At 46.3% G+C, this 136,155-nt stretch overlaps 12 protein-coding genes and 1 pseudogene across 20 annotated transcripts in view; 9 read left to right on the top strand and 4 right to left on the bottom strand.

Annotated features, from left to right (window-relative positions):
• Positions 1-15,197, top strand: part of LOC114140511 (kinesin-like protein KIF1C) — a 28,729-nt gene extending 13,532 nt beyond the window's left edge. Inside the window, exons 3-28 of the mRNA XM_028010468.1 lie at positions 1,127-1,203; positions 1,307-1,385; positions 1,475-1,575; positions 1,677-1,742; positions 1,818-1,996; positions 2,996-3,107; positions 3,536-3,613; positions 3,688-3,753; positions 3,833-3,911; positions 4,217-4,295; positions 4,365-4,513; positions 5,136-5,246; positions 5,319-5,461; positions 5,537-5,616; positions 6,099-6,174; positions 8,769-8,848; positions 8,923-9,017; positions 9,854-9,937; positions 10,460-10,640; positions 10,727-10,799; positions 10,879-10,977; positions 11,357-11,518; positions 11,600-11,875; positions 11,953-12,042; positions 12,365-12,590; positions 13,065-15,197. Coding sequence (XP_027866269.1) covers positions 1,127-1,203; positions 1,307-1,385; positions 1,475-1,575; positions 1,677-1,742; positions 1,818-1,996; positions 2,996-3,107; positions 3,536-3,613; positions 3,688-3,753; positions 3,833-3,911; positions 4,217-4,295; positions 4,365-4,513; positions 5,136-5,246; positions 5,319-5,461; positions 5,537-5,616; positions 6,099-6,174; positions 8,769-8,848; positions 8,923-9,017; positions 9,854-9,937; positions 10,460-10,640; positions 10,727-10,799; positions 10,879-10,977; positions 11,357-11,518; positions 11,600-11,875; positions 11,953-12,042; positions 12,365-12,590; positions 13,065-13,840 — 3,617 coding nt within the window. The 3' untranslated portion in view covers positions 13,841-15,197. The remainder of the gene's footprint in view (positions 1-1,126; positions 1,204-1,306; positions 1,386-1,474; positions 1,576-1,676; positions 1,743-1,817; positions 1,997-2,995; positions 3,108-3,535; positions 3,614-3,687; positions 3,754-3,832; positions 3,912-4,216; positions 4,296-4,364; positions 4,514-5,135; positions 5,247-5,318; positions 5,462-5,536; positions 5,617-6,098; positions 6,175-8,768; positions 8,849-8,922; positions 9,018-9,853; positions 9,938-10,459; positions 10,641-10,726; positions 10,800-10,878; positions 10,978-11,356; positions 11,519-11,599; positions 11,876-11,952; positions 12,043-12,364; positions 12,591-13,064) is intronic.
• Positions 15,198-15,814: 617 nt separating this feature from the next.
• LOC114140639 (uncharacterized) lies at positions 15,815-20,258 on the bottom strand. 2 transcript variants are annotated; one of them, XM_028010759.1, is made up of 3 exons: positions 20,140-20,258; positions 17,015-17,364; positions 15,815-16,938 (listed from the first exon to the last, which is right to left on the bottom strand). In XM_028010759.1, exons 1-3 carry the CDS (start codon positions 20,190-20,192, stop codon positions 16,757-16,759), a joined length of 585 nt encoding a protein of 194 aa, XP_027866560.1. In that variant the 5' UTR covers positions 20,193-20,258; the 3' UTR covers positions 15,815-16,756. The 2 variants fall into 2 exon arrangements, with proteins under 2 accessions (XP_027866560.1, XP_027866559.1); XM_028010758.1 differs by having other exon boundaries at positions 17,015-17,386; positions 20,141-20,247.
• A 2,742-nt stretch (positions 20,259-23,000) lies between these two features.
• Positions 23,001-26,109, top strand: LOC114140609 (high affinity immunoglobulin gamma Fc receptor I-like). Its single transcript, XM_028010705.1, has 7 exons — positions 23,001-23,114; positions 23,501-23,572; positions 23,718-23,984; positions 24,064-24,309; positions 25,591-25,716; positions 25,805-25,876; positions 25,956-26,109. The coding sequence occupies exons 1-7, from the start codon at positions 23,084-23,086 to the stop codon at positions 26,036-26,038; spliced, it is 897 nt and encodes a 298-aa protein (XP_027866506.1). The 5' UTR covers positions 23,001-23,083; the 3' UTR covers positions 26,039-26,109.
• Positions 26,110-29,152: 3,043 nt separating this feature from the next.
• Positions 29,153-40,585, bottom strand: LOC114140548 (uncharacterized). Of its 3 annotated transcripts, none has more exons than XM_028010591.1 (9): positions 40,458-40,570; positions 38,398-38,670; positions 37,910-38,245; positions 37,431-37,541; positions 36,939-37,265; positions 35,292-35,618; positions 33,732-34,058; positions 32,136-32,465; positions 29,153-29,466 (listed from the first exon to the last, which is right to left on the bottom strand). In XM_028010591.1, the coding sequence occupies exons 1-9, from the start codon at positions 40,495-40,497 to the stop codon at positions 29,375-29,377; spliced, it is 2,163 nt and encodes a 720-aa protein (XP_027866392.1). In that variant the 5' UTR covers positions 40,498-40,570; the 3' UTR covers positions 29,153-29,374. The 3 variants fall into 3 exon arrangements, with proteins under 3 accessions (XP_027866392.1, XP_027866391.1, XP_027866393.1); XM_028010590.1 differs by having other exon boundaries at positions 38,326-38,670; XM_028010592.1 differs by lacking the exon at positions 35,292-35,618 and having other exon boundaries at positions 38,326-38,670; positions 40,458-40,585.
• Positions 40,586-42,622: 2,037 nt separating this feature from the next.
• LOC114140555 (uncharacterized) lies at positions 42,623-53,192 on the bottom strand. Of its 5 annotated transcripts, XM_028010609.1 has the most exons (9): positions 49,233-49,402; positions 48,406-48,665; positions 48,053-48,323; positions 47,796-47,964; positions 47,529-47,706; positions 46,620-46,891; positions 43,798-43,970; positions 43,486-43,734; positions 42,623-43,401 (listed from the first exon to the last, which is right to left on the bottom strand). In XM_028010609.1, exons 4-9 carry the CDS (start codon positions 47,929-47,931, stop codon positions 42,865-42,867), a joined length of 1,545 nt encoding a protein of 514 aa, XP_027866410.1. In that variant the 5' UTR covers positions 47,932-47,964; positions 48,053-48,323; positions 48,406-48,665; positions 49,233-49,402; the 3' UTR covers positions 42,623-42,864. The 5 variants fall into 5 exon arrangements, with proteins under 5 accessions (XP_027866410.1, XP_027866407.1, XP_027866406.1 ...); XM_028010606.1 differs by lacking the exons at positions 48,053-48,323; positions 48,406-48,665 and adding an exon at positions 52,794-53,192 and having other exon boundaries at positions 49,233-49,509; XM_028010605.1 differs by lacking the exons at positions 48,053-48,323; positions 48,406-48,665 and adding an exon at positions 52,921-53,191 and having other exon boundaries at positions 49,233-49,509.
• Positions 53,193-53,831: 639 nt separating this feature from the next.
• On the bottom strand, positions 53,832-58,951 carry gp1ba (glycoprotein Ib platelet subunit alpha). The gene is made up of 6 exons (XM_028010593.1): positions 58,123-58,951; positions 57,913-58,008; positions 57,593-57,784; positions 57,390-57,485; positions 56,501-56,680; positions 53,832-55,557 (listed from the first exon to the last, which is right to left on the bottom strand). The coding sequence occupies exons 1-6, from the start codon at positions 58,282-58,284 to the stop codon at positions 54,166-54,168; spliced, it is 2,118 nt and encodes a 705-aa protein (XP_027866394.1). The 5' UTR covers positions 58,285-58,951; the 3' UTR covers positions 53,832-54,165.
• A 1,510-nt stretch (positions 58,952-60,461) lies between these two features.
• Positions 60,462-64,648, top strand: LOC114141212 (uncharacterized; annotated as a pseudogene).
• Positions 64,649-65,147: 499 nt separating this feature from the next.
• Positions 65,148-76,454, top strand: cnga1b (cyclic nucleotide gated channel subunit alpha 1b). The gene is made up of 15 exons (XM_028010795.1): positions 65,148-66,036; positions 70,459-70,589; positions 70,722-70,793; positions 70,873-70,926; positions 71,012-71,134; positions 71,215-71,319; positions 72,760-72,866; positions 72,946-73,120; positions 73,522-73,658; positions 73,740-73,912; positions 74,202-74,327; positions 74,543-74,695; positions 74,767-74,998; positions 75,071-75,246; positions 75,327-76,454. The coding sequence occupies exons 2-15, from the start codon at positions 70,474-70,476 to the stop codon at positions 75,567-75,569; spliced, it is 1,992 nt and encodes a 663-aa protein (XP_027866596.1). The 5' UTR covers positions 65,148-66,036; positions 70,459-70,473; the 3' UTR covers positions 75,570-76,454.
• A 159-nt stretch (positions 76,455-76,613) lies between these two features.
• Positions 76,614-87,212, top strand: nfxl1 (nuclear transcription factor, X-box binding-like 1). Of its 2 annotated transcripts, XM_028010515.1 has the most exons (25): positions 76,614-76,791; positions 77,169-77,331; positions 77,402-77,587; positions 77,658-77,767; positions 77,892-78,022; positions 78,146-78,190; positions 78,273-78,406; positions 78,516-78,601; positions 78,742-78,817; positions 80,362-80,459; positions 80,665-80,779; positions 80,855-80,979; positions 81,083-81,205; positions 81,291-81,381; positions 82,532-82,652; positions 82,719-82,875; positions 82,959-83,050; positions 83,881-83,902; positions 84,171-84,293; positions 84,363-84,517; positions 84,589-84,658; positions 85,507-85,611; positions 86,271-86,351; positions 86,500-86,553; positions 86,695-87,212. In XM_028010515.1, the coding sequence occupies exons 1-25, from the start codon at positions 76,732-76,734 to the stop codon at positions 86,887-86,889; spliced, it is 2,718 nt and encodes a 905-aa protein (XP_027866316.1). In that variant the 5' UTR covers positions 76,614-76,731; the 3' UTR covers positions 86,890-87,212. The 2 variants fall into 2 exon arrangements, with proteins under 2 accessions (XP_027866316.1, XP_027866315.1); XM_028010514.1 differs by having other exon boundaries at positions 84,171-84,517.
• A 2,508-nt stretch (positions 87,213-89,720) lies between these two features.
• Positions 89,721-112,195, top strand: corin (corin, serine peptidase). The gene is made up of 24 exons (XM_028010491.1): positions 89,721-89,919; positions 91,723-91,864; positions 95,600-95,857; positions 97,052-97,163; positions 97,656-97,760; positions 100,205-100,428; positions 100,521-100,634; positions 100,970-101,077; positions 101,278-101,388; positions 101,479-101,601; positions 102,261-102,362; positions 102,590-102,821; positions 102,893-103,035; positions 103,115-103,222; positions 103,295-103,408; positions 104,138-104,248; positions 104,428-104,551; positions 104,664-104,792; positions 105,949-105,998; positions 106,066-106,252; positions 106,326-106,488; positions 106,559-106,667; positions 110,103-110,236; positions 110,305-112,195. The coding sequence occupies exons 1-24, from the start codon at positions 89,863-89,865 to the stop codon at positions 110,488-110,490; spliced, it is 3,246 nt and encodes a 1,081-aa protein (XP_027866292.1). The 5' UTR covers positions 89,721-89,862; the 3' UTR covers positions 110,491-112,195.
• Positions 112,182-113,391, top strand: LOC114140611 (uncharacterized protein PF11_0213-like). The gene is made up of 2 exons (XM_028010706.1): positions 112,182-113,006; positions 113,088-113,391. Exons 1-2 carry the CDS (start codon positions 112,224-112,226, stop codon positions 113,199-113,201), a joined length of 897 nt encoding a protein of 298 aa, XP_027866507.1. The 5' UTR covers positions 112,182-112,223; the 3' UTR covers positions 113,202-113,391.
• Positions 113,392-114,873: 1,482 nt separating this feature from the next.
• LOC114140568 (sodium/hydrogen exchanger 9B2) lies at positions 114,874-123,960 on the top strand. The gene is made up of 15 exons (XM_028010641.1): positions 114,874-114,955; positions 115,764-115,835; positions 116,816-116,887; positions 117,578-117,671; positions 118,836-119,006; positions 119,089-119,231; positions 119,311-119,438; positions 119,531-119,612; positions 120,158-120,251; positions 120,317-120,423; positions 120,501-120,650; positions 121,140-121,248; positions 121,323-121,459; positions 122,029-122,203; positions 123,060-123,960. The coding sequence occupies exons 2-15, from the start codon at positions 115,764-115,766 to the stop codon at positions 123,143-123,145; spliced, it is 1,620 nt and encodes a 539-aa protein (XP_027866442.1). The 5' UTR covers positions 114,874-114,955; the 3' UTR covers positions 123,146-123,960.
• A 1,159-nt stretch (positions 123,961-125,119) lies between these two features.
• The window catches only part of LOC114140584 (neural cell adhesion molecule 1-like), a 14,340-nt gene continuing 3,304 nt past the window's right edge, over positions 125,120-136,155 (top strand). Inside the window, exons 1-6 of the mRNA XM_028010669.1 lie at positions 125,120-125,629; positions 125,735-125,779; positions 133,650-133,779; positions 133,907-134,052; positions 134,660-134,893; positions 134,965-135,240. Of these exons, the coding sequence (XP_027866470.1) occupies positions 125,599-125,629; positions 125,735-125,779; positions 133,650-133,779; positions 133,907-134,052; positions 134,660-134,893; positions 134,965-135,240 (862 nt within the window). The 5' untranslated portion in view covers positions 125,120-125,598. The remainder of the gene's footprint in view (positions 125,630-125,734; positions 125,780-133,649; positions 133,780-133,906; positions 134,053-134,659; positions 134,894-134,964; positions 135,241-136,155) is intronic.

Raw genomic sequence — 136,155 nt, forward strand, 5'->3', positions numbered from 1 at the left:
CAGATTATATTCAGCTTCTTTGTTTCATGTTGTTTTAAATATAAGTTTGAATATTATATTCTAATAAAGCCACTGCTACAAATTATTCTGCATAAAATGCAAACTTTTAACAGATTTTTACTCTGAAAAAACATTTTTATGTTTCATTTTATTCATTTGTTACATTGTATTCATGTTAAAAGACAAAACTTTGAATTGTAAAGAAATACTAATACAAAATTTATATTTAATCAGAAATCTCACTAACTCCTCTGCTGTACCTCATGAGCCCTGGCAGGATTTAATATACCTGTTACATCTCTAATAAAGCTGAAAACTATTGATTATTAGGTTATTTTACCTGAATCATGATGAAGAGTGAAGACTGACTCAGTTAGCTGCATGCTAACGTCTTCCATTGACTCCAATGAGGAATGCTAGCAGGTTAAAACAGACCCTAGCAGACTCAGGTCGTCATGTGACCTCCTGACCTGCTGCTGCTAATAAACTGACGCTCTCACAGGATATTAATAGACGACGCTGCAGCAGGTTGTTTTTAGCTCCCAACACACCCACACACACACACACACACACCCACGGAGCTGCTCATCTGTTCTGGGAATGCTGGGCCAGTCACTGCCCGCTCCACCTGCAGGTCAGCAGCTGTAGGGTGTGACGCTCTGGCTAACTCTAACTAACTCTGGCTAACTCTAGCTAACCCTGACTAACTCTAGCTAACTCTAGCTAACTCTGGCTAACCCTGACTAACTCTAGCTAACTCTAGCTAACCCTGACTAACTCTGGCTAACTCTAGCTAACCCTGGCTAACCCTGACTAACTCTGGCTAACTCTAGCTAACTCTGGCTAACCCTGACTAACTCTAGCTAACTCTAGCTAACCCTGACTAACTCTGGCTAACTCTAGCTAACTCTGGCTAACCCTGACTAACTCTGGCTAACTCTGGCTAACTCTAGCTAACTCTGGCTAACCCTGACTAACTCTAGCTAACTCTAGCTAACCCTGGCTAACTCTGGCTAACTCTAGCTAACTCTAGCTAACCCTGGCTAACTCTAGACCAGACGGATGTCCTCATCCTGAAACACCTGGACAGTCTCTGACCCCTTCTTCATGTGTTTTCTGCTTCCAGGCATCTCTAACCCCAAACAGCCCAAAGATGGAGCCAAGACCTTCACATTCGACTACTCCTACTGGTCACACACTACGGTAACAGCACACACACACACACACACACACACACACACACACACACACGCCCTGAGCCCTGGCAGCGCAGCAGCAACAGCAAGTTGTGTTTGTGTTCCTGCAGCCTGAAGATGAAAACTTTGCGTCTCAGAAGCAGGTTTACAAGGACATTGGTGAGGAGATGCTGCTGCACGCCTTCGAAGGTGAGAGCCTCTGATGTCAGCTGATGCTCCTCCAGCGGGTTCTTTCGGGTCGGGTCGAGAGGTTCTGATCCGGTTCTGGTGTTTTCCAGGATACAATGTGTGCATATTTGCTTACGGTCAGACTGGAGCAGGAAAAAGCTACACCATGATGGGACGGCAGGAGCCGGGGCAGGAGGGGATCATCCCCCAGGTTGGTGTCCTCTTCACGTGTCCTAGAACCCGGATGGGTCCACTCTGTCTGAGCCCGGATGGGTCCACTCTGTCTGAGCCCGGATGTGTCTCTGTCCTCAGCTGTGTGAGGACCTGTTCCAGCGGACGGGTCAGAACACAGACCCAGACCTGACCTATTCAGCGGAGGTAAGCGCCGTCTCCGTCTCCTTCCCACTCACCCTGAACGGACTCTGACCGGTCCGCGCCTTGCTCCTCCTGCAGGTGTCCTACATGGAGATCTACTGTGAGCGGGTCCGGGATCTGCTCAACCCGACGTCACAGGGATCCCTTCGAGTCCGGGAGCATCCCATCCTGGGCCCGTACGTGGAGGACCTGTCCAAACTGGCCGTGACCGGATTCACCGACATCCGGGAGCTGATGGACGAAGGCAACAAAGCCCGGTCAGTCTGAGCGGGACCCTGTGCAGTCCAGGACCTTCTGGACCCGGCTGGAACCGGGCTGGAGTTCAGTCAGACCGCGTCTGGCTCTGGGACGTCCAACAGGACGATAGAAAACCAAACTAAACCAGTGGGAGCTAGCTGAAGCTTTAGCTGCCCTGAACGCAGACATTAGCTATTCTAACGCTCTGCTACACCAACATGCTGTTTAGCAGAAGCTAGTTCTAAAGCGCTATAACAGCATAGTATTTAATGAATGCTAATGCTAATGCTAATTCAATCTGGACTTTGACTAGACCATTGACGCACCTGGATTTTGCTCCTTCCAGTCCTTGTAGAGTAGAAAAGTATTGATCAGTTTGGATCACATCGCTGTGCCTCACAGCCGCTATGAAGAGCTGCTGTGCATTCTGGGTATTTTTAGATTAGATTAGATAGCATTTATTGTCATTGAACAGAATTCAACAAAATTTCCATTGCAGCTCCTGTGCAAAAGGTCAAATATATACAGTAAAAATAAACAAACACACAATAATAATAATAACAATATATACAACTAAAATTAACTAAAGGCCCTCAACCATCCAAAGAAGTAGCAGCAGGTCCAATTATGGCAAAGTACAGATAATGTGACAGTGCAAAGTGCAGAACAATTTTACTCATTAGAACTATCCTGCTATGACCTTTGACCTGCTAACTAAAACCTGTAGAGTCTAAAACCGGAGTCTGTTTGGTTTCTGGTCATTTCTCTGAGCTTCAGGCTCTGATCTGGGATGTCTACTGGGAACACTGGGAACACTGGTCACCAGCTGGGATCTTTTCTACTGAATTTATCCTTTAAGTATTAAATTAGTTTTTCCATGACTGTCTGGAGCCTGAAATGCAGAGACAGAAATCAGCAGATGATGATTTTCCCTCTCTGATCGTCTCTAAACCACCTGATTGATTATTGGTAATGTATTGATTTCTGATTATTGGTAACGTATTGATTTCTGATGGCAGGACGGTTGCTGCCACCAACATGAACGAGACGTCGTCCAGGTCGCACGCCGTCTTCACCATCGTCTTCACCCAGAGGCGCAGAGACCAGATGACCAGCCTGGACACGGAGAAGGTCGGTGCGCTCGGTCCGGTCCGTTCTGTCCGGTCCCATGGTCCGGTGCGGTCGGTCCGGTCCGTTCTGTCCGGTCCCATGGTCCGGTCCCATGGTCCGGTCCGGTCGGTCCGGTCCGTTGTGTCCGGTCCCATGGTCCGGTGCAGTCGGTCCGGTCCGTTCTGTCCGGTCCCATGGTCCGGTCCCATGGTCCGGTCCGGTCGGTCCGGTCCGTTGTGTCCGGTCCCATGGTCCGGTCCGTTCTGTCCGGTCCCATGGTCCGGTCCCATGGTCCGGTCCGGTCCCATGGTCCGGTCCGGTCCGGTCCGGTCCGGTCGGTCCGGTCCGTTGTGTCCGGTCCCATGGTCCGGTCCCATGGTCCGGTCCGGTCCGGTCCGGTCCGGTGCGGTCGCTCAGCCTCTCCACTTCACCGCCTTCTGTCTCTGCAGGTGAGCAAGATCAGCCTGGTGGACCTGGCTGGCAGCGAGCGCGCAGACTCCTCAGGGGCAAAGGGCACCCGGCTAAAGGTCAGAGGTCACTGAAGGGCCACGGCTGGTCTGTTTTTATCCCATCGCTCATGTTTGCTGTGGTTTTCACACAGGAAGGAGCAAACATCAACAAATCTCTGACCACGTTGGGAAAAGTGATATCAGCGCTGGCAGAAATGGTAGCTTAATGTTTAAACCAGTTAAATAAACCAGTTTAAGGTTTTAATGGGAAACTGACGGCTTCCTGTTTGTCTGCAGCAAAGCAACAAGAAGAGGAAAAGTGACTTTATCCCCTACAGAGACTCTGTTCTCACCTGGCTGCTGAAGGAGAATCTGGGTGAGGGTCAAAGGTCATCACGGATGATAACCCTAATTAATCATTTATAGTCAAATAATTTGTTTTACATCAGAAACAGTAGCAGAGACATTCAGACAGAATCACATTAATCCTGTTTATATTCATGAAACTAATGAATAACTGATAATAAACATCAATAACAGATTTATTAACATCAGTAAACTGGAGGCTTTTACTGTGAAAGAGCTTTTGGGTTTCCTGCAGAGTTCTGTCCAGTCGATCCGTTCGGTGTGACGAAGTCCAGCGACGGTTTCATGATTATTAAAGTTTCTCCTGTTTCTCAGGAGGAAACTCCCGGACGGCCATGATCGCTGCTTTAAGTCCTGCTGACATCAACTATGAGGAAACGCTGAGCACCCTGAGGTCAGAACCCGCTCTATTACCCCGACCCGGTCCGGTCCGTCCCGCTCAGACCCGTCCGTGTGCTTCCAGGTACGCCGACCGGGCCAAGCAGATCCGCTGCAACGCCATCATCAACGAGGATCCCAACGCCAAGCTGATCCGGGAGCTGAAGGCCGAAGTGGACCGGCTGAGGAACCTGCTGTTCTCCCAGGGCCTGCAGGAGCTGCTGCAGAACACCGGTACCGAACCGGACCGGACCGGAGAGGACTGGACCGGACCTGACCAGACCCGACTGGACTGGACTGGACTGGAGCAGACCGGACCGAGCTGGACCCGACCGGACTGGACTGGACCAGACCCGACTGGACTGGACTGGACTGGAGCAGACCGGCACCACATGACAACATGAAAACATCATAAACATCATCAGCCTCCACATCAGCAGACATTTTGTTAAACCAGGAAAGTTTCAGCCTTTATTTAAAGCAGCTCAGTGTTTCAGGTGTTTCTCAGTTTTCTGGAAGTTGGTTATCATCCATCCATCATCTGGTTTGATCTGGTAATTTAATGGCATCCGGCCATAACTGATCATCTATAGTATCAATAACAAATCGATCAATCAATAGGGTTCAGACTGTTCCTTTAAATCGGGCTCAGTCAGTAACACCTGGATCTGCTGGATGGATTTATGGAATATTCTAGATGTTGTGCAGCTGATTGTGTTTGTAAGTGAGAGCAGCAGTTATTTTCAGACAGCAGCTGTTTGTGTGTGTGTGTGTGTGTGTGTGTGTGTGTGTGTGTGTTGTTAGCTGACATTCCCGCCCGTTAGCGGTGAAACCTGACCCCTGTTCTCTCCTGCAGTCAACAACAACATCAGCCTGGCGGGGGCAGCAGGTGCGGCCGCCGCCCCCCCGCCGCCGCTGACCCCGACAGCCAATGGGATCGCAGCTGCAGCAGACTCCGCCCCCGCAGGTCCCTCCTCTCACTGCTTCATCTTCATCATAGGAAGTTTCTGAATTAATCTTGACTTCATGTTGGATCCAGATTTTCCTTCGGCTGAAGCTGAAGCTCCACCTGCAGGAGACACACCTGCTGACTCCGCCCACCCCACCCAGAGCGGGCAGGACGCAGAGGAGGCGGTCGCTACGGAAACCATCAGCAAGGAGGAAGCGGCCGAGAGGCTGATGGTGGGACGGAACCAGATTATTGAATCTGGAGCCGAGGGATCAGCGGATCGCTGACGGGTTCTGGGTTCTGTTCAGGAAACGGAGAAAATCATCGCAGAGCTGAACGAGACGTGGGAGGAGAAGCTGAGGAAGACCGAGTCCATCCGCCTGGAGAGGTACCGGCCGCCACGGTTCACCCTGTCACCACGGTTCACCCTGTCACCCCGGTTCACCCTGTCACCACGGTTCACCCTGTCATCCCGGTTCACCCTGTCACCACGGTTCACCCTGTCATCCCGGTTCACCCTGTCACCACGGTTCACCCTGTCACCACGGTTCACCCTGTCATCCCGGTTCACCCTGTCACCACGGTTCACCCTGTCACCACGGTTCACCCTGTCACCACGGTTCATCACGGTTCACCCTGTCACCACGGTTCATCACGGTTCACCCTGTCATCCCGGTTCACCCTGTCACCACGGTTCACCCTGTCATCCCGGTTCACCCTGTCACCACGGTTCACCCTGTCACCACGGTTCATCACGGTTCACCCTGTCACCACGGTTCATCACGGTTCACCCTGTCATCCCGGTTCACCCTGTCACCACGGTTCACCCTGTCATCCCGGTTCACCCTCTCATGTCTGTGTTTCTGTCAGGGAGTCGCTGCTGGCGGAGATGGGCGTGTCCATAAAGGAGGATGGAGGAACTCTGGGAGTTTTCTCCCCTAAAGGAGTGAGTTCACCCTCTAACATTCATTCATTCATAATTCATGCTGTCGTTCCAGGAGCTGTGCTGGATTTCATCATCCTGTTTGTTTTACTGGGTGTTACTGGTAACATTCAGGTCATACTGGGATCCCTGTGGAAAACACCAGAACCTCCAGTTTGGACCAGAACATTCTGCTGAGTGTTTCCTTCAGTGACGCGCTAACAGAGGAGCTAACTCTGCTTTAGCGCCTAGCTAACTTTGAAACCTTTAGCGTTCTTAGCGTAACCTAAATATGTTTGGTCCAGATATAAAACCTAAAGCTTTAATCTGCTTGTTGTTTGTTTTTTAGTTATTTACTGGTAAAAGTAGTTAGACGTTTATATTCATGCTCTTATTTTGAAGTCTGTTCTTGCAGCAGTTCCGTTTCCTGTCCTGATGGTTTTTAAAGAATCTTTATTGGGTTGAAGGTTCTGGAAAACAGTTCAGCTCCTCAGAAAGAGGAAAGTTACAATACTGGACCCCAGATAAACCGGGTCGACCGGACTGTCGGGCCTTACAGAACCACGGGAGAGCGGTTCTGTTTGGGTTCTGTTTAGTTTCAGTTTAGTTTCAGTTAAGGTTCAGTTAAGGTTCTGTTAAGGTTCTGTTTAGGTTCAGTTTAGTTTCAGTTAAGGTTCAGTTAAGGTTCTGTTTAGGTTCAGTTTAGGTTCTGTTTAGGTTCAGTTTAGTTTCAGTTAAGGTTCTGTTTAGGTTCAGTTTAGTTTCAGTTAAGGTTCTGTTTAGGTTCAGTTTAGTTTCAGTTAAGGTTCAGTTAAGGTTCTGTTTAGGTTCTGTTTGGGTTCTGTTTAGGTTCAGTTTAGTTTCAGTTAAGGTTCAGTTAAGGTTCTGTTTAGGTTCAGTTTAGGTTCTGTTTAGGTTCAGTTTAGTTTCAGTTAAGGTTCTGTTTAGGTTCTGTTTAGGTTCTGTTTGGGTTCTGTTTAGGTTCTGTTTAGGTTCAGTTTAGGTTCAGTTTAGGTTCAGTTTAGGTTCAGTTTAGTTTCAGTTAAGGTTCAGTTAAGGTTCAGTTAAGGTTCTGTTTAGGTTCTGTTTGGGTTCTGTTTAGGTTCAGTTAAGGTTCAGTTTAGGTTCAGTTTAGGTTCAGTTTAGGTTCTGTTTAGGTTCTGTTTAGGTTCTGTTTGGGTTCTGTTTAGGTTCTGTTTAGTTTCAGTTAAGGTTCTGTTTAGGTTCTGTTTAGGTTCTGTTTGGGTTCTGTTTAGGTTCTGTTTAGTTTCAGTTAAGGTTCAGTTAAGGTTCTGTTTAGGTTCTGTTTGGGTTCTGTTTAGGTTCAGTTAAGGTTCTGTTTAGGTTCTGTTTGGGTTCTGTTTAGGTTCTGTTTAGGTTCAGTTTAGGTTCAGTTTAGGTTCAGTTTAGTTTCAGTTAAGGTTCAGTTAAGGTTCAGTTAAGGTTCAGTTTAGGTTCTGTTTAGGTTCAGTTTAGGTTCTGTTTGGGTTCTGTTTAGGTTCTGTTTGGGTTCAGTTTAGGTTCAGTTAAGGTTCTGTTTAGGTTCTGTTTGGGTTCAGTTTAGGTTCAGTTAAGGTTCTGTTTAGGTTCAGTTTAGGTTCAGTTTAGGTTCAGTTTAGGTTCACTTTAGTTTCAGTTTAGGTTCAGTTTAGGTTCAGTTTAGGTTCAGTTTAGGTTCAGTTTAGGTTCTGTTTAGGTTCTGTTTGGGTTCAGTTTAGGTTCAGTTAAGGTTCTGTTTAGGTTCAGTTTAGGTTCAGTTTAGGTTCAGTTTAGGTTCACTTTAGTTTCAGTTTAGGTTCAGTTTAGGTTCAGTTTAGTTTCAGTTTAGGTTCAGTTTAGGTTCAGTTTAGGTTCAGTTTAGGTTCTGTTTAGGTTCAGTTTAGGTTCAGTTTAGGTTCAGTTTAGGTTCAGTTTAGGTTCACTTTAGTTTCAGTTTAGGTTCAGTTTAGGTTCAGTTTAGTTTCAGTTAAGGTTCAGTTAAGGTTCAGTTAAGGTTCTGTTTAGGTTCTGTTTGGGTTCAGTTTAGGTTCAGTTAAGGTTCTGTTTAGGTTCTGTTTGGGTTCAGTTTAGGTTCAGTTAAGGTTCTGTTTAGGTTCTGTTTAGGTTCAGTTTAGGTTCAGTTTAGGTTCACTTTAGGTTCAGTTTAGGTTCAGTTAAGGTTCTGTTTAGGTTCTGTTTAGGTTCAGTTTAGGTTCACTTTAGTTTCAGTTTAGGTTCAGTTTAGGTTCAGTTTAGGTTCAGTTTAGGTTCAGTAACATGAAATCCTGCTCCAGAATGCATGAACGACCCAAACAGTCGGGTTCTGTTGTGTCTAAATAGAGTCAGCTGAGTTTAGTTTCTGCTTCCTGTCTGAGCCAAAGCGGCCATGTGATGTTAATAATGGCCGCCAGGCTGACGCCAGGTCAGAGGTCACTGGTTAACCGTTCAGTTGTTTCTGTTTATTTCTGTTTTATTTTTTGTTTTATTTCTGTTTTATTTTATTTCTGTTTTATTTTATTTTTTGTTTTATTTCTGTTTTTTGTTTTATTTCTGTTTTATTTAATTTTTTGTTTTATTTCTGTTTTATGTTTTATTTCTGTTTCTGTTTTATGTTTTATTTCTGTTTCCTCCTGCTCCAGACGCCTCACCTGGTGAACCTGAACGAAGACCCGCTCATGTCCGAGTGTCTGCTCTACTACATCAAGGAAGGATTCACCAGGTCAGATGGAGGTCAATCGGGGTCAGGACGTCTCAGAGGACATCTTGGTTCTCACTGTTGTCTCTGTGTCTCAGGGTTGGACAGCAGGACGTGGACATCAAGCTGTCTGGACAGTTTATTAAAGAAATCCACTGTGTGTTTGTCAGTGAGACCAACGACCAGGGAGAAGGTCAGACACCGTCTGTCCGTCTGTCTGACTCTCTGAATGTCTGTCTGTCTGACCTTTTGTCTCAGTGTCTTGTTGTCTGTCTGTGTGTTTGTCTCAAACCGGATCCTGATTGGCCGGTTTCCCTGATCAGTACCAACAGGCTCTGTGTCAGAGCGCCCTCTGCTGGTCAAACGTTCTCAGTGTTTATCTGAATCCTTCATGGACCTCAGAGTTTCTTTCCCTTCCTGATGTTATTCTAGGTTCGTAGATGTTCTAGTAGGCAGTAAGTGATTCAGAGGACGGTGCAGCTCCGCCTCCATCATGGCCGCTAAGCTCCGCCTCCCAGTAATCAGCTGATTAAACTAGATTTGGTTCTGTTGGGTCTGAATCAGGCTGATGCTGCCGGCTCTGTTCACTGACTCTCTCTTCTTCTCTCTCTGTAAAAGCTGCCAGGAAGTCTGTCAGGTATCGTCTCTTTATGATCATGTGACCTCTGACCCCTTCACCCCTCCCTCCTCTTCCTCCCTGCTGCTGCAGCATCCAAACCGATCAGCTAAACTGCAGATGAGGAGAAACTCAGAAGATTTTCCTCATCTGGTGTTTCAGTCAGAATCTCTCCAGACTCTCTTAGATTATTATTAATATTATTATTGTTGTTATTATTGTTAGTTCAGAGTTTTGCTGAAATGTTTGCAGATTATCGTGTTAGACAACCTCCTCATTGTTGGCGTTCAGATCTGATGGGATGAAACGTTCAGAACTTTTTCCTCTCACCAGATCTGAAGCGTTGTGATGAACACATGAACCCTGCAGACGTTTCTCTGCTGTGAAAGCTCTTCTTCTTCTCCTCTCTGCAGTGGTGGTCACTCTGGAGCCGTTAGTGGGAGCTGAGACGTACGTGAACGGGAAGCAGATCAGCGAGGCGGTCGTCCTGAAGCAAGGTCAGAGCTTCAGCCATGATTTACCAGCCAGGCTGTGATTTTACTGCCTCTAAACTAAAACCATAAAGCTCATGAAGTCACGTCCTTATCAAGATTACATCCTCCTGAATCCAGATATTGATCTGATTAATGATTAATGATAGGCCGACACCAGGAACTGACAGGAAGGCTACTGACTGATGCTAGCTAGCCGCTAGTAAATGACCAGAGGACCAGAATCTGCCTCACACTACAGTTATTCACCCATTCACATGCACCATTCACTCGCTCATCCAAGCCTACGCTAGGCTACCTTTAGCCTAACGCTAGACTATATTTAGCCTAACGCTAGGCTACCTTTAGCCTAATGCTAGGCTATCTTTAGCCTATCCGTGCTAATGGCAGCAGAGGAAGAAGGCGATCCAGTAACCGGTGCCGGCCAATCATTAATCAGTCTTAACATTTCATCATAACTATCAGTTTGATCAAACAGTAACGCGCTCCACCTGTTCCTGCTCGCTTCCTGTGTGTCTGCGTTGCTAGGTAACCGCATCGTGATGGGGAAGAACCACGTGTTCAGGTTCAACCACCCGGAGCAGGCGAGGCTGGAGAGGGAGCGCAGCGTCACGGCCGAGCAGCAGGGGGAGCCGGAGGACTGGAACTACGCTCAGAAGGAGCTGCTGGAGAAGCAAGGCATCGACATCAAGCTGGAGATGGAGAAGAGGTAGGAGGAGCGCCTGAGGTAAAGGAGGAGGGAGGAACGTTTAAACGGAGAGAAAGATGACAGAGCTGATGCCTGGTGTGCTGCAGGCTGCAGGACGTGGAGACCCAGTACCGGAAGGAGAAGGAGGAGGCTGACCTGCTGCTGGAGCAGCACAGACTGGTGGGTCCATATCAGCTTACCTGCTAGCCAACAGCTGGTCCGGTCTGGTCCGGCGGTTAACCCTGTGGTTCTGGTTCAGTACGCAGACAGCGACAGCGGAGACGACTCCGACAAACGGTCCTGTGAGGAGAGCTGGAGGCTGATCTCCTCCCTGAGGGAGAAACTTCCTGCCAACAAGGTGGGAGCAAACATCCGGGTTCAGCTGCGCCGCTGCATCATCAGTGACCCAGTCAGATGCTGCTCTGTTTTATTCAGAACCACGTCTGAATAAAGCAGCGTCAGCGATCCGGTTCTGGGTCCATCCGGTTGGCAGAAGAACCAAGTGAAACCAATGTATCTGTGACCTGATCGGGTTAAAGCCTGACCAACTTCATCTGAACTGACGAGTGATGAATGGTTTTGACAGATCTGTGTGTGAAGTGACGCCTGATTGGTTGGTTAGGAGTTTGTTGCTGAGTTTAGGCAGGAAAGTTGAAATGTGTGTGAATCCGAACAGAGACTGTGTGTCCAGGTGAATCATGTCGGGCCCTAACCGGCCGTCGTGTGGTCGTGTCCAGGTGCAGACCATTGTGAAGCGCTGTGGCCTGCCCAGCAGCGGGAAGCGGCGCGAGCCCCTCCGGGTCTACCAGATCCCCCAGAGGAGGCGGATCAGCAAAGACCCCAAGCGGGTCACCATGGAGGACCTGAGGATGCAGGCCGTCAAGGAGATCTGCTACGAGGTCTGCGACAGACCACACTCTGTCCTCTACCAACACATTTCACCTGGATCACGGCCTGTCTGTGTGTGGCGCCCCCCGCAGGTGGCTCTGGGAGACTTCCGCCACTCGCGTCAGGAGATCGAGGCGCTGTCCATCGTCAAGATGAAGGAGCTCTGCCGCATGTACGCCAAGAAGGACTCCAACGAGAAGGAGAGCTGGAAGGCCGTGGCCCAGGACGTCTGCGACACGGTGGGCATCGGAGAGGAGCGGAGCCCCCCCACCGAGGAGGGCGGCGGCGGAGAGACCAGCGAGGGAGGGCAGAAGGGAAAGGTGTACGACCTGAAGGCTCACATCGACAAGCTGACGGACATCCTGGAGGTAGGTGTTCCCCGCCGCCTCCTCGACCTCCTGCTGGGGAGGAGGAGCTGACGGAGGAGCGTCTGGGTCTCCTGCAGGAGGTGAAGCTGCAGAACAACATGAAGGACGAGGAGATCAAAGCCCTGAGAGACAGGATGATCAAGATGGAGAGCGTCATACCTGTCCAGGTGAGTTCCCACACGCTAAGGTCCCACACTGCGATGGCCACTTCGACCTTCACATGCGCCACTTCTCCTCCACTCTGGAGCTAACTGGCTAATGGCTAACGGCTAATCAGCTAACTGGCTAACCAGCTAACAAATCAGCAGTGCTCTGATTTGTTAGCTCTGCTCCTGGAGCCGGTAGCAGCGCTACCATATCGATGCTAACAGGTGAAGCACAGAGAGTCTCAGGAGACCTGTGAGCCCTTGAGGATTGGAGTAGGAAACCCCTGATCTCAGGTGTCTGTCGGCGTCCTGGCCCAACTCTCACCGGTCCGACTCGTTTCAGGACGACGACATAAACGGAGAAGGAGGCGAGTCCGCGCAGAGGGAGGGAGGAGGAGGCTTCGACGACCCCAACGACCCACCGGAGGTCAGAGTTCAACGCCTCATGGACGAGGACCCGGCGTTCAGGAGAGGGCGCCTCCGCTGGCTGAAGCAGGAACAGCAGCGCATCCAGAACCTGCAGAAGCAGAACATCACCAAGAAACTGAGAGGACAGAACCAGAACCCAGGTTGGTGAGGGAGCGGGTTTGGATTGGATGGGCTACTAGCGTTAGCTTTGTAGGCTAGTCACCACTGGACTGCCTTCTTCTTCTCCTGGCCATTAGTAGACATGTGTTAGCATTGGACGAGCTAGCTTGGCTTTGGATGGGAAGCAGCGCCAAACGATTCACAGATTTACTGAAGACAAAAACCTTCAAGTGTGAAACAGAGCAGAACTGAGAGGAAGGAGAGTCATCAACATTTTATTCTGAAAGCAACTGCGCTCAGCTCAGACTGGCCTAGTCAAAGTCCAGACCTAAGTCTAGTTTAGAATCTTTAATAACAGCTGCTCTCCTCTGAATATAAAGTTCAACTATTTCAGAACGAAGGAACGGGCAAAAGTTTCCAACTGGAGAGAAATTAACGCCACACTTTTCAGATTTCTGGCTGAGGTCACAGTGAGGTTATGCTGAGGTCACGCTCTGTGTCTCCGCCCTCTGCAGGTCAGCTGACCCCCACCGTCCCCGTCCATCTTCCCGGTACCGGCCGCTTCATCCCCCCCCAGGAGTGCAAACTGAAGTTCCCCTTTAAGAGCAACCCGGCCCACCGGTTGTCATGGGGACCGGCCAGCGAGGCGCTGCAGGCTCTGGGTCTGGGCGGCGAGGGCGGGGGGGCAGAGGAAGACGGTGGGGGGGGCCAGGAGAACGGCGGAGGTTCCCCCACGCCGCCCCCCCTCCTCCCCCTCCCCTTCCCTACGCCCCCCCCACGCATGCGCACGCCCAGCCCTCACCGCGCCTGGCAACAGCGTAACCAAGGCAACCAGGGCGGCTTCCACCACAACCAGCTGGGAAACAACCAGAACTACCAGCGGCGCCAACGCCGCGGCTCCCTGGACGGCTCCGCCCACGGTGACGAGCAGGGCGGGGGGCCCGGCGGTCACCAGGGGCGACCGCGGCAGCGCAGGGCGCCGTCGCCCGGCGGGGAGCGCGGGGGCCGGCCGGGGGCCCGGGGCGGCAGCGGGGACAGAGAGGGAGGCTTCTACTACAACCAGCGGCAGCACCATCAGTTCCACCCACACCCCTACTACAACTCCCACAATGCACCATTCCAGCCTCAGCCCAACTACCACAGCCTGCCGCGCTCCGGCCCCCTGCCCCTCCCCCCCGACATGCTGCTGGGGGCGGGGCCTCTGCCCGCTGGGTGGGGCTTCAGCACGCCGCCCAGGATGAGGCGGCAGTTCAGCGCCCCGAACCTGAAGAACAAGGAGAACATCATGTGACCCCGCGCAGGACTCTGATTGGCTGCGGATCCTCATGCTGTAGAGAACAGACGGAGCGCGTGCGTGTGTGTGTGTGTGTGTGTGTGTGTGTATGAATGGGTGTGTGTGTGTGTGTGTGTGTTTCAGCACCTTTATGAAACAAAGCGTTGAGGTCACGTCTGTCCTGCTGTTTGGGTTTTAACCGTCGCACGTCGGGTTTTATCTTAACCTCTGCTGTCGCCTAGGCAACAGGATCCATGTCTCTTAACCGCTGGTTTAGTCTGATCAAGTTCTGGTTCTGGTCCGGTAGACGGTTCAGTAGTTAGAGCTGAGCTAACTGGAGCTTTTTCCCATCATGCAGTTCAAAATGTTCAGTCCTCCTGACGGCGTTTCTGATGCTACATGATGAGCTAGCATCTCATTTATGGAGCAGTCTTTGATTTTTCCCATTTCACCTGAACGCTGCATAGCCAACAGCTACAAACCAAAGAAAGCTGCTCTGTGGCGCCACCTGCAGGACGTGAGCAGGAAGAGTTTGTTTTAGGAGAAGAGCACGCTGTGTTACTGAGCTGTGTGTATATCTGAAGTTTATCTTTCTGTTTTTATTTGTTTTTTAATGGAGATGAATTTTAAAAGGAATGAAATGTGCTGACGGTGCGTTCAATGTCGCAGGCAATCATAGGAAATGAGAGAGTAAAGTCTCAGGATGGGAGGAAGGTCATGTAGGGTTAGCAGGAGGGGATTCTGGGAGATGTAGTGAGATACAGAAGGCAGTGCAGGTTTGATGAATGTGTGTTAGATAGTGGAGGTTAAATCCAGACGCAGCAAAGCATTCTGGGAGAGGAGCACCTCTGATTGGCTGTTTTATTTCGTGTAGTTATTTGCTTTTTTTTGCTGTGTATTTTAGCCCCGCCCACATATTTGGTGATGATGTCATAATCTGTCATGGTTATGAATATTATAAAGTGTCATGACTAATGTTTGGTTGTTGGGATGCTGCTACAGGAGCTCCGCCGTGTATCTTCTGCTCTGTGTGTATATGTGTGTGTGTGTGTGTGTGTGTGTGTGTGTGTGTGTGTGTGTGTGTGAGTGATGGAGGTGTGTGACTTTCCGGATTAATTTAGACTCATCTTTTTATTTGACGTTTAGTTTTTATTTCTTTTTTCTCTGGGTTTGTTTTGACCCTGATTCCAGAACATTCACCGCCGGCCCCGCCCACCCATTCCTCTGCACCAATCACAGCCTCTGAAGCTGTGACATCACAGAGGGGGGGGCCCAGAGCTGCTCGGTGTTTCCTGTCTGTCGGGTTTTGTTGTATCAGGAACGAATCTCAGGCTCGACCTGCAGACATGATGGCAATAAACTGTCAGGAATCAAAGCTGCTGCTGTGTTGTTCTTCCAGCGCTACGGTGGCTGACAGGGGTCAAAACGGGGCTTCATTAAATATCCATCAGCTGCCATCTTTATGTTTAGTCACTGAGCTCTCAGGTTGAATATAAATAGTTTTCTTTTTCCCTGGAAGCATCAGGTGAGATGAACCAACCAAATCTTTATTCATTTCAAACAATGTAAAATCTTTATCTAAAACTCCTCCATTTATCTCTTCCCTATTTAAAATTTCTTATCTTCAGTCATTTTCAGTCTCCATGATAATTCTTCATTTGATACATTTTGAGAACAAACATTTCTGCTTTCTCCTCGTTTGTTGCAGCTTCACACTGATTATCTTTAATTGTAGGTAAAGAAAAATCTCTTCCAATTCCTCCCATCTTTCTAATCATTCCCCAGATCTCTTCTGTGGAATGATTTATTACAACTTATTACAATTTATTACAATTTATTACTTCCACAATAAATGCAACAAATTTCTTTTTCTCCACAATCTTTGTATTTCCTGATTTTCTCTGGTTCTGCATTTGCTCTGTTGTTTGAGACACAGAAATGTTTTTATCATTAACATTAAATTATCGTTTTAACTGCATAGGTAACTTTTTCTTTTTCGTATATTTTGTACCTGCTGTTTTTATGAGCTTCATATCCTTTAAATGCAGAACTTTGTTCCCCACCAAACTGTAACTTGGTTCCTTCAGAACATTTTTCATCCTCTTGCTCCTGTTTCTGCATTTCTTTTACAATAATCTCTATTCATCCTACAATTATCTGAGTCATTAATTCTTCATATTCATCCATCGCACTTCCTTGTTTAAAATAACCTGATTAACTCCAATAAGCACCAAACGGTTCTAAACACAGAGAAATGAAATCAAACATCTAAACTGGAGATTCAGAAATGAACAAAAAGAAATAAATGTCAGAATGAAACTGAAACTTGTTTCTGTTTCACTTTGTGTTTTAAAAATAACAAGAACATAATAAATAAACATTCAGTATGAAGATTGAATGTTCAGAAAAACATGGATTAATATCAAAGTTATTCCTAATATTGACCTGCAGCCACGATTTAAAGGTTTTTAGTGCCGTGATGAAACATTTCATATTTTATTACTGTCTGTCATGTTTCTGTGGATGATAACAGCAACAAAATCAACTTCTGATGAAAATATGAAGATTTATCAGATAATGAGAAAGTTTTACTTTTGTTTCTGATCCAAAACCATAAAAATCCGTTTCAGTTTGAATCATGTGGGAATTTTAATCCTCTCAGCGTTTCAGGTAAATCCTGAGTCACAGTTTCTGTCAGAGGCTGAATTATCGATCAATAACTGATAATTACTAATCTGTTCATTCAACATGAAACTTTTTATATATCTGACTAAAAAATTATTAAAAGTTTCAGGGTGAAAAAGATTCTAAAACGATCTCTCCTGTCAGACAAATATTTAAAATTCTTCACAGAAATAAAAGGTTCTAATAAAATTTGAAGTTTTATTTTATATTTAATTTCTACTAAATAAATAAATAGACGAATGGAGCCGTTTAAATTATTGGGATCAAATATTTTCTCTCTAATGTAACTTTAAGGGAAACAACAACTATGGCAACAACAACTGCAACTGCAGCAGCAACAAGGGAGTTGCTTCTTCCTGTTTCCTTCCCACTGTCGCCATCAGCAGCTGCAGGCCGGGCGCCGCCGTCCATCATGGCCGCCGGCGTCTCCACTGCAGAGAACAGAAACCAGCGGCTGGATCAGAACCACTCAGACGGAACCGGAACCGGACCCGGACCCGGACTCACGAGTGTCTGTGACGGTCAGGTTGATGGAGCGGCGGACCTCGGGGCCTGGCCCCGCCCCCTGCAGGTGACACTCGTAGGTCCCGGCGTCCAGGAAGCTGGCGTTCCTCAGGATGAGCGAGGCGTCTCCGCCCATCATGGCGGCGTCCCGCAGCATGACTCTGCCGTGGAAGAGGCTGTGCTGGTAGCGCTCAAAACTACGCTTGTTCCTGTAGAAGTAAACGTAGCCGCCGGCGATCAGGTCCGGCCGGCTCCACTTCAGGACAGAGATGTTAGCCACGCCGCCACGGCACACCAACATGACGTCCTGCAGCACGCTCACTTCCTGTTGGGAGATGCTCACTTCCTGTTGGGAGATGCTCACTTCCTGTTGGCCTGGACGCACAACATCAGAACGGTTTAGAGTTTAGGGACAGGATGCCGACTGGAAACCACGAGAAAACCTTCTGGCTTCATGTCAAATCCTAAGTTGTTGGAGCGGCCATATTGGAGCGGCCATATTGGAGCGTTCTGCACCATTTCATCTCTGGAACCGGATGTTCTGGTTCTGGATCGGTTCTGACCAAACACAGAATCCGCTAATGAAGAAATGATGCGTTGATGTAAATCAGAGGAAGCATCATGAGGGACGAAGGAAACGGAAATTCACTCGTTCATTTAACTAAACTTTGTTTATTATGTTGAAGGTTTTCTGTTTCATTCGGCTGGTGGAGGACGGGTCAGATGAGGTCAGAGGTCAGATGAGGTCAGAGGTCAGATGCTTGAGATGTTCAGCTGTTTGTGGCTCTGAAGATTCTTTTAGCGTCTCAGAAATCCAGAATCTTCAGCCAGAAAAAATTTAGTACATTTCTACCAAAAAACAAAACTCAGAAAATTTGAGATTGTTAGAAATTTTCTGAAGGAAAAGAAAACCTGGAAGTTTCTGAGTCGAATTTTGAAACTAAAAATTTCCAAAATGCAAAAAGTCTCAACTTTTGTCATCTGGAAGTTTCCAAGTTTTTCTAGAAAATTTCTGAGATGAATCTAAAAGTTTCTGAATTGTTTGGTGTAAATTTCCTTCTTTTTAGTCTCTAATGTCCCTGAACGCCTCATGAGGATCATGGATCCTCTGGTTCTGGTTCTGGTTCTGGTTCCACCAGGATCACAGTGACACTGAAACTGTTATTTCCTCTATTTTCTATGATGAAACAATAATTTCCTTTGACTTTGTGAACTTTTGCTTGTCTTTCTTTTTGAATCTTTTCCGTTTTATTTCCTGGTTAGTTTAGGTCAGGGGTCGGCAACCGCATGCGGCTCTTTAGCGCCGCCCTAGTGGCTCTCTGGAGCTTTTTCAAAGAAATGTTTGAAATTTGAGAAAGATGGGAAAGTGGGAAATATATATTTTTGTTTTAATATGGTTTCTGTAGGAGGACAAACATGACACAATCATTCTTAACGTTTTCCAACGCTATAAAAATGTGTAGAATAAATATTACATTTCAACATTTCTGTCAACAAAGATTTGTGTCATTGGCTGTGACGCGTTTCTTTCAGCTGGGCGGAGCGAGGAAGGTGGTAAACAAACCGACATGTGTGTGTTGGGCCATGGAGAGCAAAGAGGAAAAATAGCTGAGGAGAAATTCTACAATTGTTGGACCGAATCATTTGCATTCATTGCCAAAGCAGGAGGTTTACCTGAATGTTGCTCTGCAGCGAGAAGTTGTCAAATAACAAAAAGAGCAAAATGAGTACCGTACTTTCCGGACTATAGAGCGCACCTTACTATAAGCCTCACCTACAATTTATTTTTTAAATAACTGGAAACGTACATACATAAGTCTCACCGGGTTATAAGCCACATGGTTCAAAGCGCAGGGACAAAGTAGAAAATCTGGTAATGTGGAAAGACATTTTCAGGGAAGGTTTGTTACATTAGCTGCCGCGTCAAGATTAAAGTTGCATCTTACAATGTTACGATGTTGAGAAACTGTCAGTGATGTCCATAAACAGAAATCACAATCCTGCCATAGGTACATATATTTAGTAACAAAGTTGTTGTTTTATAAATTGATTAATGATTTTTGTCAGTATTTAAAATGACACTTAGTGATATTATTGTGTTTTGTTGCTCAGGATGGCTGCATGTCAAGATGCTGCTATATTTTATCATTCCACTGACTTGCTTGGCATTTGCACAGAAATCAAAGTTAAACTTTATTAATTTAATTTTATACTTTACCTTTTCAAAAGGCTGCTATTTAATTTTATGACTGCAGGTTGTGTTTTATTGCGTTTGTTGCCCAGATAAGAGGCACGTTGATCACGTTCATATTTAACGGTGATTATTTACAAAGAGCTCGTCGTTATGGAAACTGAAGATTTTCAAGGTTCCAAAAGGAAAAATATCTTTCCCTGTCGATCTTCATAATAAAAATGACATCAAAAATCAGATGTCTTTATTTCATTTCTTTAATTTTATCAATGCAACGAAACATAAAACATTAATATTGTAACGGAAGGTAAACTTAAAGCTCCATCGTACAACAGAGTCACGTGTCATTCCTTCCTGGACGCACAGCAGGGAAAATAAACATTTAATCAAGAATACTAATTATGAATACACTTAGTCATGTTGATAATAGGCTAATATAAACACTAAAAGCTTGTTTTGCCTACATTATAAACTTTATATAAGGCTTTTAATTTTTTGTGGCTCCAGACAGATTCGTTTTTTGTTCTTTTGGTCCAAAATGTCTCTTTCAACATGTTGAGTTGCCGGTTTAGTGGTTTAGTGACTCAGAGGCTCCGTTTCCAGACTTCACCGCCAAACGGATCCCTGGGATCCAGTCCTGGTTTTCCAGGGATCTGAGCCTTAAATGTGACTTCCTGTTAGTGATTATTTGGAGAAACCGGACCAATCAAAGTCCAGACTGACCTGGTGGGAGTTAATGCAGCCTGGCAGCGAGACAGAACCACATTCATACAACACACACACACACACATGCCCCCCCCCCCCCCCCCCCCCCCCCCCCCACACACACACACACACACACACACACACACTCCTTCCCTTCTCACATTAAGGTTTAGCTGGTTTTGTAATTTTATGATGTTAATGAAAGATGAAGACGAGGCTGGAAATCGACTCACCTGTTGCCAGGTAAAGGAGGGAAGCAGCCAGAAACCAGCAGCTGGTCTCCATGGTAACAGGAGCAGGTCTGCAGTCCAGACTGAGCGGTGAGGAAAGTGGATCAGCTTTAAATAACTGAATCACTTTCACTTTTAGTTTCAGGAAGGAGGATCAAAGTGTTTCCTGTAAGTCTCTTCATTTACTGTAACTGTGTTTTATTTTTACTCTTATTTATTTTTATTTACAGTATCTATTCTAAATATTTATTGCTGTGACATCAGAAACACTGATTGATCACTGAGTTTAATTTATTCACACATTTAAAGCATTAAAATGTTAAAATGAGTCTCAGCTGAATTTAATTTGACTCATTTCAGAAAATTTTAAAACTGAACCTTTAGTTCTGCTTGGCCTGTTGCAATAATCAATAATCAATAAATCAGATGATAAATCAAAAATGATTCATCAATTTTCTCTTTCCACTAAAAATCTGGATGATAAAAGATTAAAGTTTCCAGTTTGGTGTTTTGGTTCCAACCGGCTCTGCTGAACTCGAACTAAACGTCTGCAACTCCAGCAGAGGTCAGAGGTCTTCTGGGTCAGAGGTCATCTGGGTCAGAGGTCATCCGGGTCAGAGGTCATCTGGGTTAGAAGTCATCTGGTTCAGAGGTCTTCTGGTTCAGAGGTCTTCTGGGTCAGAGGTCGTCCGGGTCTTTTGCTGCTCTGAAGTGTTTCTGCAGCAGTGAGATGAAACGTTGGCGTGGAAACCAGAGGAAGTTCTGCTCTGGTGACCTTTCACCTCTCTGGGTTTCTGAGAAACCAGACGACCTTCTGGTAAATCTCTGCAGGCGAAGGTTTCCTCAGGGTCAAAATGTTTTTCCTCAGATTAAGAGCAGCTTCACTGATATGGAGGTTCTGATGGTTCTGGACGGACCGGTCCAAAGTACAAACATCAGAACTTTTGTGTTGGTCCAACATTTAAAATTTGAAACTAAAACTCCAACAGAGAGAAAATAATATCAGGTGGATAAACCTTCATGAGAAACCAGAACCGGGCCGACAGGTTCTGGTCCGGATCAGAACTCCAACATGGAGGCCAATTGGATCCAGTGATGGAGAATATTTCATTAAAGCAGCAGAACCTTTGGGTTCTGGTTCTATTTCAAAGCTTCCTGATCAGAACCAGAACGGGATTCTGATTCGGCCCGGTTCTGATTAGGCCCGGTTCTGGTTCGGCCTGGTTCTGGTTTGGCCCGGTTCTGGTTCGGCCCAGTTCTGGTTAAACCCATCTCTCTCTGGCGGTCAGTGAAGAACCTTCAGAACTTTTCTTACTTCCTGGTTCTGCTGAACAGAACCTCCAGCTTCCTCCTTCTTCTGTCTATCTTTTGGACCTTCCAGAACCAACTTGTGAGATTCTTTAGAACCTTACAGAATTATAGAACAACTCAGGAGAGCAAACTGTTGTTATTATTATTATTGTTATTATTATTATTATTTTATTATTATTATTGTTTTGTTATTATTATTATTATTATTGTTGTTGTTATTATTATTGTTATTATTATTATTATTATTGTTGTTGTTATATTATTGTTATTATTATTATTTTATTATAATTGTTGTGATTATTATTGTTGTTGTTATTATTATCGTTATTATTATTGTTGTTGTTATTATTATATTATTTTTGTTGTTATTATATTATTATTATTATTGTTATTAAGCCAACCTGCTAACATATTAGCATTTCCAGCGCCGCCTGTTGCCGTTAGCGACCGCCTGGTGTATTTTTAAAGGATCCTGAATGTCATTTTTTTCCGTTTTCTCAAACATTATGATTCAGTTTTAGTTTTATCATTATATGACTAATGATATGACTCAAAGTTATTATCTGCTGCCATGGCAACAGATAACTGAGCTGTAATCATAACTCTGTTCATTTCATTTTTATCATTCATGCCAAATCTTTTCCTTCACAAACGAATGTTTGTAAACGTTCCTGATATTGATATTGATTTCCTGTCGGAACTAAAATCTGATTGAATTCCTCAAACTGATCAATAATAAAATGATCAATCATTTGTTTCTTTGCAATTATGAAACTATTTTTTCTGAAACCTCAGATTGATTTTTGGTCATTTTTTCCTAATTCATTTATTTTGTATTATTTTATTTCCTTTCCCTGTCAAATATATTTATTATCATAAATCTAATTATAATTTTGCTTAAATTTGTCTTTTGATGCATATTTTTATCCTCTGCCTCTTCCTGATGTAATAGCTGTTCAGCGTTTTAATTCAGTAAAGATTAAAACGTGTTTGAAAATCTTCAGGCCGTTTTTCACTTTTCATTTTGTACAGAAACGTTTCAGAGACAGAAGCTCATTAAACTTATTTCTGCTTTTTTCCATCAACCTGCTTTTACTCAAACAATTAAAAGTCTTAAAACAGGAAGTGACAGGAAGTGACATAACTTCCTGTTCCTATTTATAGATCCTGCAGGCAGGAAGCTCCAGGTCCTGAACTCAGAGTTTCTAACTCTTTGTCTTCTGTTGACCTCTTGACCTTCACAGTCAGTCCAGAACTGGACCCTGGGTTCTCCAGTGATAGTGTGTTTGTTTCAGCTGAGGGTTCTGGTTCTGGTTCTGATCGGGTCGTTTCTGAGCGCCGGGCCGCTGCCCTGATCACAGCCTGCTGTGAAAACTCGCCTCCGTTTCCAGTCAGAGGGTCTGAGGACAGGAAGTGGTTTCAGTCTGCAGCCAGCAGAGCTGTGAGGTTTACAGCTCTGCTGCTTTCAGCAGGAATTTAAATCTTTCTGTTGTTTTTGGATTTATTGATCGGATTTATTGATCGGATTTATTGATTGGCTGGTTGATGGAAACCTGGAGCAGCTGCTGTTTACCAGGAGACAGGAAGTGGTTTTTCCTTCCATCATAAGAAAATCTTTATTCATCAGAAGAAACCATGGAGGTTCCGTCTCTGCTGCGGCTGCTCAGTGAGTACGACCCGGTCTCTGAAAGGTTCTGGTCCGATTTATGAGGTTCAGCTTCAACCGGCTTTAGACTTTAACATCAGAGACACGAAAGTCAGAAACAGATTATGGAAATTTATGTTTTATGTTTCTGAGGCTGTTTCCCTCCTGATGGTCCGGTCGACCCGGTTCTACTGGAACCAGAACATCTGCTTCACCTCCATCTGCTGTGGTTCTGAGTCAAACCAACCTGTTCCCCTCCTGGCCTGTGGGGGCGCTGCACCAAGAACCACTGAAGGAAACGACGCAGCTGGAGGAAGAGCAGACGATGAAGTTCTGGTTCCAATAGAACTGAATCTACTGGACTTTCAGTTTTAATTCATGTTTAAAACTATTGTTCTGATCTGCAGTGATGACCTCATCAATGACCTCATCAATGACCTCATCACTGACCTCATCACTGAGCCACAGAACCAACAAAGGTGGGTAAAGATTTCCTCTTCATCTTAACTCCCTGTTGGCATCAGAAACTCCTGAAGTTTCTGCTGAGTCGAGTCCAGAAGAGAAAGTTTTTCAGTCCAGAAAGTTTTTCAGTGTCTGAACTGATTGTTCCTGTTTTCCCTCCAGTTCCTCTGACTGTGATTCCCAGCAGATCTCAGTTCTTTGAAGGAGAATCAGTGACTCTGATCTGTGAGGATGAAAACAGATCTGATGGATGGACTGTGAGGAGAAACACAACCAGAGAGACCAGGACTGAGTGTGAGGACTGGGGGGAACCAGCTGGTTCTTCCTGTGAGGTCAGTCACATCACACCATTTGATACTGGTCTGTACTGGTGTGAGTCCATGTCTGGATCCTCCAGCAGCAGCAGCAGCATCCAGCTCTCTGTCTCTGGTAAGATCAGACTGTGGAGTTAGTGTTGCTGAAGCTGTGTGGAAATGGATGAAATGCTGTAGTTTGTCTCTGTGTTGAGGTGGATCAGTGATCCTGCAGAGTCCTGTCCTCCCTGTGATGGAGGGAGATGACGTCACTCTGAGCTGCAGAGCAAAGAATCCAACCCACAACCTCCCAGCTGCTTTCTATAAAGATGGCTCCTTCATTGGTGATGGATCATCAGGTCACATGACCCTCCTCCATGTTTCCAGCTCTGATGAAGGCCTCTATAAATGTAATGTCAAAGGTCATGGAGAGTCTCCATCCAGCAGGATCTCTGTCAAAGGTCAGAGGTCATCTGAAGCCTGGCCTTCCACAGGGTCGTGACCTCAACCCAAATTTCTTCTTTTGAGCTTCTTTTAAAGTTGTTGTGTGATTTCTTCCACCAGTCTAGAAACGTGTGGAGGCTGGTTCCAGTCCCTCCCTGCCTCCCAGTGAAGTGTCCTTGAGCAAGGCACTGAACCCAAGTTACTCAGATATTTGGCTAATGACTGTGGGAACAATAATTAATGTGATTTAAAGGGGACATTTTGTGCAATATCCACTTTTTAGACCTAAACTACATTCTATGGTCTTCTTGGCAGAGCAGTTGGTCTTCGTCTCTTCTGGTCCTCAGATGATTCAGTATCTTTGGGTTTGGGTCTTATTGTCAGTCCTGACTTTTCTCTGTTCCCTGTTATGTTTTTATGTTCCCATCACATCACAGTATTTGCTGTGGAACTGATAAAGTCTTGGACTTCTAGTTAACCAGTTTGGAGAATCGGCCATTTTTATTTTGTAGTTTAAGTTGAAGGTGCTGAGTGGATCGGTCTAAACGCTGGGTTGCTCAGCAGCATCAGGAAGGAGTCACTGAAAGACTTCGTCTGATTGGCTCAGTTCCTTCTGTCTCCACGGTAACCATGACACAGCAAAGCGCTAAGCTGCTAAAGACGCTAATATGACAACAACTTTTATTTTAGACATGACTTCATTGTTGTTTGCTAACAGTAGCATGGTGCTAATGTTAGCACTGTGTGCTAGCGGTTAGCTCCTTGAGGACAGAGCCGTGCTGTGAAGAGTTTTATTCCAGAAACAGTTTGTTGTTGTTCTCAGTGGTGTTCTTGGCGTTAGTGTTAGCTAACAGGCTAACTCTGCAGAGGTCGTGTTTTCTGGCTCCGTCATGTGAGGCTGACTGGACCAGTCTCACCTCTTTTCATCAATCTGGCAGCAAAAAGGAAAAAATAGCTGTTATCAAACTACAAAGATGGCCGAAGAGGTGGAACGCTGTGGGAGGTGGAGGGGGCGGGGCCTCATTTAAAGAGACAGTAGAAAAGAGCTGCTGTCAGACGGAGCTCAGAACGGGTCAAAGAAGATCCTGAAGAATCAGCAGGAAGTCAGACCAGAGCATGACACTTCCACTTCCTGTAGAGCACAGCTGGATGGTTTACAGGAGAACAGGAAGGACTTAGCATGATGTGTTAGCATGGTGTGTTAGCATGGCTGAGCGGGTCGGTTCGGTCCAGATCAGTCTGACTATAAATCATAACCGTAAGGATAACGATTATAACGATGAGCTGTTTCCTGTCAGTTTCAGGTTCAGCGCCCCCTGCTGGCCGACTTCCTCTGCTCCTCCTGTCTGTTCTGGTTCCAGCCGGTTCTGTTCTGGTGTTACTGGTTGTACTGGGGAGACGATGCATTCAGGGGAAGCTCCAAGGTCAGACACTCTGTGCTTTTAACATTTACTGTATTATTGTTCTCACTGTGAGCTTCAGTCAGAGGTAAAGCTGCTGTTTCTCCTGCAGCTGCAGAGAAAGATTTCATCACCTACAGCGAGGTCCGGATCGGCACGGAGCCACTGGACCGTCTCAGAACAGGTCCGGCCGGGTCCAAACCAAGAGCCAGACTGATTCTGGTTCTGTTCTGGTTCTGACCAGTCTGTGTGGTTCTGTTCAGGTTCTGGTCCAGACACCGTCTACACCGAGGTGAGGACGACCAGTTCTGGTCGGGTCGGACCCAGAGGAACCATCAGCTGCTGATCTGCACCGAATTGAACCTGGAGACAATCTTGAAGCTGTTTGACTCATCTGTGACAGGAAGTGTCAATGGGAACCCATTGATTCAGAATGTAGCAGAGGTTCTGTTGGACCTCCAGCAGATTTCACAGTTTTAACACTTGAAGCAAGTGTTGAAGAAAAATGATTATTTTAGTGCTTAATACAGTTAATCATGCGGCATAGGTAAATGTTAGATTCAATACTCTTATTTGAAACAGGTTTTGTGTGACCCATTCGAGATGGGCCCAAAGGAGACAAGCAGGCGCCTTCAGCTGTCTGGCTAGATCACACAAGAGTTATAAAATTAGCATTCCCATGGGAGAAGCGCTGGAGTGTGGGGGAAGAGACTTCAGAGTTTATCTGCAAAATCTCAACTCAGGACCTTCTCTGCCCAGACAGCCGTACCACGACAGGGATTAGCGCTAAGTGTTCCGCCCTTTTGTTCCGACAAAAACCAGACGTCCTTCAAGCTGCACTGTAAATTAGGAGACCTCTCAATTTTCTCTGAACGCCGAAGGGGTCTCTAATTGGTCAACAGGAGGAACGCCTTCATTGCATAAATTAAATAGGGAAACACCTTTTTGGTATAAGATGACGTGTAAGGAGGAAAATAGAGAGCGGGGCCACTATTTTTTGCCTTTTTGTCTTTGTTTCGTGTTTGTCTGTCTCCCCCTTGTCTGTCTTTATTTGTATGAGAAAAATGCATATCTTTGTACCTCTGCAGCTTTGTTAACTGATTCATGCGTTGCTTTGTATGAATTAAACTCTGTAATCTGTGACGTCAACGCGCTCTGTTGTAGTTTCACTTTCTAGCTGCTGCGCTGCTCGCTGAGAGGATCCGGGCCTTTTAAGGAAGAGACGAGCCAAACGTTTTGTCCAAAGTTAAAATTAAAATAATCTTCCTTAATACAAGAAAAGTATCAGTTTTATCTTTTTAAAAAGTTTATTTATTATATTTTTAAAGTTATTCCAGTTCTTTCATTTTTATTTAAGGTGATTTGGAAATGATGGTTCACCCTGATTCTCAGAATGTAGAGAATCGGGCTGGTTCTGATGGTTCAGCTCGGTTCTGTTTGTTGTTTTCGTTTGTATTAAAGATGGCGGATCAGGCTGCTGCACGCAGGAACGAGAGGAGAGGGGGGGCAAAGGGGGCTTGAGGCTTTTTTTTTTCCCAAAAATTTCTTTTTCATTTTTTAATTTATTTTTAATCTGTATGTCAGAAGGCCTGCTTGTTCCCCTCAGCAATAATATTTCTCTAAATATAATAATGTAGTAAAATAAACTAGTCTGGCTGCCCTCAGGCTAATAATGACTCTCAGAGCCTCCATGTTGTTCAGACTCCATGGTGAGGAAGAGGAGGAGGAGGAGGTTCTGTTCCTCTATCTATCTAATTATGGGCAAGAATATTTTCATTAACTGGTTTGTGAATAAAAACGTAGGTCTGATGTTAGAAAAACTGTTTCTATTTATATTTTTATAATCGTCCTGCAATAGTGGGACAAAACCCGCCTCACCACTAAACTCAGAAATGCTGCAGAGAAACTTCTGACTTTAACTTCATCATTCTGCTAAAAGCCCGGTTCACTACAGGCAGTCTGGGTCGGAACCACCGACAGATAGAAAGAATATCTGTCTTTATATCAGACATCCTGATATAAGACACTGAGACTGTCACCGCGAGTCGCAACGCAGCTCAAAGCCCCGGTACCACCTGGTACCACCCGGTACCACCCGGTACCACCCGGTACCACCCGGTACCACCTGCTCTCTGTTCTCTGCTTCTCCTTACCGTTTCTACCAGGCGGGTTAAAGCCCTGGAGGTTCTGGGCTGTAAACAGAAGTTACTGCAGAACCTCAAGTGTTAAAGGAAGATTCGGCCCAATTAGAGTTCATGAAATAAACATCAGAGAAAATATTGTAGCAATAATCAGAACCGCAGCAAAAAGCCAAACATGCCACAATGAAATGGACCAAAATGTCTCCAAAGCATCAGGGGGACTGACAGGGGCCACCGGGGGATTCCAGGTAGATTCCAGGTAGATTCCAGATGGGTTCCAGGTAGATTCCAGGTGGATTCCAGGTAGATTCCAGTCCAAAACGTCCAACAGCAAACAAAGGACAGAGCTGCAGATTAGCTTCTTCTTCTTCTTGGTGTTTATTAAAGGCCAACAATGACTTGGTGCTGTACCGCTTCATTTAAGAATATACATTCCTTGTGATATTATATTGTAGCATAATGTTCTTTTCTCTGTTCCTGATCAGAAAATCACAATTTCCTGTTATTTGTTTGTTGCCATGTCCTCCACCTCTAACCGTGTCCATCTTCCTCTGAGTTTCATTTCATAAACTTTTTTTTTTATTGGAAAACATTTATTTGTACATGAAACACGAAGTTGGGAAGTAATTAGTTACATTTACTCAGTTACATTTACTTGAGTAACTTTTTGGAAAATAATATCTTCAGATCATCTGCTGTATGTTCGCAGCCCATCAGCAGCGACTCAGCCGTCCGCTGGAGTTCAGCCCACAACACAGAAAACATCTGGAGTCATTTCTGTGTTTTTTAGGCCTCATAGTTGTTTAGGCCCAGTGGATCCGTTGGCACTGAGTTTCTCCACCACTCTGAAGATGTGACTTCACCTAAAAAATCTGAATCAGTCCTTTCAAAGGACCAATCTGTGGCATGGGCCTGGTGCAGATCCACCACAAAATACTGCTGGGTTCCAAAACCAAGGCTGTTTCCCTCCTGATGGTCCGGTCGACCCGGTTCTACTGGAACCAGAACATCTGCTCCACCTCCAGCTGCTGTGGTTCTGAGTCAAACCAACCTGTTCCCCTCCTGGCCTGTGGGGGCGCTGCACCAAGAACCACTGAAGGAAACGACACAAAAACATCTGAAGACACTGAGAGCAACTTCCTGTTTCACCAGATGGAAACAAGATGGAGGCGTCAGATTTTAGTGTTGGAGGATTTCTCTTTAGTCTTTGGCTGAAGACCAGGAGCCATTTCTGCTGCTAACGCTAGGCTAACACTTTAGCTTTGGTTGTTTTTACCCAGAATGCCCTGGGCATTCTGGGAGAACGCCAAGCGGTCCAGTTGGAGTTCACATTCAAACCGAACCAGAGTTCACTTCAACCAAATCCAGACCGAGGTTTGAAGGACCAGAGGTCAGAGGTCAATTAGCGGTCACACCTCACCAACCTGGTGCCGATGCCCACTAAGACTGAGCAAATAAAAATAGTTTTCATCCTGCCAGATCCTGAGATTTCACTCTGATCCAAAGTCAGATGGATTTACAGTCAATGATCAATATGTCGATCAGACAGCTTTTTCAGTCATGAGAGGAGTCGGATCACCAGAACCACGTCTGGTCCTGATGTCCTCCAGCTGGTCCTGGACCGGGACAGTCCCTGCAGAGGAGACAGAGGACAAGTTAGAGACAAGAGTCCAGAAACAACCAATCAGCTGGAGACGATCTGTTCAGTTCACACAGAACCTCCTCTGTGTGAACTGAACAGAAATCAATAATACATATTTGGCATGAAAAGAAAAACTGCTTTCATATCATTGAAGGCCTCTCCCAGTACTTACTGGTTATTTCCATTCATTTCCATCTTATCCTTCAAAAATTACTGAGGAAAAAATAATAAAGTGTGTAATCGCAACATAAATTCAGTTTTACTTTACATAAAGGTTATAATCCCAGAGTTCCAGGTTTATTTCCCTGGACCTAAATGTTGTTTCAAGGTCATTCCATGTCCTACAAGAGACTTTCCATCAAGGTAAAAATACTGAATATTCAGAAATGACCCAATGCTTCCTGGAACGTAGCTGGTCTGCAGGTTACTTTCACAAAAACTACCAATTATTTTGATTCAATTTACTGGCTGTCAAAAATTACAGGTTGTCTTCAGTACTGGATATGTTGTCTAACTGTTTTAAATTAGTATCCCTTCATTATTTAGTCATTCTTAATACCCTATTATTGTTATTACTTAAAAACTATAAGTTTTTACTGGACAGTACTTTGAGAGATATCTACCTAAAGATATATATTATATATTAGTGAGGTTCTGACTTAATCATAAAAACATTTACAAATATTGACCCCCTGCATGTTGTTGTTGTTTACATGAGGAAATTTCACGCTGGAGGGCAAAAAGACAAATCTTCTATTTCTACATCTATAGCCGCAGAATAACTCAGTTCATTCATCAAACTTGGACGTGTAGATATTATTAATTTCATGCTAAACAGCAAAGAGAAAAACCGTTAAAGTAAAACTCAAAACCACGTCTTTCTGGCTCTCTGCATCAGCGCAGCTACGCGCAGACTCGTTGCCATAGCAACTGACTACAACGCCACAAAAAAACACAAAGAGCAAAACATTCAGTCTGTTCAGTAGTTTGGTTTTAGGTTTAATGTTTATTTTGCGATTATTAATAAGTGATTGTAAATATATCGCTGCACTTGACTGTATGGCTAGCACCATGGCTAGCTCTAAGGCTAGCTCCATGGCTAGCACCACGGCTACCTCCATGGCTAGCACCACGGCTAACTCCACGGCTAGCTCTACGACTAACTCCACGGCTAACTCCACGGCTAGCTCTACGACTAGCTCCACGACTAGCTCCACGGCTAACTCCACGGCTAGCTCTACGGCTAACTCCACAACTAGCTCCACGGCTAACTCCACGGCTAGCTCTACGGCTAGCTCGCTGTTACTGTCTCTTACTCTGTGGAGTCTCAGTGTCTGGGATCATGAGCGCCCCCTGCCATGAGGCCAGAGAACTGCCTGCCTGCCTCACCTCCAGTCTGTTCTCTGGTTTCTGATGCTGCTCAGCACAGAAACACGTCACACACAGCTGGTGACAACAAACACTGAACGTTATGTTATATTAGCTAAATGATGGACAATCAGTTCATACATTAAATGTTTTTAACCATTTTATTGGCGACATACAGACAGGAGGAACATTCTCTCATAGAATATCAGCCAGTGCAGTTAGTGAGAGGTTAATCAGTCCAGGTGAGGCTCAGCTGCTGCTGCTTCACCTGCTGCGCTTCCGAGGGTTTGAATGGGAAAATGTGAAAATTCACAGATTTTGAAGAAAGAATGATCAAAATTGGTTAAGTTAAATGAAAAATAAATACTTTATATTACAAACCACAGAGTGAAAATAGCAATATAATATAAATTATTTTATCATTATATTTTTCCTTTTGTCAGGTGAGGCTCCACCTCACTTGCCCCCCCTGACCGCACATCTGATATATAGATAGTATATATCTGTAATATATACTATTAAAGAAACCGTATAATAGTTGACATTTATAGTGACTTAAAACTTAATGCTAGCTAACCTACTAGCTAAATTCTATATATTTAGTTTTAATAATTAATAGATAAATGTCTTAACCATTAAATTAAACTATCCATCCATCCATCCATTTTCTGTTCACCCTTTGTCCCTAATGGGGTCGGGAGGAGCTGCTGCCTCTCCAGCTACGTTCCAGGCGAGAGGCGGGGTCACCTGGACAGGTCGCCAGTCTGTCGCAGGGCATAAATTAAACTATACCAAATATTTAATATCTTAATGTCTAATTAACGTCTTTTTATGTATATTAAAGAGTGTTTTATGGGAGACGGAGATGACTGTCTAATAGTTAGGCTAATACTTTATCTTAACATGTAGTATTGTTACCTAATGTAATGGGTTAGTTTGGTTTGGGTTAGTTTGGGTCGGGTTGGTTTGGGTCGGGTTGGTTTGGGTCGGGTTGGTTTGGGTTGGGTTGGGTTGGTTTGGGTTAGTTTGGGTTGGGTTGGTTTGGGTTGGTTTGGGTTGGGTTGGTTTGGGTTGGGTTGGTTTGGGTTGGTTTGGGTTGGGTTGGTTTGGGTCGGGTTGGTTTGGGTTGGGTTGGGTTAGTTTGGGTTGGGTTGGTTTGGGTTAGTTTGGGTTGGTTTGGGTTAGTTTGGGTTGGGTTGGTTTGGGTTGGTTTGGTTGGGTTATTTTCTGTTGGGTTAGCCACTGAGGTAACTATGGTTCAGAAAGACATAATCAAAACGAGACAAACTGACCTTTGACTTTAAGCAGAACCTTTTTCTTTCTCCAGATCTGCCTACTCTCCATACAGGATTCATACTGTCCACTGTCTCTCACTGTGGGACGCCTCAGAGTCAGACTGAGGTCTCCAGATGTCAGCAGGTTGTCAGCCATCTTGGTTCTGGTACTAAAATACTCATCCTGGTCATCAGGCTGATCAGAACTGCTGTAGTACATGTGAACGATCATTTTTGGCTCTGGATCAATACGTCCCCACACCACTGTAGCGTCTCCAGGCAGGTCAGGTGTTGTTCTGAACGGCAGCAGGACAGACTCCGCCCCCTCCTTCACCTCCACCTGACAGACTGAGAGAAGAAAGACAAATATATATTTAGGATTATTGCTATATATTTTCACATAACTTTATTTTTTTTCTGTTTGATGATATTATAAATATTAAATCAGAAGTTATGGTCTTGAGTTGCCATTTTACTAAATGCTTCTTTACTCTTACTTGTGTCGAACGTCCATTTACCCAAACACACTGATTGGACCACATCTCCCAGCATTCATAGTGTGAGACGACATCTTTGTTAGCATCACAAAAGTTACATATAATGTAGTTCACCAAGAAGCACCACCTTTAACCTTTGGGACCCATAGACTCACATGTGGAGCCTTTTCTCCTAACCTGCAGGACAGAAAGAAGATTTTCTCCAAACATGGAGGATTAGCTGCAAAACTTGAGACCTGAAGTTTGTTTAACCAAAGGTCCTTTAACTGTGGCAGAAATGTTATTTCTCCTGTATTTATATTGGGAAATTTCTTGAAACTCATTGTCTCATTTACAAGACAAACTTGTGTAAATGTGTAAAATCCTTTAAGGTCTAGCCTCTCATGCTGCCCCAACAAGATGCCGCCCTGGGTAGCCGCCCATGTGGACCAAGCTGAACGCCTCATTCAGGGACTGAACCCTGTTTTTTACAATCTGTTGCTATGGCAACTTTTTCTCAAAGGCTGATCCCACTGGCAGCAGAGGAGATACAACGCAGCACATCAGACCATATCGGAGAAAATCTGTAACTTTGACTGTAAATGCTACCAGAGAGGAGCAGAGAGCAGAGAGCTCTCCACCTGGTTCACAGCAGCGGCAGGTTTTCTCCAGAGTTCATGTACAGATTGATTCTTTAGCTCAGACCGACAGAGAGCAGCAGGACATGAGAATAATCAGACATCTTGGAGCTAACAGGGCTGCAGACCTGACATCAGAGAAAGCATTTATCAGAAGGACCATGAGAGGAGGCGCTGCAGGAATAATTTAAGATTCTCATCTTAATGTTTTTAGAAAACTATTCTGCCACACTGCACTAAAGACTGTTGTGTTAAATGTATTTAAAACCTGCAGCATAACTGATGGATTTTAAGGTCTTATAGTCCTGATTGTTGACGTTGGCCAAGCTAACTGCTGCCTGCTGACCCAGGGAATAAAGGACACTGTGTCTGCAGTAATCAGTCGGCGTCCCTCTGTTAATGAACAAAAATCCCACAATGGCAACATCAACATTTGAGTGAAAAGTTGGGGAGCAGAAACAAAAGTTAGCTCCAGTACTGGTACCTTTGACCCCACTGACCTTTGACCTGGAGCTTTACTTGTTTCTTCATCAGGATGTCTCCGTCCCCTTTGGAGACGCTGCAGGTGTAGGTGTTGCTGTCTTCGTCAGTGGGTCGTCTCAGAGTCAGACTGAGGTCTCCAGTTCTCAGTGGATCTTCCTCCATCTTGGTTCTGGTTCTGTAGGATCTGTTCTGTTCTCCAGGCTGATCAGAACCGTTCTGATACACATGGACCGTCTTGTCATCTCCGTCCTTCCACTTCACTCTAACATCTCCAGGCAGGTTCTTTCTGGTTCTGCAGGGCAGCAGGACAGACTCCGCCCCTGGTTCCACCTCCACCTGTGGGACTGAGAGACAACAGAGGACCAGATGAGTTGGACAGACAGCAGCAGCTCTGAGGACATTTCCTCTGACTGGATGAAGGTCCAACATGTTGGACTGGTTCCAGTCTTGCTGTCCTTCACACCTACCAGCTTTACTCTCCGAGTGATTCTGGAAAGTAATGAGCATAACATGAGCCAGGAAGAAGGCAGCATCAGGAAGAAGGCAGCGTCAGGAAGAAGGCAGCATCAGGAAGAATGCAGCGTCAGGAAGAAGGCAGCGTCAGGAAGAAGGCAGCGTCAGGAAGAAGGCAGCGTCAGGAAGAAGGCAGCGTCAGGAAGAAGGCAGCGTCAGGAAGAAGGCAGCGTCAGGAAGAAGGCAGCGTCAGGAAGAAGGCAGCGTCAAGAAGAAGGCAGCGTCAGGAAGAAGGCAGCGTCAGGAAGAAGGCAGCGTCAGGAAGAAGGCAGCGTCAGGAAGAAGGCAGCATCACATGAAAGGTCGTCTTTCAACCGACCCATTCTGGCTATGGGCAACATGGTAGCTAACACTCGCTAGCACTAAGTTATCTGGGCTTAACTTTCCAATTCCTTCTCAGAAATTGATGTACATAAAAACACTGATTCATCAATGTTTTATAGTTTATTTCTCCAATTCAATATCAATTCAGAAAAGCCAATGAATCGATTAGATCTCCTTTTGCACCATGGGAACAGAACCGTGACGAGCAGATGGCACTGTCACTACGTCGGCTCAGTGTCGTATGAAGCAGCTCTTAAACTGAACATATTTTATTAAACTGAACATATTTTATTAAACTGAACATATTTTATTAAACTGAACATATTTAATTTAACTGAACATATTTTATTAAACTGAACATATTTTATTAAACTGAACATATTTAATTTAACTGAACATATTTTATTAAACTGAACATATTTTATTAAACTGAACATATTTAATTTAACTGAACATATTTTATTAAACTGAACATATTTTATTAAACTGAACAGATTTTATTAAACTGAACATATTGTACATATTATTGACCTAAATCAGCTGATTAAAAACAATATCAGCTGTTCAGACGTTTTCTCCAAAACACAGATTATTGTTACTGTTGGTCCAGACCTGAACCAGCCGCGATGCGCCGCATGAAATTCAGGAGTTTGATATTGTTTGTTACCAGGTACATAAGAACTAATTACATCTAGACAATAACCAGTTAATCATCTGAAATGATATCAGATTTAACTCACCAGTGACCTGCAGCTTCACTTGTTTCTCCATCAGGACGTCTCCCTTCCTGTTGGAGGCGCTGCAGGTGAAGGTGTTACTGTCTCCATCAGTGGGCCATCTGAGAGTCAGACTGAGCTCTCCAGTCCTCAGCGGGTTTTCATCCATCTTGGTTCTGGTTCTGTAGAGCCAGTGTTGATCTGCAGGCTGATCAGAACCGTCCTGATACACATGGACCGTCCAGTTAAATCTGTCCTTCCACTCCACCTTAACGTCTCCATCCAGACCCTCTGCGGTTCTGCAGGGCAGCAGGACAGACTCCTCCCCTGATTCCACCTCCACCTGTGGGACTGAGAGACAACAGAGGACCAGATGAGTTGGACAGACAGCAGCAGCTCTGAGGACATGAAGACAGTAAAGACTGAAATTCTGCCAGAGAAAGAGGCAGGTTGGTAGTTTTCTGCTTTTTAACCAACATGTTTCATCAGGACTGAAAAACTCTGAAACATTTAATATTGGCATTATTGAATGTGATGTTATTGTTTTGAGTTTAACGTGTTTCTATAGAAACTGGTTAAATCCCAGATTTAATAATAGTAACTAATCAATAGAGTTGATCTGTGAAGCACATTTTACCAACAGGGCAGTAAAAGGAGCTTCACATCCTAAAACACGGAAAAAACAAAGTCATAAAGACTGAATGCAGACGAGGAAATATTAACAGATTTTATGTTTTAACTGTGACATCATCATCACAGTGACATCATCATCACAGTCATCAATATGTTGGTCAATGTTTCTAAACCAGCTGGTTTTAAAGGATCTCAGTGTTTCAACTGTTTTACAGTTTTCTGGAAGTTTGTTCCAGATTCATGATGCAAAGAAGCTGAATGCTGCTTCTCCATGTTTGGTTCTGGTTCTGGATGCAGAACCAGAACCAGAACCAGAACCAGCAGGAGATGGTAGTTTAGTGAAACTACATCTGGGTTTAAAATCTCTTCTCTCAATGAAGGACTGTAGAACTGGATGATATAGAACTGGTTGATGGATGATATAGAACTGGATGATATATCACTGGGTGATATAGAACTGGTTAATGTAGAACTGGTTGATGTAGAACTGGTTAATGTAGAACTGGGTGATGTAGAACTGGGTGATATAGAACTGGGTGATATAGAACTGGTTAATGTAGAACTGGTTAATGTAGAACTGGGTGATATAGAACTGGGTGATGTAGAACTGGTTAATGTAGAACTGGTTGATGTAGAACTGGTTGATGTAGAACTGGTTGATGTAGAACTGGGTGATGTCACTTGGTGACATCATAATGTAGAGCTGTGCACCATCTGTGTCGTCATGGTAACTAATCTTGCCTCCTGTTACAACCTGAGCCAGTTGGAGCTTGTAGATGTGGAATCAGAGGATCCTGGGTTTAAACTTTGGGTTGTGGAATCAGTTTCTCTTTACGATCCGGCTCTAATGCCAAAGACCAGACTTAAAGAAAAAGGTTGAAATGAACTTTATGAAACCAGCTGTTTGTATTTCCAACCAACCCACTAACCAACCCACTAACCAACCCACTAACTAACCCATTAACCTGTCAGGATGAACCTCGGGGTCTCCTGCCGGTGGAGCATTTCTGGGTCGGACGCCTGAAAGTGTTCCTGTACCTCTGACACGAAGCTTCACATCCTTCTTCAGCAGGATGTGTCCCTCTCCGCTGCAGACAATGCAGGTGTAGGTGTCTCTGTCCACATCTAGGGGGCGCTGCAGCATCAGACTGAGGTCCCCGGTTTTCAGCGGGTCTTGGTTTATCCGGGTCCGGTTGCGGTAAGCCCGGTGCTGCTCCTCCGACCGATCACAACCCTGTAGATACACATGAACCTTCAGGTTGGTGCTGGTCCTCCAGTCCACTTTGGCGTCTTCGGGCAGACGGACTCTGGATTTGCAGGGCAGCAGGACAGACTCCGCCCCTGCATCCACCTTCACCGTGTAGACTGGGAGGAAAACGGAGCACAGCATCAGCAGCCGCCCTGAGGCTCGGACCGGCCGAGGACTTTCTGTCCGACTCACTACAGAACTGAAAACTGGGTTCGGGCTTCACATTTCTTTGGCATCGACCGACTGGCTGAGTTTGTGGTTTGGTTGCAGGACAGACTCACCTGACAGGATGTAGTGTCGAAAATAATAGAGAAGAGCGCCAGAGGCAAAGAGAGCAGCGAGCAGGAGAACCGGGAGAACCAGCAGAACTTTAGCCTGCAGGGGAAACTGTTCTGCAGAGACACGAGACAAACATCATGCAGAACTGAATGCGTTACCGTTTCACACCGCGTGACCTTTCTGTGACCTTTTCAAGTGGCTTTCATCAACATTGTTTAGAAAATTTTAGTCCAGATTCATCAACTCTGACCTCTGAATCATCCAAGCAGGTAAAGGTTTTAACCTTTAAACCCTAAACTCTCAGTTTGAAGCCAGAAAGCAGGAGTTTATCTGCCAGGTGATTCACTTGGAGGAAAACAATCCATCAGGTCTAAGAGGTTCACAGAAAACTGGATCTATATTCGGCCCAAAAGTAAAACTTTATTCAAGGTTTATGTTGAGTTTCTGTATCAATCAGAACAGAATAAGGTTGACCTCTGACCTGTGACGTGCTGCAGTACCACAGCCCGGCTCAGGACGTCCTCACCGCGGTACACGGTGCAGACGTAGCGCCCCCTGTCCCTGGCGGTGGGGAACCTCAGGGTCAGGCTGAGGTCGCCGGTCCGCAGCAGGTCCTGCTTCATGTGGGTGCGGCTGCAGTAAAGGTCATCCTGCCTGGTTCCGGGTCGGCTCGTGTTCTGGAGCGCGTGGACCAGCAGAGGTTCTGGTTCTGAGCGGGTCCACTCCACTCTGCTGTCGCCGGGCAGATCGGGCGGCATTCTGCAGGGCAGGACCACAGAATCGGCTCCTTCCACCGTCTTCACCTCCACCTGGTCGTCTGGGGAGATCACATGATCACCTCTCACTAAGCCAGCTCAGAAACCTGGTGACCTTTGACCCAGAGCTCACCCTGCTCACCTCTGACCCTGAGCTGACTGACCCTGAGTGTGCGGCGTTCTCTCCCGTCGCTCAGGCTGCAGGTGTAGGTACCTTGGTCGGCGGATCGGGGGTCACTCAGGGTCAAGCTGAAGTCGCCAGAGTCCAGCGCCCCGGGCGCCATGCGCGTCCGGCCCCGGTACCGCTCATGCTGCGTCCTCAGGTCGTCCTGCTCCCGTCTCAGGTGGACACAGGTGGGACCCACGTCCCCAGTGGTCCAGGTGACGACGGGCTCTTCAGGTACGATGCCAGAGTAATGACAGGGCAGCAGGACAGACTGCGACCCCACGGTGACCTCTACCACCCCACACAGGGCATGCTGGGAAACTGAGGACAAAGCACAGAGACGAGTCAAGCAGAGAGTCAGCTGGACGCAGCTGGATGAGGTCAGAGGTGAGAAGCTCCTGGGTTCAGTCAGGACGTCGATCTGACCCCAACAACGCCGATGTGTCAGAACCTTTCATTTCTCCTGAAGACGTTTACAGACAAAAACTATTCATATTTTTAACTTTTAAAACAAAAACTGACAGAATCAGTTAATTATCGGTTCAACATCATGTCACAAAATGTTTTTTCTGAACTTCAATCCTTCTCAACTCTTTACAGTTGCTGCATCGTTTTTATTGTCTCTTATTAGAAATTGTTTTAATGTTCAAACATTCACATCTTATACATTTTTAATTAAAGATTTTTACGAACATAGTGCAGCTTTTATTTTTAATAACTGCACAGTATTTATGTTGGCATTTTAACCTTTTTATTATTTATTCTGTTTTATATATTTTATATTCCTTTGATTGTGACTTTGCTGCTGTTACACAGAAATATCTCCATGGTGGGACAACAAATAATATTTCTATTGTTTTTATAACATTGTTCTTTTTTATTCTCCCTCTAAAGAACAACTTCTGTTAAACTGGCGATGCCAGTCCATCGCAGGGCAACACAGAGACACACACACACACACACACACAGGGAGAGATTAGAGAAACCAGTTAACCTAACAGTCGTGTTTCTGGGAGGAAACCGGAGAACCGGAGAGAACCCAGCATGCACAGGGAGAACATGCAGACTCTGTGGAGAAAGACCCTGGGAATCGAACCCAGAACCTTCTTGCTGCAAGGCAACAGCTCTACCCACTGCACCACTGTTCAGCCCTTACTGGAGTTTATTAATACAGAGAATAATAATGTGGACTGAGCCTCCTTCACCCTCTTCATAAAAACATTTTTATAAATAAGCCGTCCACATAGAACAGGCTGGTTTAGTTATTAATCTCTGCTCTCCATGTTTGTGGTTCATCTGTTGATGCCCCGCCCCCAAACACTTCCTGTTGATGCCCCGCCCCCAAACACTTCCTGTTGATGCCCTGCCCCCCAAACACTTCCTGTTGATGCCCCGCCCCCAAACACTTCCTGTTGATGCCCTGCCCCCCAAACACTTCCTGTTGATGCCCCGCCCCCAAACACTTCCTGTTGATGCCCCGCCCCCAAACACTTCCTGTTGATGCCCCGCCCCCAAACACTTCCTATTGATGCCCCGCCCCCAAACACTTCCTGTTGATGCCCCGCCCCCAAACACTTCCTGTTGATGCCCCGCCCCCAAACACTTCCTGTTGATGCCCCGCCCCCAAACACTTCCTATTGATGCCCCGCCCCCAAACACTTCCTGTTGATGCCCCGCCCCCAAACACTTCCTATTGATGCCCCGCCCCCAAACACTTCCTGTTGATGCCCCGCCCCCAAACACTTCCTATTGATGCCCCGCCCCCAAACACTTCCTGTTGATGCCCCGCCCCCAAACACTTCCTATTGATGCCCCGCCCCCAAACACTTCCTGTTGATGTCCCGCCCCCAAACATGTCCTCCTGTCATGCAGCTTTATGTTGTTTTTATGATCCAGATCAGAGTCGACCCAACAACCACAGAGCTTCATTTTAGTTTCACTTCAACATCTTTACGTTATGAAGCGACTTTATGAAGAAAAACATCCAAAGATGATTATTTATTATTCAAGTCTTTGTTAAAGTTAAATCAATAATCAGTCATTATGATCACCAGCTGATCAGCAGCTTCCAGAGAGGATGAGGAGCAGAGAGAGGAAGGTGACCTTACCGAGCAGGAGGACCATCATCATCATCATCATCATCATCATCCTCTTCCTCTCAGAGAGAAGCCAGAACAAACTGAGAGGTTTTCTTCATCAGCTGCTCTCCTCTGTCACCAGATCACCGTCTGAACTGGAACCAGAGATCCTCCCAGTGGCCCTGGACTCTCAGCTGATTGGCTGCTTCAGGTTCTGCTGAACCGGTTCTGTTGGGTCCTGTTCAGTTCTGAGGAAAGGCGAGGAGCTTCAGTTTCCTCATAGCTTCATTCCTGTTGATCCAGTTTGTGATTTATTTAATAAAGGCCTCGTCATCAGCGGGTCAGGTGACCTGCTGGCCTCTTTCCTGCGCTCTGATTGGATGAACTCAGGCTGATAGAGAGAGCAGCTCTCTCTATCAGAACTGGATCAGAACCAGCCTGACCTGAGAAGTTTCTTCTTGGTTTTATGTTATTGTCAGATGTGAGAGCAGGAGCTGCTTTGTGGAAAATAAATCTGAGAACAAAAAGGCCTAAAGTCCAAGGCTAACATCAATCTTATTAAATATTATTCCAGTTGAACCTCTGAGTCTCACTGGTTCCAGTCTGCTTCTCTAACTGGTCCTAGAGAACCATCCTGGTTCTGTTGGGTCTCCTCTGCTTGTTGCAGGTCCCAACTGGAAAGAAGAATATCAGTGAAATAAATGTAGGATGGAAGAATCAGAACCGCAGCAGCAGTTTATATGTTTATGTTTGTTTTCACTCACAACGTTCAGAGCTTTAAATGTCCAGAACAAATGATGAAATCAGAGAAATATTCTGATTTCTCTGATTTCTCATCACTCAAAACCATAACTGGTCTTTTCACCGTTCCAGATAACTCTTTGGAGGCTTCTGTTTAAAACCGTTACTGTGCTTTCAGATTAATATTTATAATTGTTCTTAGCACTTTATAAACTCACTTCCCTAACGCAGCAAGTTAACACGGACACCCTGGAATTAACATGAATCTTTCTGAAACTATGCAGCTTTCTCCGTTTAGAAAGCTGATTCATGACGTCACACTAAATCAACTGAAGTGAATTCAGATCTGAACGATTTGATTAATATTGTAATTTTGGTTTTAATAAACATTTTGGACCTGCGACAGACTGGCGACCTGTCCAGGGTGTACCCCGCCTCTCGCCCGGAACGTAGCTGGAGATGGGCACCAGCACCTCCCGACCCCATTAGGGACAAGGGTGAACAGAAAATGGATGGATGGATGGCTGGATAAACATTTTGGACACTAATTACCGCGAGGCTAGCAGGGCTCCACAGTGCTTTATAAAAGTTTCCTCACTAATGGCTCAAATCATCAGTAACTTCCTAGAAGTGAAACAAAACTCAACATGAACCTCAGGATGGTTTCAACCGCAGACCGACCTGTAAAAGAAATGTAGAGGAAGAGCAGGAACCACAGCAACAGTTTCTCCCTGCAGACTGCCAGGGAACAAGAGCAGGAAGTTGCTGTGGTTTACGCTGCAGGTGTTGCACCTGATTCTGTCACCATCATACTCTGTGACTGCAGGGGGCAGCAGCGTGCAGTTCTCTGCATCCAGAGTATTTACTGCGTAAGCTTCACAGCTTCTTAGCTTCCATCGCTGACAGAGAAAATCTAATGTATTTTTTGTATTTGACCTAGAAGACTGTTTGACTGAATGTCATTTTCTTCATTTTCTTGCATAAAAAACTGAGAAGTTATGTGAAGAGAAGCAGTTTAATGACCTGAGAAGCTACTGCAGCAGGAGGACAGGAAGCTCATCAGTTTGCTCTGATTCTGCTCTGTTGAAGTGGAGAAGTAGAAACATGTGGAGGCTCTGAAAAGGAATCTTTTTAAAATACCTTCCAGGCATTTTAAGAAGGCTTTTATTAAACTATTTAAAATTATTCTGTAATTATTTAAGGCAGCCTTTCAAATCCTCCTAAAACTGTTTAAACATGAACGCTCAAACGTTTTAATGATGTCACAGAAATAAAATAAAGTCAGTCGATCATTGAACGTCCATAACTTCCTGTTGATGCCCCGCCCCCCAAACATTTCCGGTTGATGCCCCGCCCCCCAAACATTTCCTGTTGATACCCCACCCCCAAACACTTCCTGTTGATGCCCCGCCCCCAAACACTTCCTGTTGATGCCCCGCCCCTAAACACTTCCTGTTGATGCCCCGCCCCCAAACACTTCATGGAACATGCGGTCTGAACCGCCCTTCCTGTCGGTACCTGGACCCTCCAAACTGGAGAGACTCCAGCAGTTGAAAGAACAAAAGGTTTATCTGACCTGCAGGAACAGGAAACACGTCTAGATTAAACCAGAACCAGAACCAAACCAGTGCTAACAGGAAAACAATTCAACTCAAACCACCAAAACTGTGGGAAGTTTTTTCAGCCAACTGGTTCTTCAAAACGTATATTTCCTCTTAAGGCATGTTCTTTTCCTTAGGGCATATGTTTTTCTGGTGACCTGTTGACCTGTAGGTTGCTGGCTGCAGTCTCTGGCTGGTATCTTTAAGGGGCTCAGTTTGACAAAGCAGGCGGCCATGTTTCTTCTCTTCGAGGCATCGCCAGCCGCTCCCTCAGACTTCAGATTGTATCTGCCAGCTTTGGAGTTTGACGGCAAACTTGAGGAGCCAAACTCCTCCAGGTCGGAGTCGGAGTCGGAGTCCTCCTGCAGAATTCTGCTGCTCCAGGAGCACCGAGGGGTGGAGAAGCACCGAGGGGTGGAGGAGAGCTGGGGGGCGGTGGAGGATTTGGTGGCGGTGGAGGGTTTGGGACCTGAGAGCGGCTCTGGGTGTTGTTGGGCCGCCAGCTTGGAGGCCACCAACCGCCTCACCTTCATGGCGTCCGGCAGAGAGGCGGCGCACAGGTTGACCTTAAGCCGGTGAGCCTTGGCTGTGCCGACCCGTTTCCCAGAACCCTTCATCGGGGCGGATTGTGCCTGAATAGGAACAGCGGCTGAAGGTCAGGGCCGAGGCGAACAGGCAGCCTACCAGAAGATGCACCACAGCGCAGTGATACTTACGCAGTCGGCCATGATGGTCCTGATTAGCGTGATGTTGATCTTGCCGCTCAGGCCCATCTCTGCCCAGGCTAGTTTCACGTAGCGGTTTATCTTTCTGAAGTTCTTCATCCCTGTGGTGAACAGGGTGTATTTGCTGGTGCCGCCCCGCTGAGCTTTAATGGCCACGAGTCGCTCCATCCAAGCAAACTCCCGGCACGTCAAGGCGAGGGCTGCCTCACCGGACCGGGGCGCCGTCTGCTGCTCGGCCACCTGGAGGAGAGAGAGAGTTCCTGTGCGGCCCGCCTCGGTACAGAGGGTGTGTGAGCTACGTACGCTGATCAGGATGCCCTCCTCCGTCATCTCCTTCTCTGCCTTGGAGACGTCGGCGTCTGTCAAGGTGGTGAACACTCTGGGCCGGAGTCCGCTGAGACAGGCCCAGTACGCTGCCAGGAAGCCATACAGCAGGTAGAGGCTCCGAGTGGCACTGCAGTCCGTCTCCAGCTCCGCTGGTACAAGGAAGAGGTGGGCCAGAGGTCGGACAGAGGTGAGCCAGAGGTTGGCCAGTGGTTAGCCAGAGGTTAGCCAGAGGTTAGTCAGAGGTCGGCCAGAGGTTAGCCAGACGTCGGCCAGAGGATAGTCAGAGGATAGCCAGAGGTCGGCCAGAGGTTAGCCAGAGGTTAGTCAGAGGTCGGCCAGAGGTCGGTCAGAGGCCGGCCAGAGGTTAACCAGAGATTAGCCAGAGGTTAGTCAGAGGTCGGTCAGAGGCCGGCCAGAGGTTAACCAGAAGTTAGTCAGAGGTCGGCCAGAGGTTAGCAGGAGGTCGGTCATTGGTTAGTCAGAGGTCGGCCAGGGGTCGGTCAGAAGTCAGCCAAAGATCGGTCATTGGTCGGTCAGAGGTCGGCCAGAGGTCGGTCATTGGTTAGTCATAGGTCGGCCAGAGATCGGCCAGAGGTCAGCCAGAGATTGGCCAGAGGTCAGCCAGAAGTCGGCCAGAGGTCGGTCATTCGGCCAGAGGTCGGTCAGAGGTCAGCCAGAAGTCGGCCAGAGGTCGGTCATTGGTTAGTCAGAGGTCGGCCAGAGGTCGGTCAGAGGTCAGCCAGAAGTTGGCCAGAGGTCGGTCATTGGTTAGTCAGAGGTCGGCCAGAGGTCGGCCAGAGGTTAACCAGAGATTAGCCAGAGGTCAGTCAGAGGTTAGTCAGAGGTTGGCCAGAGATTAGCCAGAGGTCGGCCAGAGGTCAGCCAGAGGTTAGCCACAGATTAGCCAGAGGTCGGTCATTGGTTAGTCAGAGGTCGGCCAGAGGTTAACCAGAGATTAGCCAGAGGTCAGTCAGAGGTTAGTCAGAGGTTGGCCAGAGATTAGCCAGAGGTCGGCCAGAGGTCAGCCAGAGGTTAGCCACAGATTAGCCAGAGGTCGGCCAGAGGTTAGTCAGAGGTCGGTCATTGGTTAGTCAGAGGTCCGCCACAGATTAGCCAGAGGTCAGTCAAAGGTTAGTCAGAGGTCAGCCAGAGATTAGCCAGAGGTCGGCCAGAGGTTAGCCAGAGGTCAGCCAGAGATCGGCCAGAGGTCAGCCAGAAGTCGGCCAGAGGTCGGTCATTGGTTAGTCAGAGGTCGGCCAGAGGTCGGTCAGAGGTCAGCCAGAAGTCGGCCAGAGGTCGGTCATTGGTTAGTCAGAGGTCGGCCAGAGGTCGGCCAGAGATTAGCCAGAGGTCAGTCAGAGGTTAGCCAGAGGTCGGCCAGAGGTCAGCCAGAGGTTAGCCACAGATTAGCCAGAGGTCGGTCATTGGTTAGTCAGAGGTCGGCCAGAGGTTAGCCAGAGGTCGGCCAGAGGTCGGTCAGAGGCCGGCCAGAGGTTAACCAGAGATTAGCCAGAGTTTCGTCAGAGGTCGGCCAGAGGTTAGTCAGAGGTCAGCCAGAGATTAGCCAGAGGTTAGCCAGAGGTCAGCCAGAGCTTAGTCAGAGGTCGGTCAGAGGTCGGTCATTGGTTAGTCAGAGGTCGGCCAGAGGTTAGCCAGAGGTCGGTCATTGGTTAGTCAGAGGTCGGCCAGAGATTAGCCAGAGGTTAGCCAGAGGTCGGCCAGAGGTCGGTCATTGGTTAGTCAGAGGTCGGCCAGAGGTCGGTCAGAGGTCAGCCAGAAGTCGGCCAGAGGTCGGTCATTGGTTAGTCAGAGGTCGGCCAGAGGTCGGCCAGAGGTTAACCAGAGATTAGCCAGAGGTCAGTCAGAGGTTAGTCAGAGGTTGGCCAGAGATTAGCCAGAGGTCGGCCAGAGGTCAGCCAGAGGTTAGCCACAGATTAGCCAGAGGTCGGTCATTGGTTAGTCAGAGGTCGGCCAGAGGTTAGCCAGAGATTAGTCAGAGGTCGGCCAGAGGTCGGTCAGAGGTTAACCAGAGATTAGCCAGAGTTTCGTCAGAGGTCGGCCAGAGGTTAGTCAGAGGTCGGCCAGAGATTAGCCAGAGGTTAGCCAGAGGTCAGCCAGAGCTTAGTCAGAGGTCGGTCAGAGGTCGGTCATTGGTTAGTCAGAGGTCGGCCAGAGGTTAGCCAGAGGTCGGTCATTGGTTAGTCAGAGGTCGGCCAGAGATTAGCCAGAGGTTAGCCAGAGGTCGGCCAGAGGTTTTTTAGAGGTCGGCCAGAGATTAGCCAGAGGTCGGCCAGAGATTAGCCAGAGGTCAGCCAGAGGTCGGCCAAAGGTTAGTCAGAGGTCGGCCAGAGATTAGCCACAGGTCGGCCAGAGGTCGGCCAGAGATTAGCCAGAGGTTAGCCAGAAGTCGGCCAGAGGATAACCAGAGGTCAGCCAGAGGTTAGTCAGAGGTCGGCCAGAGATTAGCCAGATGTCGGCCAGAGGTTAGCCAGAGGTCGGCCAGAGATCGGTCATTGGTTAGTCAGAGATTAGCCAGAGGTCGGCCAGAGGTTAGTCAGAATTCGGTCATTGGTTAGTCAGAGGTCGGCCAGAGGTTAGCCAGAGGTCGGCCAGAGGTTAGTCAGAGGTCGGCCAGAGGTCGGCCAGAGGTCAGCCAGAGGTCGGCCAGAGGTTAGTCAGAGGTCAGCCAGAGGTCGGCCAGAGGTCAGCCAGAGGTTAGTCAGAAGTTAGCCAGAGGTCGGCCAGAAGTTAGCCAGAGGTCGGCCAGGTGAAAAACGGTAAAGGGAGCGGAGACCCACCCAGGAGGCTCTCCACCCGGCCTGGAGCCAGCCGGAGGCAGGTGGCGATGGCGTCCGGACTCGATAGCTTCAGGTGGGAGACGTTTCTGCGGCCCGTGTCCCTCCTGGTCTTCTTCAGGACCTGGAGGATTTCAGCCGCCTGCGTCTGAGTGGCTGAAATCGGGCGGCGGCGCCGAGCGGCCTGCAGGAACTCCAGGAACCGGCAGGCGCTGCTGAGGTAGGACCGGACCCTGCTGAACTTCTTCCCTCTGCTGAGCATCACCTTGACCCAGCTGTGGAGCAGGAGGTCAGTTAGACAGCTGCTTGTTTTGCCCACCTGGATGAAACTGGACTGATTGTTACTTATTATTTTTACTACTGTGAATTCTTGGATAATTAAAACACACATAACGAATTTTGAGCTGATATTCTTCAACTTGATGATTTTTATTTGATAATGAGTTTATTAAACTTGTTGAATAGAATTAAATCACATAATTATCCAATTTATTGTGTGATACACACATTTAAGTATTTTCTACACCATCTAGTTCTACACCATCTAGTTCTACACCATTCGGTTCTACACCATTCGGTTCTACACCATCCACTGGTAGTTTCACTAAACTACCAGCTGCTGCTGGATCAACCTCCTGGTTCTGGTTCTGGTTCTGCATTCAGCTTTTATGCAGCACTGATCTGAAACAAACGTTCAGAAAACTGAGAAACAGCTGAAACCCTGACTTCCTTTAAATCCATCTGCTTAGAGCTGATTTAGAAACATAATCGATTAATAATTTAATGATGAAACTGGACTAGATGTTTGATTGTTGATTCTGTTTCTATGACTTTGTGTTTTTATGATGTAAAGCTCTTTGAAATGCCTTGTTGCTCAAATGTGCTACACAGATAAACGTGGTTGCTGCTCACCAACGTATCCTGGCCACATTGTGTAAGAAGCTCCAGTCCGACAGCCTCAAGTATCCCACAGACATAAAGTGGAGGAAGGCCTTGACCCCTCTGAGTCGGGTAAAAGCCTCTTTCTTGGCTCTTGGCGTGGCCTCCAGACCCGGCTGCAGGACCAGCTGGAACCGGGTCAGGGACTCGTCTAAAATGACAGAGACAGAACGAGGAGTCACTAGTCTGCAGGTCGTTGGCAGAGAGAAGCTCTGTGAGGAAACGTGGCTGAAAACTCACTCATGGACTTGGGCAGACGGAGGCGTTTCATCAGATGTCCTCTTCCTGTCCCAGAGATCCACTGGGCCCGACTGGGATCTCCTGTAGAGGTCAACGCTGACGCGACCTTCTGGCCCTTGAACGAGATCCTCTCCATCCGAGTCTTTGTGACGACCTTGGTGAGGTCAGACTGTAGGAGCAGCAGAGTGAGCAGAGGAGAGGGTCACCATTAGAGACGCGAGGTTCTGATGATCTCACCGTGGTTCTGATGATCTCACCGTGGTTCCTGCTCCTTGGTCAGGCTGCGTCCCGGAGGAACGGCCCGACGAGGCGCCGTCCGCTGCCTCGCCCAGTGCCCGCTGCCTCCGCCTCTTGCGCTGCGTTGCAGAAACACCCGGGTCCGACGGTCCACCCGCCGGCTGACGGCCTTCCTCCGCCCTGTCGGCCGCAGCGCTGCACTGCGCCCCCACCAGGACCCGCTCCAGCTGACCCACTCTTGCCTCCAGTTCGCTCTTGTCCCACTCCAGCTTTCTGAGTCGTGACTTGACTCTGAAAGCAAAACAACACCCAGCCAGTCAGGTTCCGTCTCCTTCCCCTCCAGCGGTTCTCCACACCAGGAGTGGCTGCTTACGCCTTGAAGAGCTGAGTGCAGCCTGGCCGCGTCCCGCTCCTCTCCTCCAGCCGAGGGGCTTCGGCGGTCGTTGCCCGGTTCAACTCTTCGCCCCTCTCATCTACAGTCGGCTCTGGATGTGACTGAATGTTGGTGCGACCGCTCGACCAGGTCAGCTGTGGCTTTGACACATTTTTCACGTGGTGAACATCCTTCAGATGTTTCCACAGGCAGGACTAGCAGATGGGACAGCAGAGCAGGGTGGAAGACATTTCCTGAAACTTCACAACCAAAACTAAAGCTGAGTCTCAGGGTTCATCCTGCAGCCCAGCTGTAAAAGGTCCGGTTAGGTTGGGGAGGTGTGAATGTAAACTCCTCTGTTGGTATCAGAGCCAAAATCAGGCTCAACAACCTGATGAAGAGGACTGGTTCTGAAGGTCCAAACAGGATTTGACATAAAATCAAAAGATACTTGCTGTGAGTTTACACAGGAAGTATCTCAAAACGGGCAAAAGTCTTAGTGCCCCACAGGCCTCACCTAATCACCAATACAAACTTAACCAGAGAGACGTGTACTGTCATTATCCACAGGATGGTGGCGCTAGAGAGCCAAGAGACCTTCTCTTCTGCCCGCTGATGAGGACTAACTTTGACTTTACAGAAAATCTGCTCTTTAGGACGGATTAAAACTTCTGGAGAGTTTTAGTTGAACATCAATTTGTTTCTTTTAAGCCTAAAAATCTCAACGTTTTTCTCCTTTTTATGCAAAAAATCACCGAAAATATTTTCTACTGTAATTTTTCTTTCTTTATCGTTGCTATCATTGGTATCTGCACCCAAACACTGACCTGTAGACCAGAGGAGACAGATGTTTGGGTCTGGGTGGTGTCCAGAGTGTGGCAACCTGGTTCTGGGTCCTGGTGGTCCGGTTCTGGGTCCTGGTGGTCCTCATGGTTCTCAGCCAGTTTAACTTCCTCAGTTTCCTCAACCTTTACCTCAGTCTTAATTTCTTGGTCCTCCCGGTTCTCTTGGTTCTCCTGGTCCTCCCGGTTCTCCTGGTTCTCTTGGTTCTCCTTCTTCATTCTGCTCCTGCCTGATAAACTCTCAGGTCTTCAGTTGAAGTTTCTGGAGAAACACTTTGTTAGAAACAGCAGCTGATGAGGTTCATTAAACTTTTAGCTACTAAAGACGATAAACCCTTTCAGGGATCAGGACATAAAAATATGATTTTTGCAAAACTTAACTGAACTCTAAACTTATTCATTATTCTTACCAAGGTGAATTACAGCTTGTAATCCACCTTTCACTCCAAATGGACGATCTGGAAGCTGGATTTGTACTGAGATTAGATCACACACATCAGGCAACTTATGAAGGCAATTTGTTGCCCTCAGAGAAAAGGGGGCTGAAAACTTTAGTTACTTTTGTTAGGGTTGTTTTGGCTTTTGCTTATTTTTGGGTTTTCATTAATCTAGTTTTGGTTTCTAATTCCCTTTACAGGTTTTATTTCTTTAGTATAATTTAATAAACTCATTTTTCTTATCAAACTACAGCCTGGTGGACAGAAATATTTGTAAAATCTTTTGAATCGTATATTTTTCTTTCTACTTCCACTTTGTTTTGTTCTTTCACATTAAATTCCAATGAAATACTGATTTACTGATTCTGATTACTTTTGCGAGCCACCATTTATTGACCCTTTGGCCGTGACGTCACGCTCCCCAGAACTCCGCCATGACGTCAGAACAACCGATGCGCCTCTTTAAAGCCTGTCTAAAAACAGACCTGTTACCTGATGTTCTATTATTTAGTTGATTTCACTTTAAAAATGCTCACAAGGTGGAAACCAAACTTGTAATTTTATTTTATAACTTTTAATGAAGAAAGATGGCCGCCACGGACAGCAGCAGTCAAACCTAATGACGTCAGCCCTCAGAAACGAAACTTATTACAAAGTAAAAAGATTAACGTTCATATCCTCTAGAAGTAAGTATGATTAGAAAGATATCAAATAAAACATTAAGGAGAAAGGACCGTGTAGCCATTAGTAACCACTAGTAACCATTAGTAACCAAGGAGACGCGCCGTCACGTAGCCTAGCATGTACAACAGAAACTGGTTAGCATCTCATAGGTTTTTAATGCTGCTCCGTTTTAAGGGGAAACGCCGTTTAGGTCAGAGATAAATGATGTGGTGTGAATTCAGGAAAAGTCTGTAATTTGATCAACACATCAGGAGGCAGAAGGTTCGGTTCGGTTTGTAAGCTAGCTGTTATAAACTTTTAGAAAACCCGGAGAGAAACAGACAAAAACAACCTGGGAAAATTCAGTCGCTCACTTCACACGACCATCATGGCGCCTCGAATGATTAAGTGACGTAGTTGATGTACCTGAACGCACCATGACGTCACCTCCGGGCTACGTCATGCTGTAGACACGTTTAACAGTGAACCTGAGCTCAACCAGACCAGAGCAGTGTTGTATAAAGTACTGAAATCTCAGAGTCAAGTAAAAGTATAAGTACCTCTCCAAAATATGACTTTGGTAAAAGTCCAAGTCACTGACTGAAATGTTACTTGAGTTAAAGTCTTAAAGTATCTGAAACTTCTTGTACTTAAGTATGGAAATTACTGTAAAAATGGATGTACTCAAGTAATGTAATGAAAAGTACAACAAAGCAAATGCAGTTTGAATGACATTTTTTATATTTTGGTAAACTTGTCAAATACACTTAAAATAATGTACACAACCAAGTGCAGGCAAAATTAAACCTGCTAATAGATATACCTGCAGGCATCATTTAGTTAAGAAAATGAGGTGCTTTACCTATAGCACAAGGTTAACTTAACCTGCTTTACAACTGAACCAGCTTCTTAGTAAACCCTCCAGGACAGAAAATACAAAGTTTTTGTAAACCTTAAGTTTTCCCTTCAAGTAAGGTCAGTGCTGAAAATGAGAAAAATAAATAGTACAGAAAATGCGGCCAACATGAAGAAAAAGATCTGTTACGATTACTCTACTTCACAAATCAGTGAATCAGTCAATGCTACAGTCAGTAGGTGGTGCACACAACTGGTCATTATGCAAAAGAAAAAAAGAATTGGGAGGGAAATGCAGCTTATTGGCATCTGTAAACCTGGTTTTGAACTTGCATGCCTTTCCTATATTCGTTACATTTAGTCTAAATTGCTATCGCTATGGCTTCTGTCCCCCTTGAACAGAGGAGTCTAGGTAGCCTGCTACAGTCAACATTAAGCCTAAGCTAAATACACCACGTATGGAACTGAAACAATGCCAAACAAAGTTCATTTATGGTCAAGATTTCACAATACAGTAGTGTCTAGTGACCAAGCTATAGTTACTGAAACAGGAGGATTATAACCATTTCATAAGACGTTACCTCGATGTGTTTCTTCAAGTTGGACGGGGAGTTTTTGTAAGATAGAATTTCCATGTGACCGCTACTGATTGCGAGACTTGCTTTGTGTTTAATGGGAGAAGCGAAACAGGTGTATCCTAATTAAAAGTAAAGAAATCAAGAAATGGCAAAAAATGTGGAATGAAGATAAGAAAGGAAAAAGATTATATGAAGTACAAAAGTCAGTTCAAATTCGAAGCATTAATGAAAGAAACAGAAGAGAAGAAATAATAATTAGTAGATTAAGAGTAGGTCATACCTACTTAAATGACATGCTTTATACAATAGGGAGGAAAAATAATGATAAATGTGAGAGATGTGGAGAGAAAGAAAATGTAGAACACATATTGATGAACTGTAAGTCAAATGAACTCGAAAGGGAAGAATTAAAGAGAATAGTTAGAAATATGGGGCATGAATGGAATCTTAAAGGTATATTAGGAAATGAAGGAAACATAACAGATATTCACAAATTAAGGAAAGCATTGTTTATTTATCTTAAGAATACAAAATTAAAAAATAGAATTTAATAGATGTGAAGTAATGCTGCTACACACTCATGTACAGTAGGTGGCGGTATGCACCTTAAAGTTGCTTGTGATCCGCCATAATAGAAAAGAAGAAGAAGAAGGTGCATCCTATTGGTGGTGATGAACAAGCCCAGGCAAGCAGGCTACGGACTTTGTTCGGTAGCCTACTTGCTACTTGCTAATCAGTAGGTGGATCAAAACACTTTGTTTCTCTCTCTCGCTTTTTTGTAACGAGTAACTAAACCACACACTGAAAATGTATCGGAGTAAAAGTACGCAATTAAGTTCGGAAATATAGTGAAGTAAAAGTGAAAGTCATCAAAAATTTTCATACTCCAGGAAAGTATGAAGTACTCCAAAATATACTTAAGTAAAGTAGTGAAGTATTTTTACTTCGTTACTATACAACACTGGACCAGAGGCATTAATAAGTTCAGAACCAGAACCAGAACCTTTCTCTACCTGAGAAATAGTTCTCTCGTTACCATGGAAACCGGCAGCAGAACCTTCCCGAACCGAAGCTGCTCAGCTCCAGCTCTGACCTCGGCCGGTCGGAACCAGGTCTGTTAAAAAGACTCTTAGGACTTACTGGACGGAGCTTCCAGCTACAGGTCGGGGAGGGGGGAGTCCCACTTCCCCTCGGAGTTCTGTCGGAACCGGGACGCGCTGGACTCTGATTGGATCAGATTAGTTGTCCAACAGCAGACGATGTTTACCGCCACCTGCTGGTCTGGAGGATCAGAAACTGGATCCTGTCAGTTTGTAAGATAAATATTTCCTGATCATTTTTATTTTACCAAACAGATTAAATCAACTTTCACTCTAATTTTGTTGAGGTTTTGATGTTTAGGGTTATCGCCACTGAACTCACTTTTCATTCGTTAATTTTAATCCAATTTTCTTAAACAGAAAAGCAGAAACTCTGAATAGAACCAAGAGGTTTGCTGAAGATTTACACAAAAATAAAATATCTGGTTCTGAACTTAAAGTCACCGTTTTTCATTCCCTCTTTAAAACCCAATCAGTAATTTCTGTTTTAAGTATCAATCAGTTTATCTACTGGACATTTAAGCAACAAAACAGTTCAGAGTATCAGCAGCAGGTCCAGGACTGGATGTGAATCTCTGGTCCAGTCTGAGGTACCACTGAAGGCCACAGTAAGCTCTCACTATAATGAATTTATTCATATTTAACAGTAAAAAACATTTAAAGAACATTAAGAGCCTGAACATTAAAAACTAAAGTCATTTCAGCAGTAAGAACAAATGTTAGTTTTATTACATGTTTATACATTCTTAACATTTTGGTGAAGGAATTTGGTTGAAAGTCTAAACAACTGAATGTTCATATTAACACTGAGGATGTTAGCCTAAATGTAGCTTCTAATGCTAACACAGTCTGAAGTGGCCTAGTCAAAGTCCTACCCACTCCTGTCACAAAACATTAGACCTTGAGCTGAAAACATTCAGTGACACATTCAATGAAGACACGGAGAACAGGTTTGGTTTCAGTGAAGGTTTAATTTGTGCAGGCCGTTTCCATGGTAACCGGCAGTAAACGCTGCGTTGCTGTAGTTCAGTGGAAGCTGTGATGATAACTGGTCCATGAAGCCTGCAGATCATCTACAGTTTCTGCTTTCAGTTAAACGAAAGACGGCGTCATCTGCATAGAGGCGTAGAGAGAATCTGGAGGGTGAAGGTCACTGAAGGTCAGAGGTCAGTGGGCCTAGTGTGACTCCTGATGGCGCCTTCATCTGCTAATGTGGCTAAAATAATCAGAACAACTTTAACTGGGAGAGAAACCAGCAGAGCAACAGGAGGCCAACGGTGACTCCTCACTTTGCTGCTGCCGCCTCCTCAGGAGGAGCAGCCAGGCCCCACAGCATGCTGGGTAAATAGCCAGCCAGCCACTCCCCCCAGCTGCTCCTCGGCCCCTCCTCCGCTCCTCGGCCCGCCTCCCATCCTCCCACCACCCAGTCCAGCTCCTCCCGCCCTCCCCCCGCCTCCTCCCGCTCCTCCCTCAGAATCACGCTGTAGCGTTTCCTGGAGACTCCTGCTACTCCTCCTGCTCCTCCTGCTGCTACTCCTCCTGCTCCTCCTCCTGCTGCTCCTCCTGCTGCTCCTCCTGCCGCCTCCTCCCTCCTGCTCCCTCTCTTCCTGCCTCCATCCTCTGCAGAGACCCGGCACTCCTCCAGCACCTCCCTCCATCCCTCCAGCTCCTCCTCTCTGCTGACCAGGCGGTACATGCTCCTCCTGTAAACTCCTCTGTCCTCCCCTCCTGTCCCGTCTCCTGCTAGCTTCAGAGTAACCGTCTGTCCTCCTTCTCCCTCCTGCCTCCCCGCTGCGCCTCCTCCCTCTCTGTGGACAAACAGCAGAGAGCGGTACAGCGCCACCACTCCTCCAGCTGCCTGCTCCTCCTTCCTCAGCAGAGCCGCGCCCTCCCTGGCCTTCGCCCTCCTTGCTAGCGTTAGCCTCAGCCGCTTGTAGAGCTTCTGGTAGCAGAAGAAGAACCTCAGCAGAGTCAGCAGGACCGACGCCGCCGACGCCGCGCAGAGCAGCAGACAGCCTGCAGACAGCCAGACGCACAACACCGCCGCCCTGCTGGCAGGAACCACGCTGACATGCTGCCCCCTGCTGGCAGGAACCACGCTGACATGCTGCCCCCTGCTGGTAGGAACCGCGTTGACATGCTGCCCCCTGCTGGTAGGAACCACGCTGACATGCTGCCCCCTGCTGACATGCTGCCCCCTGCTGGTAGGAACATCAGGAACCAGAGAGGCATTAACATCAGGAACCAGAGGAACATCTGTATTTAGGGGAACATCTGTAGTTGAGGGAACATCAGGAACCAGAGGAACTTCAGTAGTCGGGTGTGCGATCCGATTAAACCAGCCAACTGATGAACTTCCTGTTTGCGTCTCTGAGCTGGAGTGATGGGAGCGTTGCTTCGGACTGGTGAAGGTCCGGTACCAGGACCGTGTGACTCTGTGGCGGACTGAGGCCCGCTCTGCAGACGTGGTCATGAGGTCAGGGGTCGTGGGTTGAAGAGGAGAGATTGCAGCTGGAGGTTCTGGGCCGGACGGTTGGACCGAAGCAGCTGGAGCTGTCGGGTCAGGAGGAAGTGAGGTCATTCCAGGCGGTTCTGGTTCTCCGTCTGCTGAGCAGAGATCGGACTCTTCCAGAGTCACTACAGGTTTCCCCTGGTGGCGCCGCGGAGAATCGCACACCTGGGAACAAATGTTAGAGTTTAGCTTCCAGGTGAGCCAAGCAGCAGCGTCTGAGTGACGTATGTCTACGTTGGGTGAAGAGATCCTCCTCACTGTTACGGCTTTTATAAAAACGTTCTGAAGCAACGGTTGATGGAAGCAGCAACATCTGACTTGAAGAGGAGATGGAAACACGTTTGCTGAATAAGTTCTACTGTAGCAAATGCTGCCACCTACTGGTGGATCTGTGCCTTACCAGAGGTACCAAACTGAAAAATGTAAAGTCCAAACCTCTGAATCAAAGGCGGGAAACCGTGACATTTATCTGTGTGCTGGATGTTAGCTAGCAACTGCTACTTCTGTTTACTCCATATTTAATTGTTTTTTAGAGGAATATTTAGTTTTTTTTCTGTTTTTTGAGGAATATTTAGTTTTTTTTGGTTTTTTTGAGGAATATTTAGTTTTTTTTGGTTTTTTTGAGGAATATTTAGTTTTTTTTCTGTTTTTTGAGGAATATTTAGTTTTTTTTCTGTTTTTTGAGGAATATTTCCAGCTCTACTTTTGCTCTCAGTGGAACCTGGATTCTCCAAATGACCAGCTGTTCTGTATTTGGACACATTTTGGTGAAAAATCTCATTTCATCATAAATAGAAACGTTCTGCCTGTGGATCGTCGCTCAGGTTTTCCTCCTGACCTCCATCCAGTTAATCTCAGCCTGTTGGACTGGAGCTCCCAGCTTTACTGGCTTCAGCCCAGTACAGTGAACTGGGTAAACTGTGTCTCAGTGGATCCTGGAAGAATAAAGGCTGTGTTTACAAACCGTCTCCGTGGCAACATGAAGCGTCCGGGCTCAGCCGACCCGGTGGCGTCGGGTTTCCACCAGGAAGTCAACATGCTGGACGTTTCGTCCAATCAGAGCAGAGTTATTCCAGAAGAAGTCATTGAGGAGAGGAAGTCCGCTTACCACACTGTCCACGCCGTTCCTGATTTCTGCGCCGTCTCTGACGTAGATGTTGAGCTCAAAGTCGTCCAGGTATCTGCGGAGGTAACCGAGGGAACAGGAGCAGGCCCAGGGGTTGAGGGACAGGTAGAGGTACGGCACGTCCTCCTTCTGGCTGAACCAGCCATCAGGCATCACCTGGATCTGACAACCAAGGACCAGACGTCAGCTCACCGCTGCCCCCTGCAGGCAGCAGGCAGCAGCTGCAGCCTTTAGGGACGTCAGGAAAACTTTAAACCTTCAACACGTTTAGTTTTTCACTTGGAGGAGAATCGTTGAATCTAGTCTGTCCTGATGGACCAAAGATCTGTTATCTTCTGTTTCATTCTGTTCACTTTTCTTTATTGTTACATTTTATTTATTACATCACAGATCTGCTGACCAGGAACTTCTGGCTAACCAGTTTGGAGAATCGGCCATTTTTATTTTGCAGTTTAAGTTCAAGGTGCTGAGTGGATCGGTCTAAACGTTGGGCTGTTGGGTTTTAACCCTCACAGTTCATCAGCACCAGAACCTCTACCAACGGCTCAGTCAAAGTTTTTCTGGAAATATTCTGTGCTGTAACACACCATGCTGTGTTAGCATGATCTGTTAGCATGGTGTGTTAGCATGATGTGTTAGCATGGTGTGATAGTATGATCAGTTAGCATGGTGTGTTAGAATGATCTGTTAGCATGATGTGTTAGCATGATGTGTTAGCATTACGTGTTAGCATGATCTGTTAGCATGGTGTGTTAGCATGATGTGTTAGCATGGTGTGATAGTATGGTGTGATAGCATGATGTGTTAGCATGGTGTGTTAGAATGATCTGTTAGCATGGTGTGATAGCATGGCTGGGCTCCAGCTGCTCACCTGGTTGTTCTCCAGGTAGAGGGTTTCTATGGCTGTCAGTGGGTGGAGCATGAGAGCAGGAAGGATGGAGATGCGATTGGCCGTCAGGTCCAGGATCTGCAGGACGGACACACTTTTCAGTTTCCATCGGGACATCGTCCAGATCTCTAGCTCTAATTATCCTCTCTCTCCCTCAGATGGCGTCGCCATGGCGACAGGCTGACCTCCAACACGCTGAGCCCGGAGAAGCTGCGGTCGGTCAGAGACGCCAAGGAGTTGTTCTGCAGGTAGAGTTCGGTCAGAGCGGGACAGGCGGCGAAGGCGCCGTCAGGGAGGAACGTCAGGCGGTTGGAGCCCAGCCGGAGGACGGCCAGACCGGCCAGAACCGGAGCGGAGCTGGGGGCCACGGCCGGAACCTGGAGGGCCACACACACCAACAGACAGACACACACACCTTAATATGCCACATTCACCTGGAGGGCCACACACACACACACACACACACATCTTAACACGCTCAGCGACATTGACCAGCAGCACAGACCTGGTTGGCTGTGAGGTCCAGCTCATACAGGCCTGGAAACACCTGGAAGGAGCTCCAGGACAGGCTGGAGAACAGGTTGGATGGAAACAACAAGACCTGGAGAAGAAACGGCAACGTTCAAGGTCAGGTTCCAGCCAGATGTTTGTCCAGATGTTTGTCCTGAGATGTTAGCATGTCCAGATGTTCTGAGACAGAACCGGGTCGTGGTACCTGCGTCTCCTGGTCCAGTCCTGCTGGGACGTGGCTGAACCCAGCGCGGCTGCAGTTCTCCCTCGGCCGGTGGTCCTTGTCTCTGTCGCCGTGGCAGCCAGGCACCGAGGCGGCCATGGCTCCGTGCAGCGGGAGGAAGAGGAGGAGGAGGAAGAGCTGCATGCTGACTGAGGCTCAGTGGCTCTGAGGTGAAGTGAAGGAGGTGCAGGAGGAGAACCTCCAGCCGCCTGGTTTCTGAGCAGGCGGTTTGATGGGCAGCAGGAAGGGAGATAAGGCTCCTGGTCTCCTGCTGAGTTCCTCCACGTCGCTGCAGCTGCATTATCTGGAGAAACAAACTTCCTGCTGCTCAGATGGACGGAGGCTCAGCAGCAGACAGGAAGCTCATCACGTTCTGACCCGTTTCAGAGGAAACCACCAGCTGCTGCTGCCTGAGGTAACTGGTTAAACTAACACTGCTGGCTGTTCAACACATTCAACACATTATGAGGCTCCATGTACTTTAAATAGGCCTTTTGAAATGAACTAGAATATTGTTCATTCGGATATTCTAAAGCTAAATGTTTTCAATCACTGTAGGCAGAAAATCATTTAAATAAACTGAAATAAAGAAACTTCTGTCTGCAAGGAATGAATCTATAATGTTTCCTTTGGTGAAATTATGAATCATTTTTCATAACTGTACTGATTGCTACCTTGGTTTGATCAGATCAGCCCAGTTTCTGTTTTACTTTAGTTTGTTTGTCTTGGTTCTGGTTTTTCAGTTCCTGTCTCCCTCGCCCCCTGTTCCTCTCTCTCTTCTCACCTGCAGCCTGTTAGCCAATCAGCTCGCTCCTGCTGTTCACCTTCATCATTCACTCCTCTCTCATCCCTCCTTCCTGGTTCCTCCTGTTAAATCCTGTCGTTTGATTTTTGTTCTTCATTCTTCATTATAATATTCATCATTTCCTCCACGTTTCTGCCGCTCTGCTCTACTGCTCATCTATTAGGATAGCTCTTTACAAAGCTATTATATTATATTATATTATATTATATTATATTATATTATATTATATTATATTGGATAATACTGCTGGATATTAAATAAACAATCATTTAAGATCAACCAATCAAACCATAATCATCATCATAATGTATCAGTGACAGGAAATGAATGATGGATGAAGAAACGTGGCTGATTTTCTTCTTCTGCTGTTTCTGTCCGTCAGTCTGTCCACCGTGAACCAATGAAAACTCAAACATTCACCGACACGTTTCACATCTTTCCTCATCCACTGCTGTGGATGTGGGTCTGAAACTGCAATGGATTTTGGTGATCTGGTTCTGGTTCTGGTTCTATAACGCTGACTCAGCTGGTTCTGGGTTCACACACACACACACACACACACACACCCCGTCCCGCTGCAGAGATCTATAGATCTGAGCCCTGACACCTGGGGGTGTTGGACCCGCCAGGCGCCGGGGGAAAGAGACCAGAGTCACGTCTTCAGTTCCCACCATCACCTGGACTCCTCCTCCTCTTCCTCTTCATCCTCCTCATCCTCCAGGTGACACCGACTGCTGGACTGACCGGGTTCTGGTGGAGCGGGCCGTTCCTCTTAGTTACCATGACAACGGCTGGAAGTTCAACCTTTTTAAAAACTTTCATTACTTTCTAGATTTTCCAGAGATTTTCAGAAACCTTCAGGTTTTAAAATGTTTGAAAGTTGATTTTTCTTAGATCATTAAATTAAATGTATCTTTTATCACTGACATATTAATATACACATTAATATATATACTGTTATAAATGTCTCTAATAACAGATAATGGCTGGTTCAGCCCATAATTCTGTTAATATTTACTAATCTGCTGCAACTTCAAATTAATGTTCAATATTTAATTAGCAAGCAAAATAATTAACTTAACTAAATATTCAAGTAACTCAGAATAAAAGATTTAGCTTGCTAGCTTAATATTTAGCTTTCTAGCTAATATTTAGCTCAAAGCTAAATATCTATCTCTATAGCTTAGTATTTAGTTAAAATATTTAGTTAAGTATTTACTAGTTCTGAGCTAAAGGTTTTTTTTGGTTGGTTGGTTTTTTTTAGCTCAGAATCAAATATTTAGTTTGGAGATAAAGTTTTGGGTCCAAACTAAAGTATTTAATGAGCTAATTGCTAATTAAATGTAAGACATTTCCAACATGGCCGCCGGACAAGCGTTTCTGAAAACTCCCAGCTCTGAAGGAAACATCAGGTCCTTCATGTTCTGGTTTGGTTTCTACTCTGGTTTCTACTCTGTCCAATCAAACGTCTCCACCTGTCTCTTCCCTTCCTGACAGCTGATTGGCCGGCTCCATCATGCCCCGCCCCCTGCTCTACCTGTGTGCTCTCATCACTCTGACAGGTGATGAGAGGGAACAGGGTCCCTCTAGTTTCTGCTGTTGGCCAGATGTTGTTCTGCTGGAGGTCAGAGGTCAGGGGTCAGGGTGTTCCGGTCCACCAATCAGAAAGCAGCTTACTGTTTCCTCCATGTGTTCAGGAGCCCAGCAGAGATTCTCAGCTTCCTCCGACTTCAGCATCAGATCCTGTCCCATCAGCATCTACGGCCAGACGTACCAACACGTCTGCGTGAGTAGACTCTGACCTCTGACCTCTGAACCCCTGCAGAGGACCCTCTCCTCTCCTCTCCTGTCCTCTCTGACTGCAGGTGAACTTCACCAGCCAGAACCTGGTGCTCTGCTTCAACGGGTTTTACCGCCCCGGATCCAAAGACGACTGTATTTTCTGACTGCTTCCCGACTCGCAGAGCGCCGAGTTCGAGGAGTTCCAGCAGATCCCGATCCTGGAAACCATCGTGAAGTACAGCGTGCCGACTATCAAGACCAGAATGGACTGCTACTTCTCCCTCTCCTACCAGCACAATGACGGCTACGTGAGTCCGACCGCCCAGCAGACACCGACCTGACCCCAACGACCTCTTCCTGTCTCTGTCTCCTCCCACAGGCCACCCTGGCTCTGATCAAGTTTGGGCCGCAGTCGGTTCTGTTCGTGTACTCTCCTGCCCAGGGCAGCGTGGTGAGTTCATGACCAAACCTTTATTATCCGAGACCTCAAGGCCACGAAGAACCAACGATTCCTTAAACACACTGAAGACGCAGCGATGGATCCATGTCAGAGATTTAGTCTGTAGATTAGCTCTGAGCGCTACACGCTAGCATGGCTAAGTCCTGGATTATGATGTTTTATATTTTTCCTCATTAAATGTTCTACAGAAATGGACCGCTGTGTTCTGTCCAATGAAGTAAATAAAATAAAGCAATCATTTCCATAAAGTCCACAGAATTCAGTGAACTGGGCCTCAGTGTTCATCTGCTCTAAACCATCCAACCAGTCTCTCCACCTCGCTGTGCTGTGATTGGGTAATACGTATTGCATCACTTCCTGTTGATGCTGCTCCACTCTGTTTGGTTTAAGACTGTCTTGATTTGATCGAATTTCTCTTTCCTGAGATCTCACTAAGTTAAAACATATTTTCTGTTGCTACTTTTTGGGAATCCTTCATGTTTCACATGTAAGCTGGTTAGCTTACTTAGCTTAGCAGTAGCTATGGCTACTCCTTCTGTCAACCCCCAGAAGCGCCGTAGCCATGAGGTGGCGCTATAGGACTGACCTGCCTTGTCCCCCGTCCAGGTGGTGGACGTCCAGGTGGACGGAACCACAGCTGATCAGGTGAAGGTCAGCAACACCCCCGGCAGCAGACTGACCCGCGGCTACCTGGACATCAGCGGCTGCAGACACGCAGGTTGGTCCAAGTTTCTGTGTTTCTCACCAGAACCCATCAGAACCGTTGGGTCTCTGTCTTCAGGTGCCGTCTATAAACCCGCCACCGTGGTGAACTCACCTAAAACCTGCTTCAGCCTCACCTGTGATAAAGATGTAATCCTCAGAACCTTCTGTTCTGAGTTCTAGTGAGTCCGGTCCAGTCCGGTCCGGCCCAGGATCTCTCTGGTTGCTTGGTGGTTGCTTCACTGGTTGCTCGTCTCTCAGGTGGATGGCTCGATTCTGACCCTCAACAGCTCCACTCAGATGGTTCACGGTGTGCAACTCTCCAAACCCAACCGGAGTCACCGCCACCGCCTCACTCTCCAACTTCACCGTCTCTGTCTTCGTTGATGGCTACGCTGTGCAGATCCACCTGGAAGGTCCAGAAACCAGAACCGTATATGTAACGTCTGCTGCTGATGTTGTTCTGACTCATGTTTCTGAAACCGTCCAGGACCCGTCGGATCAGCTCTGGACGGTCTCTGTGGAAACTCCCCAGGTCTGTCATAGACCTGGGGAGGTCAGAGTCCAGCTCCACCAGGTGAGAACTCCTCTCTGCTTTTCCTTTAACACCTGGACCAGCAGCCCTGACCTGGTCCTCTGTCGCCCCCCAGCTGTGAGACGCAGTACGACACCAACGACTCCATGATCAACTGCACCAGGATGACTGAACAGTAATCAGACTCAACCACAAACATCCGGCTGTGCTCCGTCTGCCTCAGGAGTTCATGACTCCTTCTGTCTTTCCTCACCAGCTGTAACCTCCTGAAGGAGGCGCCGTTCTCCTCCTATGACCTCGACCCAGAGCCCCACATCACCGCCTGCACCGACACACACTGCAGGTATCCTGACCTGGATGACCTTAAGTGCCAGTTTCTTGAGGCCTACGCCAGAACCTGCAGGCTGAAGTGTAACGTCTCACTGGTTGGCTGGAGGTCCAAAGCCGTGTGCCCTAAGACCCGCTTCACCCGACCGTCCCGCCTTGCAAAGAGACCATTCATGAGTCTAACAGTGTTGGTGTTCCTCTGCAGTGAACCCTGAAGCCTTCTGCCAGGACCGGCCCTGCAGCCACCATGAGTTCTGTGGAGAGAAGACGGTCAGCAGAGACACTCGCTGCTTCTGTCGAGCCATCTTTGCCTCCAAAAACTGAGAAAGAAACGCTTTGGGTGCAACGTCTGAGAAAACACGATGACAGGCCTCAACTACTGGAGACCAGCTCCTGACTGAGACCTTTATGTCCTTCAGGAGATCCAACAGTCTGCAACCAGACCTCCGCCTGCCTGATGCTGGTCAACTGTCTCCTGGAGGATGAACATGTTGACTACATCAACTTACACCTGGCAAACCTGACCTGCAGGGGGCGCATGGACGAGGAGACCCACATGGTGACGTTCAGCTTCAACAACACCAACCGCTGTGGGACAGAGGTCATGGTGGGTTCAGTCTCTAGTTTGAGATCGTTCTTTAAAGTTGGGCTTGGTCCTGATGAGTCCCAATGTTTCATCCTGCAGAGCAACAACAACCAGATAATCTACCAGAACACCATCAGCAACTACAACGGCTCCTCCAACCTCATCACATGCAGAGACCAGGTCTTCATCGACTTCTCCTGCGTCTACGTTCAGGATGCCGTCAAGGCTTTTAAGATCACAAGCAGGTGTGTGACGGCTTGTGAGACCGGTGATGATGGCAGGTGTGTGAGGTGCAGATGCCCATCTATGATCCCTCAGAGATGCTGATTCATGTCTCTGTCTGGTCTGCAGCTCAGCACCTCTGGCGTGTGGAGCTACACCCTGACCATGAGGGCCAACACCGACGCCGCCCGCACCCACTCTGGCTCTGGCTGGACGAGAAGCTCTGGGTGGAGTTGAAGACCGAAGGGCTGGATGAAGAGCTGATCTCCATGGTGACCGATTCCTGCTGGGCGGCCAATCAGGAGTCAGACAGCGGGAGCCTGAGATATGACCTGATCAGGAACGGGTGAGGAGCAGTCAGAAACCGGTTTCATTGAACAGTTCGAGTCCTCAGTGGGTCTGAATGTTTTCTGTAAGGAACCAAAGGGAAAGGGGGTTAAAGTCAACCTGGTTCCCCTCTGAGCCACCAGGAGGGGTAGTTATATTCCTGTAACGGCTGACTTACAGATCCCTCCGATGGCTTTAGCTCCTTCACGTCTTGTGTTGCTCTGGTTGGTTAATATCTGGTTTGGTTCTAGAGGGGTTGGGTCCGTCTCCATTGGCAGACCCAACCCCACCCTGTGGGGGTGAACAGGATCAGGGTTAGTATGAGTTAGGGAGCCTGGTACACTGAGCAGCATCCAGGAGCTGCTGTCGACTTTCTGATGATTTCAGGAAGTCGACTGGATTCTGGATTCTTAAAGATTCTTGACGTCTTCTTGTTTTGGACCAGCTGTGCCAACCCTGCCGACCCGACTGTGACGGTGGAAGGGAACGGCGAGGGAACCTCCACCCTCTTCTCCTTCAACATGTTCCAGTTCTCTGGGCGGTCCGGGAATGTCTTCATGGACTGCAAGCTGCAGCTCTGCATCAAGGAGGGGAACGGCTGCATCCCGGTAAACCCTCCAGAACCGCCAGAACCTCTGCTAGCATCTGATGAATATCAAGATGATTTAAGCTTTGGGTTTGTTTGGTCTCTGAGGTTCTGGTCTCTGACCTTTGAACCCAGAAATGTTCCTTTTGCTCTTTAACTTTTTGTCTCCTTCTGTCCTGATTCTCCAGAAATATAACAGATCTTGGAGACGCAGATCCACCAGGTCCAGATGTGGAACCACGGCTCACATCAGCATGGTTTGGACCAACTAGGTGGACCAGGGTTCTGATCGGACCATGGTTCTGATCGGACCAGGGTTCTGATTGGACCATGGTTCTGGTTCTGATCCAGTCTGGGTGTGTTGCAGCGGTTTGGGTCAGGTGGTTTTCTTTAGGAATGCGGTGAAGGGAGGCCCGGCGGGTCGAGGCTTTGGGTTCAGGTTCTGATCATTTATGGGTTTAAATCATTTAGTTTATTAATATTTGAGTTGCAGGGGAAAAGTTTCTGGTTTGAGGCTGAAACTGTTCGTGGTGCGATTATTAATGTCTGATTCATAGAAATCATTTAATAAAAACCTAAAAACTAAAACAATGTTTCATTTTCTTTGTTTCTAAAAATCACAATTTATCAGGAATTTAGAAACTAATTAAAGAAACATTGGTAAAGCTAACTGTAGGTGTTAGCAGCCAGTGTGTGTGTTATTTGCCTAGTTTACCACTAGAGGGCGCGGCTGAGGCAGCGGCTGACAGGAAGTCAGAATATGAATATTATTTTAAAACCAGATATGAGGAAACGTTGCTGGAGTCTCAGGCTGAACGACGGACTCTGATTGGTCGACGCTGCTTCTGCTTCCTTTAACTTCATCAGCCTCGTTACACACTCAGATAATTCCCAGTAAGCCAATCAAAGCTGCCCCCCACCGTGTGTGTGTGTGTGTGTGTGTGTGTTATTAGAGTCCAGCGCTGACTCAGCAGGATTTCTCTAATCCAACCATCCTCACTTTTTACACCTCCTCTCCTCCTCTCCTCTCTTCCTGTCCTTTTTTCTCTCGCTTTCTGAGATTCTCTCTTCTTCTGGGTCATTTTAACTCCATCATCATCATCATCATCTCACTCCTCCACCTGCTGAACGTCTGATAACATTCAGCTAATTTAAACACACAGGAAGGTTCTGACCCAGAGCTGCAGCTGCCGACCAGAACCTGGATCCTGTTTAACCTGCCCAGTGTCCAGGTCCATTCCAGGTCTGTCCAGGTCCGTCCCGGTCCAGTCCAGGTCTGTCCAGGTCCATTCCAGGTCCGTCCCGGTCCAGTCCAGTCTCAGACGTATCATCCCTGCTATAATCTGTTTATCCCTGTCAGGGTGACAGAGACTCCCTGCAGGATCGGCTCCTTCTCTCCTTCCTCCTCTCGGGTTTCTCCCATTTTCTGCTGGTCTCTCCTCTCTGGGTTCCTCCGGGCTCCAGGGGGTTTATGAGGTTCTGGTCGGGGGCTCGCCTCGCTGTTTCCATGGTGATGTGTTTGGAGGGGATCTAGGCCGCAGAACCCGGGATTATCAGCTGACAGGTAAGGAGATAAAAGGCAGAGGGAGAAACGATACGGACAGAACCAAGTTTATTCATCGTGCTGCTGGTTAGTCTGACCTGAACGGAACCGGTCCGGTTAGTCTGACCTGAACTGAACCGGTCCGGTTAGTCTGACCTGAACTGAACCGGTCCGGTTAGTCTGACCTGAACGGAACCGGTCCGGTTAGTGAAACTTCAGCAGGTTTGAGTCCGACAGACTCGACTGCAGGAGAAAATGATGGTCAAACTCCATCAGAACTTCCTGTGGAAATAATCTGATTTAAAGACGTCTAAAATATTCAGATTTATTAATAAATCTAACATATAATCTGTGTTTTAACTGAAACTTGGACTCTGAGGACAGCAGAGATGAATCATCAGTTTAACCTCAGAGGAACCAGAGTCCAGATGGATCAATAAATAATATCCAGTTTTCATCTCTACCATGAAGGAAACCATCTTTTAAATCTGATTTTAAATGTTTTCCAGCTTCCAGATATCTCCACCTTCTTCATGGCCCTCAGTGGCTCCACCAACCTGCTGGGTTCAACATTAACTCCTTCATTTAACCCCTTCATTTAGCTCCTTCATTTAGCTCCTTCATTTAACTCCTTCATTTAACTCCTTCATTTAACCCCTTCATTTAACTCCTTCATTTAGCTCCTTCATTTAACTCCTTCATTTAGCTCCTTCATTTAACTCCTTCATTTAACCCCTTCATTTAGCTCCTTCATTTAGCTCCTTCATTTAACTCCTTCATTTAACTCCTTCATTTAACCCCTTCATTTAACTCCTTCATTTAACTCCTTCATTTAGCTCCTTCATTTAGCTCCTTCATTTAACCCCTTCATTTAACTCCTTCATTTAGCTCCTTCATTTAACTCCTTCATTTAACTCCTTCATTTAGCTCCTTCATTTAACTCCTTCATTTAACCCCTTCATTTAGCTCCTTCATTTAGCTCCTTCATTTAACTCCTTCATTTAACTCCTTCATTTAACCCCTTCATTTAACTCCTTCATTTAACTCCTTCATTTAACTCCTTCATTTAGCTCCTTCATTTAGCTCCTTCATTTAACCCCTTCATTTAACTCCTTCATTTAACTCCTTCATTTAACTCCTTCATTTAACCCCTTCATTTAACTCCTTCATTTAACTCCTTCATTTAACCCCTTCATTTAACTCCTTCATTTAGCTCCTTCATTTAACTCCTTCATTTAGCTCCTTCATTTAGCTCCTTCATTTAACTCCTTCATTTAACTCCTTCATTTAACCCCTTCATTTAGCTCCTTCATTTAGCTCCTTCATTTAACTCCTTCATTTAACTCCTTCATTTAGCTCCTTCATTTAACTCCTTCATTTAACTCCTTCATTTAGCTCCTTCATTTAACTCCTTCATTTAGCTCCTTCATTTAACCCCTTCATTTAACCCCTTCATTTAACTCCTTCATTTAACCCCTTCATTTAACTCCTTCATTTAACTCCTTCATTTAGCTCCTTCATTTAACTCCTTCATTTAACTCCTTCATTTAGCTCCTTCATTTAACTCCTTCATTTAACTCCTTCATTTAGCTCCTTCATTTAACTCCTTCATTTAGCTCCTTCATTTAACCCCTTCATTTAACCCCTTCATTTAACTCCTTCATTTAACCCCTTCATTTAACTCCTTCATTTAACTCCTTCATTTAGCTCCTTCATTTAACTCCTTCATTTAGCTCCTTCATTTAACTCCTTCATTTAACTCCTTCATTTAACTCCTTCATTTAGCTCCTTCATTTAACCCCTTCATTTAACTCCTTCATTTAACTCCTTCATTTAACCCCTTCATTTAACTCCTTCATTTAACCCCTTCATTTAACTCCTTCATTTAACCCCTTCATTTAACTCCTTCATTTAACTCCTTCATTTAACCCCTTCATTTAACTCCTTCATTTAGCTCCTTCATTTAACTCCTTCATTTAACCCCTTCATTTAACTCCTTCATTTAACCCCTTCATTTAGCTCCTTCATTTAACCCCTTCATTTAACTCCTTCATTTAACCCCTTCATTTAACTCCTTCATTTAACCCCTTCATTTAACTCCTTCATTTAACCCCTTCATTTAACTCCTTCATTTAACCCCTTCATTTAACCCCTTCATTTAACTCCTTCATTTAACTCCTTCATTTAACTCCTTCATTTAACCCCTTCATTTAGCTCCTTCATTTAACCCCTTCATTTAACTCCTTCATTTAACCCCTTCATTTAACTCCTTCATTTAACCCCTTCATTTAACTCCTTCATTTAACCCCTTCATTTAACTCCTTCATTTAGCTCCTTCATTTAACTCCTTCATTTAACTCCTTCATTTAACTCCTTCATTTAACCCCTTCATTTAACTCCTTCATTTAACCCCTTCATTTAGCTCCTTCATTTAACCCCTTCATTTAACTCCTTCATTTAACCCCTTCATTTAACTCCTTCATTTAACTCCTTCATTTAACCCCTTCATTTAACCCCTTCATTTAGCTCCTTCATTTAACTTCTTCATTTAACCCCTTCATTTAACTCCTTCATTTAACTCCTTCATTTAACCCCTTCATTTAACTCCTTCATTTAACCCCTTCATTTAACCCCTTCATTTAGCTCCTTCATTTAACTCCTTCATTTAACTCCTTCATTTAACCCCTTCATTTAACTCCTTCATTTAACCCCTTCATTTAACTCCTTCATTTAACCCCTTCATTTAACTCCTTCATTTAGCTCCTTCATTTAACCCCTTCATTTAACTCCTTCATTTAACCCCTTCATTTAACTCCTTCATTTAACCCCTTCATTTAACCCCTTCATTTAACTCCTTCATTTAGCTCCTTCATTTAACTTCTTCATTTAACTCCAGATGTTTCCACCAGGAGAGACTCAAACCATCAACCAACCCGTTTCCCATCATGCTCCTCCACACAGTCAGTCTCTGTATTCAATAACTATAAACATAAAGCAATAATCATATACATTAGCTAACATTAAAGTGCTATGCCAGCATAGCATTTAGCAGAAGCTAATGCTAAGGAGCCTTACCACTGTAGTATTAGGCAGAAGCTAACGCTACAGCGGTACATGGTAATTAGCAGAGGCTAATGCTAAAGTGCTATCCCACCATAGCATTGAGGGTTACGGTTAGCCCTTTCAAAACTGAATCTATGTTTCACATCTTATCCAGGAAAACTAGTTTAGGGGAAGTTAAAGTTTTCAAAGTTAGCTAAACAGCTAAAGCTCTAAATTTAAAATTAGCTCTGCTGCTAGCGCATTATCAGATCAGCAGAGTGTGCCCACCTTAGACTAGGCCGTTCCTGAGTCTGCTCTGGTCTGAAACATCCCATAATATTTCAGGCTGCTGTCCTGCTGGAAGCTGAACCTCCGGTCCAGTCTCACCTGTCCTGCAGGTTTTCCTCCAGGATTGTCCTGATTTATCTCCATCTTGATCTCCCATCAACTCTGATCAGCTTCTTTATCCCCACAGCATGATGCTGCCACCGCCAGGCCTCACTGTGCTGGTGGTTTGTTAGAACCAGAAAAGGCTTTGGCAGTGTTTGGCTCCAGTTTTCTCCAGGTTCGCTTCGTCTCCAGGGTGGGTTCTGGTGAACAGAACCTCTCGACCCATCATGTCTCTGAAGGGCGTCCAGGTTCTCCATCCTCTCCGTGTCCAGATGATCATCGATCAGAGTTCTGATGGTCAAAGCCTGGATGCTATAGAACCAAACCCGGCGTTAAGCAGAACCAGAACCTCTGCTGGGTTCCTTCATGAAGCTGCATGTTCTCTGGAGAACCTCTGAAACCAGAACCAGCTGCATCTGGACTGAGGCCTTGATTCCCAGGAGACCAGAACCAGACAGTCCTCAGTCATCTACAGGAGACTGAAGTCCTGACGTTTCACCTCTGACCCCTCAGGGTTCTTCAGAGATAAAGACAGTCAGCAGGTTTCTGGTCTGTCAGCTTATCAAATCTTTCTGTTTTAATCCGATAAACTTCATTCCTCGAGGGCCAGACACACTTGAGTTAAATGTCCAACTGCCTCACCAGCTGCAGTCCAGCTCTGATAAAGAGCCAGTAATGGATTCAGGTGAAGCAGAAACATTAAACGTTGCAGGACAGCAGACTGGAGGAATCCTGCTTCATCCGCTGGGAATCAGAAATGATGAACCATTAGAAACCTTCAGTCTTTGCTCCTGTTGTGATCAGTGAGGATGCATTAGAGGAGTCATGCTCAGGGATGATTGATTTTAATTTGAATTTTAATAATGCATGTAGATCAGTTATGATCAGGATCAGCTCCTGAAACTGGTCCCAGTTCAAATTCACCAGAAAAACCAGCATATTCTCTAAAGAACCAAAACCTGAATGTTAAAGTAGATTCTAACCAAGAGCAACGTTCCTTCCTCTCACCAGACCAACTGTATCACCATGGCGAAGGTAGCGCCGCTAATCCCTGGCCCTTCATCTGGGTTAAACCCTCCCAGCATCGTACTGCAGGACCTGGAGGAGGGGGCGGAGCCAGGTGACATCACAGAGGGGCTCAGGTGAGTCGCTGCTGAAGCTCATTTCTCTGAGTCCTGGCAGACAGGAGGTGGAAACATCAGGCCTGGTTGGCCCTCCAGGCCAGCAGGGGGCAGTAACAGGGTTGGACCCTGATGTGTAACTTTGTTTTCCAGAAGATCCCAAAGAGCCGGAGCTGGAGCTCTGTTCAACGTCAACAACAGCAACAACAACGAGGAAGAGGAGGAGTGAGAAATGTTCATGTAGATACAATTCATCAAGAAGACACCAAGTCACTTGAAACTAATGTTTTAATCTGCTTCTCAGGGAGGAGAAGAAGAGGAAAAAGAAAGAGAAGAAAGAGAAAAAGGAGAAAAGAGAGTAAGTCTGACTGCTTTTCATCAGGATGGTGATGATTGTTGTGGATTTCATCAAAGTTCAGTCGTCTGTCTTCTCTGTTCCTCAGAAAGGAAAAGCAGGAGAAAAAGGAAAGGAAGGAGCAGAAACAGAAGGAGAAGGAAGAGAAAGAGAAGGAGAAACAGAAAGAGAAGGAGAAGCTGGAGAAAGAGAAGAAAGCCAAAGAGGAGGCGTAGGTTTACTGGAGCCCTGAACTCGTCACGGTAAAACGATGCATCGTGATTGACATGCTGTCATGGTTTCTGTCTGTAGGGCGAAAGAGATCACAGTGATCGATCCAGCTGGGAACACGTACTACAACTGGCTCTTCATCATCACCATCCCAGTCATGTACAACTGGACCCTGATCATAGCCAGGTACCCGACACACAGCAGTCTGTCCAGGAGAAACAAGGTACAGCAAGGTCTGTCACCATCAGGTACCATCTGGTTCCTGTAGGGTCCAACTGAACATCAGGGACCATCTGGTTCCTCTAGAGTCCAACTGAACATCAGGTACCATCTGGTTCCTGTAGAGTCCAACTGAACATCAGGGACCATCTGGTTCCTGTAGAGTCCAACTGAACATCAGGGACCATCTGGTTCCTCTAGAGTCCAACTGAACATCAGGGACCATCTGGTTCCTCTAGAGTCCAACTGAACATCAGGTACCATCTGGTTCCTGTAGAGTCCAACTGAACATCAGGGACCATCTGGTTCCTCTAGAGTCCAACTGAACATCAGGGACCATCTGGTTCCTCTAGAGTCCAACTGAACATCAGGTACCATCTGGTTCCTGTAGAGTCCAACTGAACATCAGGTACCATCTGGTTCCTGTAGAGTCCAACTGAACATCAGGGACCATCTGGTTCCTCTAGAGTCCAACTGAACATCAGGTACCATCTGGTTCCTCTAGAGTCCAACTGAACATCAGGTACCATCTGGTCCAGTTAGTCTGAGACCGAAGCCGGACGAGGGTGGAGTGGTGCCTTCAGATCAGGAATGACTCCAGTAAAGGAGTTTCTCTTGCTCAAACTGAGAACTGAGACCAGCAACACCAGTCTGCCATGGTGGAGCGGACAGGAAATAGCAGCACCAACTTCATCATGGGGCAATGACTTGAGAAAATGAGTCAAAAGTTGATCTACATCCTCTGTCTGAACTATGGTCATGAACCAAACCAAGGAACTGGCTGACAGAAGGTGAATGGAGAAATCATCAGCTCAAATGAGTTTAATCTAACAGGGAGGGTAGACTTAGTGCTCCCGCATACTCAGGTATGTGGTCCAAGAGACTCTGTCCAACGGATGGTTGAGATTTCATAGTCGAGCATAGAGATTGCTCACATGTCTCATGTCAAATTCCTTCATTTCCCACGATCTGAATGGACCCTAGCAGGTTTGAAGACCGAGCTGGGGTCCGTCAGTCTCCAGGTATTATCAGGTAAATCAACCTGAAGGACAGCAGATGTTGCCCTTAAAGTACCGGTATAATTCTGCTGACCTTGTTTTTGGGCTGCAGAAAGACTAGCTGTTCCCTCATTGTCAGTTTGAGACCTGGGACAATGGATTAGATCACAGAATTGTTTGTATAATAAAATTTGAAGATAAATGCAGTTTGAAAGTCAGTCCAAGCCTTTGATTGCCTAGTCAAGGCCAGTCAGTGGGCACCAGGTATTCTCTACCACAGGGATGCTACATTCAAGCCCTACTTTTCACAGCCATTCTTAGTTTCAGCTCCGTAAGAGATGTTCACAGCTGGAGCGTCTCCAAGTCTAATTGACATACTGAAGAAGTCGTACACTGTGTCTGTTTTCAGGGCTTGTTTTGAGGAGCTTCAGACTGACTACCTGATCATGTGGTTCATCGTGGACTTTATCTGTGACGTCCTTTATATCATGGACATGGTTTTCAGAACCAGGACAGGTCTGAACGCACACTGACTCATATAATCAAGCAATTGTTTTCACACCTGTGTACTAACGAAGCATACATGTGACCGTAGGTTACCTGGAGCAGGGTTTACTGGTGAAAGACGAGCAGAAACTACGTGAACGTTACATGAAAACTTTCCAGTTCAAACTGGATTTGGTCTCCATGATTCCCACTGACATCCTGTACCTGATTCTTGGTACCACCTACCCTGAGATCCGCCTCAACAAGCTTCTAAGATTCAACAGGTAACAGAGACTCTCTTACTGGTTCATCAACACTTGAGTTTCTAGACACAAGTTGTGGGAAATGAATCCAAGCAGACAAAATGCTGACCACCATACACATGGAAACAGTCTTAACACTGGGCGTCAGATTTATTATCTAAGAAAGTTCAAGCTTCAGTTGGGTCCATTGAACCCACGTTTTCAAGGATTTCCCATTATTCAGTCTCAAGATCGTTTTAGGTACATTTTTGTGATAATATTGCTGAAAAAATTTAATCCATACACCTTCAGCTCCAAAGTTGGGACCACCGTGTGCTAGGGTTGAGTTGAGTCCATAATTTAGTCAGCCCTGTTTTACTCCAGCAGGAGCTTCTAACTCCTGGCTCTCTGAACCGGTTTCACTTCCTGTGCCTCCATTTCAGGATGATGGAGTTCTTCCAGCGCACTGAGACCAGAACCAATTACCCCAATGCTCTACGTATCTCCAACCTTGTCATGTACATTCTCATCATCATCCACTGGAATGCCTGCCTCTACTATTCCTTCTCCAAAGCCATCGGTAGGTCATGTTGCACATGTTGGTTCCTCTGAAATTTCTTTGTAATTTATTCTAACTCTACTTACCAATTTTTCCCTCCAGGTTTTGGTTCTGACAGGTTCGTGTATCCTGACCCGACAAATCCTGAGTTTGGCCGTCTGGTGAGGAAGTATGCCTACAGTATGTACTGGTCCACGCTAACGCTCACCACCATTGGAGAAACGCCGCCCCCTGTGGAGAACTCGGAGTACTTCTTCGTTGTGACGGACTTCCTGGTGGGTTATTCCTTACAGAACCATAGATTCTAGTTGCCTTTATTCTTAGTTCTGTAATATTTACAACTTGGAAAAGAATTGCAATGTGTCATGCTGAGTGACCGTGTCTTACTTCATAAAGAACAAACATGATGGATGTGAAAACGCACCTTCCCTGATAAAAGCATGATGAAGCTTTGTTGAAGCTTGTGGTTCTGGATTTGTCACAGAAATCCTGAACTCTTTTCAAAGCAAAGTCTGAAGATCTACCTGTCAGGAATTACAAACATGACTTGTTCCTGTCCTCCAGGTGGGTGTGCTGATTTTTGCCACCATTGTTGGTAACGTTGGCTCGATGATCACTAACATGAATGCTGCCAGAGCCGACTTCCAGGCCCGGATCGACGCCATCAAGCAGTACATGAGTTTCCGGAAGGTGGAGTTCCCTCTTCATGGGCTTCCCATTCTGTAAACCTACTCAAAGTTATTGTCTGCAAAGTCACTAGAAGAACTTGAAGCAACTGGTTTGGGAAATGTTCCAACATTTGTAAAGTTAATCAGCAAACAACATCTATACCTGTGAACCATAACTGCATTTCCTCTTGTCAAGGTAATGGACTTATTCTAAAACATTTTCTTCTTCCTCTGTAGGTAACTAAAGACCTGGAAAAGCGAGTGATTAAGTGGTTTGACTTCCTGTGGACCAATAAGAAGGCTGTGGATGAGAGAGAGGTTCTGAAGTACCTTCCTGACAAGCTAAGGGCTGAGATCGCCATCAACGTACATCTGGACACCCTGAAGAAGGTCTGTTCTTGCTTCAAGTTCCTCCTCTGGATACAAACCTTTGGTAAATATTCCTCTGATTGCTTCTGCAGGTCCGGATCTTTGCGGACTGCGAGGCTGGTCTGTTGGTGGAACTGGTGCTGAAGCTGCAGCCGCAGGTCTTCAGTCCAGGAGATTACATCTGCAAGAAGGGCGACATCGGCAGGGAGATGTACATCATCAAGGAAGGGAAACTGGCTGTGGTTGCTGATGATGGCATCACGCAGTTTGTTGTTCTAAGTGAAGGAAGTTACTTTGGGGAGATCAGTATCCTGGCTATCAAAGGTGAGAGGTCAAGATGGGCTGGAGGTCTCTTCTACAGAACCATTAGAAACACTTCCTCTTGATGTCAAACAGGTAGTAAGGCAGGAAACAGGAGGACAGCTAACATCAGGAGCATCGGGTACTCCGACCTCTTCTGTCTTTCCAAAGACGACCTGATGGAGGCGCTGACAGAGTATCCTGATGCTAAAGCTCTGCTGGAGGAGAAGGGACGGCAGATTCTGATGAAGGATGGCCTGCTGGATCTGGAGGTATGACCACAGGATGTGGCTTAGGGCAGGAAGCTACTAAAGTGTTCCTGAAAGTAAAATGTTCTCTATTTGTCCACTAGGTGGCAGCCCAGGGCCCAGACCCCAAAGAGATGGAGGAGAAGGTGGACAGGATGACGAGCAACCTGGACACGCTGCAGACCCAGTACGCCCGGCTGCTGGCAGAACACGATGCGACTCACAGCAAACTCAAACACCGAGTCACCCGACTGGAGAAGAAGCTGGCGCCACCACGGGAGGATGCACCTGGTGATGCTCCGCCCCCTCCCACACCTGAGACCACCAAAGAAGAAGAGAAGAAATAAGAAGATAGTGGAGGACAGAAGAATTTGAGTTTTAGTTTGAGGATAGGAGGACTTGAAGGAGACGAGAAATTAGATAAATCAATAAACTCAACGAGATTCAAATTAAAGTCAATAAATAGGTAATTATGGATCCTTAGATTTAAAGTCCTCTGAGTTAATGACTGTACAGTATTAATGACCTGGTGCTGGGGACACTGGGAACACTGGGAACACGTCTGAAGGACGCAGCAGTTCAGAGTAGAAGGTTTCACCTGCAAGTAGACTTTCTTTCTCATGTCTGAGAATATTTACAACATAAACTGTTGTAATTATTATGTAACAAATGTGAAACAATAAGTTGGCTGCTAGCTTGTCTGAACGTAAGTTGTCTACGTTCAGACAGGCTGCTATCTTGTAGCGGAGAATCTTCACCCTGAGACCCGAATGCCAGTCGGTCTGAGGTCCATCCAGAACTGCCTGAGTTCTACCAAACCCTCTAGATTTCATGACATGAATTCAACCAAAGTCCATTTTTTCCAGGTATGATTTAGTTTCCCATTTATCGGCTGCAGAACCAGAGACCGGCATGTTCCTCCTGACCCAGGTGGATTCAGAACCAGGTCTTCTGGGCTTTACCTGATGCTTTTAATGATGCAACATGTGATGGAGAAACTGTGCTGAAATAAATATATTTTATAAGAAAGTTAACACCCACTTTTCATTTCATATCCTGTTAAATATTATAGATAGAAAAACTACAAGCATGAGCATGGGAACAACATTTAAATAAATTATTTTAGCTTATGTTTTGTAATAATGACTGAAAACCCGATAAGATTTTATTGTAAAAATATTATTTAATGTCTGATAACATTGTCTTCCCCAGGTTTCTGTGTCCTCTCTAGCGCCCTCTGGCGGCCCCGATTTGAAAAACACAAATCTGGTTCACTAACTTCCACCTGACGGAGAACCAGGGTGCACTTACTTTGCCAGTTGAAGTTGGTTTTACTGAAGGGAAACAGATTTATTCAGATTTATTTACCCAGCAGAAAAACACGCATGCGCAGATACACGTCACAGTTTGTGTCTTCACGCGCGAGTTTGGTGGAGTTCTGGGAGATGTAGTTTCAGTCTAACCATTGATCTATGAGGCACTACCCCATAAAGAACTACAAGGCCCAGCATGCCCCTGCCGGTCAGTGCGCATGCGCAGCGTCCAGCGGCTCCTCTCCGCTCTGCTGAGGTGAGTTTTCCTTCTTTCTGCGGCTCTTCTGTTTGTTTCTGAGCTCCGAGGCTGAAGCTGCTGCTGCCGCTGCTTCAGCTAACTGCTCTGTGTGTGTTTGTGAGGCGGTTACCGTCGGGGTTCGGCTGGTTCCGACGGCTTTCATCCGAACCTCAGCTGCTGTTAGCTTGTCTCTGTTAGCCTGGCTGGCAGGTAATGTGACCCAGCTGGTTTAAGCCGGTTCCGAGAGGAAACGGCCCGGTCCGGGACAGAGGTAGAACCCAGGCTGGTGGTGGAGTCCATGTGGAGCAGAACCGAGCCCACTTTCAGCGCCACACACCTGGCGCATGCGCACTGGTCCAGTTAGCTGTAACTCCAGGTTTTTTCTGTCTTTACAGTCAGAGCCTGGTAGCGTTGCCATGGAGCCGGCCTGGAGACAGCAGGGCAGGGGGCGGGGCCGGGGTCAGGAGGGTCAAGGTGAGAGGCCCTGCCCCCTGCAGAAGGACAGGACGGGGGTCCCAGCAGGACGGGGGGTGGAGACGAACCCTGGACCTGCCAAAGGTGATGAAGATCTGGGAGCCCTGCGTGTCAGAACCGATCCAGAACCTCAACTGTCCCCCTCTCTACACAGGTGAGTCGGTCCAGTCCAAGTTCGAGGAGATCCGGAGGTCCAACCAGGCTGCAGCCCTGCGCCTGGTGGAGAGTCGGGTCAGCTCCTCTTCCTCCGATGAAGATAACGACGATGATGATGATGATGGAGACGGACAGAGAGGAAGGATCCTGGAGTCCACCATCACCTCCTACACCAGCCAGACAGGTGAGCCCAATTCTGCTCTGAGCTGGACCGCCGTCTGGTTCTGGTTCTGACCCGTTCTCCCTCTGATCAGGCGGCGATGCGTCGGCTCTGACCAGAACCGGCCAGTACCTCAGCGACATGTTTCAGTCCGGAGCGCTAACCTGCCTGATCTGCATCGCCTCGGTGAAGAGGACGCAGCCGGTAGACACACACACACACACACACACACACACACACACACACAGCCACACACACCTACACACACAATCACCCAGCATTTTCTCCACCTGTCAGTCTGAACTCAGGGTTTACTCCACCTGTCCAGGTGTGGAGCTGCTCCGGCTGCTTCTCCCTCTTCCACCTGCCCTGCATCCAGAAGTGGGCCAGAGACTCGGTCTTCCTCATCTCCTCTGCCACAGATGAAGACTTTGGTCAGAAGCAGCATCCCTGGCCCTGGTGAGGAACACAGACTGCTACGTTCAGGCTGGTTTTACCGTTTCAGTCATCTGATTCAGGTCATCCTGTGGTGCGTTCACTGCCTGCAGGAATGTTTTAACTCTCCTCATCCTCTCTCCTCAGTCCAAAGTGCAGAACCGAATATCCTCCCAGCGCCACACCCAACAGGTAGGCCTTTACTTTGACTGGTCCAGAGTCTGGCTCCTAGGTTCTGACCCACTGGGCCCTCTTGTGTCCGTGTTGCGTTCAGGTACATGTGCTACTGCGGGAAGCTGCAGGACCCTCCAGCCGACCCCTGGCTGGTTCCTCACTCCTGCGGCTCCGTCTGCCAGCAGGAGCTCAGACCCAGCTGTGGACACACCTGCCTGCTGCTCTGTCACCCTGGTAACCGCATACACCTGGTTCTGATGCTGGTTACCGACCAGAACCAGTCCTCAGTCAGAGGGCGCCATGGCAACCAGCCTGAACCCGCTCCGTCTCTGCGTGTCTCCAGGTCCATGTCCACCATGTCCTAAGATGGTGTCCGTGTCCTGCTTGTGTGGCAAAGCTAAGCCCCTCCCCCGTCGCTGTAGCAACAAGGTAACTGACCGAAGGTGGTCATGTCACGCTCCTATGAGCCGTCAGTATGTTACCTGCAGCTCCAGGATGAAGGAGCTGCTGTTGGCCAAGGCGGCCATCTTGTTCTTGCCTCAGTTTTACATTGTTTTCTCCGTCTCCAGTCCTGGTCCTGCCAGCAGCAGTGTGGGAAGCTGCTGGCCTGTAAGCAGCACACCTGCACCCAGCCCTGTCACACAGGTAAACACACACCTGCACCCAGCCCTGTCACACAGGTAAACACACCTGCACCTAGCCCTGTCACACAGGTAAACACACACCTGCACCCAGCCCTGTCACACAGGTAAACACACACCTGCACCCAGCCCTGACACACAGGTAAACACACACCTGCACCCAGCCCTGTCACACAGGTAAACACACACCTGCACCCAGCCCTGTCACACAGGTAAACACACACCTGCACCCAGCCCTGACACACAGGTAAACACACACCTGCACCCAGCCCTGTCACACAGGTAAACACACACCTGCACCCAGCCCTGTCACACAGGTAAACACACCTGCACCCAGCCCTGTCACACAGGTAAACACACACCTGCACCCAGCCCTGTCACACAGGTAAACACACACCTGCACCCAGCCCTGTCACACAGGTAAACACACACACCTGCACCCAGCCCTGTCACACAGGTAAACACACACCTGTACCCAGCCCTGTCACACAGGTAAACACACACCTGTACCCAGCCCTGTCACACAGGTAAACACACACCTGTACCCAGCCCTGTCACACAGGTAAACACACACCTGTACCCAGCCCTGTCACACAGGTAAACACACACCTGTACCCAGCCCTGTCACACAGGTAAACACACACCTGTACCCAGCCCTGCCACACAGGTAAACACACACCTGTACCCATCTTTCAGGTGTGAATAATAGCATTAGCATTAGCTTGCTAACCCCTCAGGTTGAATGTTTTCCATATCAGTTCCTTTAATATCAGGATTCTTTTGATGGAATCAGTTTTGAGTCTTTTAAACCAATAATTGTCATAAAATGTTTCCCATTTCATGACATGGATGAACTTTGTGTCACATCAGATGTTTTCCAATAATATGCAGCAGAATCAGAATCCAAGCACTTTGTTAGCTATTTTCACAAAGTGCTTGTCTGGAAGGACACTTAGCTTCTGCTAATATTTTTGTGTTTAGCTTTTTAGCATTTGCTTCTGCATCGTTTTTGTTCTTTCCAACTCTTCTGCTAATATATTGATGTTTGGTGATATTGTAGCTAAAATTCTTGTTTAGCGAATTAGTGATCAGTGACCTAACGTTTGGCTAGCCGGCAATAAGTACAGTAAGTTTTAGACGCATTCTCTAATACAATCATGGCAGCCATCTTGACAAATATCCACTAGAATATCCACCACACACAAAAACAGTTTTCCATGGCAGCCATCTTGACAAATATCCACTAGAAAAAACAAACACAGGATCAAGAAAATATACATGATTTCTGTGTTTTGGCACCACACACAAAAACAGTTTTCCATGGTGGCCATCTTGAAAAATACAAAAATTATTAGTAAATTTGATTTTTATGGGTCCAGTTTTGTTAATACGACACCAGATGTATTCATGTGATAAATATTGTCAAATTCAACATGGCGGCCATGTTGAATTTTTCTGTGGCTCTGATCCCAGTTAGATTCTTGTATCAGCCTATGAAACATTGTTGTGACCTCAGACTGACCTTCTGTGTGTGTGTGTGTGTGTCAGAGTGCCCCCCCTGTCCCAGGGTCAGCCTCCAGAGGTGTGTGTGTGGGCGGCAGACAGCAGAGAGGCCCTGTGCCAGCCCCCGCTGGACCTGCCAGCAGGTATTGGTGCAGTACCAGCTCCGGTCACCAGGGGGAGCCAGAGCTCTAACGGCTCATCCTCATTGGAACAAATTGACTAATTAACGTTGCTCTGACGCCCCCTGCTGGCTAGAATCAGCATATATAAGGTCTCCTGGGTCCAGTTGACCCGATTCTGTCTCGGTTGGACCTGGGTCGGGTTTCTGATCCAGTGTTTGTGTGTCAGGTGTGTGGAGCGCGGCTGTCCTGTGGGAATCACACCTGTGAGGACGTGTGTCACGATGGAGCGTGTCCTCCATGTCCCCGATCCGTCAGCAGGTCCTGTCCCTGCGGGAAGACCAGTAAGAGACACACACCGGGTTCTGCTGTGGTTCGGTTCTGGTTCTGGAGTTAAACTCGTGTTTGTGTGTGTGTAGAGTCGTCTCTGCCGTGTACAGAGGAAGTGCTGCCCTGCGGCGACACGTGTGACCGCCGCCTGTCGTGTCTGAAGCACACGTGTTCGATGCGATGCCACCGAGGGAGCTGCGAGACCTGCAGACAGGTCACACACACACACACCGTCTCTGTCATACACACACACCGTCACTGTCACACACACGCGCGCGCGTTGCAGCAGCTGTTGCAGTACCGCTGTCGTCCTGCAGGAGGTGGAGAAGGCGTGCCGCTGCGGGCGCCACAAGAAGCCGATGGCGTGCCATAAGGAGTACCTCTGTGACGCCAAGTGTCCTCAGACCAGGAACTGCCAGAGACACCAGTGCAGGAGGAAGGTCAGAGGTCGTCTTTAGCTCCTTACCTAATGACCAGGTAGCAGTCCGGTTTAAACTCACTTTCCCATGATGCTCTGTGTCTCAGTGTTGCCCTGGTAACTGCCCCCCCTGCGATCAGATCTGTGGTCGGACTCTGGGCTGCCGGAACCATAAGTGTCCCTCTGTCTGTCATCAAGGTAACGGCACTGACCACCTGGTTACATAATCATCTATAATGATCCGATCAGTCGATCAGTAATCATAGATCTGGTTCTGCTGCCAGCAGTGAGATGAAAAACTGCCAGTTAAATTTACTTTAACTTCATCTGTGAATCAGAAAATAATCTGAGAACATTCAGAAGGGAAACTTACTGTTGCTACTTTCCTGCTGTAGTTTTTCCTTCCACTCAACCTTCCAGTAATATACCTGGATCACAGCACTCTGTGGAGCCAGCAGTGTTTCATTGATAATCAGTTCTGACCAGGAGTATTTGGACCAGAACCAATCTTTGTTTTCTTTAATAAATTATTTTTTATTTCTTTCAGAAACTAAATTTCTGTTTTCTATTCAGAGTTCAGAGCCTCAGGTCTGAACTCTGACCTCTGACGCCTTCTGCAGCTCATTCAGCTGACATTTCCCCCGACTGATAAACACACACTGATACACACACACACCCTCACTGAGAGGAAGGAGAGAGAGAGTGTGCATCAGTGTGTGTGTCTCCATTGTTCCCGATAAACCATCTCAGCCTCTGATTGGTTCCCAGCAGTGTTCGGCTGTCTGCGTGCCGATTGGCTGCTTTGACCTTTCCGTTGCTGTGGCAACGCCTGACCGATAAGCGCTGAGCGCGTGGCGCTTCATGTTTGTGTAAGCCTGGTTCTGGTTCTGATGCCGGGTCCGTCCTGTTAGTCAGTGTGTGACCTCTGACCTCTCAGACTGCAGTGCTGATGTGAGCCGGATCAGAACCAGAACCCGTCTGTTATCTGGAGCAGGCGAGCCGGATCAGAACCAGAACCCGTCTGTTATCTGGAGCAGGCTAGCCGGGCCAATCAGCTGCTGCCTCTGAGGCATTTTAATGATGCCTGCAGTGGTTCTGACCGGGTCCAAACAGAACTGGCTGAGCCCAGACCGGTTCTGATCACAGACCAGAACCTTCTCCTGCAGGTCCATGAAGTTCTGTTGAGGTTCTGGACCAGAATTCATCCTGTGTTCTGGTCCAAAGTCAGTTTTAGTCAAGAATATTCTGGTTCTGATCCGACTGGTCTGGTTCAGGTGTCTGTAGAACCTGGACAGTTTTGTACAGACCTCTGAAGGCGGTCCGGTTTTGACCCGCTGTCCGTCCCCAGGAAGCTGCTACCCGTGTCCGGAGACGGTTCCGGTCCGCTGCAGCTGCGGCTCGTCGGTTCTGGTGGTTCCGTGCGGCCGAGAGCGCAGCACCAAGCCGCCGCGCTGCAGGGAGCCCTGCAGGTAGGCGTCGTACCGGTCCGGCGGTTCTGAGGTCCGGCGGGTCGTCAGCCCTGTCTCTGCCCGCAGGCTGCCCCCCAGCTGCCACCACCAGGACGGGGATCCCCACCGCTGCCACCCGGGGCCCTGCCCGCCCTGCGCGCGGCCCTGCCTGCTGCCGCTGCCCGGCTGCCGCCACGCCTGCCCCCGGCCCTGCCACGACCTGGTGCTGGTCCGGTCCCAGCAGGTAGGCCGTCGCCGTGGAAACCGCTGTGGCCGAGTCTGAACCGGGTCCGATTGGAACCGACCGCTCCGCCTCTGTGTGTCCAGGTCCAGTTGGCCGGGCCCTGGGAGCAGCCGGCGGAACCGACCTTCACGAAGAAAGCCCTGCCCTGCCCGCCCTGCCAGGTCCCCATCCCCACGTAGGTACCGACCCGGTTCTGGTTCTGGTCCGGGTCAGAACACACAGACTGAAACAACACTGTGAGGGCCGATCTATGCTGATTATCTACGTTACTAACCTGGTCGGTCCAGCAGGCGGATCTATTCAGTCTCATTCTATGTTTATTTATTTATAAAATGTTTTAACCAGAACCATCTGGTTCTGACTGAACCCGACCCAACGCTGGAAGCTTCTGGTTCTGTTAGAGTCAAACTGGGCCAGAAGCCAGATGAACAGCAGTCAGGTTCTGCTGGGCCCGGATCTGTCGTGACCCATTAGCGCTGAGCCCGCCTGCTGGTTCTGATAGCAGTCATTAGTTCACCTCCGACCCAAACAGCAGCCATCTGGTTCTGGAGGCGCCGCAGCAGCAGCTTCCACTCTGGTTCTGGTCCAGACACCCAGCCCTGCGACAGCCTGGTTCTGGTTCTGGTTGAAGCTGTGCTCAGTCGGACCCTGGGGCTGTTTGTCCTGTGAGAACAAAGTTCTGACTCCCCGCCAGGCCCGGATCTGGACCGGTTCTGTTTGACCTCCCAGTCGGATCAGAGGGACGGTGGCGTCAGCAGCTGGAGGCGGGCCTTCAGAACCACTGTGATCCGGGTCCAGAACAGAACTTGAGCTGGGTTAGGTTCTGGCCCGGTTCCTGGGTTCTGGTCAGCCTGCAGAGCAGTAACTGGGTCAGAGGTTCTGGTCAAACAGAACCAGAACAGTTCTGAGGCTGAAAGGGACCAGACCAAGGTCCAGAACCGTGTTCCTCCCAGCTGGACCGGACCGGTTCCTTCCTGTCTGATGTTTTCTCTGTTTGTGTTTCAGGTCCTGCTTCGGAGAGCATGAGGTAAGAACCAGAACCAGAACCTGTTTCCTCCTGTTGTCCTTTTACTCTGCAGCAGAGTTCTGCTGAGTCCGACTCGGTTCCGGTCCGTATCTTCCTCCTCCTATCGCTCCATCTCGGCTCTTTGTTTTCTGTTCCTCGCTGTAAATGTCAGCCGCTGTCCTCCCGGCTCCTCTATCTGCTGCGACCTTCTCTGACCTTCTCTGACCTTCCGTGACCTTTGCGTCCCGGCCCGTCTGCTGCTCCACCTGCTGGTTCTGTGTGTGTGCAGGTGAGCCCGGTCCCGTGTCACCGCCAGGGTCGTTTCTCCTGCGGTCGGGCCTGCGGGCGCCCGCTGGCCTGCGGGAACCACGGCTGCAGCCGGGAGTGCCACCTGGTTACCGACGGCAACCAGGTGAGACCGCCTCTCGTTGGTCAGAGCGCAGCGGGAAGGGCCCCGTTAACCAATCGGGTGTCCCCGCAGTGCGAGGTGTGTGAGGAAGGCTGCGCTAAGCCCCGCCCCCCCGGCTGCCCCCACCCCTGCCCCCGCCCCTGTCACCCCGGCGACTGCCCCCCCTGCAGCCAGATGCTCCGCCAGCGCTGCCACTGCCGGATCAGCACGCTCTACCTGGAGTGCAGGTGAGTGGGGTTTCCATGGCAACGCCGACCATCAGGGCCGTGCCGGGTCTGAACCAATCAGCTGTCTGCAGGAAGCTGACGGCCGCCGACGAGCCAACCAGGATCCAGCTGGGCTCCTGCAGCAACCAGTGTCCTAAAGAGGTATACACACACACACACACACACACACACACACAGGGAGGCTTCTGATTGGCTCGTTATGGAGCCACTTCCTGCTTACATGTGGAACCAAGAGATCTTAAAGGGCCAGTGTCACGTAAAACCAACTGTAGTCTCCATGGCAACCATTCAGCTTTCATAAACGCCTGATTGGACCTAGCCCCGCCTTCAAGGCGCAGCTCCTCCCCCTCTCAGCTGGTGGAAACGCTGTTAAAGGGTTAATAGAGGAGCCATGTTGGGATGACTTCCTGGAGGCGGAGCTTTTAAATATGTTGATATATATACAGCACAGGTGTCAAACTCCAGTCCTCGAGGGCCGCAGTCCTGCAGTTTTTAGATGTGCCACAGGTACAAAACGCTTTAATGAAATGGCTTAATTACCTCCTCCTTGTGTAGATCAGTTCTCCAGAGCCTTAATGACCTAATTATTCTATTCAGGTGGTGCAGCAGAGGCACATCTAAAAGTTGCAGGACACCGGCCCTTGAGGACTGGAGTTTGACACCCCTGATATACAGCATTTTCTAACTGAAGGTAACACAGTTACTGGGTTGTGCTGTAAAATGGGTCTGAAACATGAGACCGGCCCTTTAAAGGTTTCCTCCTGTTGGAGCGAGTCCAGAGCTGCAGCCAATCAGAGGGCAGGATGTTTGGAGGTGGTCAGAGGGCGGGGTCTGCTCTCAGACCTCCGCAGCGTCTCTGATCTAACAGCTGCGTTTAGAGACACATGGTTTGTTTTCTCTGCCTTCACTGGACCAGAACCCTCAGGCTGGACCCAGTTCTGTTGCTCTGCTGTGTTTGGAGCGCTGACTCTCTCTCTCTCTGGGTGTAGCTGAGCTGCGGCCATCGCTGTAAGCAGGTGTGCCATCCAGGTGTGTGTGAGGAGACGTGTCAGCAGAAGGTGAAGCTCAGGTGTCCATGCAAGAGGATCAAGAAGGTAAACAGTCGCCAACATTTAAACGCTGGTTCTAACTTCCTGGTTCTGATTCCTGTCTGACGGATGGAGACGCTGCTGGAGGCCAGCAGGTCAAAGGTCAACACAAGAAGCAGCGGTTTAACCAGCAGAGTGTTTTCTCAGAACCTGTTGGTTCCCAGTAGCTCAGCTGATCCGCTTGTAGCTGAGCTAATGGCTCATTTTTAGTAACATTGAGTAAATTTAGCTTTAAATAAATTATTTTTCCAGATTCTAAAGCTCTAATTCTAATTCACATCTGTGTTGAAGTTTTGGTTTGTTGACTGTTTAATTCTTGAAGTAGTTTTATTCATGCTCTTATAGCGTTTTAGCTTCAGCTAACTCTAAATACCATATCGGTACAGTGCTTTAGCATTAGCTAATGCTAGATACCATGTTGGTTTAGTGCTTTAGCATTAGCTAATGCTAGATACCATGTTGGTTTAGCGCTTTAGCATTAGCTAATGCTAGATACCATGTTGGTTTAGTGCTTTAGCGTAACTATTTACAATTAACTTTATGGTTGTTATGTGAAAATATCCAACTTATGTAAAATTAAAAAGGCGGGAAATCAAAGCGTTGAAGTCATAAACCAGCCTCCTGATTGGCTGAGAGCGTCATGTGACCTCCAGCTGTCCTTTCAGGAAGTGACGTGTTCTCTGGCGGCTCAGAGTGAACTTCAGTGTGACCTCGTCTGCAAAGACCAGGAGAGGAAGGCCAGCCAGGTACACACACACTCCTGGAGACACACACACTCCTGGAGACACACACACACCTGGAGACACACACACACCTGGAGACACACACACTCCTGGAGACACACACACACCTGGAGACACACACCTGGTCACTGTCTGATTGTTTGTTCTCCAGGTGAAGGAGGCGGAGCAACAAGCCGCCCTGGAGGAGGAGCAGAAGAAGCTTCAGGTGAGTCTGGAGGACGGCCAGGTTCTTAGAGGGAGGTTTGGTTCTGCTGATCCGACCTCTGGTCCATTAACCCGGTTCTGGCCCAGTAACCCAGTTCTGGCCCAGAGGTTTCATCCTGCCGTTCTCCCTCTGCTCCACCAGGAGGAGCTGGAGGCCTTTGAGAAGCGGCAGCAGCGAGGAGGTCGGAGGTCGAAGCGGCGCGGCCGGAGGGAGGAGGTGGACGAGGAGCAGGAGAGGGCCAGGAGGTGGAGGAGGAGGTGCACCACCTTCCTCCTGCTGCCACTGGGGGGCGCTCTGCTGTCTGCCGCTGCCTACTACCTGCTGAGCCTGGCCTGAGGGGTCAAAGGTCACCTCTCTGACCGAGAAGCCGCAGGACAAACGGGAACGGTTCATGTTTTCTTCCTCGTTGATTTAAATGAATCCTCCAGATCAGACGCTGGTCCTCCAGCTGATGTTTCTTCTTCTTTTCTTTATTTCCTGTAAACTTTGTAACTTTTTTTGCGTATCAAACTGAAAATGATCCCTGGAGCTCCAGAGGTCAGGTGATCTGTGATCTGACCAATCAGAGATGCCATTTCACACAATACTGCAGAAAAAAGTTTTCCTGTAAAATCTCATGATTTTCTTTTTGTTTTGGAGAAATAAACCATAAACTCTGACCTCTGACCTCCATGCTGCCATCATTAACCATCATGACCTCCTGACCCCAGCGGTCCGGTTTAAATCTGACCTTTAGTTGACCCATCTGGACCTGCAGCCGTCGGCCAGCAGGGGGCGACGATCAGCAGAGGAGCATCGAGATACGCCTCAACAGACGTCATGTCTGTAAAGCAGCAGAATGTCCTGGTTCTGCCAGGTCCAAACAACAATGGTTCTGTTGGTTCTGCCCGGTCCAAGCCTGCTGGGACCGAGGTCCATTATGTAATCCGTTCCAGTCTGCTGATGAAGGCCGACCTCTGCTCCTCTGGAGCTGCTGCCTCTGGTTCTGGTTCTGGTTCTGGTTCTGGTTCACACCAACCCAGACCAAACCTTCAGAACATCAGAGGTCCACCCTCCATCACTGGTTAGTGGGTCTCTAGGTCAACTGGGCCGCCTGGATCTGGCTGGGACAGGCTGAGGAACCAGACCGACCCAGAACCAGAACCTTTATCAGTTCTGGAGAGTGAATCGTTTCGTCAGTCTCTGCCAAGACGCAACGCCAGAGCAGAGCAAAGATCTGCGGTTCTGAACATCCCAGTTTAAATTCAGACTGGTTTTACTGGTTCTGTTGGTTCTGCTGGTCCAGAACAAAGTAAAAACAGATTAGCCAAATTTCCAACCTTAATCTGGACCCTAGATTCCAAGTTCTGGTTCTGAAACCAGTTTTTATCTGAATTCAGATTAAAATATTCAGTTTAGATCAAAATCCAGAACCTGACCCGATTCTGAGCCCAACATAAATTCAGATCTGAATCCTGGTTTTAATCCAGATTAAAGTCCAGAACCAATCTAGATCTGAGCTCAGGGATGATTCTAGACCAGAACCAATCCAGAACCAGATGTTCACATCGAGCTAAAACTAATCTCTGGATCTGGATTGAAACCCAATCTGTCTGCTTTAATCTGGATTCTGATGTTAATCAGGATTGTGATTTAATCTGGAATCAGGTTTAGATTGAGGTTCTGATGTTAATCCAGTCCCGAGGAGGAAACCAGGAGCCATTAATCAGAACCTGGACCAAGACAGGAACCGGTTCCTGAGTTTGGACCCAGATGTCCGACTGAATCCAGATTAAACCTGAGTTTACATTTAATCTGGATTTTAGCATCGACTGAATCCAGACCGTTAACCGAGTCAGAACCGACCCAAAGCTGATTGTGTTTGGTCTCTGTATAAATATGGATCCAGATTTAAATCTGGAGTTCAGAACCAGATCCAGATATTAATCCAATCTGTAGTCCAGAACTGGACCCGGATTACAACCCAGTTCCAGATCCGACTCCAGATTAGAGTCCAAATATGAACTCAAACTTTAATCTGGACCCAAACCTTTAGAATCAGTATCAATCCGGACCTGAGTCCGGTACTGAGTCCAGAAGAACCTGGAGCCTCACCCTGTTAATCCAGGCCCAGTTTGGCCCTGGTTCTGGTCCAGAAGAACCTGGAGGTTCTGGGCCACTAATCTGTGCCAGGTTTCTGGTCCTTGGTATCCAGAACATCTGAGGCCCAGCAGAACCTGGCCGAGTTCAGATCGGGCCGGGTTCGGTTTGTGGGTCCAGTGTGTGTTCAGTGTGTGTGTGTGTGTGTGTGTGTGTTCCACGTGTCCAGTCTGTGTGTGTCCAGTGTGTGTGTGTTCAACGTGTGTGTGTTCAACGTGTGTGTGTTCAGTGTGTGTGTTCCCAGTGTGTGTGTGTGTGTTCAGTGTGTGTGTGTGTTCCCAGTGTGTGTGTGTTCAACGTGTGTGTGTTCAGTGTGTGTGTGTTCCCAGTGTGTGTGTGTTCCCAGTGTGTGTGTGTTCAGTGTGTGTGTGTTCAGTGTGTGTGTGTTCCCAGTGTGTGTGTGTTCAGTGTGTGTGTGTTCAGTGTGTGTGTGTTCCCAGTGTGTGTGTGTTCAGTGTGTGTGTGTTCCCAGTGTCCAGTGTGTGTTCAGTGTGTGTGTGTTCCCAGTGTCCAGTGTGTGTTCAGTGTGTGTGTGTTCCCAGTGTCCAGTGTGTGTTCAGTGTGTGTGTGTTCCCAGTGTGTGTGTGTTCAGTGTGTGTGTGTTCCCAGTGTGTGTGTGTTCAGTGTGTGTGTGTTCAACGTGTGTGTGTTCAGTGTGTGTGTGTTCCCAGTGTGTGTGTGTTCAACGTGTGTGTGTTCAGTGTGTGTGTGTTCCCAGTGTGTGTGTGTTCAGTGTGTGTGTGTTCAGTGTGTGTGTGTTCCCAGTGTGTGTGTGTTCAGTGTGTGTGTGTTCCCAGTGTGTGTGTGTTCAGTGTGTGTGTGTTCAACGTGTGTGTGTTCAGTGTGTGTGTGTTCCCAGTGTGTGTGTGTTCAACGTGTGTGTGTTCAGTGTGTGTGTGTTCCCAGTGTGTGTGTGTTCAACGTGTGTGTGTTCAGTGTGTGTGTGTTCCCAGTGTGTGTGTGTTCAGTGTGTGTGTGTTCAGTGTGTGTGTGTTCCCAGTGTGTGTGTTCAACGTGTGTGTGTTCAGTGTGTGTGTGTTCAGTGTGTGTGTGTTCAGTGTGTGTGCTGTGGGCGGAGCCCCCGCGCTCCGCCCCGCTAGTCCCCCGCCAGCTGCAGCTCCCCGCCGGCAGAGCCATGGTCTCGGGCTCGGCGGCCGGCAGCAGCAGCTCATGTTGTCCGCTCCGAGGGAGACCTTCCCGGGTGTCACCTTCAGCGGAGCGCCGGCGGTGAGTCCTGTCCGTGTCCGTGTCCGTGTCTCTGTCCTCTGCCTCCGGTTCAGCATCGCAGCTACTTTAGCCCAGATGTTCTCGGTTATTATTCTGACTTTATCTTTATAAATTAATCTCTAATTATTCAGCATCTAAATCTGACAGATTCAGACTAAAAACTCAAACTGGTTTTCCTGAAGTTAAACTAATAATCTGGATATTTAAGTGAAAAGATGCTCTTTATTGCTACTTTTTTAATCTCATGTTATTATCTAACATTTTGCTTTCGGTGGTTTCAACTCGATTTCTGCTGTTTCTGTAATCAGTTTCCGACCTGAAACCAAAATAAATCTTAAATATCAGAACAATAATCAGCCATTGTTCTGGTTAATTTTCTCTCCGGTCAAACAGCCGTTAAAACCCGTTAAACCCGGAAATAATCTGATTTATTGCAGCAGCTCTGGAGGTTCACTGAGGACTTAATCTACTCCAATTAAAGCTAAACTCATTCAGCTCGAGTGGAATAAAACTTATAAAACATCAGAGTGGATGAAATTTGTTGATAAAACAGCATAAACGTGAATTTTCCTTTGAATCCGTTTAATTAAAATATCATCAATTTAACATTAATTTGACCAGAATAGACAGAAACCTCATCAGATTATTATTTAGATTATGTATTTATTTTTATTACTAAGCAATTAGTATTTTTATTCATTTACATTTATTATTCATATGTTTATTTTTATTAGTTATTGTTTATTTTATTTATATATTATAAATATTTTTTATGTATTTATTTAAATATACTGACTGTCTAATATTAGTAAACATAGTCTTCCTTTAATCAGGTGATTCTGGTAGATTTTAAACTTTTTATTTATTAAAAACAAACTAAAAAACTAAATAATTAATATTTTCTGCCTTTTGAGAACCAAAAACTCTGAAATAATTTTCTTCCATACTGGGAATAAAACCCCATAAATACAGTTTATTATGGGGTAGAAACAGGAAGAAATATGATAGGAAACTAATCATATTAATCAGAAATGTAACACCAGCATTGTTTTATTTTAATAAAGATAATTAAACTGCTGCAGAGAATATAATTAATATAATTAATATCCTCTGTGTCGTATCTCTATGATGAATGAATTAATCAGCAGCTTGGAGCCGTTAAATGTTTCTGTCTTTAAATCAGATTTTAGGGTCTGACTGATTATTGATCAGTTCTGATGGTCTAATATTGGATCAGTGAATCAGATTAAACCAGATTATTAATCTGGTTATTCCAGCTGCAGGTGAAACGCCACAGGAAGTAAATAAATCATTTTATTGACCGCAGGAGGATCAGAGGGATCAGCAGTGTGTGTGTGTGTGTGTGTTGCAGTATGTGTGTGTGTGGGTGTGTGTGTGTGTGTGTGTGTTGCAGTATGTGTGTGTGTGGGGGTGTGTGTGTGTGTGTGTGTTGCAGTATGTGTGTGTGTGGGGGTGTGTGTGTGGGGGTGTGTTGCGCTGTGTGTGTACTGTGTGTGTGTCTGTGTGTGTTGCGCTGTGTGTGTACTGTGTGTGTGTGTGTGTGTGTGTTGCGCTGTGTGTGTACTGTGTGTGTGTGTGTGTTGCGCTGTGTGTGTACTGTGTGTGTGTGTGTGTTGCGCTGTGTGTGTACTGTGTGTGTGTGTGTGTGTGTGTTGGGGTGTTGAGTGTCTCCTCGTCTCTTCACCTCTAAAATAACTTCACCAGTGGAAACTGAGTGTATAAATAGACGATGTGATGATGATGATGATGATGATGATGATGCCCCAACCCCCGCCCCCCCAGGAGGCCGGGATGGACCAGGGGGCGTGTCCTAAGGATCTGGGCTCCTCCAATCACCTGCGGCTACTGATGCTCTACATCCTGGTTCCCACCGTCAGCCTGCTGGGGGCGCTGCTGCTGCTGCTGCTGGGCCTGGCCCTGACAGGTAGGGGCCACACCTGGGGGAGGGGGTCCGAACCGCAGCACCGGGTCAGAACCAGAGGGAGAGGAGGGTTAACGTGTCAGGTTCATGTTTTCACTCCAGTTCATCCTGTCATTTTTTATTCTTTCTGTCTACATTTATTGTTTCTTTTCTTTCCTTCAACCGTTTCTCCTCTTTTCATTCTTCCACTTTCTGTCCCTCCATCAGTTTTCCTCCTTTCTTCAACCCACCAACCATCCTTCCCCTGTTTTCCTCACTTCTTCTCTTTCATCCCTCCATCTCCAGTTCTTCTGCTGGAGGACAGAGAGGTGGAGGAGGTGGAGGAGGAGGGATGACACACATGCCGTGTTGATTTAACGCCGTGTTTCTGTTTCTCTGTGCGTGCTTCATCTGGTCGCCATGACAGCGGGGAGTCCCTCGGCCAATCAGAGCCAGGCTCAGTGAAGGAATGTCAAACATTTAGGCAGGTAGTGAAACAGACGCTGCTGTCCTCCCTCATCCTCCTCTCCTGTCGTTTTTAATCTTTTCTTGCTCTGTATCTCCTGCTGCTTCTCCTCCCTCATGGAGTCTCTCCATTAGACGCCTAATGATGCGTGACGCCTCTCCTCCTCCTCCTCCTCCTCCTCGTGTCTCTGCCAGCCTTCGCTCCAGCAGCAGGACAAAGCAGCTCCTGTTGCCATAGATGCTCAGCAGATGTTCCTCTGATTTGATCTCTGAAAATACACTCAGAAAATAAATTTATCCACAGAGCCGCCAAAGGTCAGCAAACCACCAACTGACCCCTGACCTCTGTGGACCAACATCTGGACCATCAGGGAGTTTAGTGAACACATACCTGCTCTACTAAACCTGCAGAAAGTTCACCATGATGATCTGCTGCTGCTGCAAGGACAGACTGCAGTTAGGCCTCCTGACCAGCAGGGGGCAGCAGTAATCAGCTGGTTGGTTATAACCTTGTCCTGCTTGTATGACCTCAGTGAACTTTGACACAATCCTAAAACCTGACATTAATAAGATATTTATGAACATAAAGCAGTAAAGTATCTTCAGTTCTGGAGTTAAAACCAAACGGAGGAAATCAGGACTGAGGTTCTGGGACAGAACTCGTGTTCTGACCTTCAATCAGCTGATCTGGACCTCAGAGTTACTAGTTTTATTCCTGTTGTCCTGTTACTGGGAGGCCAGTATCATCTGCATACAGTGAAACATGTAGCATGTTAGCATAGCATCCAAAGAGGCAGTGATTCAGTCTGAGCTCTAAGCTGATCAGAAATAAGAAATAAATCAATAGTTTCATTGAACTATTCCAAACATCCAGAATCTGGTTTTGTTTTCTGTAGATCAACATTTTATCAGGTTTCTGGTGCAAATATCTTAGTAACTATAAGACAAAAATAACTTCAAAGTTACATTTTATTTAGTTATAAGAGTTTGATCAGTAACTGATGATGACGATGGTGGTGATGATGGTGATGAAGGTTTCCACGTTTTCTCCAGAAACCTTCGTCAGTGAGGAAGAGGAGCAGATCTGTCAATGACTCATTTATTTTTACATTCTCTGATTTCACCAAAAACACTCAGCCGGGTCGCCATGGTAACGGGTCCTTTTGTTTCTTTGTGGGTTTGATAAAATATCAGGAAGCAAAAAACTGAAAACAGAAATTAATGCAGAAAAAAACCTGATTCTGATACAGAGAGTCTGGTTCTGGTTCTGGTTCTAGGTCTGGTTCTAGTTCTGGTTCTGGTTCTGCTTCTAGGTCTGGTTCTGGTTCTGGTTCTAGGTCTGGTTCATTTTCTGGTTCTGGTTCTGGTTCTAGGTCTGGTTCTGGTTCTAGTTCTGGTTCTAGTTCTGGTTCTGGTTCTAGGTCTGGTTCTGGTTCTAGGTCTGGTTCATTTTCTGGTTCTGGTTCTAGGTCTGGTTCTGGTTCTGGTTCAGGTTCTAGTTCTGGTTCTGGTTCTAGGTCTGGTTCTAGTTCTGGTTCTGGTTCTGCTTCTAGGTCTGGTTCTGGTTCTAGGTCTGGTTCATTTTCTGGTTCTAGGTCTGGTTCTGGTTCTAGTTCTGGTTCTAGTTCTGGTTCTGGTTCTGGTTCTAGGTCTGGTTCTGGTTCTAGGTCTGGTTCTGGTTCTAGGTCTGGTTCATTTTCTGGTTCTGGTTCTAGGTCTGGTTCTGGTTCAGGTTCTAGTTCTGGTTCTGGTTCTAGGTCTGGTTCTGGTTCTGGTTCTAGATCTGGTTCTAGTTCTGGTTCTGGTTCTGCTTCTAGGTCTGGTTCATTTTCTGGTTCTGGTTCTAGGTCTGGTTCTGGTTCTAGATCTGGTTCTGGTTCTAGGTCTGGTCGTGGTTCATTTTCTGGTTCTGGTTCTAGGTCTGGTTCAGGTTCTGGTTCTAGATCTGGTTCTAGGTCTGGTTCTGGTTCATTTTCTGGTTCTGGTTCTAGGTCTGGTTCTGGTTCTGGTTTTAGGTCTGGTTTCGGTTCTGGTTCTAGTTCTGGTTCTAGTTCTGGTTCTGGTTCTAGGTCTGGTTCTGGTTCTAGGTCTGGTTCATTTTCTGGTTCTGGTTCTAGGTCTGGTTCTAGTTCTGGTTCTGGTTCTGCTTCTAGGTCTGGTTCTGGTTCTGGTTCTAGGTCTGGTTCATTTTCTGGTTCTGGTTCTAGGTCTGGTTCTGGTTCTAGTTCTGGTTCTGGTTCTGGTTCTAGGTCTGGTTCTGGTTCTAGGTCTGGTTCATTTTCTGGTTCTGGTTCTAGGTCTGGTTCTGGTTCAGGTTCTAGTTCTGGTTCTAGGTCTGGTTCTGGTTCTGGTTCTAGGTCTGGTTCTGGTTCTGGTTCTAGGTCTGGTTCATTTTCTGGTTCTGGTTCTAGGTCTGGTTCTGGTTCTAGTTCTGGTTCTAGTTCTGGTTCTGGTTCTAGGTCTGGTTCTGGTTCTGGTTCTAGGTCTGGTTCATTTTCTGGTTCTGGTTCTAGGTATGGTTCTGGTTCAGGTTCTAGTTCTGGTTCTGGTTCTAGGTCTGGTTCTGGTTCTGGTTCTAGGTCTGGTTCTAGTTCTGGTTCTGGTTCTGCTTCTAGGTCTGGTTCTGGTTCTGGTTCTAGGTCTGGTTCATTTTCTGGTTCTGGTTCTAGGTATGGTTCTGGTTCTGGTTCTAGGTCTGGTCGTGGTTCATTTTCTGGTTCTGGTTCTAGGTCTGGTTCAGGTTCTGGTTCTAGATCTGGTTCTGGTTCTAGGTCTGGTTCTGGTTCATTTTCTGGTTCTGGTTCTAGGTCTGGTTCTGGTTCTAGGTCTGGTCGTGGTTCATTTTCTGGTTCTGGTTCTAGGTCTGGTTCAGGTTCTGGTTCTAGATCTGGTTCTGGTTCTAGGTCTGGTTCTGGTTCATTTTCTGGTTCTGGTTTTAGGTCTGGTTCTGGTTCTAGGTCTGGTTCTGGTTCTAGATCTGGTTCTGGTTCTAGGTCTGGTCGTGGTTCATTTTCTGGTTCTGGTTCTAGGTCTGGTTCTGGTTCTAGGTCTGGTTCTGGTTCATTTTCTGGTTCTGGTTCTAGGTCTGGTTCTGGTTCTAGGTCTGGTCGTGGTTCATTTTCTGGTTCTGGTTCTAGGTCTGGTTCTGGTTCATTTTCTGGTTCTGGTTTTAGGTCTGGTTTCGGTTCTAGGTCTGGTTCTGGTTCTGGTTCTGGGTCTGGTTCTGGTTCATTTTCTGGTTCTGGTTCTGGTTCTGGTCGGGTCCCGCTCTGACCCCTCCCTGCCTCCCCTCAGGTATTTTCGGCGGCGCCCCCCTGGACTCCAGGCTCCTCCTCTCCAACGGCAGCCATGGTTACCATGGCAACAGCACAGCGTCCCCCTCCAAGGCCTCGGTGAGGAGCCAGGTGGGACAGGTAGCGTACAGCCAGAGCACACCTGCTGCTCCGCCCGCCTCTCAGGCTCCGCCCACCGGGCTTCCTGATTGGCTGGCCTCGGTGACATCACTGAGCACCGTCGGGCCGGCCAGCAGCTCCACCCCGGCGCCGGACGCAGGTAAGCCTACCTGTAGCAGGGCGTCAATATCAACAATCTGAATGTTTGATAAAAATCATTAATAAATCAATAATCGATCTTCCTCATTATTCTCTGATTGGTTGTTTTGAATCAAAATCACAGATGTTGTGGTGCCAAAGAGGAAATGTTGGTCAGGAGGTTTTCTGATATTTGTGATGATGTAAGACGTTAATCTCCCACCAGAACCTCCCGACCCACCAGGGTCAGAAAATGGATGGAAGACGTTCAGTGGGACTTTTTGTGACTCGGGTCCATGATGGATTATAAAACCAGGGAACCAAGGACTGATGCAGCCGGCACCAAACTTTGTCACCAATTTGGAGAAAGTTTGCAGTAAAGTCAGAAAAAATGGAGATTTGTTGATTTTGTGTGAATTTTGCTGATTTGTGAAAAACTGTGAGGATTTATTGGTGTCATCTGGAGTCTGAAGGGCCACATAAACAGCTACAGCGGCCCAGATTTGGCCCCCGGGCCTTGAGTTTGACTCCTGTGCTGTAGAGCTTCAGGAGCAGCAGAGCTGGAAGACAACGATTCCCAGAATCCTTCAGGGCTGCAGCCACTTCCTGTCTGTGTTGTTGATTCAATAAAGTTCTGAGCTGAATTCTGATCCGCTGTCTCTGTGGGGACACAGGTGGACCAGCAGGACCTGGACCGGGCCTGGGTTCAGGTCCATAAGCAGCAAACAGAGCAGAGTTTATTTCTGATCGATGATCGATTGATTTAAGATTCCCCTCGTCTCCGTCCCTCTGCTGTCCTCCTGTGTCTCTGTCTCAACGGGACATGGAGGTGAATGCTAATGAGCCTGGCTCTGTCCTCAGCTCTGATTGGCTGCTGGGAGCCGAGCTCTGATTGGCTGCTGGAAGCTCATCAGACTCAGTGGATGTTTAACTTGCAGATGTTCAAAGCTGCTGAGCAGAACCGGACCAGACTGGACCGGGTCCTCTGAGGTTCTGCAGCATCAGGCTGTGATTGGAGGTTAGCGTTAGCTTCTCTGCTAGCATAGTTACTCTGCAGAAAACATTCAGGGGGTGAAAGGTCAAGCTGATGGCGCAGAATCAGGCCTGAACTGAGGCAGACCAGCCGGGTGGTGGCGCCCCCTGCTGGTCAACAGGCTCATTCTCTCCATGAATTTGTTCAGCCTCGTCCCTCTGGTTCTGGTTCTGGTTCCTGCAGGTCGGTGTCAACTGGTCCTGGAGCCTCAGTGCCACATGCTGCCCTACAATCAGACCTGGCTGTCCTCCTCCGTCGCCGTGGTGAAGAGTTCAGAGGTCGACATGTTGCTAAGGTAACCAGTTCACACTGACATGACGCAGCACACTTCTGCTAATAGCGAAGCTAATTTTTAATTTAGCACTTTGAAAACATTTAGCGCACTTAGCTTCCCCTAAAATAATGTTACAGATAAATTCATGAGCTCTAATCTGATTGGTTGTCTCCTGAGCCTTCAGCTAAATAAAGTTTTTAGTTTTTAGTTAGCGTTCCCTCTGGGTCATGACATCAGGACAAATACTGCAGGTAGAGATGGTTTCTGTAGGAGCTGAACTGACTGGACTGAAACATCAGCAGGTTCTGGTTCTGGTTCCTCATCTTTGGGTCAACTGGGTTCAGAATCACTGAAGCTTCTGATGGATCCTAAACATCTTTCTGTAAATGGATTAAATGTTTCCAGTTTGCTGGGTTGTTGTTGTTTCTCAGGTCAGTGGTTCTTAACCTCGGAGCGGGTCGGTTGGGCGGTTCTGGCGGGTTTGGACCTGAACCCGGGCGTTTTGTGCTGCAGGTTCTTCAGTTACCTCAGCAGACTCTCCTGCTACAGACACATCCTGCTGTTCGGCTGTTCGCTGGCGCTGCCCGAGTGTCTGGAGGCCGACGGGACCAACAGCAGGTAAGACTGTTTATCCTAGAGACCTGCTGATGGTTCCCCAAAGGATGCTGGGATATGTAGTCGCTCTGCTATGAAATCCAAACAGCTCTCATTCTCACAACCGACAGACAACAGCTCAACCAGCAGATAAAGCAGAGATTATGTTCAATCCTATCAGGGGAATCAATACCAGAAACTAACGTTTCCCACACAAAGAAGTATCAGAACCACCAAACAGAACATCCAGTCTGTTACATTATGCTGTCAGGCTTGATGTCTAGATTGTGATTATTAATATATTTTCACCTGAACACAGATTAGCTGATTTAAACTCCTGCTGTACTGATGACTTGGTGAGCAGCTTGTCCTGTTTTAGTGCTAAAGAAACCAAAACACAGCGAACTGCGCAGCATGTTAAGGTTATCAGAGTCAATAGCAGCTAGCAAGTTAGCCTAGCATAACTAACTCACTGCTCACTTTTTAAATAAATTAAAACTTTTTCCTCACCTGTTAAATGTGAAACCTTTGAACCTTGTTATCTATGGCTGTCATACGGTTGAATTAGCCGCTAAATATTGCGTCCATTTTTCTGATTCTTTTTGTGATTGTGGTATTTTCCTGACCACCGATATTCCTGACCCAATGAACAGCAGTGGTGCAGGATGAGTCACTGATGTCCAGTCCAGTAATATTTATCCATATACATATATTAATGCTGCTGCCTCGCGCTCTGTCCTTCACTTCCTGCTACTCAGCAGTAGGGGTCAGGTTACATTGTGTTGCATTCAATGTTGAAGGAAAAAAAAGATTCATGCGCTTAATGTCTGATTTGCCATAACTATTTATTGAATTTATCGTCGCCAGCTGGGTGGCAGCAGGGGTGGACACTGCCCCCCCATTGCCACCCCAGTCGATCCGGCCCTGCAAGGCGCCGTCCCCCAGCAGCTGCTGGGACAGAAAATGATCCGGCAGCTGGGAGTTCAGGACCAAGAATAACACACTCACACCATCTGAAATTAGAACACACACATTTACACAAACACACACACCGTCAGTAACAGTAGCTTCAACTCCACATGACCTCTGACCTCTGAGTTCTGCTCCAGAGAATGGGAATCTAATGGAGCTGGGAGCATCTGGTCGTCCCGGTCCAGATGGACCTATGACCTGGAACCCAAGACTAGAACCAGTACCTGTTAGAAATCAGTTACTGCTGGGTCAGCAGGTTTAAATGTCCTGGTTACCATGACAACTGACAGGACAGGCTGCTAGATGTTAGATTAATGGATCCTCAAAGGAATCAATCAATCAATCAATCAATCAATCAAATTTTATTAGTATAGCACATTTCAGCAGCAAGACATTTCAAAGAGCTTTACATCATATCAAACACAGAAACACAAAGCAACATAGAATCAATAATCAAAACACGACATTAAGTCAAGTTCCATCAATAAATTAGTAATTGATTACATTTCAAATACAATCCTAACCAGGTGGGTTTTTAGTTGAGATTTAAAAGAAGTCAGTGTTTCAGCTGTTTAACAGTTTTCTGGAAGTTTGTTCCAAATTTGTGGTGCATAGATGCTGAAAGCTGCTTCTCCTCGTTTGGTTCTGGGGATGCAGAGCAGAACCAGAACCAGAACCTGAGAGGTCTGGAAGGTTGATACAACAACAGCAGATCTTTAATGTATTGTGGTGCTAAGCTGTTCAGTGATTTATAAACTAACAACAGTATTTTAAAGTCTATTCTTTGAGCTACAGGGAGCCAGTGGAGGGACTTTAAAACTGGTGTTATGTGCTCTATCTGATGTTCTCCTGATCAGGTCCGTTTGGTTTGGGTCGGTTCGGATCGCTTTGGTTTGGGTCAGCATGCCGTTTGTCTGATTTTATTGAACAGCTCCTGGGTTCCCTTCAGTTCTGGCTCCGTAGGACAATGTTTAGGGTTCTGGGTCAATAGTTCCTGTTCAGCAGCGGTTTAAAGATGGCGTCGCTGTGGAGAACATGGATGATGCAGCGACTTCCTGTTAGCCGACGGCCTGAGCTTTGGTTGTTCTTGAACTGCTTCAAATCTGATCCAGGGTCCTCTCTCCAAAAACGTCTCCAACTGGTGAAACTCTAGAGTTTATCCTTCAGCCAGTTACCGGGACGATCAGCTGTTGGTCAAGCTAAGGTCTTACAGACAACATGTGAAAACATTTAGATTTAAAACCGGTAAACATGAGAGCATCATCAGCGAATGACTGGACCTGAGATTGATTTAGTCCCAGCTTAGAGTTAGAGTCGAAATGAAACTTTGGCCAAACGGACCACCAGAGATCTAGGTTCGGTTCCCTCCAGGTCCTGTTGGTTCTGTTCTGTCCGGGTTCTATTGGTTCGGTTCCCTCCAGGTCCTGTCGGTTCGGTTCCCTCCAGGTCCTGTTGGTTCTGTTCTGTCCGGGTTCTGACCCGCTGTGCTCCTGCAGGAAGGTGGTTCTGCCCTGCGCGTCGTTCTGTGAGGCGGCCAGAGAAGGCTGTGAACCCGTCCTGCAGATGTTTAACGCCTCCTGGCCCGACTTCCTGCGATGCTCCCAGTTCAACAAGAACGTCTCGTCGCCTTCATCGCCGTCGTCATCGCCGTCGCCCGTGGCAACCAGCGTCCTCACGCCTCCTGCCTGTTTCTCACCCCGTCAGGTCAAGGGAAAACCCTGTGAGTCACGACCACACCTGCTGCTGCTGCAGGTAAACCGTCACATGGTACCATGACATCACCTGTCTGTCTGCTCTCTGATTGGTCGGCAGCTGTGTGTGGCGGGAAGGACAACTTCCTGTGTGCGACTGGAATTTGTGTCCCTCAGAAACTGGTGTGCAACGGTTACAACGACTGTGACGACTGGAGCGACGAGACACACTGCGGTGAGCTCACACACACACACACACACACACACACTGATTGTCTCTAGTTTAAATAGCACGGGAAGTTTTCAGCCCGTTGCCATGGTGATGTGTGTGCTGGTAATTGATTGGCTGACAGCAGGGTGGGGCTTCCTGTGTGTGTGACATCAGCGTGTTGCCGTGGGAACGCCTCTCCTGACCTCTCCCTGACCCCTACCTTCATGCTGCAGGAATTTCGGGTCCGTCAGAACCGCTGGACGGAGCCGCAGTGGAGGATCAGGGCCAGAAGAAATAATCTGAACCGAATCTGGACCGGGTCAGACTGTGAGGATGATGATGGTCTGTCTCTGTTGCAGAATGTCCTGATGAAGAGTTTCGGTGCAACACGGGCCGCTGCCTGAGTCCAGTTCTGGTCTGCGATGGTTATGACGACTGTGGAGATCTGAGCGACGAACTGAACTGTGGTGAGGAAACCTTTAACCTTTAACCTTTAACCTGAACCAACCAGGAAACAGAGGAGAGAGCAGACAGACTGCCACCTGGAGGCCAGAGAGGGGAAAGCAGCAGGAGAAAACAGCCTGCTGGATCCTGGTGGTAACTGGTGTGTGTGTGTTTCTGTGTGTTGGGGTGTGTGTGTGCGTGTTTCTGTGTGTGTGTGTTTCAGTGTGTGACCTGTCCCGGGAGCACCGCTGTGGGGACGGACGCTGCGTCTCCAGGGACTGGATCTGCGACGGAGACCACGACTGCCTGGACAAAAGTGATGAGACCAACTGCTGTGAGTTGCTGTCAGAAACATGAGTTCTGGGTCGGGGCGTTCGGGTTCCACCCGGCAGAAACCCGGTTCTGGTTCTGCTTGTGTCCGCAGCCTGTAGGAGCCAGGGCCTGCTGGAGTGCAGGAACGGTCAGTGTGTTCCCTCGGCTTTCCGCTGCGACGGCGAGGACGACTGCAAGGACGGCAGCGACGAAGAGCACTGCGGCCGGGAGCAGAGTGAGACATCTCTGCATTTCACTCATCTCTGCTCTTCTTTCCTCTGTTCAAACATGAGAAATTAAGACTCAACCTTTAAGCTTCAGATCATCAAAGTACTTTGATCTTAAACAACCTGATAGATTTAAACTTATTAGAGAAGATCTGACCCAAACCAGGCTGATGAACTGAAAATTATTCTTTTTAAATCTTGAATAATTAATGTCCTGATCAGGGGCGTCGCCAGGAATCTTGGGCCCCGTGACAAAAAACTAAATTGGGCCCCCACGCAGCTGCTGTTAAAGTTTGTTGAGTCTATCTGAACCATCAAAAGTGTCTCAATTTTAAAATCTTGCTTTCTTTGGTCCAGAGAAAATCACAGAAATAATCGTAATATTCTGGAATATTGTTCTGCATTCAGCACCAATCAGACACATCTTCTTTATTCCATGTTTTAGTTTTAAACAGAAATCTAACCTGATGACCTCATGATGCCGTAGCTAACGGTTAGCATGACATGTTGAACTTTTAACATGATAACAGACTGAACTTATGTAGAGATTTTCCAATCATTTGACCATTCAGAGCATTTTACACTACAGTCACATTCACTATGCTGCTGATGGTTCCCTTCCTGATGGTTCCCTTCCTGATGGTTCCTCTGCTGTTGTCTCCTCCAGACCCGGCCAGTTGCCTCCCCAGTCAGCCTGGCTGCAGTTCCTCCTCCTGTCCAGCGTGTGGAGCCGGTACCGTTGCCTGTGATCCCCGGAGCAACAACTGCTGTGAGTAGAGAGAGAACCGGTCGTCACCTGAGTCGGGTCCAGACCAGCTGAGGGAAACATGAAGATGTTGGAGAGTAAAACTCCCTGGTTTACAGTTCAGATAGCAGCTGGTGGAGCCCCCTATAGGTCTGACTGGATAACATGTCTCCCCCTGGTGGTGGTTCTGGTAACTGCAGCCTGTCTCCCGCTGCTGGTGGTTCTGGTCCTGACTTCTCTCTGCCCTGCAGCGCGCTGTGAGCCCATCACCCTGGAGTTGTGCATGAACCTGCCCTACAACCAGACCAGCTTCCCGAACTTCCTGGGCCACCTGTCCCAGAGAGAGAGCTCCGTGTCCTGGGAGTCGTCCCTGTTCCCGGCGCTAGTCCAGACGGGCTGCTACCAGTACCTGATGTTCTACGCCTGCACCCTGCTGGTCCCTAAGTGTGACCCGCTCAGCCTGCAGAAGGTTCCCCCCTGCAGGTTAGTGGCTGCGGCCGCTGCTACCCGGTTAGCGGCGGCTGCAGCTGAGTCCCCCGTCCTCCGTCCTGCAGGTCGCTGTGCCGCAACGCCAAGGAGAAATGTGAGTCGGTGCTCGGCATTGTGGGTCTGCAGTGGCCTGAGGACTCCGACTGCAGCCAGTTCCCAGAGGGCGGAGGAAACTCCACCTGCCTGCTGCCGGAGGACGGAGTCGACGGTACGGTTTGTCCTGATGATGATGCCGACGTCTCATCTAACTCTGAAACCTTGATGCTGCTGCGTTGCCATGGTTACAGAGTGCTCCCCCAGCCACTTCAAGTGCCGGTCCGGCCGCTGCGTCCTGGCGACCAAGCGCTGCGATGGACACCTGGACTGTGACGACCACAGCGACGAGGACAACTGCGGTGGGACGGAGTGCAGACGGCGTCCTCCTGTCCTGCTGTCTGTAGTCTGACCTGCTGCTGTCTCTGCCTCAGGCTGCTCTGAGCGCGCTCTGTGGGAGTGTCCCGACAGCACGCTCTGCATCAAGCCCACCATGATCTGTGACGGCTTCCCAGACTGCCCCCTGCAGGTGGACGAAGCCAACTGCTGTGAGGCTGTTTCCACTTCATAGACTCATGTGACCTTTGAACTTTAAGTGAGGTGACCCTGAAGCACTAAACATTAGTTCTGCTAATGCTAAGCTGCTCTGCCTTAGCATTTAACAGAATTAAATGCTAAACACAGTACCTAGTGGCAGCTAAAGCTAAGGTGCTTTTCTAACATGGTTTTTAGCAGAAGCTAATTTTATAGCATTATATTGACCCATGTTGATTCTCGCTGCATGTGACAAGGTGAGAAAACTCAGAACTATTCAGACGTTCATTCTGGCAGGAATTTAATGAACAGCCTGGTTGAAGGGATTCTTCTGTATAACTCATCTGTATATTTTCTATTTGTTTAATAACGTTTCCTAAAAAATGAACATAAGAAAAAGAAAAGGAAACAGTTTATCTCCCTTCAAAATAAGAGCATGAATATAGACGTCTGACTACTTGAGGAAGAAATCAAAAACCAAAACTTCAACACAGACGTCAAATTTTATTTAACTGAAAGTTTATAAACCAGCCAACTTCAAAATGTATCCAGAAAATGAATTTAAGGGAAGCTAAGTTCGCTAAATGTATCAGTCAGTAAAATGCTAATGAGAAGATTAGCTTAGCTATTAGCGTATTAGCAGAATGTGGCGACCTCTGACCTTTAGTAACACAAAGTATCTCTTCATATTGGTGCAGGTAGAGCCGTGTTTATGGAATAACTTGTTGTTTTTATGGATCCAGCCGCCTGCAGCGATAACGAACTGGCCTGTAACAACCACCAGTGTGTTCATCGGACCCTGTGGTGCGACGGGACCAAGCATTGCTCTGACAGCTCTGATGAGTGGAACTGTGGTACAGTCACAGATTTATTCAGATGATTAAAGTTGGTTCCTAATAGATCAGTGGATAAATTGGAGCTGCAGAGATAAACATGCACTGAGTGAAGTAGTGGTTTTTAGTGACTGTAGGGGGCGCTGTTGTAGTGACCAGCTGTTAGCTGACGGATCCTGTGTCGATCTTCGTCTCTGCAGTCTCTCTGTCGGATCGGTCCGGTTCGGTTCTGACCGTGTTTAAGACGGCAGCAGAGTATCAGGTCTGTGCCGACGAGTGGAACCCAGACCTGAGCAGACTGACCTGCAACCAGCTGGGACTAGGGTAAGGTTAGTAACAGACCAGTCAGACCAGTGGCTCCCTCACCTCAGCACTGGTTCGTTACCAGTTCATTCATCCGTCTAGAGCAGAGTAACTGTACGGAGCTCCTCCTCAGGGCCCCGTCCTCGGTGTCCATGGTCCCTGACCAGCCTGGCGTACCGGGCCGGCGCCGTTGGTTACACGTCCATCCAGAGTGGAACCTCAGAAACGGTTCTGCTCTGCAGGCCCGACTGGAGAAGAGAAGGTACCACTGATGAAAACTTGAGTTTATCCCACAGTGAAGAGCTGTGCCACTTTACTGTGGAGTTATTCAGACGTGAAGGAATGGACTAACGGATCAAATGGTCCTGGTTGGTTATGAACTGTGATTTATTCTTTTCACTAAAACAAACTGAATTTAATCCATGAGAATCAAACAAGAAACAAATTCTGTCTCTAATATCTCGTTTCTTAGAGTCACGTTCTCCCGGACAAGCCCCCAGTTTATATAAAACACAGCAGAGATACAAATATTGGGGGCTTGTCCGGGATCCATTCATGTTATAAATCCTCTGGTTCTGTCTGGATTTTGATCATATTTCTATGAAAACACAGAAAACCGACAATCAGATCTGATTAGTTCAGTTCTGGTTCTCTTTCCGTTTAATTTAGATTTTAACAAGAAATAAGTTTAATCACCATAACTACGCACATGACACTCAGCTCTACATTATGATGTCACCAGGTGACCTTTGACCCCATCCAGTCACTGAACAGATGCTGGGAACAGATCAATGAGTGAATGAGACAAAACTTTCTATAGCTGGAGAACAGAAGCTGAAGTTTTTATCTTTGGACCTAAAGAGGAACGATCTAGAGTTATAGATCTAGAGAATTAGATCTAGAGTTATAGAGCTAGAGTTGTAGATTAGGGTTGTAGATATAGAGATGCAGATCTAGAGTTGTAGATTTGGAGTTGTAGATATAGAGTTATAGATCTAGAGTTGTAAATCTATATTTGTAGATCTATATTTGTAGATCTAGAGTCAGCATGCAGCTTCAGTTTTTATAGCTAGAAGCTAGAGATCAGGTCCAAAACCTGGGAGCAGTGATGACCTCTGACCTCTGACCTGAGCCTCCAGAGCCACATAAAGTCTTCTTGATCCTCCTGTAATCTGGAACAAACTGCAGTAAACTGCTGACCTGCTGAAACGCTGAGCTAATGAAATGTTTCTCTCAGCTGCTTGTTTCTGAAACCTGCTGTAACTTTTCTATTCAGTCTAATCTCTACGTTCAGTCTGGCTTATGTAGATCTATAGCCAGCCTTTGACTGGTCCAGACTGGTTTCCTGTGATGTTCTCCAGTAAAGTGGTGTCTAATCTGTGTGTATTTCCTGTTTGTGATGGTCTGGTCTCCTCCAGCCACGCCTGCCACTCCAGGAGGAGAGTTTCTGTCGGCTGCTCCAGACCAGGTAACCGTCTCCCGCAGGACGATTCGGACCTGGGTTCATCCTGACGTTGACCTTCTGTCACCCTCAGAGTGCGGTCTGCGTCCGGCGCCGGCCCTCCGTCCTCACAGGAAGAAACGGATCCTGGGGGGCCGGGTGTCGAGGCGCGGCGCGTGGCCCTGGCAGTGCTCGCTGCAGAGCGGTCAGAGCGGACACGTGTGCGGCTGCGTCCTGATCGGCCGGCGCTGGGCTCTGACGGTGGCTCACTGCTTCGAGGGGTGAGAGGCCGGCTCCGTGCGTCCGGTTCTGGTTTCTGATCCCAGCTCATCTGGACCCGGTTCTGTCCACCAGGAGGGAGAACGCGGAGCTGTGGAAGGTGGTTCTGGGCCTGACCAACCTGGACCACCCCGGCGCCCACAGTCAGACCCGCAGCGTTCGCTCCATCGTCGTCCATCCGCGCTACAACCGGGCCGTGGTGGACTACGACATCAGCGTGGTGCAGCTGGACTCTGAGGTCAGAACCTCCAGAACCACTCCGACCCAGATGGAGACGGCCAGTTCTGACCAGTTCTGGCTCCTTACAGGTGGAGGAGACGGCCCACGTCAGGCCGGTGTGTCTGCCCCGGCCGGGTCAGCTGCCGACCCCGGACTCCTACTGCTACATCACCGGCTGGGGTCACATGGGCAACCGGAGTGAGTAGAGGCTGGTCGCCATGGCGATGGGGTCATCAGACCCGGACCAGAACAACCAGAACCACAGATATACACACTGTAGATATACACAGATGTACGTAGATATTCTCCCACTAGACGCTCCACCTGTCACATTCAGCCAATCACACGGCAGTAAATCGATGATGTCACGATGTTTTCATACTTTATAAACTGACAGTTTTAGGACTGAAAGATTATTTTGGTTTAATTATCAATAAAGAATTAAGGAATGCAAAAATATAACAAAATGATACCAGAATAACATCAAAATATGAGAATAAAGTTATAATATTTAGAATAGTAATACAACAATAAAGTAGTAATAAAAGTTATTTTAGAAAAATAAAGTAATAATTTTACACAAATAAAATATTAAATGAGGATCTTATAAAGTTATACTTTTTATTGGTTTACAGATAAATAAATATTTAATCTTTAAACATCAACATTAAATTATTATCAGAAACAGTTTTAACTGGATTTATAAACCAAAACAAAAGCAGTGAACAGATTTATGAATTAATAATTAAACCTGGAGTTTCTTCAGTCACACAGTGAAGATTACCGACCCAAACCGACCCGTTAGTCCTGGTGACCTCGGTTCTGACGTTTCTCTCCAGGCAGATTCTCATTTTCAGTCAGACTCAGATTCACGTTTTATAAAAACCACAAAATAATAATATCAACACAAACCAGTTTGATGCTCTGACAGCTGCTGAGTCCAACGGTAACACCGAGCGTCAGTCTGCAAAACGTTTCAGTCTCTAAAACGTTTCAGTCTCTAAAACGTTTCAGTCTGCAAAACGTTTCCGTCTCTAAAACGTTTCAGTCTCTAAAATGTTTCAGTCTCTAAAATGTTTCAGTCTCTAAAATGTTTCAGTCTCTAAAATGTTTCAGTCTCTAAAACGTTTCAGTCTCTAAAATGTTTCAGTCTCTAAAACGTTTCAGTCTGCAAAACGTTTCCGTCTCTAAAATGTTTCAGTCTCTAAAATGTTTCAGTCTCTAAAACGTTTCCGTCTCTAAAATGTTTCAGTCTCTAAAACGTTTCAGTCTCTAAAACGTTTCCGTCTCTAAAACGTTTCAGTCTCTAAAACGTTTCAGTCTCTAAAATGTTTCAGTCTCTAAAACGTTTCAGTCTCTAAAATGTTTCAGTCTCTAAAACGTTTCAGTCTGCAAAACGTTTCCGTCTGCAAAACGTTTCAGTCTGCAAAACGTTTCAGTCTCTAAAACGTTTCAGTCTCTAAAACGTTTCCATCTGCAAAACGTTTCAGTCTCTAAAACGTTTCAGTCTCTAAAACGTTTCAGTCTCTAAAACGTTTCAGTCTGCAAAACGTTTCAGTCTGCAAAACGTTTCAGTCTCCAGTGAGTTTCAGTCTCTGTGGTTTAAACTTTAGCCAGGAATGACGGGACGTTTCCACAAACCTGCAGGAGGAAAACAGTTTTCCAGCTCATCTTCTGTCTATTTCTGAATCCTGGACAGACTGAGAGAGTTTCTGTTATTAACTTTATATTTAATAAATTTTCCTTTGGCCTCTTTGACTCACAGCTTGTTATCAGAACCAACCGAGTCCAAGTTCCTCCATCATAATCTAGATCTGTTTCCCAGATTTTATTCTGAATTTTACTATTTCTGACCAATGGGTTCATATTATATCACATTTATAAAGATTATAAAACATTTATAAACATTATAAAACATTTATAAAGATTATAAAACATTTATAAACATTATAAAACATTTATAAACATGAAAACAGAGTAAACAAGATAGAAAACAGGGTAGAAACAGGAGAAAACAGGGAGAAACAGTAGAAACATGGAGTAAACATAAAACAGGGAGAAACAGGAGAAAACAGGAGAAACAGGGAGAAACAGGTAGAAACAGGGAGAAACAGGAGAAACATTATAAACATTTATAAACATTATAAAACATTTATAAACATTATAAACATTATAAAACATTTATAAACATTATAAACATTTATAAACATTATAAAACATTTATAAACAATATAAAACATTTATAAACATTATAAACATTATAAAACATTTATAAATATTATAAAACATTTATAAACATTATAAAACATTTATAAACAATATAAAACATTTATAAACATTATAAACATTTATAAACATGATAAACATTTATAAACAATATAAAACATTTATAAACATTATAAAACATTTATAAACAATATAAAACATTTATAAACATTATAAACATTATAAACATTTATAAACAATATAAAACATTTATAAACATTATAAACATTATAAACATTTATAAACAATATAAAACATTTATAAACATTATAAAACAGTTTTCTGGTAATCCCAGAAAACGTCTTTCTGTCTTTCATACGTTTTCTCAGTTATAAATATCTCCAGATTATTTCCGTCCAGATTAAACTTTTCAATAAAACTTGTATATTTATTAGATTTAAATGTTTCTGTCAGGATTTTCTACTTTGTCTGGTTGAGAGGATCTCTGCTGCTTTTCTAAAGAAAATATTTGATCTTATTATTGTATCTTAAAATAATTTGTTGGGTTTACGGATCGGTATCAGTCCAGTAATAATTAATTAAAGGAGCCATCTTTGTTACATTTATCATACATTATGTCAAATGCAGCTTGTTCCAAGTTTCCATGTTAGTTTTGATTTTAGTGATTAGATTTGGACTATTATTATTTCATGAGCCATGATGATGTAAACAACATGGATCATTTTCTGTCAGCTACAAAAACAAATAGAGATGTTGTGTTTATTATAACATCATTAATAAAGTGATAATAAACACGTTTAGCTGCAGGTTGCAGAGCAGAGCTGATTGTTTTCCTCTCAGCGTTTCTGTTTCATCAGAAATAATGAAACGTTCATCAGATCCAAACATGACAGACTGTTTTTGTCTGGTTGTTTTTCTCTGATTGTTTTTCTCTGGTTGTTTTTCTGGTTGTTTTTCTCTGACTGTTTTTCTCTGGTTGTGTTTTTCTGACTGTTTCTCTGCTCATGTTTCTCTCTGTGATGTTTGGGTCGCAGCAGGTCTGAGCTGAAACTGGACAGGAAATGGAGGAGAGCAGCTTTAGTATCAGAAGATACAGATCAGTTGAATGTTCCCACATCACTCAGCCGTTCACCACTTCACTTTATTTTAACAAACAATAAAACCAAACAGAACATTTTAAGCAGTAAAGGGTTAAAGGTCATCCTGTCCCTGTGGAGTTTATCCTTCCTTTCATCAGATTCTTTGTTTTCTCCTCATGTTGCAGAGAAACAGCAGTGAAAACCTTTCAGCTTCTCTGTGATGATTTGCTAAAAGTCAAACAGGAGAGTCTGAAGAGCCAGAATGAGAGCCATGTTTCCTGTTTTGTCCTGAGCACCTGAACGCCTCACGGTGTGTTTCTGTCCTCAGTGCCCTTTAAGCTCCAGGAAGGTGAGGTCCGCATCATCTCCATGGCGCAGTGCCAGTCCTACTTCGACATGAAGACTATAACTCCCAGGATGCTTTGTGCCGGATATGAGGCAGGAACCGTGGACTCCTGCATGGTACCAGATGCTCTCAGTGTGGTCAGTTCTGGGTCAGAACCGTCTGTAGAACCGGCTGTGTGTTTCAGGGCGACAGCGGCGGCCCGCTGGTGTGCGAGGAAGACGAGGGTCTTCGCTGGACGCTCTTCGGCCTGACGTCCTGGGGCAGCGTCTGCTTCAGCAAGGTGCTGGGGCCCGGCGTGTACAGCAACGTGACCCACTTCACGGCCTGGATCCAGCAGCAGATCTACGTACACGGCTTCCTGTCCGACTGACGCCGACAGGAAGTGATGTCACTGCTGGCGTCAGACCTTCTGACAGTGCCTGAAACCACAGAACCAGAACCAGAACCTCTGCATCCGTCACACTGGACCACCTCACACACAAACATTCATGTTTTCATTTCCAACCAGATGGGTCCCAACAGTAAATAATGGCTGGTCCCACTTCCTTTATTTTCAAATTAAGAGCGTTTTCCTCAATCTAAGCTGCATTTCAGTCACAAAAACATCCTGAATGTTTTTATTAATTATGTTTGTTGTGTTGAAGCTCCTGATTCTGAAACATTTTGTTTCCAGTTTTCAGAAAAATTTAAGTCAAAACTAAAATCTTTGTTTTTATAAATTTAATCTGGTTTAAAGTCCAGCATAAATGTCTCTGTGGTGTTTAAATAGTAAATAATTTAAAAAGCCTCCATTTAGACCTGGAAGGTCTTTTAACAGGAACATTTTCTTTTAATAGAAATTTTATTTTTGTTAAGATTAAAAATTATTTTTCCAGAAAAACTTAAATGATCAGAAACGACTTTCTGTCTCTTTCAACTTGTTCCTGAAATTTTCTGCATTTGAGTTTGTTTATTGAAATTTGACTAATTGAATTGATGAACAACGTTAATCACTGAGGACTCAACTTCCCACAATGCTTCACTCTGTAGGGACTGTGATCAAAGGTAAAACCAGCCTGTCAGTAATTTGTTAATAATAACAGCTGATTAATAAAAATCAACTGAAATGAAAAAAACATTTCTAATTTAAAAATTATTTTCAACATCACGTGAATATTTGATCATTTTAGCTAATTAAGCATCTTTGCATAAACACAATGGCTGATATTTAAACAGTTCTGAATGAAACCGACACGCAGAAAAGTTGAAGAAATTCTCGACATTTACAGCTTTCCTACACAATCATGTTATTACGGTTTATCTAAAATATTCATTTGATCAAATAATCAAGAGCAAAAAGACATTCAGACCTGTTTATTAGTAACAGTAGAACATTATAGATAAGGAGAAATGTAAACAAATCTAACAAACTATTAAATTAGCTAACTATTTAAACTTTACAGCTAAATCATATTTTTCTGCATTTCATTTATAAATATATCACTAATATGAAACCGTTTCTCTGTGATGTGAAGAACAGATGTAGCAAACTGACACCATCTTCCTGTTTTATATGAAGGCTAGCTCTGTTAGCGTTAGCTCTGTTAGTGCTAGCTCTGTTAGCGTTAGCTCTGTTAAAACCAGCAGATTGATTTTAATGATAATCATTAAGGTTTAATTATTCTCACAAACATAGAATAATTGAATGAAAATGAACACCATGTTTAATTTTATCTGAGATTGTTAGCATTTAACTCAACTAGCTTAATGCTAATAGTTTGTTTTAGCAGAAAAAAGCGACAAACTCATCTTTAAATCTTTACATTCTCATTTAAAACATCTTCAGTCATAAAACACATAGAAGTTATAACAGTTTAAAACAGCACAATTTATTATTTTTGGCACAAATGAACCGTAATAAAGGAGATCAGTGTGTTTATCTGACTGACACTATGATTCATAACAGTTAAAATCATTTTTAGTTACAAATATTTAAAGTATTTATAATATAAATACTTTGATGAAGTAAAGTTTTCTGTTTGTTCTGGTAAATATTCATCGTTTTGCTGAATCCATGTTGTAGTTTCCAGATTTATTAAAGCTTTGGGTTCTGGACTCGACTGGATGCTGAATGTTAAGAACATCCAGAACATTCAGAACATCCAGAACATTAAGAACATCCAGAACATCCAGAACATCCAGAACATTCAGAACATCCAGAACATCAAGAACATCCAGAACATTCAGAACATCCAGAACATCCAGAACATTAAGAACATCCAGAACATTAAGAACACTAAGAACATCCAGAACATTAAGAACATTAAGAACATCCAGAACATCCAGAACATTCAGAACATCCAGAACATTAAGAACATCAAGAACATCCAGAACATCCAGAACATTCAGAACATCCAGAACATCAAGAACATCCAGAACATTCAGAACATCCAGAACATCCAGAACATTAAGAACATCCAGAACATTAAGAACACTAAGAACATCCAGAACATTAAGAACATCCAGAACATCCAGAACATTAAGAACATCCAGAACATCCAGAACATCAAGAACATCCAGAACATTCAGAACATCCAGAACATCAAGAACATCCAGAACATTAAGAACATTAAGAACATCCAGAACATTAAGAACATTAAGAACATTCAGAACATCCAGAACATTAAGAACATCCAGAACATTAAGAACATCCAGAACATTAAGAACATTAAGAACATTCAGAACATCCAGAACATCCAGAATATTCAGAACATCCAGAACATTAAGAACATTAAGAACATCCAGAACATTAAGAACATTAAGAACATCCAGAACATCCAGAACATCAAGAACATCCAGAACATTCAGAACATCCAGAACATTAAGAACATCCAGAACATTAAGAACATTAAGAACATTCAGAACATCCAGAACATCCAGAACATCCAGAATATTCAGAACATTAAGAACATCAAGAACATCCAGAACATTCCTCCGCTGTTTGGGTTTCTATCAGTGTTTGCTACAGATTTTTGTACATTGAGCTTCTCACAGGACTGTTTGTGTTTGCGTCTCTGTGTGTCTGTGTGTGTGTGTGTGTGAGGTCATCCAGTCACGCGTTCAGGTCGTGTTTTGCGTCCTGTTTCAGCCCTGATCAGTTTGTTGCCATGACGACCAGGTAGCGTCTGAAAGGCTTGTTGATCTGCTGCCTCTGGTGTTTTGGTGAATATTTGTTTGTATTTTCTGTTTATGGCTCTAATAAATGGTCCCACAGTCAGTGGGTTTGACTCACCGCCTGTCTGCACATCTTTCCACTTCCTCTCCAGCAGGAAGGAAACCAGCAGCTTTTTATAGACGGGATCAGACTGAAGATGTGTCAGAAATATTATTATTACTGGCATAAACCATCATATAAAACGTCCACAGATCAGTTATCAGCTCTGAGATCTTGTATTAAACTAAAACAATCAGGAGTTTGTCTCCAGGTTTTGGTTTAATCTGAATATTAATGTTTCACATTTTATTTAAGTGAACATGTGAAAACATCAGCGGCGCCATCAGGACAGAACATGAGGAAACTCATCATCCTGCTTCTGGTCCAATCTGATCGGAGCATGACGAGTCGAACCAAAACGTTTTGGTGCCTCCTGATGTTCCTACCTGCAGATGAAGCTCATCCTTCCAGCTCTGACCTTTGACCTTTGACCTGCAGATGTTTGGTTTGCTGGAGCTCAGCTGGAGGTTTCATCCTCTAATCTGATGGTTATTAATCATGATCTCTGGTTCTGTGTCCAGCTTGTTCTGCTGATGGTCGGAGGTTTAACCGGGTCAGCAGATCCATCTCTGATCCAACCTTTATGATGAGGGTTCTGGTCACGACTTAAATATTTCTGGGTCGATCCAGAACCACAGGCCGAGTGGATGAATCTATTCAGGTCCAGAAACCAGTTTCTGTCCACGGTTCTGATCTGCGTTTTAATGTTGGTTCTTATAGAACCAGCATGGATCTCAGTCCGAGTCCATCAGCTCCATCTCTTCATCCAGAACAGTCCAGACCCGGTTCCAGATGGATCGATGACTCATCCTGACCAAGTCCTGGGTGACGGTGGGCAGTAAGAACCAGGAGGAACCAGGTGACCCGGCCAGCTGGAGGAGGTTCTGGAGAACCTTACCGGTGGACCCACGTTGTGTCTGGTGCTGACCCAGACACGGAGCGGTTCTGCCGACGTCAGAATCTCTGAGCTCAGACGGGAAAACCTGCCATTATGGAAGTTGTTTGTCTGCAGGCCGTTAATACTGAGAGGTAATGCCAGGTTTGATACCTGGGATTTAGCACAGCGACAAACACAACGGGCGACAACCAGCTGCTAGCACACACACACACACACACACCCACACACACACACACATGCTGTTCACACACTGCTCACACACACACATATGTTTGCGAGGCTATATTTGTGGGGACTTTCCATTGACTTCCATTCATTTCTACAGCCTGAACCTTACCCATATCCTAACCTTAACAATTACATACCTAACCCTAACCGTAACCCCTAACCGTAACCCCTAACCGTAACCCCTAACCAAAACTCAATTCCCACCTTAGTCCTAAATCTGACCCCTGACCCAAAAACAGTGTTTCCCCCAGGCTTTGGTCCCACAAGGAGCAGTGAGTCCCCACAACGTAGTGTCAGGAAAATGGTCCCCACAAGGTACTACAAACAAACGCACACACACACTGCTCACACACACACACACACACACACCCTCCTCACACACTCTCTCGCGCTGCATCCGGCTCTCTGACTCAGTTCTGCTCTCCTGTTGGTTCCGGACGCATCAAACCAGCGAAGGTAAGAAAACAAACCAACCAGAGAAAAACACCTGAAATATTTAAATGATTAGATTGAGAGTCAAATCAGATAAATGTGTTTTTAATCTGAATAAAACTCAACATTAATTCTGTTTAGCTGCTGAAATAGGAAATTTAGAGGAAAGTCAACAAATTAAAATAATCTAATTCAGCTCCATTTTAATTTATATTTAATAAATCTCTAGAATGAAGCATCTTAGTCACAATATCAACACAAAATCAGTCATAAAATTGTGTAAATTTACATTTTATAACAAGTAAAAACCGACTTTTACACATTTATCTAATTTTTTGCTGGAGTTTTTAGTAAATTTCTAAACTTTTTGCTTATGAAAAACATTTTTATTAAGGCGTGTATGGCTCTGGTTCTGATCTGACTTCAGTCTTTTATTAAATGGATTTTATGGTTCTGAAATGGGATTTTTATTCTGATCTTTAAAAACTTCCTGATCCGTTTCACTGAAAGGTCCAGAAGAACCCGAAGAACAAAGAACAAGAAAAAAATACAGAAATTATTTATTAAATACAAGAATTACATGATTAAATTAAACTTTATCAGAACATTTTGGACCTCAGGAACCGATCTACTCTCTACTGGGTCCAGTTTGGACTTTCCCAGTCTGACAGGAACAGGGAATAAAAACCCATCAGAACCTTCAGAACCAGTCATTCCTGCAGAAAGCAGGACGTGACTGGCTGCAGTGGGGAGATAAATCACCTTCATGTTTCCACCAGAACCAGAACCAGAACCAGATGGTTCTGGTCCAAACTGTCTGCTTGTGTTTCAGATGATGGATGAAGAAGCTACAAAGCGCTACGTCCGGCCCACGGAGGACGGGCCGCACCAGAACCCGGCTCAGGTAAAACCCGAACCCACCAGAACCCTGAGGCCCCGCCCACCACCGGAACCGGCTGTTGCCATGACAACAGCAGCCTCACTTCGTTCCCGGACCGACAGTAACAGTTTATGTAATTAAAGCAACAGAAAACTGAATTTATTCCTGATGCAGAAACATTTAATGAAAACATGAATCAGTTATAAAATAAAGTATAAAATTTTTATAAAATGTTAAAATCAGGATAATAATTTTATTTATAATCATTACATGTTTTTATTTGCATAAAGATATAAAATCTTTATCAGGAAATGTTTACAGATTTACTAACTGGATACAAACCAGTTAGTTTAACATTTTATTTATTATTTATTGCTGAATAATGACGTCAGAAAGTCACAGCTGGTAGTTTGTCCACCAGGGGGCGCCTGCGCACAGCGCTCTGTGTCTCATTTGAGACGCAATCATATTTTACTTTTAATGAGTAAAATATTATCATTAATAACTGAACGATGAGAATAAACAACTTAATGACCAATTAATAAATTATACAATCATAAATAAAGAGGAATTATTTAAAGTTCTGTAAAACCTGATTAAAACTACAAACCTGTTTAAAACTACAAACCTGATTAAAACTACAAACCTGATTAAAACTACAAACCTAGAAAACCAGAAGAACAAAAACCAGGAATCCAGGATCCGACCAGCTGAAGTTCCATTTTCCTCTCAGCTCCTCAGTTTAACTGGTTCTACTAGCCTGAAACCTCCTGCAGGTCCGGTTCACCAGTCTGTACCTGTTCAGGACCCACTGGGTTCTGGAGAGTCTCCACCATGTTTCACCACCAGAACCAGGTCTGGTTCTTCTTCAAACCTCTTGGACCGGTTCTGCTGAAGGGACTGGCTGGTTAGGCTGAACCAGAACGGGCCAAAGTCCAACTTTACTGACACACACACACATACACACTCTGACTGACTGTGTGTGTGTGTGTGTGTGTGTCCAGACTAAAGCTCAGGGTCACCAGGAGGAGAGAGAGATCAGCATTCTGCCAAGCAGGAGGACGGACGAGGACGAGGTAAGACAGCTGGAGGACATCTGGACTCCTTCGGTTCAGATAAGTTCAGATGATCCATGAAACCAGAATTTATTCTAATCAGATCAGAGTAAAGATCCAGAAGTTTCTGCTTTTTCCATATAAATCATCATTAGACATTATTTATCATATTTAGTATTGATACCAGTCCTGATTATCAGGACCATGTCTGTGTCCTCTGGTGAGGACAGTCCTGACTGTGTCCTCTGGTGAGGACAGTCCTGACTGTGTCCTCTGGTGAAGACAGTCCTGACTGTGTCCTCTGGTGAGGACAGTCCTGACTGTGTCCTCTGGTGAGGACAGTCCTGACTGTGTCCTCTGGTGAAGACAGTTCTGACTGTGTCCTCTGGTGAGGACAGTCCAGGCTTCTACTGCAATTCTTTGGGTTTTCAGTTTGATCCCAGGCTGGATGTGAAGTTAGGGTTGGACATGTTGGACATGTCTAAATGTCCAACATGTCTCCACAGGATGTCTAAATGTTCTCAGATTTTCTGGTTTTACCGTCAAACTGTTTCTAAATACGATATGATTATAGATGATTATAGATTAGCTATCTGAATGTTTTCTCTGCTGAACATCCTTCAGGCTCAGATTCATTTTAATTTATTTCAGTCAAAGTCAGAAGACAAAGTCCAGCTGGACCTCAGTCTGTCTGTCCCTCTGTGTCCTCAGATGAGGACGTTGGACTCGTCTTCGTCCTGCTGCCTCAGAGTGAAGGATCGATGTCCGCGACCAAAAGGATTCCTCAACCTGCTGCTCACTAAAGGTAAAAACACCTGGACAGTAAAACGGCTTCCAGCCGCACTAACCAGCACCGAGCGGCTGTAAGAGCCATGATGTCACAACAATCAATTAATCAGCTGATCGATTAAAATCAAGTTGCTCATTTTGATAAGAGCTTCATGATCCATTTTATTTCTGTTTTTATTTCAGTTTATTTATTAGTTTTTATTTTTAATATTTTTTAGTTTCAGGTTTAAGATTTTTTTTACAAAGTTAAAGTTTATTGATCTTTCAGAGAGAAAACTAAATGATTATATGATCATTTATCATCCAGTAATGAAACTAAACTCATATTTTACTGTTTGTCAGTTTAACTAGTGATCAAACTTCAACTCTTTCATTTTAATGCTGTTGATTTAACCAGTTTATGTTTTACTTCCTTCTGTGTTTCTGCTGTTTCATTTCCTGACAGTTTGTCTCTGATGAAAGTTTCTCAGTTTGAGCTGCAGAGAAAAACTAAATGAATTATTTTACTGTTGTAGACAAAAAACCAGCAAAGCCTCATTTTCCATGTTCACCACTGAAGAAACATTAAATCTCCATGAAGGAATGAAAGTCATGAGAAATGATCCAGTTTGTCCTGATTTAATGATTCAGTTTAAATCGGTTCATTTAAAATAATTATTTAACTTGAATTAAAAAGTCTTGATGATTTCCTGGGTTTAATAAAATCCTCCTAATGAATCATAATTATCTGCTCAGTTTTCTCTGTTTTTGAAGGTTTGAATTAAACTGAACAGTGAAAACAGATGAAAAATAAAGTTTTATTCAAACAGCAGTGAGTTCTGGTTCTGGATTAAATGTTTTTATGTTTAATTTATTGGACTTGTTTGTTTTAATCTCCCTTATAATCTGTTCATTTTCCGCCATGATGATGAATAATATTATTTAAATGAGATTATTTCCATAATTCTGGTGGTTTATCTGAAGGATGAAATACTTGTTTCATGTTTGCTCCTGTTTCATGTCATAATTTGTATAAAATAAAACCATAAAGTCATAAATATGATTCTGATCTGATGAAAAATGTTGTTATTAATCAGTGATCATTTGTGGTAAAATATTGATCGTTCTTCCTGCTGCTGGGCTCCAGATTAAATTCTCCTGACTGACTCGGTGTTCTCACCATGTCGGGTCTCTGCCGCAGCGTTCCTGCTGGTTCTGCTGTTCGGAACCGTCTGGTCCATAACGGGTCAGGAGTGTCTTCCTGGAGGGAATCTGTTTGGGATCATCATCCTGTTCGTCTGCTCCGTCCTGGGAGGGAAGCTGTTGGGTCTGATCCAGCTGCCCACGCTGCCTCCCTTCCCTCCACTGCTGGGTGAACCCACCGCTCTCCGGTTCTGACCCTGACCGGTCCCTACTGGACCCGGCGGCGCCGGCCTGACTGTGTGTGTTTGCAGGAATGCTGCTGGCCGGCCTGCTGCTGCGTAACGTCCCCTACGTCAGCGCCGCCGTCTTCATCGGCCCCCACTGGTCTGCGGCTCTGAGGAACGTGGCCCTGTCCGTCATCCTGACCAGAGCCGGCCTGGGCCTCGACCCCTCGGTACCGCCATCAGAACCGCCCTGACCCGTCTCCGTTCAGCCCAGCTCGCCCTCAGCTGTCAGTGTGTGTGTCCTTGCAGGCGCTGCGCCGCCTCAAAGCGGTGTGTGTGCGTGTGGCAGTGGGGCCCTGCGTGCTGGAGGCCTGTGTCGTTGCTGTGGTTTCTCACTTCCTGCTTCACCTGCCCTGGATCTGGGGCTTCATCCTGGGGTAAAACACACACACACACACACCCACACACACACACACATCTACAGCGGTGTGTGAGGCCTGCAGCTCTGAGTCGGTGTGTGTTTGTGCAGCTTCGTTCTGGCCGCGGTGTCTCCGGCGGTCGTTGTTCCTTCAATGCTGCTGCTGCAGAGGGAAGGATACGGAGTGGAGAAGGTAACGTCTCGGTTCTGGACACACCGACCAACCAGAACAATTAAAACCCGACTTTAGGCTCAACATCGACAGAGGAGTCAAAGTCATCAGGGTCCCAAACAGACCTTTGGTTCCTCTTTAGTGATAAACAGCCGTGTTTTTAACACTTTAAAACTTCAACGCTTTAACGCTTTAAAACATCCTCTGTAACATCTTCACCCTCCCAGAAGGTGAAGCCTCTTCAAATGGCAGGAAGGACTTCAGTCATGAAAGGATCCAGGAACCTTTAGGTCTCCAACCTTTGAACCTTTAAAAGCTCTTAGTTTCTGTGAACCAGCCAAACCACACGAGGAACCTGGACCCGCCTGCAGCAGGTAAACACTGCGGTCCGGTGACGACCTCTGACCCCGGCAGACACATCCTCAGAATAAAGTGAAGGTTCTGGACCATAACAGGGACGAAGTGGAACCGGATCTGTTGGTGGACGATCCGATGAGGAGCCCGGAGAACCTGAAGAAGCAGGTTACGCTCCTATGAGCCGATGCTGAGATTCTGTCTCCTTCCAGGGAATCCCGACGCTGCTGATGGCTGCTGGGAGTTTTGATGACATCCTGGCCATCACCGGGTTCTCCACCTGCCTGGGAATCGCCTTCTCCACGGGTCAGACCCGTTTCCTGTAGCGTTCTGCTCGGTTCTGCTGTTTTCTGACCCTGTCTGTTGTTCAGGTTCCACCTGGATGAACATCCTCAAAGGTCTACTGGAGGTGGTGGGTGGAGTCGCAGCCGGACTGATCCTGGGTCTGTTCCTGTGCCTCTTCCCCAGCAGCGACCAGGTCCGTCCTGCTCAGAAACAACCCGTTACAGACCATAATAAGATCAGACCAGTGTGAAGCTGTCGGTGTCTCTGCAGGAGGACCTGGTGCTGCGGCGGACGCTCCTGCTGGTGGGGCTCTCCGTGTTCTCGGTCTTCTTCAGCCATGTTGTTGGCTTCGCCGGCGCCGGCGGCCTCTGTACGCTGGTGCTGTCCTTCCTGGCTGCTCTGGGCTGGAAAACGGACAAGGTGACGAACATCCAGACGTTTTGCTCCTCTACAGACGTTACGCACTGACAGGGAGGGAAACGCTTCGCTAATCCGCTAATTACAAAGCTAATGTTTCGTTTTGCACTTTAGCATTTTGTGATAAATAGGGATGATATGCTATGTTGCAACATGTTGAGTCATTGGGATATCATTATGGTGGAAGTTAGCGCATTAGCTACTGCTATAGCGCTTTAGCATTGGTGTAGCTAATGTTTAGGTTTAGTGCAGCTAGCTCTGTGGTTAGCGGTTCCTACCTCTGAATCCTGATGTCACCTTGTTGTGACCTTCAACCCGACCCTGGAGTCTCTTCATCCCAGGAGCTAAAGCTAACGTAACTCCGCCTCCTGAAGGATGGAAGAGGAAGTGATGGAAAAAGATCGAATAGATCCCAGTTCAAACCTTCCCAGTGTTCCCAGTCAGCCATCTTTCAGTCAGACCTGAGCTGATGATGGATGTTCGTGTCTCCAGGCGCCGGTGGCGGCCATGGTCGGCCGCTGCTGGGACGTTTTCCAGCCGCTCCTGTTTGGTCTGATTGGAGCTGAGATCACCGTCACGTCGCTCAACCCCAGCACTGTGGGTAAGAACGCTCAGGGTTACCGCGGCCATGTTTCTGATCCTCCCAGCTGCACCTCACTTCCTGTTTCCTGTCAGGGCTGGGCGTGGCCTGCATCCTGATTGGTCTGCTGGTCCGTCTTCTCGTCACCTTCCTGTTGGTCCATCTGGGAGGTTTCACCCTGAAGGAGAAGCTCTTCATCGCCGTGGCCTGGCTGCCTAAAGCCACCGTTCAGGTCTGATGGCGTCTAACCAGCCGACTGACGTCAATGACCTCTGACCTCTGGGCTGAGAAGTGCTGGTTCAGACGGTTTTATGTCCTCATGTTCCTGCTGTCATATCATCATATGAACATAAAATAATAAAAAGTTAATAATCATCTCATCCAATAAACCAATAAACCAGAAGACATGAGAACATTTAGATATTATAAAGTCTCAATAAAATACATTTTATCAGAGACGTTGGAGAGAAACCAGGAGCAGATTCAGATCAATCAGTCGATCGATTGATCGATTGATCAACCGATCGATTGATCAGCCAAGAAACTTTTACTGCAGACGAAAAATATCAGAAATATTTTTCATTATAAACATTTAAAACCTTTTCATGATGAGTTGATGATGAACCTGGAAGGTAAAGTGGGAACATCTGAACTCTCTGGAGTGACCTTGACCTCTTGACCCCCACATCCAAACTACCACCAGACCCGGTCTGCTCCATCAGAACCGGTCTGCTCCACCAGAACCGGTCTGGTCCACCAGAACTCCCAGACTGACCCTCTGCCCGTCTGTCTGTCCTCCAGGCGGCGATCGGCTCCAAGGCGTTGGACCTGGCGCGGGACAAAGGCGATGAGACTTTGATCCGGTTTGGTCTGGATGTGCTAACGCTAGCGGTGCTAGCTATCCTGATCACGGCTCCCATCGGGGCGCTGGGGATTGGACTGGCTGGGCCGCGCCTCCTGGCCCGACAGGTCAAAGGTCAGCTCACAGTCTGGAGGTTTTTACTGAACCCAAAGGACGACCCGGTCCATTGGTTCTGGTTTGACTGGACTTTGAACTGGTTCTTCAGTGAAACTCATGAGAAGGTCAGCCCAAGGTCAGTGGGTCAGTAGAAACGTCCTTCAGAACCAGTAGAAGGTCCAGTCGGGTCGAATTCAGCTGGAATGAGACCAACCACTGATTATGTACCAAACTGTGGGCTAAACACTAATGCTAACAGCACAGCTAACTTTGTTTAGCTAATTTAAAATGTTTAGTGCACTGACTTTATGCTAAATTAATTTTAGATTAATTCTAAAGTTTTCTCGTCTGTTTTGAAAACTTTCACTTCCTTTTCTTTTCCTCATTTTATCCACCCAATGACGTTTATTCTGTACCCAGAATGCATTTCTGCTTACCATCCACCTGAGTGCTTTCTGGCCGAACACCTGCCCTGTCAGTTAGCTAAAATCAGCAACAGCGTGAAAGAACTCAACCAATATAAACCTGAAACTACAGGAATCACTTCCTGAACCCGTTCAGCTGTAATGACACATTAGACCCTGTAGAGGGAGACACATGTTGGGTAGCTAATAAATTTAGTGCATTAGCTTCTGCTAAATGTTATATTGGTACAGAGGTTTAGCGTTAGCATCTGTTAAGTACCATATTAATATACTGCTTTAACGTTAGCAGAACTAATATTTATGATTAGCACCTTAGAGTTAGCATAGCTAACCTTTTAGCTAGCAGTGCCCACCTCTGTGTGCTGTTTGCAGGGTTCTGACCTCTGACCTCTGACCATCAGTTCCTCCTCTGCTCTGGATGTTTACGTTGTTTTCTCTAAACCCAGCAGGTGAGACGGAGAGAGAAGCCCCGCCCACCAGCCCTGACGCACCTGCTGAGGAAAAGAGTCACGTGATCAATGAGACCAAAGTGTGACGGTTCTGACCGGTCCAACCGATCAGAACCAGCCCAGTTCTCCCAGCAGGACAAACCCAAACTGCTGGTTCCTGAACATTAGGGTGAAGTTTTGACATGTTAGAAAAAACAGAAGCAGAAACAAAATGGCTGAAAATGAAAAGAAGCTTCTTCATTTCCTGGATGTTTTCATCTCTGTTTGATTTTTATTGTTTCATATAAATATTTATTCTGCTGTCAGTAAAAAGTTACTAATAGTTTCGGTTTTAGTGGTTATTATTGATGTTTTTAACTTTATTATTTCTGCTGTGGATAGAAATGAACTTTGTTACAGTTTGATGTTTTATTGTGGAGGGAACTACAGGAAGTGGAGTCGCTCTGCGGTCAGGCTGAGGCTGAAGCTGCAGGCGTCTACAGGAACCGATTCTGGGTCAGAACCGCTCCGTCCACCAGACCAACACCTCATTTCAAACACTCTGAGATCAGAACCGGGTCAAACTGGTACCATGTTCAGGTCTGGGGCTGGTGGGAGGAGCAGGTTGTAACGTTTCCTTCACATCAAAATAAATCTGAGTTAATGTAACTTTATTTCATAAAACATGAACTCAGGTTATTATAGGAAATCCTGCAGGTCCAGATGTTTATAGGTCCAGATGTTTGGAGGTCCAGATGTTTGGACCTGCAGTTCTGTTCCTCAGCCTGCACCGGGCCCGGTTCCACCAGAACCGGCTTCTCCTAACAGGTTCTGTGTGTTTCTGTCAGAGACCAAAGTTCTGCTCTTGTAACCAGAACTGGACCTTTTGATGCTGCAGCAATAAAATCTGAATTTAATCTAATCTGACCAGTTATTTTTTACAGTGCAACATATTTTAATTAACCGTTAATTTAACCGGTTAAATTAACCGTTAACTGTGTTTAACGGTTAAATTAAACAGATTATATCTTCACTTATTATTCATAATTGAACAGAAACGATGCGCTGATAACTCTCCTTCCTGTTGCTATAGCAACCGTGAAAACATTTAGAAACTATCTGACGAAACAAACTGCTGATCCAGCTGGAAATGGAGCTGGACAGTTTCTAACACACCTGCAGCTCCTTGGTTTCCATGGCAACGCCTAACTGACACTCCAACATGGCTGCCATGCCGGACAGGAGGACACGTCCTCTCAGGTCCAACCCGTCCCCCTGAGGAGAGGACGTGTCCTCAGGAAGAGACGTGTTCAGATTCTTCATCCTTCCACTGAATCCAGACCAGATCAGGTCCATCAGGTTGGTACCCGTGAAGTTCTACAGCCTACAATACCGGGTCGGGCTGTGGTTTGGACCAGACCGTCTCCTGCAGCTCATCACATCCTTCATTACTCTGTAAACATCTGAACAGAACAGAACCGAACCGTCGGACCTTCAGCCTCTCGTCTCAGTTTCCTGTTTTTGCTTTTAACTCAGATTTTCCACAGCGACGCTTTCAGAAACCACAGAACCGCTCAGAACCGCTGACCCTGACCTGGTTCTGGTTCTGCAGCTGAACCCAGTCTGGACCTGAACTGGGCTCTGCAGGGAGAGAAGCTGCTTCACCTCCATCTGAACCAGAACCGGCCAGAAGGTCCAGAACCAACGAGACCAGAACCTGAAACAAATTTAAACTACAGTTCAGTTTCACCTCAGAGCTGAAGCTCCTGGTCTCAACATGCAGCTGAGAACCAGAACCAGAACCAGAACCAGAGTTCAGGTTCTTCATTCTCAAACCATCAGAGTGAAACTCACTTTGTGGAAAAGCTTCACATCACGAAGCCACAAAAACAGAGTCAGCAGAAATCAACCAACGTCACACAGAGAGGCAGCGCTGAGCCACCAGAACCACAGAACCAGAACCAGACCAGAACCTTGAAAAATGGCAGGTCACCTGGAGGTGACTCCACCTCTCACCTGTTGACAGCTGGAGGCTCCAGCAGCTGCAATGGGACGAGTTAAAATGATTATTATTATTATTAATAAATCAACTCCCAGCATTCCTCTGGGCCCTTCAGGCCTTATAAACATATTTAAATTCATAAACTCTCTGCCTTCATCCTGGCTGATCGTTTCTCAGGCTCAGTTTTATTTCCTCTTCGTTTCCATGGAGACTCCAACGTTTCTCTGGTCATCAGGTTTTCCTCCTGAGGAGTTTTCAACATGAACATCAGTGAGTTGAGCTCTCAGCCCTGAGGGACTCCAGGTTTGATCAGTTACATTATCTGTGGTTCAGAGTTTCCTCATAGAAACGTTGGTTTGTTTCCAGGCTGCAGATCTGAGTTCTGATCACTTTTATCGTTCATCAGATGAAGCTGCTGTGTAAAAGCAGCAGTTTGGTGCCAACAGGCTGATTCTGTCGTGTCTCGTTCTCACATCCTCCTGCTGCGGTTTGGCTCAACAGGATGTTCTTAACTTCGCTCTGAGACGGACGGACAGAACGGCTTCAGCTGCAGACGAGATGAACGCCGCCGCGCCGCCGCTGCTGCTCTGTGAGTTCAAAACAACCGGAGCTTTTCTGAGCCGTTTCAGAGAAACTTCTAAACGTTTCAGGAAGGTTTCAGAGTAACGTGTTCCGGCTCCTGGTGTTTCCACAGGTTTATCTCTGAGCTTCAGCTGCTGCCAGACGGTTTCCTGCCACGGTGAGTCCAACAGAACCGGCCTCACAAACACAACTTGTTTACTGCTGAGTCATCAGAGAGTTAGAATGAGCAGAACCAACACAATACATCCTGTCTGGACCCGGTTCCGACAGGTTCAGAACCTTCTAATGGGTTGTGATGGACCGAGTTAAAAACAGTCACAGGACAGAAAAATAGTTTCGTTTTTTATTTTAACACAAAGATTATAAATGACTAAAAAATAAACTGAAAACTAAAAGAGATCAAAGAAACAAAAACTGAACTCAGACAAAAAAATGAAAACAAACAAACAAACAAACAAACAAACTAACTAACTAACTAACTAACTAACTAACTAACTAACTGATGGAGCACAGAAATGACACCCAGCGGTTTATAATCTGGCTGATCAGAACCTGTATCTTAACATAAACAACTATTAGTCCAGGATGGTTCTGGACTCTGAGGATCCAGTCCAGCTGGACCAGAACCAACCAGAGATGCATTCTGGGTTTTGGATCAGAACCTGGACTCAGCGGGAGAACATTAATGTTTTAATGTTGGATCTTTTCTAAAAGATTAAAAGCTTCACAGGAAATAACCAGAAACTACTTCCTGTATTTTTACAGAAACAGTGACTGAACATTTCAGATGAATATTTAAAGTTTCTTCTCTTTGAAAACATTTTTCATCCTTAAAATACTTTTATACTTTTGATCTGATGTTTTCTGTTTTCTGCCCCTCCGTCTTTACCCCCCGTCCTCTGATGGGGGTAAAGATGGAGATCCAGTGTCAAAAGGGCCACCCAGCGTACGACCTTTACCCTTTACTGTGTGTGGCTTTGGCTTTCCCTCCATCATGGCGCCCCCTCCATTATGGCGCCCCTCTATCATGGCGCCCCCTCCATCATGGCGCCCCTCTATCGTGGCACCCCTCCATCATGGCGCCGCCTCTATCGTGGCGCCCCCTCTATCGTGGCGCCCCTCTATCGTGGCGCCCCTTCATCATGGCGCCCACTCTATCGTGGCACCCCCTCCATCATGGCGCCCCTCTATCGTGGCACCCCTCCATCATGGCGCCCCTCTATCGTGGCGCCCCCACCATCATGGCGCCCCTCCATCGTGGCTCCCCTCCATCATGGCGCCCCCTCCATAATGGCGCCCCTCTATCGTGGCACCCCTCCATCATGGTGCCCCTTTATCGTGGCACCCCTCCATCATGGTGCCCCTCTATCGTGGCGCCCCCTCCATCATGGCGCCCCTCTATCGTGGCGCCCCCTCTATCGTGGCGCCCCTCTATCGTGGCACACCTCCATCATGGCGCCGCCTCTATCGTGGCGCCCCCTCTATCGTGACGCCCCCTCTATCGTGGCGCCCCTTCATCATGGCGCCCCTTCATCATGGCGCCCCCTCTATCATGGCACCCCCTCCATCATGGCGCCCCCTCCATCATGGCACCCTCTCCATCATGGCGCCCTCTATCGTGGCACCCCTCCATCATGGCGCCCCTCTATCGTGGCGCCCCCTCCATCATGGCGCCCCTCTATCGTGGCGCCCCCTCTATAGTGGCGCCCCTGTATGGTGGCTCCCCTCCATCATGGTGCCCCCTCCATCATGGCGCCCCCTGCATCATGGCGCCCCTCTATCGTGGCACCCCTCCATCATGGCGCCGCCTCTATCGTGGCGCCCCCTCTATCGTGGCGCCCCTTCATCATGGCGCCCCCTCCATCATGGCACCCCCTCCATCATGGCGCCTTGCGTTCAGTGCAGAGCCACTTTCTGCTCCGCTGCTTCTGGCTGGTCTGTACATCTGGTTCGTGTTTCTGGTTCGTGTTTCTGGTTCGTGTTTCTGTCAGGTGTCGACTGAAGCTTCAATCCCAGATTAATCCTCATCAATCAGTTTAATCCCAGATTATTGGTGAGCTCATGGCTCTGATTCTGGAACCGTCATGATTTAAACATTAGCATGTTTAGCTTCAGTTCTTTTATTTATTCATATTTTTACAGTTTATTGAGTCGTCATGTTGATGAGCTTCTTGTTGGATCTCCTGATCAAACTGATCGATCAGCAGCTGATCGATCAGTTTGATCTTGTGATTCAGTGACTCTGAGCTTTTTAAAGTCCAGCTGAACATTTGGACCCGTCAGGCTCTGCTGGTGGTTCTGTTCTGCCTCGGTTGGTTCCAGCGCTTTGCTCTCAGCTCCTCCTGATCGTTTCAATCAGCCTCTCAGGAAACCGACCGTCACTAAACTCGATTTTAGGCCAAACCGATTTTTACCTCTAAACTTGACCGATTTTTTTCCGTACAGCTTTTTGTTGTTGTTTTAAAAAGCTTTATAGATAAAATATTATTATATTTGGCCATTTTTCAGTTTTATTCATGTGTTGGTTCATTTTGTTCTCTTTGTGTTTTTGATTTCTACCTTTAGATTCTTGTTTATTTCTGTTCACATCAGGTTCAGGTTTCGTTTCCTCCAGCTGCTGAATCATAACGACGACTGTCAGTAAACCTTGTAGCTTTGTAATAAAATCCTCCATGGCTGGTTACCATTAAATATTTATTAAGATATTGTTAAATACTCTCAAAACTTAAGACGCTATATTTCTCTAAAATATGATGTGATAAAACTGTTTAGTTTTACTGCAGATGAACTAGCAAACGTCCATGTTGTGAAGAAACATTCAATGTGTGATAATATGATGTATCTGAGGAGAAACTTACGATCCTCTGTTGAGATAACAAACCTGGAAGGTTAAATATTTCATTTCTAGCTTTTTAAACGATCAGCTGCAGATCTGATGCTGAACCTCCGAGGTTCACTTCTGATGTCAACTGTGGCTAATGTTGCTAATGTTACTAACATTGCTAACATAGCTAATGTGGCTAATGTTGCTAACATTGCTAATGTTGCCAGAGGTGGGACCAAGTCAGTGTTTTGCAAGTCTCAAGTCAGGACAGGTCAAAGTCAAGTCTGAAATTTTTACTTTCAAGTCTTTTTGAATAATTTTTTTTAACAATGTTACATTTATATTTTAAATGTAAATAATAGACCATGTGTCTTTTTTAAATGTGTATTTATCTCTAATCTTGATAAAACATGCAGCTGAACACAAAATATAAAAATCTCAAGTTTAAAATGTCACCTTTATATCACAGTTCATTTAAATGTAGCTGCTGGTAATGTCAAACTGTACACTGTAAAAACCCTAATCTAGAGCTAACAGGCTACATTTAATCCAGAGATAACAGGCTACATTTAATCCAGCGCTAACAGGCTACATTTAATCCAGAGCTAACAGGCTACATTTAATCCATAACTAACAGGCTACATTTAATCCATAGCTAACAGGCTACATTTAATCCAGCGCTAACAGGCTACATTTAATCCAGCGCTAACAGGCTACATTTAATCCAGAGCTAACAGGCTACATTTAATCCAGAGCTAACAGGCTACATTTAATCCAGCGCTAACAGGCTACATTTAATCCAGAGCTAACAGGCTACATTTAATCCAGCGCTAACAGGCTACATTTAATCCATAGCTAACAGGCTACATTTAATCCAGCGCTAACAGGCTACATTTAATCCAGAGCTAACAGGCTACATTTAATCCAGAGCTAACAGGCTACATTTAATCCAGCGCTAACACGCTACATTTAATCCAGAGCTAATAGGCTACATTTAATCCAGTGCTAACAGGCTACATTTAATCCAGCGCTAACAGGCTACATTTAATCCAGCGCTAACAGGCTACATTTAATCCAGCGCTAACAGGCTACATTTAATCCATAGCTAACAGGCTACATTTAATCCATAGCTAACAGGCTACATTTAATCCATAGCTAACAGGCTACATTTAATCCATAGCTAACAGGCTACATTTAATCCATAGCTAACAGGCTGCACATATCTGGCTTTGAAGCCCCGGATTTATCCAGCATGACTAAACACAGCACACAGGTGAAAGCTAAGTTTCATGCTCACCAAAGTGGCCCGGAGTTCACCTGCTAATAACAGGAAGTTAGCTAAAGCTATGTGACAGCAAAAGAAAAGTAGCGCTTACCTCTTTATGCAACTTCAAATGTCAAACAGTTGGAAGTTGAATCTCCAGCCGAGTTTCTCTTCTTACAGGTTTTACATGTTGCTCTGTTTATAGATAGATATTTGATAATTGATGAATCAAAATAAATTGCTGGCGGGATCATATCTGCTTCGAGCGTTTTTAGTCTCATGTTTTTCCCATCTTGTTGTCTGTTCCTGTCTTTGCTACACCAGTTGCTATCAGAGATTAGCTCCTAGCCTTTGCTCACTATGTGCCGACTGGATTCTTGTAGTTTCATCATTAAATCATCATTTTCCCTCCATATCCTGGATCCACTGCATCTGCCTCAACACTGACCTACCGCATTTCATGACATAAACAGCTTCAAGTCCAATTCAAGTCCCAAGTTATTGGCGTAAAAGCCAAGTCCGAGTCTTTGAACATTTTTTCAAGTCAAACCTAAAGTCTGAATTTTAATGACTCAAGTGCCCACCTGTGGCTAACGCTGCTAATGTTACTAACACTGCTAATGTTACTAATACTGCTAATGTTCCTAACGCTGCTAATGTTACTAATGCTGCTAATGTTCCTAATGCTGCTAATGTTCCTAACACTGCTAATGTTCCTAACGCTGCTAATGTTACTAACACTGCTAATGTTACTAATACTGCTAATGTTCCTAACGCTGCTAATGTTACTAACGCTGCTAATGTTACTAATACTGCTAATGTTACTAATACTGCTAATGTTACTAACACTGCTAATGTTCCTAACACTGCTAATGTTCCTAACGCTGCTAATGTTCCTAACGCTGCTAATGTTACTAATACTGCTAATGTTCCTAACGCTGCTAATGTTCCTAACGCTGCTAATGTTCCTAACGCTGCTAATGTTACTAATACTGCTAATGTTCCTAACAATGCTAATGTTCCTAACGCTGCTAATGTTACTAACGCTGCTAATGTTACTAATACTGCTAATGTTACTAATACTGCTAATGTTACTAATACTGCTAATGTTCCTAACGCTGCTAATGTTACTAATGCTGCTAATGTTCCTAATGCTGCTAATGTTCCTAACACTGCTAATGTTCCTAACGCTGCTAATGTTACTAACACTGCTAATGTTACTAATACTGCTAATGTTCCTAACGCTGGTAATGTTACTAACGCTGCTAATGTTCCTAACACTGCTAATGTTACTAACGCTGCTAATGTTCCTAACAATGCTAATGTTACTAAAGCTGCTAATGTTACTAACGCTGCTAATGTTCCTAACACTGCTAATGTTCATAACGCTGCTAATGTTACTAATGCTGCTAATGTTACTAACACTGCTAATGTTACTAACACTGCTAATGTTACTAATACTGCTAATGTTCCTAACGCTGGTAATGTTACTAACGCTGCTAATGTTCCTAACACTGCTAATGTTACTAAAGCTGCTAATGTTACTAACGCTGCTAATGTTACTAACAATGCTAATGTTACTAAAGCTGCTAATGTTACTAACGCTGCTAATGTTCCTAACACTGCTAATGTTCATAACGCTGCTAATGTTACTAATGCTGCTAATGTTACTAACACTGCTAATGTTACTAACACTGCTAATGTTCCTAATGTTGCTAATGTTACTAACGCTGCTAATGTTCCTAACACTGCTAATGTTACTAACACTGCTAATGTTACTAACAATGCTAATGTTACTAAAGCTGCTAATGTTACTAACGCTGCTAATGTTCCTAACAATGCTAATGTTACTAACACTGCTAATGTTCCTAATGTTGCTAATGTTACTAACACTGCTAATGTTCTTAACACTGCTGAAAACCTGCGCCGACCAGCTGGCAGGAGTGTTTCTGGACATTTTCAATCTGTCCCTGCAGCTCGCCACGGTTCCTGAGTGTCTCAAGTCTTCCACCATCATCCCTGTACCGAAGAAGATGTCCATCACCAGCCTGAACGATTACCGGCCCGTCGCTCTGACCCCGGTGATCATGAAGTGCTTTGAGAGGATTCTTCTGAGGTACATCAGAGACTTTATTCCCGCAAACCTGGACAGCCTTCAGTTCGCCTACAGAGCGAACCGGTCAACAGAGGATGCTGTCTCCATCACTCTGCACACAGCCCTGACCCATCTGCAGCATCCCAACACCTACGTCAGGATGCTATTTGTAGACTTCAGCTCAGCATTTAATACCGTCATCCCAGACAAGCTGGTGCTGAAGCTACTCGAGGTGGGGCTGCCCGCTTCACTGTGCCACTGGATCAGAGACTTCCTCACCAACAGGCCTCAGGTGGTGAGAATAAGTGGCTCAACATCGTCCCCACTGGTCCTCAACACAGGCACGCCGCAGGGCTGTGTGCTCAGCCCAGCTCTCTTCACCCTGTTTACACACGACTGCGTGGCCATCCACCCCACCAACACAGTCGTGAAGTACGCGGACGACACAACAGTAGTGGGTCTCATTTCAGACAACAACGAGACCCACTACAGAGAGGAGATTCTGCAGCTCACTCAGTGGTGTTCAGCCAACAACTTGGTGCTAAACACAGGGAAGACCAAGGAGGTCATTGTGGACTACAGAAGGTCCAGGAGGACGGATCACACTCCCCTTCTCATAGATGGAGAAGTGGTGGAACGTGTGGACAACATCAAGTTCCTGGGCCTCCACATCACTTCTGACCTCTCCTGGAACACAAACACCTCCCACCTGGTGAAGAAAGCACAACAAAGGCTCTTCTTCCTCAGGAAACTGAGACGGGCTGGACTTTCCTCACGGCTGCTCGTGAACTTTTACAGGGCGATGATCGAGAGCATCCTCTGCCTCAACATGACTGTGTGGTATGGTAGCTGCACAGCACTGGAGAGGAAACAACTGACACGGGTGGTGAGAACAGCACAAGGCATTGTGGGATGCCCCCTCCCAGACCTGGACTCCATTTACACAAGCCGGGTCAAGAAGAGAGCTGGATCCATAGCCATGGATTCCAGCCACCCGGGCCACAGACTGTTTGTGCCGCTGCCATCAGGCAAGCGGTACAGGAATATACGGACTACAACAAATAGACTGAGAAACAGTTTCTTCCCCACAGCCGTCAGAGCCATTACTCCCTGCTGCCCCCCCCTCCCACACATATCATAACCTCGCAGTCACACATACATATCCCCCACCCCCACACAGCCATATTGTTCTGCACTTTGCACTGTCACATTATCTGTACTTTGCCATAATTGGACCTGCTGCTACTTCTTTGGTGTGGTTGAGTGCCTTTAGTTAATTTAGTTGTATATATTGTTATTATTATTATTATTGCTTATTTTTACTGTATATATTTGACCTTTTGCACGGGAGCTGCAATGGAAATTTCGTTGAATTCTGTTCAATGACAATAAATGCTATCTATCTAATCTAATCTAATCTAATCTAATGTTCCTAGTGCTGCTAATGTTACTAATGTTGTTAATGTTGCTAATGTTACTAACATTGTTAGCATTGCTAATGTTGGTAAGGTTGCTAACATTGCTAACACTGCTTACTTTGCTAACACTGCTAATGTTGCTAACATTGCTAACTTTGCTAATATTGGTAATGATGCTAATATTGTTAACATTGCTAACATTGCTAACACTGCTTACTTTGCTAACACTGCTAATGTTGCTAACATTGCTAACTTTGCTAATATTGGTAATGATGCTAATATTGTTAACATTGCTAACATTGCTAACATTGCTAACACTGCTTACTTTGTTAACACTGCTAATGTTGCTAACTTTGCTTACACTGGTATTGTTGCTAACGTTGCTAACATTGTTAATATTGCTAACGTTGCGTCCTTCTGAAACAGACGCGCCCCGTCCCTCCTCCCTGGTCGTCTCCCCCAACCAGTCTCAGTTCTATGAGTACGGTTCTGTCTCCCTCAGCTGTGAGCAGTTTGGACCGGACGGATGGACGGTGTGGAGACAAACCGCATCGGGGTGAGTTCACCTTCATCCTCCTCAGTCCCAGTTAAAGGAACGTCCTTCATGATGAATGGACCTTCGTCTGGAAGCTGAAGCCTCAGCGTGGCTCCAGGTGTGAGGGAAATGTCCGCTGTGTGTCCAGGTTGCAGGTGTCTCCATGTTCTGTGTGGGGAAGTCAAACCTCCTCCACCTGCACCATCAGCACCCTGAAGAAGACGGACAGCGGCGTGTACTGGTGTGAGTCCAGACACCGAGACAGCAGCCACACCGTCAACATCACCGTCACCAGTAAGAGTCAGAGACGCATGTTGATGTTCAGGGAACCACAGGCAGACCAGTCAGACCATCCAGCTTACTGGGACCAAACCATCAGCCTAGAAACCTCCAGCTGAATGATCCACAGGTTGGAGCTGTGACGGTCGGCTCTCCTGGTGGTCACGTTTATCTGACGCTTCACTTCCCCACATTCTGGTGTTTCAGGGTCAGACGGTCTCAGAGAACGACGAGTCCATCAGCCTGAAGCAGAACTCAGAAGGTTCTGTCGTTTAGCTTGAAGCAGATTTACTGACCAAGATTAGAAACATCACAATGAGCTGCTTTAGCATTCAAATCATATTACAGTTTTAATAACAGATCAAATGAGAACAACAGACAATGCAGCAAGCAGGGCGGCCATGTTTGTTTACTTCCTGTGTCTCTGTCCGGCCCACATCATTTCTGTCCAATAGGAGGAATGAAACTTCAAAGTAAAAGCAAACGGCACCAAATGGAAAGAATCCCGTCTGCTGGAGGTCCGGCCCAAACGATCGGACTGAAGATCAAAACGTCTTCAGGACGTTTAGGAGACGCTGGTTGGACAGGAATCAGCTGATCGTCCCTCTGTGTCTCTGTGGAGTTGGACAGGTGGTCCTGATCGGTCCGGTCCTTCCTGTGACGGAGGGAGATGACATCACTCTGACCTGTCAACATAAGAGCGCTCCAGGTTCAAACACCGAGTTCTTCAAAGACGGATCCAAGATGGCGTCTGAAGGTGGCCTGATCCTCCGTAACGTCTCCAGGGCCCATGAAGGAGGTTACACCTGTAGAGTCAACGGCGTTTCATCTGAGACCAGCTGGCTGCTCATCAAAGGTCCATCACCATCTATGTGTTTTACATCTACAGTAGAACTGTTTCCACTGAGTGTCCATGTTTGTCCCCAGATGTGTCCAAGCCGGCGTCTCTGAGCGTGAGTCCGGACTCGTCTCAGGTTCTGGAGTATCAGTCCTTCAGTCTGAGCTGCAGCAGCTCGGCTCCAGGATGGACCATCAGACGCTTCTCTGAGAACACCAGGAAGACGTCCAGCTGTGGGGGGGACTGGGGCGTCCTGTCTTCCTCTGTCTGCAAGCTGCAGACGGCCAAGAAGTCTGACAGCGCCCTCTACTGGTGTGAGTCTCCCACCATGCAGCGGAGCAACACGGTTCAGATTACCGTGTATGGTAGGTACCACAGCTGGAACTAGCTACACCGTTAGCACAAACCGCGCTGTCGCTTTAAGGCTCCTCCCACAACGCTCAGTCTGCTCTGATTGGCCACAAAGGAACCAATCCAAACACAGGTCCACTTCCTGTAAGATTTCAGAGTTTAATGCAGCAAATGAGTGGAAGAAACTCTGCTGATGTTCTCAGAAAGATTTTAATTTTCACCATCCTGAGGCGACAGAGAAACGGCTGCTTTAGTCTGAAACATTCAGTTCCTGGTTTAAAGTTCATTTAAAATCTAACTAACAAGTTTTTATAAAGATAAACTGTCTAAATGTTGTTTAGGATTATACAGTAGTTTAGTAAACAAATTTTACTAAACTAAAATTTGTTTAGTAGTGAAATATTTGACTGCAGACCGTCTCAGTGCTGCCCCCTGAGGATGAACAGCAGTTACTGCAGCCGATTATTTCTGTTCCCAAAAGTTCAGCTTTATGTCACTGGAACCAGTTCAGGTCATTTTCACTCAGCCACGAGTCAGGAGGTGGAATAGTGATCGTTAATGGACAGCTGAGGGTGGAGCCACAGGGTGGAGCTGCAAGGAGGAGCTACAGGGTGGAGCTACAAGGTGGAGCTACGGGGAGGAGCTACAGGGTGGAGCTACAAGGTGGAGCTACTGGGAGGAGCTACAGGGTGGAGCTACAGGGTGGAGCTACTGGGAGGAGCTACAGGGTGGAGCTACAAGGTGGAGTTACTGGGAGGAGCTACAGGGAGGAGCTACAGGGAGGAGCTACAAGGAGGAGCTACTGGGAGGAGCTACAGGGAGGAGCTACAGGGTGGAGCTACAAGGTGGAATTACTGGGAGGAGCTACAGGGAGGAGCTACAGGGTGGAGCTACAGGGAGGAGCTACAGGGTGGAGCTACAAGGTGGAA

This window comes from Xiphophorus couchianus, chromosome 24 (assembly GCF_001444195.1).
Source record: "Xiphophorus couchianus chromosome 24, X_couchianus-1.0, whole genome shotgun sequence".
Classification (NCBI taxonomy): Eukaryota; Metazoa; Chordata; class Actinopteri; order Cyprinodontiformes; family Poeciliidae; genus Xiphophorus; species Xiphophorus couchianus.

Excerpts from the sequence above, each read along its gene's own strand:
- cnga1b (XM_028010795.1), top strand. The coding sequence starts at position 70,474 with ATGGCGAAGGTAGCGCCGCTAATCCCTGGCCCTTCATCTGGGTTAAAC. Across the intron at positions 71,320-72,759 it reads TGGACCCTGATCATAGCCAG|GGCTTGTTTTGAGGAGCTTC; the intron begins GTACCCGACACA and ends GTCTGTTTTCAG. Across the intron at positions 73,913-74,201 it reads TCGTTGTGACGGACTTCCTG|GTGGGTGTGCTGATTTTTGC; the intron begins GTGGGTTATTCC and ends CCTGTCCTCCAG.
- LOC114140639 (XM_028010758.1), bottom strand. The coding sequence starts at position 20,192 with ATGGAGACCAGCTGCTGGTTTCTGGCTGCTTCCCTCCTTTACCTGGCA. Across the intron at positions 17,387-20,140 it reads CCTCCTTTACCTGGCAACAG|GCCAACAGGAAGTGAGCATC; the intron begins GTGAGTCGATTT and ends TTGTGCGTCCAG. Across the intron at positions 16,939-17,014 it reads CCTGACCGTCACAGACACTC|TGGAGACGCCGGCGGCCATG; the intron begins GTGAGTCCGGGT and ends TGTTCTCTGCAG.
- LOC114140548 (XM_028010590.1), bottom strand. The coding sequence starts at position 40,497 with ATGATGATGATGATGATGATGATGATGGTCCTCCTGCTCG. Across the intron at positions 35,619-36,938 it reads TGTGAAGCTTCGTGTCAGAG|TCCCACAGGTGGAGGTGGAA; the intron begins GTACAGGAACAC and ends GTTGTCTCTCAG. Across the intron at positions 29,467-32,135 it reads GGTTCTGCTTAAAGTCAAAG|GGACTGTCCCGGTCCAGGAC; the intron begins GTCAGTTTGTCT and ends TCTCCTCTGCAG.
- gp1ba (XM_028010593.1), bottom strand. The coding sequence starts at position 58,284 with ATGCAGCTCTTCCTCCTCCTCCTCTTCCTCCCGCTGCACGGAGCCATG. Across the intron at positions 58,009-58,122 it reads GACTGGACCAGGAGACGCAG|GTCTTGTTGTTTCCATCCAA; the intron begins GTACCACGACCC and ends TTTCTTCTCCAG. Across the intron at positions 57,785-57,912 it reads TGGACCTCACAGCCAACCAG|GTTCCGGCCGTGGCCCCCAG; the intron begins GTCTGTGCTGCT and ends GTGGCCCTCCAG.
- LOC114140568 (XM_028010641.1), top strand. The coding sequence starts at position 115,764 with ATGATGGATGAAGAAGCTACAAAGCGCTACGTCCGGCCCACGGAGGAC. Across the intron at positions 116,888-117,577 it reads GGAGGACGGACGAGGACGAG|ATGAGGACGTTGGACTCGTC; the intron begins GTAAGACAGCTG and ends CTGTGTCCTCAG. Across the intron at positions 119,613-120,157 it reads AAGGATACGGAGTGGAGAAG|GGAATCCCGACGCTGCTGAT; the intron begins GTAACGTCTCGG and ends GTCTCCTTCCAG.
- nfxl1 (XM_028010514.1), top strand. The coding sequence starts at position 76,732 with ATGCCCCTGCCGGTCAGTGCGCATGCGCAGCGTCCAGCGGCTCCTCTC. Across the intron at positions 81,382-82,531 it reads TCCCTCTGTCTGTCATCAAG|GAAGCTGCTACCCGTGTCCG; the intron begins GTAACGGCACTG and ends GTCCGTCCCCAG. Across the intron at positions 84,659-85,506 it reads GCAACCAGTGTCCTAAAGAG|CTGAGCTGCGGCCATCGCTG; the intron begins GTATACACACAC and ends CTCTGGGTGTAG.
- LOC114140611 (XM_028010706.1), top strand. The coding sequence starts at position 112,224 with ATGCTGAATGTTAAGAACATCCAGAACATTCAGAACATCCAGAACATT. Across the intron at positions 113,007-113,087 it reads ACATCCAGAACATTAAGAAC|ATTCCTCCGCTGTTTGGGTT; the intron begins ATTAAGAACATT and ends AACATCCAGAAC.
- corin (XM_028010491.1), top strand. The coding sequence starts at position 89,863 with ATGTTGTCCGCTCCGAGGGAGACCTTCCCGGGTGTCACCTTCAGCGGA. Across the intron at positions 95,858-97,051 it reads CACCCCGGCGCCGGACGCAG|GTCGGTGTCAACTGGTCCTG; the intron begins GTAAGCCTACCT and ends TGGTTCCTGCAG. Across the intron at positions 104,552-104,663 it reads TGCAACCAGCTGGGACTAGG|GGCCCCGTCCTCGGTGTCCA; the intron begins GTAAGGTTAGTA and ends GCTCCTCCTCAG.
- LOC114140609 (XM_028010705.1), top strand. The coding sequence starts at position 23,084 with ATGGAGGTTCCGTCTCTGCTGCGGCTGCTCA. Across the intron at positions 23,115-23,500 it reads GTCTCTGCTGCGGCTGCTCA|TGATGACCTCATCAATGACC; the intron begins GTGAGTACGACC and ends TCTGATCTGCAG. Across the intron at positions 25,717-25,804 it reads CATTCAGGGGAAGCTCCAAG|CTGCAGAGAAAGATTTCATC; the intron begins GTCAGACACTCT and ends TTTCTCCTGCAG.
- LOC114140555 (XM_028010606.1), bottom strand. The coding sequence starts at position 49,466 with ATGAAGAAGGAGAACCAAGAGAACCAGGAGAACCGGGAGGACCAGGAG. Across the intron at positions 47,707-47,795 it reads CCGTCTGCCCAAGTCCATGA|ACGAGTCCCTGACCCGGTTC; the intron begins GTGAGTTTTCAG and ends CTGTCATTTTAG. Across the intron at positions 46,892-47,528 it reads AATGTGGCCAGGATACGTTG|CTGGGTCAAGGTGATGCTCA; the intron begins GTGAGCAGCAAC and ends CCTGCTCCACAG.